We start from the raw sequence: 141,153 nt of genomic DNA, 5'->3' as shown, positions 1-141,153 counted from the left end.
CGTTACGGATGTGTAGGTCTGCATTCCAGTACGATAAATGGGAAATCCTGAACATTGGAGCTGGCTCCCACTACCACCAAAAACGGGCAGACGAGAGCTGAAGTCTGCAACAGCCCTGGCAGCTCTCAAACATCCAGGAAAGAAACCTGTCCTTGAGCAGGCTCAGGTCTCACCCACCATCCTGCCATCACCCATAATCAAAGAAAGGATGACGCATGTGTGGGAGTCCAAAATCGCTTTAATGGAGTTTAAACAGGTGAGAGGGTCAAGGATGAACAGAGTCCAATGGGAGAAAAGTTTCTATAAAGTGAACTTAAAGATGGCTCAGTGGATTACTTAAGGAGTTTCCAGAACAAAATCAAAATGGGAATACCATGGAGATTTCGATTCACCTAAGAGTAAAGTAATGCAAAAGTGGCAGATCACTTCATGGTATCATCCAAACCAATAAGGCCATTCAAAAAATTGAATCTTCTCCTATTGCAAGTCCATGGTAGTGAACCAAGAATTCTCACTACTGAAGAATAGCTAAGGTATAATTAGGTAAGTTATTGCTGTGGGAAGGGGCTTAGTCATGCATGTCGTATGAGCACAAAAGCACTTTTAGAAGTCAAAACCCGGTTATCTGCCAGTGTAAAGAGTTTGGAAATCAAGCTGCTAACTCCCCCATTACCCTCCTCCCCAAAACAAACCCCATCCCCAGAAAGACAGGATTGACAAAGTGAGCTTTTGACTGAAAGCGGTGCCTCAGACTTGGTTACAAATGTCTACAGAGTGTGCCTGTTCAACTAACCCATAGCAGTGTTACCAACTGGAATGCCAACATCGGACTGTTCTCCTTCCATGCCCCAGTGTCACAATAGAATCTCTTATAACTTTCTGTACAACTTTACAACAGAATTGTACTTCGACTATTTTGGTGCCAAATTAAGCTTGCCAGAGTTACATAATTGATGTCTACTTTTCTACCAATAAGAGTTTTGTAAAGTCAATTGCAATCACAAAACCCATAATCACAGTGTTCAGTTAAAAATATAAACACGGTAATCGTAACTGCAAATGTTCGAAATAGGAAAGTTCGGAATGCCATTATAATAACCGACCTCCGCTTTAAGTACACAAAACACCAACCAACTGTTTTTACCCCACAGACAGTTTTTGCTACGTTGAGGTTGTGAAAAGTCGATGTACTATTCTTTTTGCTTGTCGCACAAAGGGATATATGTGTAGGATACAGGGTGACATTGAACATATAGTGAAGCGTGACAGCCATTAGTTCTCTCCCTCCCCAGCATCCCCTTCATCTCCCTGGTTTTCCGACGTCCATAGCTGTAAGAAAATACAAACACTTGTTTATTCTGAAACCACAGAGTTAGTTACAATTGTCAGGAAAGGGAAGACAGCATAATTAGCAGCAGCTGTGCAATTTTGTCAGTTAAGAGCAATACAGAACTGAACTTAAGAGTAAAGCTAAAGAATAACGAACTAGAAAATGAGTGGAGGATAACAATTAAAAAGCCAGCCCAAGTTTGCAAGCTCAATGTAAAGCTGGCTGTTAAGAACAGACTCCACTTTGTGTTCCAAAAAAAAAAAAAAAAAAAAAAAAAGGAGAAAAATCTGAGTTTGTTACAGCGGTTAACAACAGATTTCTGGTTTAAACAAGCAAGTCTAACTGGTCTGGTTACAAAAACCAGTGCAGTTGAGACATGCAGCTAATGCCTCAAAAAAAGGCTTTTAATAGTACAGAACTACTTGAGTCTTCAGGAGTTGAGTCCCACTTATGGGGTCCAGCAGCCTAACGAAGTAACAGCACAGAATGCGGTGGCTTGGCACATTATACTTACAGTGAGGTTGTCCCTAAGCAGCTGCATGATCAGAGTGCTGTCTTTGTAAGACTCTTCATTCAGCGTGTCCAGCTCTGCTATCGCTTCGTCAAATGCCTAAAAACATGCAAGACAGCACTTTCACGTCCTGCGCTCTGAATTCACTTCTGCTTACGCAGAACTGACAAGTTTGCCACATTACATTCAAACTCTGTGACAGCAGCTTCCAGTATTTTTCTTTTCCACCAAAAGAAGGAATGTAAACCAAAGCAAACACCAAACCACCAGCGGGAAAACAGAAGGCTTCAGGAGGATCCACATTAAAGCCTGGAACAACTTCACTACCATGCCAATACCAAGTGCTGAAGAGGCAAGCTTCTTTCTTTTTACTAATTTCAAAGTATTACTCTGTCGCGCTGAACAATGATTTACACAGCCTGAAGTCAGGTTTAAGAACACCACTTCAAAGCAATACTTTCATTAAAAATGAATGTCTCACTGGTCTAAACTGGCAGTAAAAGACAAAAGTACCATTAAGTTGATATATATTGTACATAAGTAAGTAGGCAAGAAAATGGAAGACCAGGGTTTCTGATGGTGGCGTGGAAAGTTTGGGATTTCTATTCAAAACAGCATAGGAAATCAGGTATGCTCCACTAGAAATTAATAAAGCTATTCTTCCCATCAATCTGTTACACATGAGCGCCCATGTTACAAGGCTGAGAGCAGAAAGCCAGGAATAAATGCTATTTCTTCCTTCAGGTTTCAAACAGATGTAAGCCTATTAACCAAAAAAAGCAGGAACAGCAGCAGCATTTTACACAGCAAAACATCGCTCCCTGTTACAAACTATTATTGAAGAGCATATTAAGAACACAAAGATTCAACTAATACCATATTATTCAAGTTACTACCAGGCAATTTTCACAGATGCAAAAAGCTCCATTTAGAAGGCTCTAATCCTATTTTAGGGAGAAGGCTAAGAAAAATAAGACTATTTGTTTGGCACAACCCATCACACAAGCTTTTTTTGGTCTCTGGAGAGAGGCACATGCAGATACACAAGGACATTTAGGGCTATGACTGTAGTCACAAAGACGACACTTCATGCATTTGCTAAGCATTCAAATTTAAATAAATATTTCACTTTAGAAGTGTTTTCAAATTTGTCACAAGCGCATCCTAAGAGTTAGGTGGATGTAAGAAGAGGTATTTTGTCCTCCCTTTCATTGGATCAACTGCACTAGCAAATTAGCTTTACTTAAAGCTAAGCTAGTCTAGCTAGCTAACCTACCTGAAAATATACTACAACAGTTTAAAGACGACATAATTTTAAAGGAATTTGATATAAACAAGCATGACCTTCTACAAAGTGCTACTGTAACTATAATTATCTCCTTAGCCTCCACAAACTTGGTAACATGAAGAGTTTGCTTACCGTCTTTGCCAGGTTACAGGCTTTTTCAGGAGAATTTAGTATCTCATAGTAGAAGACAGAGAAATTTAGAGCCAAACCAAGTCGAATGGGGTGTGTTGGCTGCATCTCTTTCTTGCTAATTTCAAATGCCTCCTGGTAAGCTTGCTGAGAGTTTGCTACCGTTGCTGCAAGGTAATTACAATCACATTAATGCACAGTACATCACCCTACTTTACAGGGGAAGCTATTATATTCTTGGTCTAGACTATTGTGCCACCAGAAATTCCTACAATTACATATGCACAGATGCTTCTTTCAATATCTTTACATGTAAAAGCCTACCGCTAACCAAACTATTAAGGCAGAAATATTTCTTCAGATAAAACTCTGACATACAGAAATTAAGTTCAACATTTTAATAAAGACTTAAAATGAAATTTATGCAAAACAAATTCCAACCAATCTGAACGCACACAAACTCTACCTAAGTTGAAGTGTACTGCGATTAAACTGTCTGATTCCAGTCAAGCTGCAGAAATAGTAGCTCTGAATAATAAACCCAGTCAAAAATCGTTTGGGGAAGAAGAGGTATCTGATCTACCTATTTAAACTGAAGGAAACATTTAGCAGCTAGGTCGTGAACTTTGAATTTCAGTTTGGGGTTTCAGAGGAAAGATAACAGTCCCTTCCTGGCTAATGGGTAACAATAAGCTCCAGAATGACGTCAAACTAAGTTTGCAAGACATGGACTACATCAGACACTCACTAGAAATTCAGGCACAGTTCAGCATTGCTTTACAATGTCAGGATTAATCAGCTTAGGACTCAGTAACCCAATATCCCTTATTTGCATGCAGAAAGCTTGCAAACAGCTAAGACTGAGAGCTAAATTCATAGTGTAAACAAGAGATGACAGGAACAAAGCATTTTCCATGAGAGAAAAACCCCCACATTTTCCAGGAAAAGGATTTATACTGCCAAACATACTTGAAAATCAGTCACTGAGGTCAGGGGCTGCAAGTAGAATTTGACTGGTTTGATGAACATTTGCCAATCCCTTCTAATAATTTCAGTGAAGTCTTTCTCTACAAGTGACTTGCACTGCACCTGTCTTCAATACTACAGAGCAGTAGCAAAAAGAAATAGATACTTTACGTTAGAGGAAAAAAATGTAAGTATTTTTTGATACTTTATTCTGCTTGGCCCCCAGCAGAGTAAGAGATTTCATCTCTACTTACTTTGCTTATTGTCCCCAGATGCCACCTCTGAAAGGTATCTGTAGTAATCGCCTTTCATTTTCAAATAGAAGACCTTGCTTTCTGGCTGTGTTGCATTGACAATAAGGTATTTATCCAGGAGTTCCTGAGAAAGGAAACATCACTTTTTTTCCCCATCAAGTCATAAAAATAATGTCTGAAACAGTCTTTGTTACAATGGTAAGCATGAGCTATTAAAATAATTAACAATGACTTATGTATACTCATGCGTTAATCACTTTCCCTACTGTTGTCTAAACAGAAAAAAATAGAAACTATTTGTAGCCTAACCCCTGGAAAGAACAACACTTGTTATGCTGAGGCTGCCCACAATTCACTCCTGCAGAATCTAATGGCTATCAGAGCTTAAGGCTGCAAAGATTTTCCTCGAAATATGGTTGCAAACCTACCTTCCACAACCAAACTAATGAAAAGCAGCAGCTTGACATCAGTACAAGTCTGGTCACTTTTGCTGCCACAAACTCAAATTCTACCCATAGCAGTGAAATTATCCACAACAAACTGCAACTCCCATTGAAAAGCTGAATAGTAGCAGAGTCAGCACATGTGCGTTCAGAAAGAGACGCAAAGACTGACAGTACTGACAGCAACTGCTCCTGACTGATCTTTAGCAAAACGAACACCAATAAAACAAATCCCTCTGGTCTAAGTGAAAGAAAGAGCAAAACCAGTTGGCGGGGGAAGACATACATACTTTCTCCATCCCCAAAAAAGTATTCAACCAGCCTCAGGATGTCAGCATTCATTAACGAAAGAATTTAAACACTAGGCCTTTTAGCAGGACTCATGCCAGTGCCCCAGATCTAAATTTGTTTTCACGGTGAGCCCTAGCCAGCAGCTAGCGGTCTTCAATATTGCCTTGTTTGCTTTTTTGTATTAAAAAAATATATGCTCTTTTATAACAAACCCCCTAAGAAACAGATTAGGTAACTTAGGAGCTAGAACTGGACCCACGTACATGGCTATGCAAAATTATTCCCCTGCTAAGGTGCTGCAGTGTCTACAGCACCAGTAAGATTCCTTAAGCCTCTCTGAAGAATGCTGCAGTACTAACTACTGTTATTTTTGCTGTTGGATTATTACCAGAACATCATTGCAGATATCCTGCAATTCAGCTTCAATTTTCTCACGATACTCTCTTCCCATCTGCTGTTTCTTCTCATTCCTCTCTGTTTTCTGTTCAATGCTGGAAATCACACGCCAGGATGAGCGACGGGCACCAACCACATTCTTGTAGGCAACTGAGAGTAGATTCCTTTCTTCGTTGGACAGTTCATGTCCTTGCTCAGTGACAGCCTTCATAGCAGCAGCCATGTCATCGTAACGCTCAGCCTGTTCAGCCAGTTTGGCTTTCTGTACCAACTCACTTTTATCCATGGCTCTCCTGTAATTAGTAGGGAATAAAAAGAGAGAAAAGTGTCTCTTGATTGTCTGCACTGTGGAAGTTAATGCTGAAAGGTGAAGCAGAACCCACAGTCACTAGTAAGTAGGAAATCCATCGACTCAAATACGAAGGATTTCTTTTTCAAAAATTATTTGACCCTTTGCCAAATATGTATAATTTCTATGCATAAATGACTAATCACAATCCTGAAGATAGGTAAGCACTATTCTTCAAAATGCAGCAAAATTCATATTGGCATTAAGCACAGCAAATCAATATGTTCCCTATGTAAATCTCTCCCCTTTCCTATACTGGCCACAGCTCAGCTTGGGACACACTACATGTTCTAACCCAGAAACCACCAGTTTTGGTTTGGTTTTTTTTTGGCTTGTTTTGGTTTTCTTGTTTGTTTTCCCCCCATTATTATACAACAGCAACTACTTAGGAGCATTGAAGCACTGGACAGCTCCTCCCTACACCAAGACTTTTTGCCTGCTACAGCAGATGTTTCCGTGGGCTTAAATAAACAATACCTACTACAGCTGTAGTTGTTGGCAACTATGGAAAGTACATTTATACTGTTCTGCCAGAAGAATGTCTTTTGGGGCTTTGGGTTTTTTTCTTTTCTTTTTTTTAACACATGTATCAACATACGTGTAACGGACAATTCTATACAGCTAGGGTGCCTGCAGTCTCAGGTTTTCAAGACTTCTTAAATAACATTGACATCCACAGAAAGTTATTGGGATGTGGCCCACATGACGGTCACTACTGCAAAACTAATTGTTTATAGGGAAACAACTTATCATTTCCGGTAACGCAGTTTAGCCACTGAAGCCAAGAAAAACATGTCACGTGACCACAAGGCCCCTGAAGAGCTTAAGCAATGAAAACTGAAGTTAGTAAGGAACATGTCAGTGAGGCAGCTCGAGTGTTTGCTTATCTCTACAAGACAATGCTAACATACATTTAACTCGGCCATTGAGCTACCAACCTTATATTCAACCACCTAGGGCTAGGTTCACAGGAGAAATTAAACAAGCTTTGTTGCCTTTATGAAAGTTAGTGGACCTCAATACCTTACAAACTCCCAGACGCCCCAAATTAACCTGTAAAATTTCTCCAGGTGTGTAGTTTCACTATTGGACAGACCCAGAATCGTTACTCTTGTCAGTACTGAGCAACAAAGTTCCTCTCCTACTCCCTAAATCCCCATCAGGACTCCCAGCTGTCCAGGTAAGAACTTTTCAGGCTGAGACCTAACAGCCTGAAAACAACTTCTAAAAAGAAGGAAAAGCAAACAAGAACAGTGAGTTTACAGTTTGCCTTTCACAGGCTTCTGTGCATTAGACAAGCATCTACAGCCCTATTAGAAAGAACCAACAGGCTGAAAGCGACTGCTGTAGCCTTTTCCCTGGCGCTCTCCTTTGAAGATCCCAGTCTGACAGGCTCCTGATGGAGAACGGCTTGCACACACTGCTCAGCTCGTATTTTAATCCAAGCGTTACCCTACCACTATTATACAGGGAAACCAGTCCCCTATACTAAATCCTCAACCAGGAAAATGAGATGCAGATCCAAATTTCCATCATGTGTATGAGCAGTTTCAGAGTTTCCTACTGCCAAGGACGGAGTCCTAACTACAAAATTATTTTGAGATGAGCATATTCAATCCCTCCAGCTGAAGATATCGCTCTTTAGCAAAAAAATCCCCAAAACACAAAATCACACCGGATATCAAGGCAAACATTGTTACATCATGTGAAAGCTCCTGAAGTAAACCCAGCAACCGAATCTCTTACCCGTTTTATATTTGCAAGTCACACTCATTCCTGCTTGTGTTTGATCCTTTGTAGATCTAGTCTAATGATCCATCCATGTAAATGCACTCAAGTTAGGATATGTAATGCTAAAAGCAGCCTCCTGGAATGAGACCTCTTGCAGACTTGTGTAAGTAAAGCTAGGCTGCAGTTCAGTTCCATTTCAAACACTGCATTTAAACTAGTGGATTCTGGCACCTATTAAAAGGTGACACACAGACTTCAGATTGAAGCCCTCAACAAGACAGGCTGACTGTAGGTAGCAGTGTGACAAGTTCTTGTAAGGCATGATTAGTTTGGCTCTCTTTTTCCCAAGAGGCTTTCACCATGGGGATATGCTGAATTATCATTGGCTTCTGCAGACTTACCAAAAGCATAGCTCCTGAGGACAGAAAGGTATGAGCAGAATGTGCGATGTGCATTTTTTCTGCCCCTACTCTAAAGCGTATCATAGTACCAATGCGTAACAAGCCTACGGAAATCATCAGACTGCTTACCATTGAGAGAACCCATCCCACTCCTCACTGTTGAGTCTATCAAACCTCATAAACCATTCCCTTAACACAGCACTAAATTTAGACTATGTGCTTAATGCAGGAAGTAATTTGTGAACGGCATTTCTCTACCCACTCACTAAAATTTGAACATGAACAAAGTACACCTGAAGAACGCTTTTAACATTACAAGAGCCAATTTTAAATAACTGGACATTAAAACAAAACAGTTTCAGAACAGTTCTCGTTTCCTCACAGTCTGCAAAGCTTGTAGAAGCATTTCTATTGCAACCAGCTTATCTTTTCCTTTTCTCCTTATGGAATGTGATTATTATGTAGAAAAAGCCTGCTTGTTGATGTCCAGAGGCAAGTAGTTCCAACAGAGTTTACATTTTGCCATTGAAAGGTCAGTTTTATCTTTGATCTGCACTTTGCCAATAGTGGTCTAATTTGTAGACAAGTCATACGTGCAGAATTCAGTTTACAAACAATATAGAGTTTAGTTTAGAAATGGTGCAGAGTTTGTTTTATCAGGCTCACTGACATATTTATCTTTAGATGCAAATCAGTTCAAGGCAGTCAGTGGGTTCATATAAGGACATATGAAGGAAATCAGAGGGAACTGCAAGGGCCCAAAGACCTAGTGGATAAAAGAGATCCAGAAACCAGTTTAACGTATCTGGTTATACAAGTGAAACACCAGCACAAAGCATTAGAATGTTGTTTCTCATCAAACAACTTCCCTCAGTAATGTAAGTAATTTATGCACATCTTAAACGTAACAATTATTGAAGATGGGAGCTCCTCAGAACTTCACTGGCTCAGTTTTGACATAAAAATTCAGTATACAGGGTCTTGAGTTATTTAGTTAGTTCATCTTAATATCCGTACTGTTAGTAGGTTTGCTACAAAACACAAAGTATTATTCAATGACATGGATTTAACAGAACTTAAATGCAGTAAGAAAATCATTGCCCGCACCAAAATATCTGCAATTTACAGGAAGCCTACCATTATTTTGTTCTCAGGGTGCTGCACAAAGGAACACTTAAAATCCTTATTTGATTCTCCATTGCTTACCTTGTTAGAAGCTTGGAGAGAGCTTTGCAGAGCTATGGTGGCTTGAGCTCCAAAAGAGGGAAGTGTTTGCCAGAAGGAAAAAAGATACAAGGAAAGGAGTGATGTTTGAAAAGGCAAAGAAGCAACTATCAGTTATAACTGGTCCCTCCCATAGAGGAGATGAAAGCCACACTCTTAACAATGGATCAGTGTGCCACAGTCTGAAACAAGCAAAGCCTACAGCTAAAAATACTTCTAGGCTACAAACAGAAGCCATCTAACAAAGGTTACCTGCAGCTAGGAGCGAAACACACAAAGGTGACGAACAGGAGGCCAAGAGGAATGATCTATTCTAGCACTAATGAAGCCATGCCATGATGGCAAGGAGGAAAGAGGGAAGATGGAAAAAGGAGCAGATACACATGTGCAGATCACAGCCATGGAAGAGTCCCGAAAGTTGCCCATTCTAAGCAAAAGATTCTCATATTAGATGCATTAATACATTTCAAAGTCTTAAGACACTGTCTTTTTAAGTATCTGTCAAACCACAATGTAGTAGCCCTCCGTAAAGAAGTGGCTGGGCACTATTTACAATAAGGAATGCAATCCACTAGGCAGCAGTTACAGCCAATAGTACCGGCTGCCAGAAATTTGAATCACCCTAAATCCCACACTTAAAATGTAACTTTCCCCCCCCCTCCCCCCCCGCCTATCTCCCATACAACCTGGAGTTCTTTCAATCTGTTAACAAATGCAGAATAGCAGGTATGCAGCTACTAAAAGTTACATGTGCTTACTTCTCACCCCCAGAAAAGCTTTACGCCTGTGGACAAGACCCTGAAACATATCACAAAGCATCAAAGGCAGAGGTCTGAACCAGTAAAACATCTGTTTGTAACTGCCTTGTTACTTTCAGTGGAGGATGCAGTAAGAAGGGGGGGATGGTGTGACAATCCTGGGAACAGCACCTGAAGTCAGTATACCCACAGATCTTTCAAGAACGGATGGACACACAAAACCAGAGGTTTACGTCTTGGTAACAGCTGAGGAGTAAAACATACAGATAATGTTCTTCAGAAGACTGCAGGAGCTTGAGAACTACATCTTACTACTCAGCAGTTACTCCATCTGCTTCATAGCCTTTATTGTTTCCAATTTCCATGGGCTGTTTAGGACAAAGCCAAAACAGATCAGAAGTAACCCTGTTTAAAGACTGCAGAAAGCAAATGAAATAACCGACACTGAAAAAAATCTGGCTTATATAACATATTGAACTGACAAGACAATACTAATAAGCCTACGTTGGCCTGAAGTCTGCTGCTCTTGATGACCTGTTCTTCTGATGCTAATTAAGTCATTGATTTTTGTGTACTGTTTTTCTCTTTATAGCAAGCATGAGCATCTATCAGACAAACACTTCCACTTTGTAAAAATATTAGTGAGAAAGCAGTGTGGTCAGTGGTTTGACATACTGGTCCCTAATGAGTCAAGCAGAGATGCAGGTTAACAGACCCGCATGTTTCACTGTGAGAAATCAATGTAAAACCAGATTTGGTGAAATGGGATGCAATCATAGTTCTCAGTCACAAACTCTGTAAGTCTGTTCAAATTGTAACAGGCAAAGCAGCAGACCGGTACAGAATCTGTAGTTCAATCTTCTGACAACATGTGAACAAACCTTATTTGATTTCTGGATGGGCAATTCATTCCCAAATTAAACATTCACATGAGGTAAGTGGTATTTAAAATTACACTTCCATAATTACATAGAGTAAGAGCTTTGGAGATACCATTTCTAAAACAAATGGAAAATCCTTTTCCGTAATTCAGGCACACACATGCTGATGCAAGTATCTACATGATGTTGATGGCATTCACTGTCAAGTAGACATGGCTCCCGATATTCTTTACAGGAAAGGAACCAACTCCTTAAATAGAATGCAAAAAACCTTCCCTGCTTTATCATATTAGGCATTTGATTTTATTAGTTGTGTTTCTCTATTTTAGTTCCCTCAAAGGCTACTACATATTGTTAAATAACTGACTGAAAAATGAACATGCCTGCTAAGACCTGACCAAGTGAAGTCTTCCACAACTGTCAAAAGTCTGGGTATAACAACAAGTTCAGTAAAATAACACTGCAAACATGATGAGGGAAAAAGGCAAATGACTTCACAGTTGTGATATTCTTGCTGACCTTGTGCAGTACATAACTTCAGCCTCCTCTGCATCTACTGATTAGCCGTATACCCTGGCCTTCAGCTCAAATCTTTATACAAATGCTCAGATAAAATTAACATTCTATAAAGCCATGCCTAAACCTGCTCTGGCCATCTTCTGGCATCCTTCTTTCCTGCTTCCTAAACCTGACCAATATAATTTTTGAATAAAACGACATTCAACAGTTTTCAGCCTCCATAGACAATGGCAAAATTTCTCTGAGAAGTACCAATAGCACGTAGGAATACTGACAGCGTACCGACAACTTAAATTTAGTGACAGTAGCCTTGTTCTTAATGTCATTTAAACAAGGGATCGCAAGCTGAAAAGCACTGCACTGCTACATACCTATGGCACTCTGCACAGGACAGCTGCAGGTGGAGACAAGCACACAGTTCCAAAGTACAATATACTTACATGGTAATACCTTTTTGTTCCAACTAGTAGAATTGGTTTTTGGCTAGAGTTCAGGTGGAAATAGTGCGTTATCCCAAAAAATCTTCCCCCAGGCATAAAGTTCATGCCAAACTAATGTATTCATATCACAGATAAATCACTTTTGTTAATAATAAACCGAGAGTATTTACATTATAGGGTGGGGCAAAAAGTGCGACCATATAAAAGACGATACTACTGTTAACGCCTAGTCTTACTGGGACATATTAGGATACGAGATGGATTAGGTACTAGTTTTTTACCTCATTATTCATATCATTATTTACTTAACTCCTCTTCATCTGAGTTTATTCACATGCAGCACAAAAAGCTGCATACTGGCAAAGGCCTGCTTAGGGAAAAAAAAAAACACTCAACATCAAAATAGCAGAGATCAGAACATGCGGTACTGACATAATGAGGTTGAGAAAACTGCACTAGGCCCATCTGTGCAATGAGTCTATCACTTTAACAGTACCAATTCAATAAACAAAATATTATACAGGGTATATTCTCACAGTCCTGTAATACGAACAGCAAAAAAGGCACCAGCATTCTTGTTTTCTTTTTAGGTCAGTTTATATCTTGTTATTATTTTAAAATAAAAGCAAGCTCTTCTTTTCATCAAGTAGTATTAAAATTTCTGACTGAGGTGTCCTGCAGCAGTGAATGGGTGAAGACACAGATATTCCTACAGCCACTGAAGTTACAAAACCTTACAAATGTTTTCAAACTCTCTGATGTTTTTATGTAGGAATTTAGCTTTTACAGTGCTGCATGATGTATATTTTTGTTTTCCTACCACGTAGAAAAGGTATTTTAACTATTAATAATGAATTCAGCCGAAAACAACTGATTTGTTATCTCTGCATCAGATGCATTTTTGCTCCCATTTGCTAACACGGTGACTGTATGCCACTGATCATCCCAATCAATACCTGATGATACCTACCTCAAACAAAACCTCTGGTTGTTACTTTTGGGTTACTGCCCAGCCTTTTTGTAGGCCGGGACTGGCTTGAAGCAGCCTTCTTTCCCTCTGGAGTCCTCCCTAAATGCATCTCTATTCCCAAATGGACACAAACGATCAAAACTGGAGAAGAATAATAAACCTGTTTTGTTTCATTCTAAAGGGCTCGTGACACGTCCGTGGGCATCCCCGGCCCTACGTGCCGGCAGGGCCAGCGCTTCGCCCCTGGGTTTGCCAAGCGGCAAGGACGCCCCAGCCCCTCCCCTGGGCCGGGGTCGTGGGCGCGGGAGCCTTCGGGAAGAGGGCGGCAACCGACGCCGACCGCTGCGCGGCGGAGCCCACCGGCCCTCCTCCCCCGGCCGCCGGGCAGGGCAGCCCGCGGCGCTCGGTACAGGTGTGCGCGGCCGGCCGCGCCCGCCGGGGAGACACTGACTCACCCGGGGCGGGGCAGGGCCGGGCCGGGCGCTCGGGGAGGAGCCGCCGCCGCCGCCCGCTCGGGCCCCGCAGCGGCAGCCGCGGGAGGGTCACACCGTTACCCGGAGCGGGGAGGACGGGGCGGAGGGGGCAGGACCCGCCGTCGCCCGTCGCCCCCCGCCCCCCGCGCGGGGACCCTGCCGCAGAACGCCGGAGGCAGCCCCCCGCGGCCCTCGCCGCCCCTCCCTGCCGCGGGGGGCTGCGGCGGCCCGGCCAGCGGAGAGGCGCGGGGCCCGGCCGGCGGGGAGGCGGGAGGCAGGCCGGGGAGGCCTCCCCCGCACGCTCCCGCGGACGCCAGCGGGGCCGCAGCGGCCCGGCGCCAGCCCGCGGGGAAAGGGGAGGGGGGGAGGCGTGGGCGGGGCCGCGGGGCTGGGCCCGGGACCCTCACCTGGCGGGGGCGGTGGCACCGCGGCCTGGATCCCGGCGGGCGAGGCGACTCGGAGCGCGGCGGCCGCTCGGCGCACGCACACACCCCTGCGGCGCTCCGGCCCGGCTTCCGGCGCCGCCGACACGCCCCTTCCGGCGCCAGGGGGCGCCACCGCCCCTCCCGCCTCCCCATTGGGCCGACGGGGCCGCGGCGGCGGGCGCCGGCCGGCTCGCGGTTGCTATGGCGACGGGAGGGGCCCCGCCGCGGCCTGGCCGTCTCCGTGCGCCCCGCCGCCTCCGCCGTCTCCGCCGCCCGCCCGGTCCCGCCGGCCCGGCAGTGCCCAGCCCGCCCGTGGCCCGGGGGAGGCGGCTCAGCCGGGCCGGGGGGCTGGCGGCTTTCAGCGGGGCGGTGGTACGCGGGGAGGCCGAGTGGCCGCGGCCCCGGGGACCCCGCCGGCGGCCTGCCCCGGCCCGAGCGAGGCCTGCCGCCGCTGCCCGCCTGGCACCGCGGGGCTGCCGCCTCCTCGCCTTGCCCGAGCCCGTGGCACACACGCCGGGCAGGCCTTGGCCACTGCCGCCCGCACTCAGGCACCGGTGCCAGAGAGCGAGCAGCTCCGCTGGGAAGTGCAGCAACTTCTCCAGCAACAACACGACAGCGTTTTCGGGTTTCTGGCCATTTCTTGCTACTGTTTTCCAGCTGAACCTCACGATAAAGCACATTGCCGCTGACAGTGGGTGCCATTCTGTGCACCGTCATACAAGTAAAAGCTCACAACTGCTTTAAATTGCAAGGTGACCTTTAAGTGGCTCCTCCTTACAATTTAAAATTGCATGTTTTCACTGAAAAGACAAGATCCTTATCACCTAGATAAGTTTTATGCAACTGTAATAAATGACATTTACTAGAGAAAAGGTGAAAGAGAGCATTTTTGGGGCATGAGGAAAAGTCTAGCTCGGTTTCCAAGGAGGAATCCAAGTATAAGAGTTCAATTTTGTAATGCATGTAATCCTTTTGGATAAGAAGTGACTGAACACCCCCCCACACCCCTCACTCCCAAGTCTCACGTTTATAGCAGCACCGCTTCTCAAGGCATTGTTATTGGGGCTGAAAGGTGCTCTGTTCAATTACAGTATCCTGGAGCCTAATTTTCTCTCAGTGTCTCAGATACAATCCTGGTCCTGTTAAAGTCACTGTCAGATTCCTTTTTGGTGATGGAAAGACTTCATTAGTTTCCTGCTTAGTCTCGGTCCAAAGGTTAATTACTTTGGAAAGTCAGAAGGAAAATTACTTGGCACCCGCAAGTTATCTCAAGCTGCAAACACCAATTCAGCTAGATCTGTTACTGTCATATCTCTCTCTCTTTTTCTTTCCTAGGCAAAACTTGTTTTTTTCCCCTGATCTTCCCTATTTTCCCAGTTTCCATCTGGGCCATTCCCCGTGTTCTTGCTGAGGCCTTGGGAGTGCTGGTTTGTGGCGGAATTACTGGCGTTCCACAGTAATGTATATCCGCATATACTGCTTGGTTTGTAGAAGCACACTGTCGACACCTGTTCGTTTAGTCACCTGCTGTATCCCCCTCGGCCTTCTCACCTTGCTGCCTACTCTAGCTCATCACTGCAGTGTCCATGTTGTCACAGCTCATGCCTCCCACTTCCAGTGAGGTCCACCCATCTCCCTTCATACCGCTCCTCCAGTTTGCCCAGATCAAATTCCAGCCATCGCCTCTGAAGTGCTTTGCAGTCCTTCTCAGCTGGCATTTTTGGCTTGTGCATTCTCTTTCGCAATACCCAGATAGAGCAATTCAGCACTGTGTAGTCACAGAGGTGAAAATACCACCCTCTGCTTCTACAGGGCATGCTGCTGCTCCTGCGGCCAAATCCCTCTTGAGCCAGAGGCCCCTGAGACAGTATTAATAATACAGTTAATTCCTCTGCAAACTCCTCTTACCCTGGGGTCTTCCTAGTCCTTGTAAGTGAGATAAGCAATGCATCCTGCAGCTTCTGCGGGCACAGAAGGGTGGAGGCTGGAACTAGCACCAAACCTCAGCTCTGAAACGTGTTGCAAGAGCAGCAAGTCTTTCCAAGTGTCACCTTTCAGAGAAGGAATTGCACATTGGCTTGATGCTGCTCAAAGGATCTGAGACAGGAGATCCAAAACTTTGTGAAAGAGTAGCCTTTTCCTCAGGGGCAGCCTTGATCCATGAATAAACAAGACCAACACAGAGACCAGCCTGCCTGGCTCTCCAGAAGGAGGCACACTGCTCTGCATTTTCTGAAAGAGACACACTTCAGGTAAATAAGCGTGAAGTAGAAATGGTAGTTGGCTTTAGCAGCTGGTCAGCATTATCCCTGTTGTTGCTCTGGGGAGGGCAGAACAGCTGGCTGCGCTGCGGACATGCTTGTTGTGTTCATGGTGAGTTGCAGGCACATGCAGAGTAAAAATGCAAAGAGGGAGATCACAGGATTCTGCTCTGGAAAAGGAGACAGCCTGTGGCCAAGACGGAGTCCCCCTGTTAGAGAAGTGGTTCATTACAAGAACTGTGAGACCCGTGCTCTTCTCTGGCTATTTATCAAACATATATAAAATTATACATGTGCCTTTTCCAGGTTAAGTAAAGTTGTCCCATCCAACAGGGATGACCTAGGAGGTCAAGCCTGGTGATTGCTGTCTTCTGGCAGGATAGATGATGCATCATGACTCCAAGCCTATTGTTGTCCCCACATACTACCCATAATAGGCTTCATCTTTAGAAGAATCCTCTCTGCAGACAGCCCAGGCATGCAAGGACAGTTTGTTCCTGGCTTTTGCAACTGCTTTCTCTACAGAGAGAGGATCTCAGTCTTCAAAAATGTTTCTCAGCATTAAGTTTACTTAGCATCAAAAACAGTTAAAAAGAAGCAGAACAACCTCATTGTCAAAGATGGCCTGTTGCCAGACCAGGATTCCTGGGTCTGCTCCCTCTGCAAGCAGCGACACTACAGCAAGTTGTTCCCAGCAGACAGCACCCGCAGCTGCTCCAACTGCTGCTCTCCACAGCAAGGTACCTGCCCTCAGGCATCCCACTTCTTGCATAAGAAAAGGGAACCTGAGCAAAATATTGTGTTTAAATTGATAAAAATTCATTCAGAAACAAAATCCTGATGAGTTGCTCAAATTTTGCAATTATTTTCCAGTCATTTTTGTTGAAAGCAATAGGTCTCATGATGTGGATACAAGAAGCAAACAGTTGATGGCACTGCATGATCACTGCGCCTGCAATTGACGTCTCCCTGGCTACTCAGCAGTCTTTGAATGAAAAGGGAAGGTGTTACACTTTCATGCTGTAGCAAAACCACTCACGAAATACAATTGTTACCTACTGAGTAATTTTGTTTCTTGATTCTTCTGTTACTCATCTTCTTCTCCCATGTATGAGAGTCTGTATACAGCCTGGATGTTTCAGTGGTTCTAGAGCTGTATCTCACAGATCACTAAACAATGTATTAGGTGATGGATCCCAAATGGAATTAGCGTAGTGGTTTATGACAGCTGTGAGGCTGCCCTGCTGGAACTGATGGCTGGGATGGCCAGCAGAACTCTGGCCAGGGTATTAAGAATTTCATCATTTGTCAGTGCTGGTTGTGGTGCTGCTCTGAATTGTACGTGGTGGAGATAAGAAGGAGGCTTGTGAGGAAGCAACTAGGAACACAAAAAAAGGAAAACGATCAGTATTCTTTTCATTAATATTTCTGCAACGGGAAAGAAAAAAGCCCCAAGGGAAGAATTTCTGCATTTCATTTCTGTCTTGTATTTTCTCTGTACGTAAGCTGCTTGTGACATTACAGGCAGCTGTGATGAAAATGAAACTAGAATTAGGTTCGTTAAATTTACAATCAAACCAGGATTAGGCATAAACATCTTGCATAGGCTAGAATTAATATTAGCATTATTATTAACTATAACTAAAGCAACATTTAAAGCAAAGAGCAGCAGGTTTTCCTCACGGTTCCTGCCAGCTAAATGCTAGACTAAATAATACTTTGTTTGGGCATCTTTCAGTTCTTCCTTGTGTCCAAGGAATGCAAGTGGTTTAGCACAGCTTTTCTATTCAATGCAATTTGGACTGAAGTCAAATGGCTATTTTAATTTGCAGGTGTTTAAAAGCCTGAAGGTGACTTCAGAGAACACAGGTAAGAGCATAATTGCAAAGTAACATATAAGAAGTGATTGTGGGAGCATGAAAATATAAATGACCTAAATAGTATAAAATAATATGATGGGAAATATGGGTAGAACAAATGTCTTGGATGGGATAGGAATTCAGCTCCAGGAATGCAATTTTGGCAGTAGTGTCCCAAACAGAGAATGCTATTTCTGGGGAAATGCACTGAACTCTGGCTCATGAATTAAACTCAGGTAATTTATGTGCAGCTCATAAATAGTGGCAGTGCAAAAACCAAAGAGAAATGGAACAGCATATATTGCTGTAAATTTTGTAGCCCTTGAAACCTGTAGAGTTGTTGTGTACATCTGATACGAGGTAATGCCCAAAAAATATTTAAGCCAAGGAACACATAGCAAGCCCTTCAAAGCTGCCAACTCAATGAACTTAAGGAAATCCAGTTTCAAAGCAGCCTGATAAGAGGGGTTTGAGGAGGTAGCTTCCCAACCCCTGATCTTTTATTTATTAGCTGTTTCTGACAAGCCGTAAAGAAAGGCAAATGTCTTGGTATTTTGAAATTGTGTGGCAAGCATTCATTTTATAGGAAACTCAGATCTTTAGGACATACCAATACTACTCAATTTCCTGATTTCTCATTCTTTGTCTCTCTTGGTATGTAATACCAGTCTGCTGTGCAGGTCTTCCAAGCCAGCGTCGGTTCCAAGGCTTGGCTGCCTGGGGCTTGCAGAGCTCCAGCTTCCTCACAACCAGCTATCCTCTGGGTGCCTTTGAAGTGTGATTTCTGCTAGAAAAGTAGCTATGGAAGAAACATACCTCCATACTAATCAGTCAGGTCTGTTAAAATTTTGGTGGTCTCAGCGGGTGCAGGTCAGCTGGACTTCTTCACGGGAGATGCAGCCAGTGGCGAAACCTCCCTTTGGCAGGAGGATGGATCCCTTTGGGGTTTGGTGGGCTCAACTTAGACAAGTCAAGGCCCCTTATGGCAAATATGGGAGAAATCTCTCCTTAATACATGGAGTGGTGGAGCTCCTTCTTTGGTATAAGGCATAGAGGAGCCTGGCATGATGTTCTCTCTGAAGGTCCCTGGGGAAAGCAGCTTCTCTCACAGCAATATGTATCTGTTTCAGGCCATGCTTCAAAGTCAAGCCTGGGTTTTTGGTGTTCACTTTGTTTCTTTTAAACAGGAACTATCTGAAAGCCTAAAACCCTCAAGCTTACACAAGCTTCCTAGAGCTCTGAAGAATTTCTTTATATTTAGAATAAATGCATGAAATATTTAGCCTTCATCCTGTGCAAACCTTGACTTTCAAAAAAGAATTTATAGCACAAAGTGGAGTTTTATCTGCTCCTAAATAGGACAACAATTTCCCTCCTTCCATTTCTGCCCCAAATATCAAATTCCAGCGCGCGACGAATCAATTGCAGAAGAGACTCCACCTACTCATGCAAATGACTCTTAAAAACTTCATTTCTCTGAGAGAAGTCAGGGTGAAAGCTTGAAGTAGCACGTCTCCAACTGGGTATCTGTTCTTTTTTCTGGTTTGTGGTTCAAGGTGTCTTTTCCTTATTAAGCACCTACCACTAGACCCTTAGCAGTTTAACAGCCCACAGCTTCCAAGGAAATGCTTACCAGCAGTCAGAGCTGGAAAATAATTTAGAGGATGGCATAAGCCTGATAAAAGGATTAATAAATCACAGCACTGAAAGCTGTGAGTTCAGTTTTGTCTGACACTGGTACTAAGGGTTATTTTGTATATTCAGTGCTCTTAATTGCTTTTTCTCCCCAGAAGTTCCATGTGCAGCTCTGCAATAGGCTTTCTAGAGCTTTCCCAAACAAACTGAAATAGATTTCTTCCTAATTTATATTTAAAGTGTGGTTGTTACAGCAGACTCTTGTATTTGAGGTATACTGACTGGAGTGATAAACAGAGGGAATGGGGCAACACCTTCCATCACTTCCATCATGGTGAAAGTAGAATATTTTCACAGAATAAAACTGCAAACAATTCTAATCTAGCTCCACTATTCCACTTTTCTTGGAATTGTTCCGTCTGTTTCTCTGAAAATGAAAGTCTGTTTTCACTCCTGCCACCTGCTATTTCCATATGAAAAAGCTGTGTTGTTATAATGAAGGTATCATTTCTCCCAAGGGCAAACTAAGGACATTTCATTACACTGTTCTTCCTGAAATTTCAGTAACCAAATTCAGTATGTTACTAGATTTGATCTACTTTTTAACAAAGCTGTAAAACCTTTCAGGGAAATCTCAGGTTCTGTCTGCAGGTATTCACAAAACAAATGTCACCTCCCTGCTGAACCGTAAGACAGTCTGATCTGGCAAAACAAAAAAGAGAATCCAAACCCAAGATTCACTTTAGCTTTGAGGCTTATCTAGTGACAAGCATTGGGAAATGAGGGTATGATTTCCAAACACAGACCTTATTTTTATCCCAGGCACCAGTGAAGAACACTGTGACCAAAAAGCTTCCTCATGGTGACCTCTTGATGCAAGCAAGGGTGGGCAGCGGAGGTGGCCTGAGGCTTGTCTCCTGGGCAAGTCAGCTTTTTGCAGATTCACCTGTGCTTTTCAAGAAACTACCAAAACTGCCCTTTGGCTCCAGGAGAAACTCTCCAAAAAAGTCATTGTTGACACCCACCTTTTAACGAACCCCTTAACATCACACATACTGTTTTCCCAACAATGTGAGTTAGTCCTACTTTCCAGGAAGAAAGCAAGAAAAAAGTTGGTGGGCTGATCATGGGCCACCTGAATTTCCTCAGCAGGATTCCTAGGTAAGAATCAGGGAAAATTATCTTCTTAGCATTTGTGTAGATGAAAAAAAAAAGTGTAACCCATCAAAGTGCATGCTCTAGAGAACACAGGGCACCCAGAAGTTTAGCGTGCTGTTAATTTGACACTGGGGACCTGCAGGAGATACACAGCTGGCTTTGGCATGGGTCTGGACGGGTGGGTCTGCTGTGGGTCACCTGCTGGGTGTTCAGCTGGGCCTCAGGTCACCTGTGCAGACACAAACATGATACCAGAAAAAAAGGCCACAGTTCCACAGCTCCTTTCAGCACTGCATCATTTCTCCCGGTCGCCTGGCATTCCCCTTGGATGAGATATACTCTGTCCTCTGCCCCGGGGTTAATAGGTGCCATCGGGGGTGGAAGGGAACAGGCTGAACTGAAGGCTCAAGAGAAGACATAGCTGAATTTTTGCTCCAAATCCCAGAAAGCCACCGTCACCACATGTCTGGCCAGAATGCTACAGCTGATCATGCAGCCATACCTTTGGGTTAATAACCAAATTGTAGTAATCAATAACTTCATTGTGCCAGTCTGGTTACTTTGTATAAACAGTGCATGCCTTACTAACCGCTCTGCCCTTGAAGAAGAACTAAAAGACTGACAGAAAGGGAACACCCCAGAAGGCGCTGGAGGCTGGGAGTCAGCAAAACCTGCAGTGACTAAGGGAAAAGTAAAGGTGGCAGGGGGAGAGCGTGACCACCAACTCAAGACTGGAAAGACTTGCCCCCCCCCCCCCCCTCCACTTGCAAGGACTATGCGTGCTAACCTGCATGGCAAGAGAGGTTAATTTGAATATAACTAACCGATGAGCATTAATTTAGGCAGGTTTTGCTAATCATGTAACAAGATAAACACACTGTAGTTCTTATGTGCAGTGTGCTAGCTTTGTGGGATTACCACCTAGCACCCGCCTTTATGCAAACATGAAATAAATAAACATCTCAGCTCTGTGTGTAAAATCGGCTTATTGCACACCGGGTACTGGACCCCACTTGTAGAACAACAATCTGAGACTATCCAGGTTCAGACAAACACACTACGAGTACCACTTCTTTTCTGAATCCTTTAGGTTCTTGCCTAAGGTGAGTCCTATGGGAATAAGGAATGGGGCCCATAACAGCCTGAGGCTTTCTTGAAAATCCTAACTGAGACTTCCCTGTTCATATTAAAGATCTGCCTGGTTCTGAAAAACATCTTTATTTCAGGTCTGAATCATGCATTGCATGCTCACAGAGCAGGCAAAGGCCAGGGCAGTACATGGAAATGTGTTAATACGTTTACCCTTGGACTGCTGAAACGTTATCTAATTATCTATGTTAAAGCAAGCTGCCTTGGAATACAAAAAGCCCTTAATAAAGAAGAAATTGTGGTAAAGAAATGATGAAATGAAAAATAGCAGAAGATGGCTCCCCAAGCTGGGTGAGTTTGAGATGCAAAGGGATAACAAAAGCATCGTAAATGCCTACCTAAACATTTTGCAAACACAAATGTCTCAGGGAACGAGACAATCTGTAGTTGTAGCCCCAGGAACTGAGACAGAGTGTGTTTCTCTGTTTTAAATCAGTTTTCTGCCAGATTTCTTGCAAGAAGCATTGCAAAACTGCCGTGAGCCCTGGAACGGCAAGTGCTACCAGCCACTAGATGTCCCAAAGAGGAAAGGCAAACTCAGCAGGGCAGGGGGGAGAGGAACTTTTAGCAGACTAACAGATTTAGCTGGAAAAAAGAGGTGAGCTTCCGCACACACGTGCCTTTCTTCACGCCTTGTGGCATTGTAGCTGTGATGGTGTGAGGAAATAAAGAACCTGGACAGACGGATCTGAAGTAGAGCTTCTGCATCCCAAAGTTGGACTTGTTTCATTATTACCTTAGACTGGGGTACAGCAACACTACTGCCACGACAGGAAAGCGAAGGGAGATGGGAAAGCCAACATTTCTGCATTAATGAGCTCCTCAGAATAATGATGTGGAAGGGCAGAAGGCAGACAAGTATTTCTGCTCTTGTCAAGCTGGTGTAACCATGTGATCTGCGTGTGGTGGGTCGTATGAAGGTGCAATGTCAAGTTGCTTTTCTTTTCCTGTTCCTCATTTGTGGTTTAGTGGCTTTGCTCAGCAAGCTGCAGTGATGTGAGTTTCTATACACACATACACTGTTCTGGGCTCACTGTTTCTCCCCTCATTTAATTGCTTTGCCATAATGTTCAGCAGGTTTTGTGATTCTGCATGCAAACCAGGAGAAAGTTGTGAGCACCTCGCTAAGAGGAAAGAAACAGAAAATGGCCCAAGCACGGCTCGTGGTCCTTCCACACGAAAGTGTTCTAGAAACAAAAACCTTTCCAACACCCTGACACCCACAGGGCCACCCTCAGCTCATGTTTAAGCCCCCCTACATCTCCCATCCTTGGCTAGCTCTTCTCCTCTGAACAACCTTTAGGATGATCAACCGTATCTCTGCTTGTATGCAGCTTCCTGCTATGCTGCAGTATCGTGTTAGGGCTTCCATAGTTCTTTTCTCCAATTTTTTGTGCACACGGGCTATGCCATTGCATGATACCTCTGACACAACCCAAGCAAAATGGCTTTGCCAGACGTGCATCATGCCTCAATCCCGAGTAAGCATAGCAGGTCCTTCCTTTTTGGGGTCTGCCAGACGGGCTACACATATACCCTGCTGCTCGGAATGTTCCCCTAACACGTGGCTGGGATTTTGGGGTGCTCAGAAACCCTGGGAAAAAAGCCTCAAAAGCCCACTGCTCTGCTTCCTGCTCTAAGTATGCTCCTACACATAAACACTGATTTTTTTCCCGATTATTAGGGAAGCAAAGAAGGCTGTGGTCCTGTGACATATCCAAATCTGCCTCTTTCCTGGGTCTTCTGGACTCACTTGCCACTCAGTTGCTATTTCTTCTCTGTCAGAGCAGTAATTTGGTAACACGTACCAGGAGCCAGCATGTCCAATAAGGGAACAGAAGCAATTTAATGTGATTCATGATCAGTCACAACTAAGCAACAAAGCTAATTTTTTGGCATTCATTCCTGGGAGCAAGGATTCAAGAAAAAAACATAATCTTGATTATATTCAAAGAAAGTAGAGGAGTCTGCAACCTACTTACAGACAGAAAGGAAGGCAAATGAATCCAGGACATGATTTTTTGTAAGTGACCCACTGCACTGTGGGATGAGGAGGAAGAAGGGGTCGTGTCCCAGCACTGTGGTGCTGCTGCTTGCCTCCTCCAACCATTCCTGCCAGAATATGTGAAAAATTTCATGAGACAAGGCCGGATGTAATAGCATAAGGTTCTTGAAGTACTCTGATCTCTTGCTTCCTTCCCCTTGAATACACCAGCTACTAAGCAAGGTGAGAAGAAATGGGTGTCTAAAGGGGTTTCGGAGGCAGGAAGGTTGCACGGGGGCATCTGCTTTCTGTTCTGGTGCAGAATGGGTGCAGTCATTTGTGCTCAGCAGGTCCTGAGGATGAATGAGAGAGGGCTAATGAGAACATCAGGAAGAAACTATCTATTAAAGCTTCCCTTGGTAGGAAAATCCATCGTGTCCTTCTGTTCCTTCTACCTTACTTACAACTCAGTGACATGGGGTGACATTTTTTAGCTTAGTCATTATACCAAGGCTGTGAGATAAATCACTGCCCAGTGAGGGAAATGAGCTCAGCAACATTTATAACAGTGTGGGGTCTCATGAAATCTTAATTTAATGACCTTTAAGTAAGAATAGAGACAAATCTACACCATTGTCAGGGGATGATATCCTGTCCTGCCTGGGAAATGGACTCAATCAAATCCTGTCATTTGTGTCTCTGGCTGTTCTGAGCCTGTACTGCAAATAGGCTTATGTCTCAAATGGTCCTCTCCTTTAGTCTAATGAAAGCACATGGAGAGTTCATTTCTGCAGCCAAAGCCACAGACACAGGGATAAAGCCTTTTCCCAGGGGACCGTCAGTAGTCAGGACTGCCAGGCGCAGGCCTGTAGCTGGATGCTTTAATGCCATCCAAAAGCAGGCGGGGAGAGGAGCAGGACAGGCTGCAGCCTTGCTCTTCTGCAGCTTGTCTGTGGCCGTAAGAGCCACAAAACAGGACCTGTTGCAGCATTAGCAAACCACATTCATCTGGCAAAGCCATCGCTTTGCACCTCAGTCCTGGGGAAGACCTGCGGTAGGCAGGACAGCAGCCAAGCCTCCGCCTGTGCACGAGGTGACAGCCTGCTCAGCGTACCTAGGAACCTCCCATGGGCACGCGTGGCTCTGAGGTTAATGGCATTAACACAGGCAGTAACTGTAACAGAGCAGGGCAGCGTCCTGGGAACTGCACCCCAAAAGACCAGCGGTGACAAGTTTATACTGCAGCTGTGTAGACCTTTCAGCCAGAAGGTAGCAAGACAGCGCAGTGTGGGTTCTTGAGCAGGTGAGCTCAGACTGCCCAGGCCATTACACTCCGCTCTTCAGAGTACCATGTCACTGCCTTTCATAATACGTTCCTTTGATGCTTTATATGCCCACTTCTTCTTTATATGGCCATGCCTCTGTAGTCTTCCTCGCACTTCTATCTGAATAGTGGAAGAAATCAGAAGAAACACCAAAGAAGCTGTGATGCCACCATTTCTGTGACCATCATTATTTGTCATATCTACCATCAGTTATGGCTTCCTTGTGCTGGGTTTTATCCAGAGCCACGGGAATAAGATATTCCCTGTCAGAGGGAACACACAGTGCGGTTTAGGGTGTGATGTAGCAGATGGGGGTGATCCGGACTGGAAGGGGACCATCGCTCCCTGTTTGGTTCCATGGCTTGTGCTGTGGTGGCAGATTTTTCTGGTCCTGGGCAGAAGGCAGCCCCACCGACTAACAAGCCTCTCGTCTGCGAGGAAGCAAAGATAAAGCGTTTGATGCCGGCTCTGCCTGGTGACAAGGAGAGGAGAGCTCCTCAGAAGTGGAGAGCTGGCTTTGCCAGAAAGCTGAACTCCTGGGTGGTGGGACGTGGCTGTCAGGAAGCCCAGCCAAATGTCTCAGAAAGCCTGTGACGTGGCACTGCCTCACCATCACACGCACGCCATCTGCCACCAGCCATCCCCCGGCACAGCCTGAACGTGGAGCTGCTCTGCAAAGCAAGGCTGCAAACCAGCTCAGGGAGGAGGGGGCCGGTAAGGAGTGCCACCCCACGCAGGGGTACCGAGCGTGGTCTGTGAAACGTGGCAGGTGACCTGCACGGCACCCTGCCAGTGCCGGGCCCCAGTGTCACCCATGGCTGAAGCCAAGGGCTGCTCGCTCCGCCCAGCACCCAGCATGCAGAGTTCACACAGCAGGCAAAATGGCTTCACCTTCCGTGGCTTTCTCTCTGCCCAAGGTTTGAAGAGACCTCCAAAACCAGAGGAGACAGCCAGGGCTGCGCTCTGGCTCACGGTAATACGGTTACCTCCGTGCTGCATTGGTGTGGTGGAGCACGTGCAAGTGTGCCGCCTCACACTTTGGTTAGCTCGAGGAGGTTTGGAGCATGACCCTCCTGCCAGCATCGAACTGCTCATTCCTCTGCTGACCCTGCTCATCTTCTGCAGCCCAGACGCTCCTGGTTCCCCCCATGAGGCGCTGCAGGACAGAGTCTGCCTTCCACCCACAGCACAGCCAGGACATACGCACCAGTCCCTCCCACAGGTGCAAGAAATCTTGGAACTGGTGTTTGTTTTCTCTAGGGCCAGTCTCCGACATATGGTCTATTGCCTTCTTTACTGCCCAGTACAACTCCCATGGAGCTAGAGGATTTTGCCATTTTAAGAGGAAACAATTACTGATGAACATTAAGGGTGTCACAGATTTTAGTCTCCCCCACCCTCTCCCTTTCCTCTCCCAATTTTCTTGCTGTTGGAGACAGCCATCTGCTCTGCCTGCCCCAGGGCTCAGCCCTTGGGATAATAATATCTCCAAGTAGTCCTGAGCACAGGGAAGCCGTGAGCCAGCAAAGTCTGCAAGCACCAGGATGAGGAAGCCTCGTGGGAACGGAGTGAGAAAATAGGCTCAGCCTAATCATCCTCCTGGAGCACCCCCATTGCTTGGGAAGCTGAGACTGGCGGCGGAGAGAAGCTACTCTGGGTTATCGCTGCTGCACATGGAGCAAACCTGCGCCAGGCGTATTTCTTGATTCCCAGGCAGCTCAAATTCAGAGACTTTGCAAAAACCGGACTGCCAATCTTATGAAATGCTTACTAGTGAGTTCATTCCCAGGAAGGAAAATGTGGCTTTATAATGCAGCTCTTATTCTCTAGTGTTTTACAGTTATCAGCTGCAGCCTGACAGCAGCGTGACAACTTCAGCAAAGCCCAGAGCCATGCTGCAGTCAGCAGAAGCTGGACAGAAGGAGCTGGGAGCTGTGGGATTGCCCCTTGCCTGACCCTCTGCAAACTGGGACTCAAGTGCAGCTGCATGAGGCTGATAACATATTGCATTGCTTGGTGTGCACATCGCCAAGCAGAAGGCGTTGAGCCCCACGACTCTTCTTCTCAAGAGGCTGGGATGTCAAGTCCAGCCTGGCCAGCAAAATCGATTCCTTCCTGCCCAAGGGCAGGGTGAGCTTAACAGGCTCCGGAGTGGTCAGGTAGCACAGGCAAAGGTGGCTTCTTGCAGCGTAGGGTTGAGTTCCACCATCCAGGCCGTTTCCCCTCCACCCTCAGGAAACAGGACTGTGCTCCACTTTTTCTTTGAGAACTTTCTCCCTGCAGCGCTGCAAGCCTTTAGCTAATGAGACATCCCTGCTCTAGAAACTCTGAAGAAAAAAGCAAATTGTTTCCAACTTTCTGCAAAGTTCCTTTTTAGGGAGTCCAATAAAGCACAATAATAGATCTGATCTGCTAGAAAGTAGGACTTTTTCCTCCCTCGAGTTTGCTCTTACTGCCATGGAGCAAGCTGCAGCGTGGTGACCCACCTGCACCCAGGAGCGTGGTGGGAACAAGCCCAGAGGCAGGTGGATGAGCCCCAGCTCTGGCAGAGCAGTGGCCCTGCTACAGCAGAGCTCCGGGCGTGCAGGCAAAGGGCTCGATGCTGTGGCGTTGTTCACGATCCCCTGGTAGGTTCTACAGAAGGGCAGCCAAACGTTAACTCCGTTTCTCTCACCCTCCTGCCAGATATGTGCTGTAAGTGCTGGAGATGGCTTCTGTAAACGGTTAATGTAAACAGAAAGGGAAGTTTATAGCAAACAAGAAGAGATTACATGGTGTGAGCCACAGACAGCCTTTTAAAGAGGGACCTGGGAGACTGGGAGCTTTCTCCACTAATAATGCAGGCTGAAGGGGGTCCTACTGAGGTGGGGATGGGGATGGTGCTGCAGCCCCACACCTGTACACAGGGCACTGTATCTGGCCGAGGTGGTCCTACAGCCCACCTGGGCTCCCTGGGGAAAGCATCAACATATCCCATGTTTACAAAATCCCCACTTAGTGCTGGAGCTGGACAGGCTGGGATGACTGCCTTTGCCAGGGAAATACGCTCACTTGGGGTGACAGGCTGCCTGCAGCACTGCACAGGCATGTAGGACAGGAAATCAAGGAGAACAAATATCCTGTTCAAATACCAGAGGACAGCATGTAATTACCTGAGCTGGGAGCCAGCCAGGACTCCAGGAGTAATACTGCTGCAAAAGCAAAAGAGCTGAAAAGCGGGAGGGAGGGATGGGGAGGTGGGTACCGAAGAACAGGCACAGAATTTGATTCTTTCTTAGGGAAGGCAATAGCACAGCATCTCTGCACTCTGCCCCTCGCTCAGGCTTTGATCCAGCATGGATGGAGAGAGACAGACATGGTCCCCAGCATGTCTTCTGCACCTTGTCTTCTGCAGCCACTCCGCTGCCCTGTGGAGCTGGGGATCTGCCCGGGGGATGCTATGGCGCAGGTACTCTGCATTCCATCCCTCAGCGCTGTGACCCAGCCATAGCCCCTCATGCTAGAGTCCAAAGGAGCTCTGCTGGCCTCTTTGCACTGGGTCATTTTATACCCTGTGCCAGTCCCAAGGTAAGTTTTTGCAGCCACACCTGAACACTGCTGGAACGGCACGTAAGGACTTTGAGCCTAAACCAGCCCCAGAACCTGGTAAGGAAGATGCAGATGGGTTGGACCAATGCATCACGAAATATTTTGGGGACAGAGCATGGAGTCATAGTCTTCAGCTGGTGCTAAGAAGCTACTATCAAGGGAGCAGTGTCAGGAAAACAGTGCCAAGGGCTGTGCTGCTCGCAGAGACCGACCCACAGCGGTTTCAGCCTCACATCTGTGGATGAAACCTGCTGAATTCAGGCTTCTCCAGATGCTTCAGGGCTGTCAAGCACCAGGTCAGGCTGTGCTCTTTAACTCAATAGCCGGCACCTGTGGGCTTGCTGCTGGGCTGATGTGTGCCTCAGGAAAGTGGCACTGCCGTCTCTAAACCAGGGTGAAAACCTTCAAGCTTTCTGAGGGAGGCAGTGCTGGAGTCTCTGCCGAGGAGCTTTCTCAAATTGGGCCAAGCCTTCTTGGCTCCATTTTGTGCCTGGATTGAAAGAATGTGCAGAGGATGATTACGTGCCATTTTCTCAGGACTCTGCTGCGTTTCCTTGGCTGGCTCATGCCAGGCTTTGATCCCCCAATCTCTGCTGACAGCTCTTGGTTTTTGAAAGAGCAGCAGTTACACGGCTGGGGAGCTGGACCTAGAAGCATCCCCAAGTATCAGCCTCATGGGGCTGACCTGGTATGACCAACAGTGAAGTGCAATCAGCCTGGTAGACCAGGCTTCTTTACAGAGAAGAAGCCTCACCCCACAGAGCCTGGTCCCAACACTCACAGACGCTTTTCCAAAGAGCTCATCCTGCTCGGTGCTGCTGGACCTGACCTACAACCCCCTCGGCACAGTGGAGCTGCTGGCTTTGGCTAGGGCATGGGGCCAGAGCCATGGGTGGCAGTGCCCAGGGCAGGTGGGCAACTGGTTGGCTTTAGGTGATGTGTGTTAGGATCCAGGACTATCCTGGGACTATTAGGATTAGGAATATCAGCCCTAAACTTCTGTGTCTCCCTTGGGATCTTGCAGCTGCTGTGGAAGTGATTCAGAGACCCACCTGGTCTGGGGAGCTGCGTTTTGGTGTCCTCTGGCATGCTGGGCTGTGCAGTTCCCTCTGCGGAGAAGTGAGCAGCCGCCACCGTCTCCTCCTTCCTGTCCCTATCACTGCATATCCCATCACACTTTTCAAGAACAATTTTTTCTCCTTAACCACCAGCCCTAAGTTTCAAAGTTAATTGGGGCTGGTGAGGTATAAATAGATGCTGGACCAGATGGAAACTCTGTCATGATTTATAGCTAGCTGAGCCATCACATGTTCCACTTGTACTCTGAGCAAGGGCACTATTAATTATGACACTGCCCAGGCAGATCACATGGGAGGTTACGACAATGATATTCAAGCTGAGGACTTAAATATAACTGGGCTGTGACGTTTTGCTGAGTGAGCGAGATGCAGAGAGGACCTGCCTGTTGCAGCAGCACAGTTTTCAGTGTGTTTCTTCTGTGAGCCCCAGGGAAACAGGTGTTTTGGGGAGCTTTGGATGGACAAAACCATCGTATCTGGTGACTGCTCCTTTGCAGGATCCTGCTTTCGTCCAGGCAAAGTGCAATAAAGCCAAGGGATATTTTCTCCGTGCTGAGGCTGTGTTTTCTCACTGTTCATCACAGCTGCTTTGAAAAGAGCCCACACTACAGGCACCCTCTCGCTGATGCAGACAAAACCTCCTGCTCCACACAGGGAATTAAGATTGAGCTTCTTTTACAGCAATTTCCCATCCCTGTGCCTCTGCCTGGGGCCCCAGCAACGTGCTTCTGGATCCTGAAACAGTTCTCAGAGGAAGGAAAAGGCTCCTGTAAGAGACCCCGAGAAAGGGAGGACTGGGACGAAGTAGCAGGAGATGAGGGAGCCCAAGCCCTGACTGCAGCCAGCCTCTCCTGCCAGCTGCCCTCGCTGCACAAGGCAAACCGAGCCCTGGGAAGGGAGCACTGCATGTTCCTGGCCTGAGGAAGTGCATGAAAACAGAGGTGGGGTGAGCATCCTGCCCCACAAGCCCCGCATCCTTCGCTCTGCAGCTCCAGCTGGACGTGGACCAGGAGCACATGCGTCACCCCAAGGGGCTGCAGTCCAGGCTGAGGAGAGCAGGGCAGAGGGACGAGGGACGGCTCCTGGTCGGTGTGGCCGGGGGGATATAAGGATCAAAGGACTTGCTGGAGGTCATGTGGGAGGGTGTTGCTGCACAGGGTCTCCTGAGTTTCAGGCCTCTTTTCATCACTGCCTGTTTCTTCTTGTAGCCCACACTTAAAACATCTCTTCGCTTATCCATTGTGAATTGGGATTTGGCTAATTAGAAGAAAATTAAGCCCAGGGCAAGGGGGATGGCTATTCCTCCCTTTCCCCAAGCCCTTTCTGCCTGAGGAACAGATTCATGAAGCAGTCAGTTCAAGAACAGTTTGCAGATGTCCTGATTTTTCTGGGACCTGCTGCTCAGTGGTAAAATGAGAACAGGAGCCACAGCCGCCTCTTGCTTTTAGAAAGTATCGACCTCTTGCATTCCCCAAGCTGAGTGGCTTGTAAAATATGTACAAGTGTCACACAGAACTGTCAGAGACAAAGAAATCTGTACAAAAGCTTCCTTGGGAACTCTTCGCATCACAAACTGAATAAGATGTGCAATTACAGAGCCATGATTTAAGAACTTAAAACCCGGCTAAGCTTGATGGAAGGTATCAGACTTACAAACAATATGTAGGGAGAATTTAATCTTGCAGGGACTGCGGTCATTTGAGGGGAGAGACTGTTGGGATTAAGATCCAAATTACTGCACAAATTTTTATTAAATCTTTGTATTTTCAGCCATACCTTATTATAGCTGTTTTGGGACAGGAGCTTGGTTTTATGGTGGGCATAAATCCCCCCAAATAGTTCACATTCTCTGAAACAGGCAAAACATGAACAAAATGGATTTGGGCCTTACCTGGGCTGCTGACTACTTAAAGCTCCCACATGAGCCTTTCATTAAGGCATGCGATTTTCCAGAAAGCACCAAAAGGAGACAAAAATTATCTAATTTCTCTAGTATTCCTAAAAACCCAAAGAAGCCCTGAGCACATACCCGCACCCCCTGCTGGGAACCCTCCCTTTCCACCTGCACTCATGCTGGGAAGCGCATGTTTGAGCATCCCTATTTTGAACCGATCTCAATATTAACGCACCACAGAAACATTCACTTGGGGAAGCAACCTCCTCATTATCTTAGAGCTCAAGGGACCAAAGCCCAGCTCCTCCTGTGAGACGCCAGGTGGGCATTAAGGGTGCCCAGATGGCTGCAGCCCCAGCTGGACGCATGAGGTGGCTAGGCGGGGGAGATGGGGAGCAGGGGGCTTGGGGACTGCTGGGGGCTCACACCTGTGGCTGGGTCCACGGGTATCTATCTTCCACTCTACAAATTAATCCAAACACACCAACATCATGCCTTGGTGTGCAACGGACATATCTGCACAAGACAAAGGTTTGATTTAGAGTTAGCATTGGTGCTGTAGCGGAGAGGGCAGGAGCTGAGACAAACACTTTTCCCTCTTGATGTTTCATATTTAAGTGGCTTTATTAAAGCAGCTGGCAGCGGACTCCAGGACCAGGAGCTGAGCTCAGAGCTAATGGAGCTGATTGACACAGCAGCAGCGCGGCATCCCTCTCCTGCATTACCTGACAGGTAATGTCATGTTATTAGAGCAATGCTGACTGCAAACATACTTGGGAAGCAAAACCGAGGGTTGCTGGCTTGATGCAGGCAGTGCTGGCCCTTGTGCCTCTGTGCAGCAGCTTGCTGCCACTTGTCCTTAGTGCCAGTCACCCAGGTGCGAGTGCTTGCCTTGCTGGATGATGTTTAACAAACCTGTTCATGTCTCTGCACCGCTGTAAGTGGGGTGACAAATGCGAAGTGCTTTGAGATCCTCTGGGGGAAATAACTCACTTGTACCGCCAGACCTGAGCATGTGAGCATCATTTTATCTACCAGGGATGCAGGTCTATGCCAGGTAAAATGGATATAGATCGCATGTCATTAGATCAACCGCAGAGGCCAGGAGCTGGCAGAAGGAAGGAGCAGGCTGAGACAGGGAGCAAAATACTAAGCACACACTGAAGTGTTTGTGGGTCAGATCCATGGTACCAGAAACACTTCAGCCTCAGCTGTGAAGAACTGCATTTGTTGCCATTCAGGCTTCCTGCTAGTCTAGTTGCCCTCTGAGGAGCAAAGCTGCTCCAGACCCCTCCTGGTGTCTGGTGCTTGGTGCCACCTTCCCACGGGCACAGCTCCCGTGCAGGCTGCTGAGACCCTGCTGGGGCCAGGCACTGTCACAGCTGACACGGCAGAAGGAGAAATGGTCTGTTCCCTGTCACCTCTCACTGTCGTGCTGCTGGCTCACCCGCTGCTCTTTAACGGGCCACCCTTCCTGGCTCCGTTTGCCGCTTTGCCCTTTCCAGCACAGCGCAATTGCTTTATTCTTACGGGGATTCACATGGTTTCCCAAAGTGGGTCAGTGTGGGCAGTTCCAGCTTGTGCCAGGTCCCAAAGACCTTTTCCCCTTTGCACTTCCCATTGGCAGAGGATGGGGGAAAGCTGGGACAGCAGCGTGCACTGACCTGACGTGGGTACCAGGGAGCTGCACCTGCTGAGAGCATCACAGGCACCGTGGATGTAGGTATTAAACATTATTCAAGGAGTTGTGTGGTAACATTCTGCTATGAAAGTGTCCTCCTTGTCACTGTGGCTGTGGTCAGCTGCCACTACAGACTGATCCAGGCACAATCCCCTTTCTGTCAAACAGCTTCACAAACGCCAGCTGCTCCTCCTGGGCCAGCCAGGCTCGCCTGCAGCATCCTCCCAGGGCCAGCACCATCCTCCCTGCCCACTGCCCGCTGCTCTGCCCAGGCAGCACGAAGACAAGAGGCAGGGAGATATTCAGCTAGTCGAGGGCTGGCTTCTTATTAGAGAGAAGCCTGATTCTCTCGGCAAGATGAGCACTTCTAATATATGGTGACAGAAGGAAGTAATTTGATGTTTTCTGGCAGCCGCACTCTTCTATCAGCCTTAACTTAATCCCTGTTGTGTGGAACACTGGCTCTGCACAGAGGGAGCTGCTGGACAAGGTTCCCTGTCGGGAAATGGCCCCACCGAGGCTGCTGCCAGGCTTTCCATCAGGACACAGCACTCAGCGCTAGCTCCACATACCTGGCGCTGTGATATGACCTCCGCAGGGATGCAGTGCGGGACTACCTTGTACAGTTCGCTGACACCCCCTGCTCCCCACACCCTCCTGGGAAGGAAAGCTGCCCGTGCACACTGCCGTGCCCTCTGGGCTTTGCACACAACTCCTGCCGCAGCACACACCTTGCGCGAGTCCCAGGTCAGCAACAGACAAGGAAAAGCCAGGGCCCTGCCCTCCAGCACCTTGGCCCAGGCAGCACCATCCCCGCTGAGGGGCTGCTGCCCCCTCCCTGAGCCACCAGCTCCTTCCCCAGCGACCCTGGCTCACTCCCATTGCAGTTGCTGCCGTTCTGGGTGATTAATTCAGTGTGAGTAATTTTGGAGCAGATGATCTCATTCACGTGGTTCCTGCTATTTCTCCAGCAGAGCAGAGGGAAGAGAAGAGGAGAGGAGAGGGGAGGAGAGGAGAGGGGAGGGGAGGAGAGAGGAGGAGAGGAGGAAAGGAGGAGAAGAGGAGGAGAGGAACGTGAGGTCCATGAGAGCTGTCCCTCTGCGTATGCTTGGGAAGCCCAGTACCAGCCTGCAGACCACTTACTGCTACAGGCAGAGCGGAAGGAAATTTGCTGGCAAATTGGTTTCTTTCAATAGAGAGCAATTTAATCATTTAGGCTGATAAGGGCTCAATTATGGCTTTGCAGCAAGGCCAGCATTTGGGGCAGCAAGTGGCTGCTGTGGCTGAGGAGCAGCCTTGCTTGCTGGGCTCCTGGGGGGCTGGGGAAGGCCCCCAACATGGGACGTGGCACTGGATGGCCGGGCCATTGGGGAATGCCAAGCTCTGGCCCTGCCAGGGGTTGGGGAGGCTTTGTGATCATCCCCCTGTACCCGGCACTGCTGAGGCTGCAAATCCCGTGTTCAGTTTTCACCCCCTCACTTCAGGAGGGATGTGGACAGCGGGGCTGGGGAAGGGGCCGGGGCACCAGTCTGATGGGGGGTGGCTGGGGGAGCTGGGGGTGCTCAGCCTGGAGAGGAGGGGGCTTGGGGGGGACCTTATCACTCCCTACAACTGCCTGAAAGGGGCTGTAGGCAGGTGGGCGTTGGTCTCTTCTCCCAGATAACAAGCAGCAGGACAAGAGGCAACGGCCTCAAGTTGTATTGAGGGAGGTTTAGGTCGGATATTAGGAAAAATGTCTTCACTGAAAGAGTTGTCAAGCATTGGCACAGGCTGCCCAGGGAGGCGGTAGAATCACCATCCCTGGAGGTGTTTAAATACCACATAGATGCAGTGCTTAGGGACAAGGTTCAGTGGTAGACTTGGCAGTTCCAGGTGACTTGATGATCCTAAAGGTCCTTTCCAACCTAAGTGATTCTATGATTCTATGAAACTGGAGTGAACCCTACGAAATGAGATGAGATTAACAAAGCAGCTGAATTATTCTAAGCTAATAAAGTATCCGGTCCAGATGGCTCCCAGTATGAATACTATTAAAGAGAAAAACTCAGGCTAAATTAGGAGATTTGAGGCTAACGCTTTTAATTCATGTGCAGAAGATGCTCTGTGGAGTGGGGAGTAGCCCCCTGCTCCCTGCCTATCTCCAGCAGCAGAGATTTGGCACTTTCTTGCAGCCCTGGGGAGAGGCGTGTGTGCTCCTTCTCACCCAATTTCTGCTGTCTTTCCCTCAGAAGCCCATGCTGGCTCCTCTTGTTGCCTCCTGTCAGCACAAGGTTTGGAGCCATGGAGGTACTTTCCTGCCACACGTCTGATCATGCAAGCCCCAGCTGCTTGGGATCCAGAGCTATTTCCCATCTCCCATCACGGTCTGAGCCCCCAGATACCTTCATGCTGCCCCCCTCCTTCCATCTGATGGGAGCCCACATGAAGACTCTCTACTAAGAAAGCAGCAACATGAATTTCGGTGCCTGGTTTAAGCCGTAAGCAGCAATGAGACCTGCACTGTCTGCCTTGCACAGGGCTGAGCTGCAGCCTGGGATGCAGAGGGGCTCAGCAGGAGGCTGCAGTTAAGGGCGAGCTGCAAACCTCAGCCTGCCAGGTACCACGTATCCCTCCTTTGCCCTGGGAAATGGGTGACAGAGGCAATAAGTGAGACATCATCGCTACAGAGCTGGGGTAGCCGCAGCCCGGAGGTGTGCTGGAGAGAGGGGGGGGGGGGGGAGGGGGGCAGTGCTAACCGGGGTTCAAACCACCTGGGATATCCGTGCCATGCAGAGCGAAGTGACAGCTCGTGACATGGGCTTGACACCGGCCAGAGCAGCTCAGGGCAGGGAAGTAGAGCAGGCAGGACCCAGCGGGCACTTAGAGGCAGGGAATTTCCTACCGGCCGTACTGTTTGGCTGAGGATGGATGTTTAAAGTACATCCTTATTCCAACAGGGAAAGGAAGAAGCTATGGCAGAGAGAAAAAAACTGGTTTTGCTCCATCTGCAGTGACAGGGGCAATAGATGGCTGGTATGTTTAGTTTTTGAATTACCCTGATGAAATGTATAAGCTTGTTGTTTGTTTTAATTAATGTGAAGCAAGCTGTCAGAGTGCCAAAAAGTGGCGGGAGAGGGAGCAGGGAAGGGAGATGGGGACATTTGGAACAGAAGCATCCTATTAATATTCCTGCTGTTGTATGAAAGGTCATTAATGAACTAAAGAAAAATGAGCTGGGAGAGAAGTAAGAGAACAAAATCCCTCTCTGCCTCCCATCACCCACCCCGCCACCAGGACACCTCCCAAGCCCTGCTGAAGCCCTGCTGCCCCTTGCCCTGTGCCTTTCTCTGCTGTCTTTAATCTGCTGGGGGGAGCCATGCTCGCACCGATGCTGGACGGGGTGGGAGGCTTTCAGGGAAGATGAGAGCTGGTGCCTTGCCACACTGACACGAGGCTGCTCAAAACTGCACTCATCTGCTGACATCTAAATCAATGTCTCCTGCCTTTGCCCCAGGACATCCCCTGAACACAGCCTTGCACCTGGTGCCGTGGTGAGCAGCAAGGCTTGGGTGAGCAACAAATCTTCTGCCGAAGGCATCGAAACCCCAGCCCTGGAGTGATGTTTGACAAGGAGAGGTGCTGCAACAGGCCGTAAAACTTCACTTGGTTTATTTATCTCATTTTTTCTGCTCTTCTGGAGGTTAACATGACCAGTGTGTGTTCCCAGCCCTGCGCTGAAGCTGTGCTTGCCCAGGAATTGATTTGCCACGCTTGAGACGGAAGAAAACAAAGATTAAATTTAAGCTATTTGTTCAGTATCTCAGTTATGCAATTGGACATTGTAGATTAGGGAAGGTGACCTCCTGTAGCACAGGGGGATTTACTGACATGTTTGAGCAAACAATACACTTCCTGGGATCCAGCACAGCTCAGGATGGAGGAGAAAAAAGTACCAGCCCTACTGTCCTGCCTGCCCATGCTGCCTCCCTGCACAGCTGCCTGAACCCTGGTGATCTCCATCTTCCCCCAGACCTTCAGACTGGAGGACCCAGGATCTCCAGAGCAGGGGCCAGCCCTCCTTCCTCCAGCAAGCAGGAAAGGGAGAAAAGGAAAGGAATGAAAGGTGAATGGGAGGGGAGCAAGGAAATGAGCCTTTGCAGGATCTCGGCCACCTGATAAGCATGACCAGCCCCAGGAGATGGAGGATTTTTTTCTGGTCACCATCTCCTACACTCCTGGCTCCTGAGAGCTTTGTGGTCTTGGTGGAGCCAAGGCTTTGGGCTCTCGCTTGCCGCAGGGAGGCTGCCCAGGGCCAGGATTAGTCCCAAGGGCTGTGGCAGTGGGCACGGGGCAGGTGGAGAAGAGAACAGAACACTAGAAGTCATGGGAAGGTTCATTCACCCAGGAGGCTGTTAATGGACCAGCAAATTTAAAATTTAAATCCGTGTGCTTAAAAAAGAAAAGAAGGGAAAGAAGCCATTGGAGGACTTGTGTTTGCATTGCAAACTGTCACTGTCTGTTTGTGAAAAGGCTTTTGACTGACAGCAAAGTTTGTCAGAGGCTTCTGACGTCAAAGCTCTGCGCAGCGAGGTGTCAGAGTGACAGCTTGCCAATGGCAACAGCAGCATCAAACGCCTCTGGGTAGCTCCAAGCTCCCCTCCTCCTCCTCCTCCTTGCCAGGGTTTCACAGCAGACAAGCGGGCTGCCCCAGCACCAACCTGGCCGCTGCCCATGGAACTCCTGGGTAGAGGAGGAAAGGAAAGATGCTTTCATGCTTACTGGATGCCACATGGCTACGGCGCTGTGGTTCTCCCATGATGGAGACATCCTGACACAGACAGGGCAACATGCCCAGAGCCACGTCCCTCTCCCCACACCCCTGATGCCCTGCTGGGCCTTGGCCCCAGCTGGGCTCTATCTGCAGCCCAGGAGGGGAGCGGTGCAGGGGAGCTGGGCTGCTCACAGGAACAGGGTAGCAGAGCAGACTCCAGCCCAGAACCTCCCCTTCTCTGGCTTCAGGAAATTCGTGCGTGTGCTATGTGCCAGGCTGCGCCACTAACCACCTCTTGGGCTTTTGCCCTCTCCTTGCTGGCTTCCGTGCCACCTTCAACACGACCTGGACAAAGCAAGGGCTCTGTCTGGAGCAAACCAGGCAAATCAGCAGGACACTAAACCAGTTATTGCATGCTTTGACACTGAAGTGATAGAGTAGCTCTGGCAGTGGCAAGGCCAGGGCAGAGCTGAGGACAGAGGAGGAGGCTGAGGTGAAGGCAGCGCAAATGGCTCATGTTTGCTGTCTTGATGTGAAGTCTTGCAAATAGAAATGATTCGCCAGGAGAGCATCTGTTCCTCAGGCAGGGGCTGTACCACTGCAGGCATCCTCCAGAGACATCACTGGCCCTGTGAGCAAATAAATAGATCAATAAAAGCAGTGGCTACAGCAAGGGATTTGGCCGTCCAGGCTTGGACACACCTGAGCCATCCAGGATAATCACCCTGTGGCTGTGGACAGATGGGTTTCTGAGCCCCAAGACACCTGCTTGCTGCTGAAGTGGTTTAGTCCATCTGTTCAATGCTGTGCTAGCTGGGAAATTGTTTCTCTGCTTTGGGCTTTGGCTTTAAATGATGAATTGTTGCCTGAAAGATTATTCTTTGTTTATCTCTGTTCCAGTGACTCCCTTTACTGCCTCTCCTCTCACCTCTGCTTGGGCACTGCAGGAGCCAGGGCAGAGGCAGCAGGAGACGTGATCATTCCCAGCCCTGAATGTCAGGCTGTTGATCTTTCCTCCAAGCCATCCCACCTCCAGCTGCAACCTTGCCTCTGTCCAGCTTCTCCAAAATGCAGAGCAAGGTCTGTCACTCCTGAGACCAGGAAGGAGCATCAGAAATACGTAATAGCTGGAATGAGAAAGGTGGGGAGGAGAAGGACCGATGGGTGCATCTCACCCGCTCCTTCCCTTCACCTCCTGCCTTTAATCTCCTTGCCTGGGGACAGGGCTGTGGAGGGCCAGAGGGATGTCCTGGGATGGAGGGGGACACATGCTCAACCCTGGCTTGGCTTGGGTAAACTCTGGTGGGACTGAGCCAGGCTCTTGGCATGCTCTGCTGCTACTGGTGGGACTGGGCACCAGGCAAGGAGACTTGTGCTTGGAACTGGCTGTGGGACCTTGCGTGGGTTCTCCTTGCTTTGCTCCAGCACCCCGCACCCCAGCACTATGGGCACCCAAATGCCCCCAGGGTGAGGCCACCTCTGTGGCCCTGCTCAGATGATTTCCTCCTTTCCCTGTGTCCAACAGAATGGTGTCCAGGGGAGGAATTTGCCCGCTTGGTTTGAGGTTTAGATAATTTCCCTTAGAAAAATCCTTGGGCCATAACTCTCTTAGGAAGGGCAGATATTTCCTCTGAAATTTGGCATGGCTTGCTGCTCTGTCGATGCAGGTATGAAACTGTTAAACATGCTAGGCCATCTGGGTCTCTGGTCCTGAATCGATAGCAGCAGTGACCCCAAGCCCTGAAGCCACCTGTGAGAAGCTCCCATTTCATTTAGGTGTTTCTGAGAACCAGAGCCCGACGCTCCCTGACAACACAGACTAACTAACCCCTTGGAATCCAGGTTCTCATGCAAATGAACTCGCTGAGGAAAGGGAGCTGTTACGAAAACGAGCTGAATCTCACTGAGGAAGCTTTACAGCATGAGCCCAGCTCAGTGCAAGAGCCAGAATACAGCAATGAAGTGACAGAATGGATTAACCTGTAATTTGGTTAGAGCTGGGGTGGGGAATCTGCAGAAGGTCACAGTGACACTAAACAAGTGTCTTGTATTAAACCCAGCTCAAGTTTTCATGTCTTGGTAAAAGAGCTGGAGCATCTGTAACTACTAGCAGGTTATTTTTGGCATCCCAACCTATTTTGTAGCTCCCAGGAGGACAAAACTACTTCTCTTTGACTTTGCAAAGCCTGGATTTCTTTTTGTGTCTGTAGGATGCTGGGATCTGCAGTTAAATTCTTTTGCCACTGCCTGTCTTAACAAAAACTCACAGGTCCAGGCCATTACTGTTCTTGCTTGATTTGCACATGGCAAAGAGCCTGCAGCCTACATGAGGGCTGCATTGTTCAAGCTGCTGTTCAAAATAACAATGCAAAAGGGTGTTGCAGCCCTAAAAAGCCTAAATTTTCAGCAGATGTGGTGGTCCAAAGGGTCATTCTATTGCCTTCTTACAGCTCACTGGGCCACAGACGTGCTTGAAGTCATTTGGAAAGTCAGTAGCAGAGGGTGGTACCAGAGGCAGGCCACCAGTGGTTTCCACGGACCTGTCATTAGACAGGTTTCCATGACTCTGCCTCTTCCTTATCCTGCCCCTTCCCAAGCCCCGATGCACCCACACCATGTTCCCACACTTCCTAAGGCTGTTTGTCGGATGGGTGCCAGATCTCCAGTTCTGCAACGCACTGTGTGACATCTGGTCTGCCTTCTCTCCTGCTTCTCCCAAACGGAGATAACCGGAAAAATATTTAAGCCAGCATACACAGACCCATCAGAATCAAAGTACTTCACAAAATTGACTGCATTTCACGGGAATTTTGTTTTGAAATGAAATAAACAAACAAAAAGATCTGGCAGCATCAAAACATCTTGTTTCAGCATTTTCAGGAGCAAGAAAACCTTCCTGTTCTATTCTGAAAAGGCTTTTCACTGCTGAGATTGTTTCAGAAAATAGCTAAATCAAGCAGAAAGCAAATTAAAAAATCAAAGTCTTTTGGAGATGAATCCAGTTTCCAGATTTTTCTCTGACTGGCAGCCAAGCGGGGCAGTGCCACTCCTGGCATCCCACTCGGTACAGGGCTGGTACCGTGCTGCTCCTCTCTGGCTCCCTGTGTGTGCATGGGGGACACACAGAAGAGCAGGGAGGTGACCCAGAGCTATCTAAAACATGGGAAGAACAGGCAAGATCAGGGAAACCCTACTATCCATGAGGAGATGCTCCTCCTCTCATCAAGGACCAACCTCCAGAATAAAGTTGTGCACTGAAGAGGGACAAAGAGGACTTGTGATGTGGTAAGGGCAGATGTCTTAGAGGCGTTGGGACAACCCCTGCCTCTGTCTCCTGCATGTGGAAGAACCAGGCAGGTTTTTTCACCACAACAATGCACATAATACCCACAGCAGGTACCCTGGGACAGGAGTGCTCCCGCACTGCCCGTGCCAGGGCTCCATCCCAGCCAGGTGGGGACAACAGAACTGAAGATTGCTGCAGCACCCTGCGGCTCCCCCAGCAGCCGGGCAATGCGAGCAAACCCCACGGGGCTGGGGTACAGCTCGCACGGTGCACAGCCTTCTGCTGCAAATTCATTATGGGAGACTTTTCAGGGAATGCAGGGCTCTGTGCTTAAGCTTGGTCTTCAATTACCCAAACATCTCATCTCTTCATATGTTAGTATTTCACGTGTCCCTCAAAGACTGGTATGCATAAGGCCACTCAAATGCTTGCTGGTGTTCTGGAAAGTGGCCTTGTTAGGGAGCAGAGCCCCTGGCACAGGGAAGCTGGGCAGGTGCCTGCAGAGCCATCAGCTGCGGACTGTGGGATGCATGTGGGGGGAGCACCTCCTCCAGAGTCCAGCCAGGGCTGCAGCATTTAGTGTATTTTGCCTTGAAAATCAAAGATAAGCAACTGCTTCAATAAATGATCTGCTTCAGGGCAGCCATACATCTGCTGGAGAAAATGTTCTTCCGTGCTCGAGCTAAACTGGAGCAGTCCGCGGTGCCGGGGTGCTCTGGATCCCCACAGTGCGCTGGTGTGAATGCCGAGGAGCATGTCACCAGTCCACTAAGACCTTGGGCAGATGCTGCTGGATAAACAAAATTCCTGTATCTTTTAATGATGTGAATTTTAGACAGGCAGGAGGGAAAGAAGCAAACATGGTGCTTACAAAACTAAAACCACCCTAAATCTGAATCTCCAGGATGGCGATTGTACTGTCCACCAAGTCCACAAAAAAAGCTGGTACATAACCAGTGGTGAATACCTCCTTCCCATACTTCTACATCCTCCCCAGCTTTTATTGAAATAAACTAAAAGCAATTCTTGGACCTTGTAAGACAAGGTAGTTACCTCCACAGCCAGCCAGCAGATTTACTGACCTCTAAGATGTATTCAAAATGTATTTTCTTTCACATGACAAGTGTTCTATTTTATTAAAGCAGTTTTTCAGCAGTCCCGAATCACTGCTGCAACTCCATTTTGTCAAAAGCAAACTGAAGATGTTTTCAGCTAGAGGCGAGGAAATTGAACACAGTACGTTTGTGAAATAGGGAACGTCAAGCCTTTAATGGTAAGAATTAAAGTTTAAAAAGGGCAGGTTTTCGGGCGATAATGATAAACACTTTAATAGTTGAACTTGAAAGTGAGGGAGTCTTTAGCAGCAAAAGTAAAAAAAATATGGTAAACTGCTTTTACAGTACTTTCATCAAGTATTTGAATGAGTGGACCTAATATTCTGAAGATTGGAGGCAATTCGGATAAACCTGAAGAAATCTCCTCAGCACAAATTGTGAAAGCGTCTGAATTGCATTAGGGATGTTGACAACAATGCCCTCAACAAAGACTGACAAAGATGAATGATTTGGTGAGTTTGCAAATGTAAAGAATGTTGAAATTAAATGTGAAGAGTGGAATAAAAATAAGACTGGTGAGATAAGACATGGAGTGATATATTTGAGTACTTGGTGTGAAATATAGTCTCTGTAAAAATGAAAACATTATCTGGGTTTTTACTGGTACTACCAGAACCAGTGTATTTGTATAGACAGTTGATAAGAAATGTAAAGGCTCTGAGACTACTAAAGCAATCAATGTAAAAATATATTTCCAAGATATGTTTGTAGTGAATTTTATCATATGTTTCTTTAATTTTAAACTTTCAGAAGATATACATTCTTCCCAGTACAAAACCCCTTACATTTCCTCCTATAGTTTTCTATACTTAGAGAATGAAGAGAGGAGTTACGATACTTGAAAGAGCAGTCTACTGATATAGTTATAGATAAGCAGATATACATTAGGCATTTTGAAAGTGAGAACACATTATTTTTGGTTTTAGGACAGGTTATGTCAGAAGACGGAAGAGAGCTGCGAAGCTCAGTGTGAGCTTGCTGGTGAAGACTACAGCAGGTTATTGAGATCTCTGTTTATTTTCAAGTTGATACAGTGTTTTAGTGTGTTACGATAAAACTTGTGATATCACTTGGTTGTTCATAACTGGTCTTGCCTTCATTTTGTAGTTACACAGTTTGAGTCACAGCTTCAAATTATTTGGCTTGTATAGTCTTCTATAAACAATCTGTTAGGGGCTTCTTATGTAACATTACTCTCAAGTTCAGCAAAAAATGCTGCATCCTTAAAAATGCGCGCAGTGTATAACAAATTTAGCCCCTTCGGTAAGTCCAGACAAGTGAATCTTCTTTTCACTTTGGAACATGGTAATCGCAGCCTGGAGGAAGGAGGGAGGGAAAAGGCAAGGCAAAACAAGAAGGGTGAAAGCAGCCTTTGTGGCAGTCCATAAAAATACACACCCATTTTACCAAACTGTTGCTGGCTTTTGAGACAAGAAAAAGCATTTTTCCCTTTCTCCATTGGCTTCTAGGCTCTTGCCCTGCGCTGCAGGACATAAAAGCCCTTTTTAGCTGAGACTGGCCTCAGCACAGGCACAGGCGCAAGATGGCAACACATCCAAAGTATCCTCAAGTGCTTGCAGTGATTTCTCTCTCCAAGATGCCGTTTTGCTCTAGCCACTGTCGCTGATGCGACATTCTCCCATTCTATAAACCTGTCAACGTCTAGCTAAACCCGGAGCAAATCCATTTGCTACAACTTTTACAAGTATTAAAGCCCATCTGTAGGAAGCCGCCCAGAGGATTATTTCTGCCTTCTTCTTATTACAGACTCAACAGACTCATTTAGAAAACATATTTCACAAACCTGTTGCTTACCAGGCTGAGAGTGTGTGCGCAAAGTGGATGGTAGTCAGAAAGCCACCGACTTCAGCAGCATCGATGACCCCAATGTGCCACTCCTGCGGAGGGAGAAGAAACGCTGAGATGAGGCATGCTGCAGCACGGAACATTTTGTCCATATGATTATATGTTCTGGCAACTAAAGGACCCAAATCCTAACATTAAATTCGAACTAAATTACCATTCACTGAGCTGCTGAGAGGTATCTGCTCTAAGGGAGGGTTTATGCCACAGACTGCAGCAAAATCCAAATAAAATCAGCTCCCGGTTAGCTTGAGTGCCAGCAGCACGCTCGCTGCTGCAGCACAGAGCTCACATGCCCTTGTTTGCTGGGTTTCTTGGCCCCCCGATGAGGGGCTGAGCTACCCAAGCCCTGCAAAGCTGGGGCTTGGTGCACCGAGGGGGCTGCCCAGGCCACGGGGTGGTCCCTGCTACGGGATGCTTCCCGGTGGTGGCTGCAAGGTGGGCTGCACCGAGGGCTGCCGCACGCCAGCACATGGGGGCAGCTCACAAACGCCTCCGTAGCTAAAAAGCTAGACTCACGTCTTCAAATTGAGAAGCTAATATCGGAAAGATGAGATGTTTATTTTCTGTATTCCTTCCTAGAAAACGGTCTAGTCGCACAGGTAGCAGAACTTGCCAGTCTTGGCACTGAATATTGACGTTACAACAGTATTTAAACATTTACACTCCTTTCACACACGCAAACATATGCCCGTGTGTGTGCGCACAGGGGAATGAGGTGGAAACACAGTCCTTTTAATGTCAGTGCAGGAAGGAAGCCTGAATCTTTCTAAGCATGGCCTGGGATGGGTGCCATACTACGGCTATGTAATTTGGCTGGATAGTTCTGAGCCATCTTAATTCTCCAGCCATCATTACTTTGCTCAGTTATCATTCATGCATTTCTATATGCTAGTTTGCTTAGAGGAAAGAGGTTGGAAATTTACAGCTAGAGAGGATGAGTCTATATTTTTGGAATTGGAGCTAAATTACCCACCAGTTGAAGCATTATTGTGTTTTACAATAATTACTGATTAAAATTCAAATGCATTAAATCCCACCTGTCATTCCCAGCATCGCCTCCGCTTGTGACAATGCCGATGCCATGAGCGGGTATGAATGAAAGGACTGAAGGAAGTGATTTGTCTGCACAATTCCATGCTTTCATTCTGCCACAAGCTGCCACCCCCCCCTCTCCCAAACCCTCGGGATATTTTCTACCCCCCAAAAAAGGGTGCTATACAGGATGCTTTATAGAATGAAGACACCGTGGTTCAAGTTTTCACAAGCAGCGTCTTCGTTCTCACACCCATGCAGCACAGATACGCAGCTGCCTGAGCTGCAGCCCTCTGTCATTTGTGGCCAGTCAGCCTGCTGGTTTGATACAGAGATGCTTATGACTATTGATGGAGTTTCCAGGTGGGTTTTTCTCTTATGAAGCTTTTTAGAGGAGCTAGATGGGCTGTTCATGTACATGAGCTCCTACTTAGTGTCTCATTTTTGCTCGTGGCCATAGGATGTGCCCCAAGATCATTTCTGTATCTCTCCTGAACTTGCCTGTGGCTGCAACACTTCTTTTGACTGGTTAAATGCCCCAGTCCTTTTCTTCTCCTCTTGTGCCTCCTCCAGTTCAGAATTTTTGGCCTCCTCCTTGCTTTTGGCTTTCCATCCTCTCTCTCCCCGGTCTCTCAAGCTTTTCCTCGCTGTGCCTAGAATTTCCCAGCCTGGAGAGCTGGGGAATAGTACAGCCCCTAGGGAGGTGGTATGTTTATGATAAATCAGGGAAGTGGATAAGCAAGTACCTGCTCTTAACAGCATTTACTACATGCAGATGTTTCCTCTTCCCTTTTTCTTGTGACTGAATATGGCAACAGACAACGTGCATCTGCAAATTACCTCTACCCTGCACTTCATCAGTCTGGGTCCACATTTTAGTCATCAGAAAAGAATGAGCCTGATTTAACATCCATTTACCTATCCTGGCTGTCTGAACTAAAAAAAACCCAACCAAAACCCCAACATCTGGGAAGACACAGTGAAGCAGAAGATGGTCTGCTGAGTTACACCCCATGGCAGTGCCCAGTCAGTTCCCACACTCCTCATCCCAGGGGTTGGAAGCCACTAAATGGGCCGAATGCATCCAGATTTAGTAGTTGCCAACAGTAAAAAGAGTGCATCATGTGCTGTGAAGCCTCAAGTTCTCTTAATCCTTGGGAAAAGGCTGGCTAGACAATGTGAGAAGAATCAGGGCTAGCAAGAGACCCGAGGCTGACAGCTCAGCATCACATTACTCCTCCTCTCAGCTCTGTCTCACTAGTAGGTTAGCACCTCTGTGGGCTTGGTTTTGATAACTAAAGAGGAAGAGAGAGACATGACTCCAAGACAACAGGATATTAGGACAGAAGGGTGGAAGAACAGCAAGACTGAAAACAAATCTGCTTCTAGATGGGGTTTCTGGTTCAAATAAGTGCAGTGTATTTTGAACTACAATGTGCACACAGTGCAGCGTTCTGGCTAGCTCTTTAGCATGGAAGTTGCTACACCACAGCATGGCACGCATGTGGTTGGGCTATCAACAAATCAGAGCAGTCCTGGCTTGCCTGGATCCTAGCCAGAAAAGGATGCTCTAAAAGGCTGTCTGACTTTAAATGTAATTTTGCTAAGGTTAGAATATTGCTTGTATTAGTGAAAAGCAGAAGGTAGTCTTGAGATTCAGGCAGGAAATCTGCATTCAATTCCTACCTCCAATACAGACTTTCCTTACGTGGTCTTGGGCAAGCCAAGTAAAACTCCCATGCTTCATACCCTGAACTTGTATAAGAAAAATTATACTGCCTTTTGTCCTTTGTCTTGACTACTTAGATAGTGAGCACTTGGGGAAGAGAAAGGCTTTCACTCTGTGTTTATATGGTGACTGGTTCTTCAGGGCATCAGTCTGCAATATTCCCTCAACACAAATAATGAGAAGTAATAAGTTAAAATGCATACTATTATACAAGTGTACAACAACCAAGCCCAGTGAAACTGCGGCGCTTGGTGTAGTTGGGCACATGAGTCAGTACCTCTCAGCATCATCCCGTATTGACGCAATGCCACAAGACCGGAGGTGGCGATGCCAGGCCATTCTGCCGTGTTTATTTACTGGTTATGTGTAGCCACGCTCAGCACATCTCACCCCCTGCCCTCCAGCCTGCCCAGAAAGACCAAGAGGGACTCAAATCAGGTAAGAGAATCACTAAGAGCCCTGAAAAGGAGGGATGATCAGGTCTGCATTTGCTTTTGGGAGCTGAAGAACATTGTGTACTTCCAACTATGAACCGCCTGGCTCTAGCGTCAGCTTCGCCCTGGGGAAGGAAGGGGTAGTATGAGACAGGGAGGAGCTCATCTCTCCTTATCCTCAGGGATGCTGTATGTACTCTGAGTAGATTTATGCATAAGATGTGTTCTCACTAGCAGAGCTTGTTTCTCTGCTGCATTTGAGCTCCCAGCACATGGACTCTTTTTTGAGCAAGCAGTGGGCAGACAGGGCAGAGACAGCAACATACACAAACCAGGGAGTTTGGTTTTATTTCCAAACAGTCAGACACAGAACCATAGGGGAGTACAAAAGGGAGAAGGCCGCACATTCTCACACTCCAGTATATAAAAAATAACTGTCTAGGCTAATCCAGACACCTAAGACTCAAGGCAAAAATATAAACTACGTGACTAGTGGGAAGAGAAAGAACCAGCAGGAAAAATCTATCAGCGCTTTCCATGGTTCAATCAGTCAGAGCTTGCTTCACTGGGAAAACAATCAATCAACCACTTCCACCAGAGCAGCCACAGATGTGCTATTCTGGAGGTAGTAAATCTTCGAGTTTATTTGTTCTTGGTTGCACTATCAGCTTATTTACAACATCACAGGAATCTTCCTGCTTGCTTATCCTCACTTCTCCAAGACCCTCCCAAGGATCTTTCCATCCACGATGATCAGTGAAGAACACCACTTACGGACTAACACTTTCCAGCTTCATTGCAAATCCGTATTTCCCTTAAACAGGCAGCCAAAACAAACGGCTTCCTCCAGGCATCTGGAGGGCATTACGCCTTTAACTGTCCATCTGATTTCCAACTGTCAATGCATTTTGTCTCACTTTAAGGCAGATGGTTTTGGTTTAGGGTGTTTTGGCCCAACCAGTAATCAAAAAGCCCTGCAGTACACAAATTAGGTATGTCCCTGCCCTGAGGAGTAAAACGTAGCAGGCAAATGAGAGGCAGATGACACCAAAGCTAAGGGATGATGCTGACAGCGCTCAGGCCAAGCCTCTCTGTAGCAGAAGTGTACAGGAAAGGACTCGAGCATGGCCGGTCCCACAGGTATGGTAAAGAGGGAGGTGTGAGACAGCATGGAAAAAAATGCACAAAAGCAAAATTGAGAAGATGTGACCAAGTGGTGCTGAGAAGCTGTGCAGGTGCGAGGGGTTTGAACTGCAACTGCAGAGGAAGAGGAAGCTGGTGGATGGATGGAGCACAGAGAAAGGTGCATAACGGTCATGTGGGTGATGGTCTTCCTCAGCACCTCATAGGTGGATCTCAAAGTGCTCAAAGCAGAAGGGTCTTCAGTCCCAGTGCACCAGTGATGAAAGCAAAGGGTGGAGAAGAGCACTGGGGACAGAGATCAGCTATCCAAACCACAGGCCTGCGCTGTCCATTAGGCACTGGTACCTACGCCATCATTCTGCTCTCAAGATGTAGTGAAACGAGACATTTAGATGACCACAGCATCAAGTTGAGATTAATTTTCTATTCCCCATTTAAATCTTTCCTTGCATGTTTAAATTAATAGAAATCAGCTCTCAGCACTTCTAGATAGCTCCTGTGCCTGGGAACCTGGAAGCAGATTTCGATTCACAGATGCTTCTTGCTCCTCTGATCAAATGTGCTGCCAGGATTGGTAGACAGGAGCTGTCTTAACAGCTTTAATGCACTTGGACTTGTCCCTATAGATGCTGCTAATGCCTTGATTGGTGCTATTGAAGTCTCTTCTTAAATATATGGTAATACATTCCTCACTGATGTCCCTGCCTTTCAAATCTCAGACCTGGAGTCATCATTGTCTGTAATAAGTTCATTCTGTTCCTTCTGCTTTACTGCCTGCCCAGCCTAGCTTTGATGAAGGAATTCATATAACTCACTAAACTCCAGAGCAAATTTGGATTAGTTTTTGAATTAAAAAGCCCCTATTTTCTATTGGGAAACCCTGCAAACTCAGCTTGGCATCTGATATTCAAATGACCTCTGCTATTTTGGATGCATCATTAGTAATGAAGACTCTGGGTGCCAGGGCTGGGAGTGCACTAATAAGCCTTAATTGCCCTGATGAGCCTCAGCTGGGGCTCACATTCACCCTCTCTGCCAGGAGCTCCATATAACCTCTAACTGTCAGGGCCTTTACTTTTTGCTTGAGTTGTGTTGTAGATGAGCCTCTCTCAGACCTGTTCCTAAACTGATGTTTAGCTTTCCTTGGTTGACCTTGGAGCTGGTGTGTTGATAGGGCCCGTCGCCACCCTGCTCTGCCTCCCGTGGTGTGGGGCTGTCCCTGCCCTGTGCTGGGGCTGCTCCTGGCTCCCCTTCCCTGGGAGCAGCTCTGCTCTTGCTGCTTCCTGATGCTGGCAGCCACAAACACACTACAGCTCTGATAGGATCTTCAGTCGATGGAAGACTCCTAATGGATTGATTTGTTAACTGTTTGAGAGAAGAGGATAGGTAATATGGGCTGTAATTCTTACGTTGCTTACTGTGCATGGAAATAAAATCAAAAGCAGTATTTATAAGTATGAGGTCTCTAGCTCTATCACAGCTTTGAGGCTCCAGTGGGGTTGAGGCGAGTGCTGGGAATGACTGACCCCAGGATGTCATCTTCTGCTTGTCTGCAGCTGGGCTCCAGCACTGCATGAGAGAAACCCTTTTTCACTTCAGGCTGTTCCATGGCACTCAGCGTATAGTAGTTTTAGCCACACTTTTCTGTACGGAGATGTTAGGCTCTAAACTGCAGTATGGAAGAGCACAAACAGGCGTGTCACTTGCTATGGGATGGCATTTGGTTATTGTCATGGGTGGACAGACCAAGTGTGTGAGGCACATCTCCCTTTGTGCCCTGAGGGACAGCAGCCCTGCTGGGGAGACTGTCCCTGGCAGAAACATGCTGTGTTTCATCCCATCCCGGGGTTTGTTGCACTGAATAAATAAGGATATTGCTGGGTTTCCTTCCCCAAAGCAGGAATGGGTGATACTGTGGTGTCCATGCGACAGGCAGCGCCTATAGACAGCTGGTACTTTTGAGCCTACAATTCTCCATGAGTCTTGTCAAAAAAGAAATACAAGACGCTAGCCTTCGGTAAGATCTCTCTTCATGGAGCATCCCAACTTCCCACCAGAACCTATCCATCAGTGTGCTGCAGAGCTGCTGAAACGCGGAGCCAGAAGAGGCAGCAGCTTCCAATTTAATTAATTTAACCCTCCAGTCGACCCCCAAGGAACACCTCTTGGTTTACATGCTGTCTGCCTCGGAGCTTGCATACTTCCGGACAGCAGCTTTAGGATTTCTGGGAGGTTCTTTTTCCTGGTGCCTGAAGAGTGGAATGTGGGGGAAGACGACCCTTGGGATATGGGTGGAGAGAAGGTGAGGAATTCAATGTATGGAATTAAATGCTATCGTGGCCTGGTTGGTAATGGCCTTCTGTGGGGCGGCAGGCCTGGTACAGACAATGGCTGACACAGCCCTCCAGAGTGGGGGGATGGCTCTCCCCGTTGTTCCCACAGCGCCTGAGGCGCCCCTTGCCCTGTGCCCGCCTCAGGGGAGCGGCTGCTGTCTGTGGGGCTGGGGGCCAGGCCACCCCTGCAGTGACACCAGTGGCACTGGTCATCCCCCCGTTAGTGTAAACCTCCCGCAAGGCTCAGGGCTGTTTCTGGGGACACCCGCGCGGGGCCCGGGGGCGTATGACGAGCCGCCGGGGGGGGGAAGGCCCGTCCCGCCCGGCGCGGCCTCGCCCGCCGCCCCCGCCAAGAAGATGGCGGCGGGGGCCGAGACCCCCCGCGGCCCCTCAGTCCCCTGGCGCCGCCGGGCCCGTCCCTCCCCTCCGGGCGGCGATTGGCGGCGGCGCGGCCGGGCGTGAGGCGGGGCGGCGGGGCGGGGCGGCGCCCAGAGCGCCGGGCGGCAGCAGGTGGCTCCGCTCCGCTCCGCGCCGCGCTCCCGCCTCGCCTCGCCCCGCCGCCGCACCGCGGCCCCCGCCGCAGCCAAGACGCCGCGGGCCGTGCTCCGAGTGAAGAATGGGGCGGCGAAGCTGGCCAAGCCGCCGGCGGCGGCGGGCGAGGCCCCCGGCGGCGCCCCCGGACCCGGGCTCTTCATGGAGCGCTCGCAGAGCCGCCTCAGCCTCTCCGCCTCCTTCGAGGCCCTGGCCATCTACTTCCCCTGCATGAACAGCTTCGACGAGGAGGACGCGGGTACGGGGGGGCCGCCGGTGGGTCTCGGTGGCGAGTGGGGCTGGGGGTGCGTGGCGGTAGGGGGTGGGCGTGAGGTGCGCCGGGGGGAGCCCCGGGGGTGCCGGTTTGCAGCGTGCGTGCCTGCACCCGTGGGCGCTGTGGGAGCGGGGGCTCGGCGCAGGCTGCGGGTGGCGCTGGGGCAGTGACCCCCGCCCTGGCCGGCGGTTTGGGGTGTGGGGGTCCCCCCGCTGCCCGGCGGGGCTGTGCTGGGAAGGGGGTGCCCACGGAGGTGGAAGGAGGGCATCTCCTCCAGCCGGTGGGGCACGCTCCCTCGGTGGGGACTGGGGGTGCTGGCGGATGGGGGGCTCGCCCCTCCGGCCGCCGCTTGGCCGAGCTGTGCGAGGTGCAGGGCAGCGCTCAGGGACAGGGGTCTGTTCCGCTGCTCGTTTATGCGCGATGAACTCACAGGCTAATTGTTCCGAGGGGCCGCTAGCAGCGTACGCTGTGCTGCTTTCGGGGAGGGGAATAAAAGGGGTTCTATTTAAACGAGGGCAAAGTAGATCACAAAACACGTACAGAAGCCTTATCGGAAGGGATGCGGTGATTTTTACCGGCTTCATAAAGACCCTTCTGGCCTCAAGAGAGTTGGCAGTGGTCATAAAATGTGACCAAGCTTGGAAAGTGGGCTGTCGGTAAGGGAAAGTAGGAAAGAAATGGGGTTGAATGGCAAAGGAAGGGTGCTGGGTGCTGGGGAAGGTGCTGGGTGTAGAGAGCAGCACCGCAGCTGCGTGGGTAGGGCGGACATGCGAGGGAGCGGTGCGTGAGCACTGTGTCCGTTCCCGGCAGCTTACTTACAGACCAGGGCTGTTCATCACCGTGCACACTGTATCAGAGACTGAACCTGTAAATGAATCTTCTGAGTGGTAAACGATGAAAGTTGGTAACGAAGGCGTATTTTAACGCTGACTGTCATGGTTGCATCCCTCAAAATGCCGGTGTGCTCCTTTGTCTAACGGCTTATCCCAAGATGTGCAGATGCCAGCAGGAATACATGGGTAAATCAGCCCTCTAGCTGCTACACCTGTAATGTTGTTGTCCTTAAAGGAATTGACGTAGGAATAAATTCATCATCGGTGTGATTAACCTAGGATTGTCATCAGCATCATGCAGGGGTGTCAGGCAGAAGATCGTATCCCCCCACACTTGTGTATTTTTTAAAAAAATTTTGTTCTCAAAATTTTGCTGATGATTTATTTGCACTTCACATTTGGTTCAGCTGCTGGGGAGCGTACAAGACAATAACGGGAGCTTTGGGAAGTCTCGGCGCTGTTGCTTCGGTAATGATTGATAACGAGACATGCTCGAGTACAAGAACCCGACATAATGCCTCAAACAGTGTGTCATTCCCTGGTGCCCGACCCTTCTTGCTCTGAGCAGGGTGATGGTTTTAAGTGAATGCTTCCTCTTCCAGTGCTTAGAAAAATGATTTTGCTCTGAATTTTATTTATACACTTACTGAATTGTCAGGCATGAATGTTAATAGGCTGCTCTTACTACAACACAAGTACTTGTCTCTAAATTAAATAAATCCTACAATTAAGACTTCATTCTCCAGCACCTTATTAGTGGATCTCGCCTGCTTGAGTTAGTCTCGTTAGTAAAGGTGCTTGGGGTAGCATTCAGTACAGTGGGGACATTGCAGTATTGCTACTGTATTTTGTGCATACGAGTGTGTATTCAGACACCTATGAGCAACCAGCAAGAACGAATGTTTGCCACTTTGTATTCCTTACATTAAAACTGCAAGTGTATAATTTTCTCAAGAAAATCAATGTCATGAAAGAGAAATGATAAAGGAAATGCTGAAATTGTGCCAGACAAGATTCTGTGTTATTCATACCCATGCACGCTCCTGAAATTGAGAGAGATTCTGACCAGTTTGGGTTGCAGCATGGTTTCTGTCAAAAAAATAGATGTTGATAGCTCGTTCAGGGAGATGAATACTGCACTTGGCAAGATGTTCTCCACAGGAGATGGTAAGAAGGAAAAAAAAAATGATCCTACGAGCATTGACAAAGTAAACAATCCTATTTCGAACAGACACATCATCCATTTTGTGTGAAGCTGAGAACCACATCTTTAAGAGAATAGTCATCCTATGGAAAAAAGAGAGGAGCTGATAAATGGCCAAGCTTAAAGGAAACTTGACATTTTCTTCTGAGAAGGGAAATAGGCTAATGAGAGCTCAAATCTACAAGCAGTAGAATTTTTTCAGGTGTTTCATTTAAGTTACTATGGGTGGGTCATATTAAAGAAGTGTAAAAGAAAATTTGCAGGAGTGCCTACGCTGGGAGCCATGGCGATGTAGAAACATAGCTAGCCACATCTGGCCACTGCTAGCAATACCTCTGGGTTCCAGTATTCCCCGCTTCTAGTCTTGAAAAATTTCTCTGCTTTTGAAAAATGCTTTTACTTGTAGAATATTTCCTTTTCTGCCATGGCCGCCTTGTTCTTCTTTGCTGCTCATCTTCTGGACATTAGGTGAGAAAACTCTTCTTATCTTCCACAACTCTTCTGCCTGCCGTGCCGCTGGCATGTCTGGCCTGAGTTCTTGGCAATGAAGTGGATGCAGGTGATACCCACTTTATCTTAGTGCGCAGAAGCAGGTAGCCAGCATAGGCAGGATAGCTATAGGACTTGGAGCAAGAAACTGGATCGCTTTTGAATGCTTCCAGAGCATGAGCGTGATTGAGTTTCAGATGTGTCCTGTGGCAAATAAGGCTATGTGCCCATCTCTCTGTGGGCTTCACTCCTATGTTGTAATACCCTTGTCATTCCTCAGCTGCGTATACAAAGAGGATTCTCTGAGCAAACACTCAGCTCTATTCGCCACTAAGCTGCAGTGGGGCTTTGAAATAATGGAAATTACTGTCTGCACTCAATAGTGTAAGGAGTCTAGGTTAATAACTCTTTTGATCTCGGCATGGTCATGTTGCTGTCCTTCCCCCTGACTGAGTGCCACTATCTTCGCTCCACTGGGGTCCCCAGCAATGTCAGTGAAGTTAAGGATTTTTAAACTGCGGTTAATATTATCATAATTGTTGGTTTAACTTATGCAAATGTTTGTCCTGAGCTCTGATAATTTTTCAGTTATGGAGTAGTAGACTAAAAAGACATAAAAGTCAATCGCACGTTCTTCGTGGGCATGTTTCTAGAAATGTGAGCCTTAAATCAGTGCCTATGTCTAGCAGCGTGAACACAAATCTTAGCTGTCCTGAGGATCTGCCATGCCCTTGGTCTTGGCTGGAATCAGCCGTTCGGTATGCTGGTATTCGCATGACAACATGTTGAAAGGGACCAAACTGCCAAATGGCAAATGCATGCGGGTTAATAGTAGGGTGTTGAGGATCCGTCGTTACTGTGGGGACCTGCCTTGTAGGTGCCCTGTGAGTCCTGGGTGCAGTTTCTAATTAAAATTGTGGGATTGTGGAATGGGGTGTATGAAATCCACCTTTGACAGCAGCCTTAGACTAGCTGTGCCCGGTCTGGGACGAGGGATGTCCTTAAGGTTGTTGGGGATGTGTTTGCTGGCATGGAGGAGGACCAGCCTGCTCCATGTGTGGAGCATGAAGTTTGGAAAGCTGGCTAAAGCAGAACAGAAAGTGAGGGTTTGGTAGAGAGCAACAGCAACTGACTTGGAGCTGCACATCAAAACCCAGCGAGCTTTGGGCAGGAGAGAGGAGGTGGTTTTAGTAGTAGGGACAGTCAGTGTAACAGTGGTGGATCTGCTGAGAGTTGGCAAGCCAGAAGCAGTCCTTAGCTCTGCAGAGGTGGGAGCTTCTAGATGAGGACCCTGTGTACTGCAGAGACCAAGGACTACACTTAAAGAAACACAGGTAGGGAAATTTCAAAAATTGCTGAAGGGGACGGGGTTTCCCTAAGCCCCTGTGCCTAAACTGCAGGATCCAGGAGCACTTCTCAGGCTGGAGTGGGTGCTCCAGCCGTGCTGTGGCTTAAGTGGGTGAGATGCAATAACGCACCCGCTCCTGTTTAATCCTGCCTCCTGGTTTTCTCAGGAAGGACACCAACTTGCACTGGCAGAAGGCATCCGAGGCATGCCCTGACAGGGATGCAGGTTTGGGTGTTTGGGGGCTATAGTCATATTGCAAAGGCAGCTGCCCTCGAGTCCAGGTACAACTTGAGGAGCTGCGCAAGGGGAGATGTGTGTGTGCCTTACAGCGATCTTGTACCCATGCAAGTGTGAAGAACAGAGGCGCTTTGATCAGGAAGCCGGAGGAGGTACAGATTAGCTGTGAGGGCCGTGTCAGGGTCGGGACCCCAGCACAGGGACTGTCCAGCTTGGCAGACCTCTGTCCTGGCTGCAAGACAGCAGAATCAACCTGTGTCTCAGCCAGCTGGAACCAAGTGTTTGGCAGAAAGAAAATGGTTTCCAAAGTCAAAATGTCTCCTAGATACTGACGGTAAGCCTTCCTCGTGTCAGCTGCTTGTTCAGAAAAGAGTTGAGTTAGAGATAAAATTCAGCCTAGGCTGCTGCTTTCACATGGTATCAAGTGCTGGCAGATGCACTGTGTTACAATCAATCGCTTTGAAGAGAAGCTATGTGAAATATTATTAATTTAATGGATTGATAAAAACATTTAAAACATTGGGGTGGATGAACATGCTGTGGACGTGCAGTTAAGTTTAGAATACTCTTTTTGTCTGGGTTTTATCTGTTGAACGTCTCTAATTTTAAACATTGAACTTTTCTGTAATTTTAAACATTAAAGCATCACAAAGTTATTAGAGTGTCTATATATGTTTTCATGTTGCCATGGATATTTCTCAAGTGCAGCACTGTATTGGGTTGGGGTACATGATGATTTTTAAAGAAAATGATGATTCAAATGTTTTAACTAGTCCATTTATATATTTTTAAAATGTATATGTATCAAGTGTGTTAAGTCCTTTTGGTGTTTAGTCTGGTTTTGCTTCATCCAAAGCCACCTTTGAAGTTTTATAAGCCTCTAGCCAGTCCAGTGAGTTGTTTGTTAGGTGGGTAACCACATTCACAAGGCAGACATATAGGGCAGGAGACAAGGGAAATTATTTGCACATCTGGAATGTTAACTGTTTTTCTTTGTAATCTTTTACAAATGAAATGAGAGTTCATCCCTGTAGCCCTGCAAAGGCACAGACTGTAGGGCACATCTGACAATGCATCACCCCAGGGATGCTGCAGGACAAATCTGAATCAGTCTTGGAATACACAAGTATGTCGAGAGTTTGCCTGTGGCCTCATCCCTGCTGTGTACCTAGCCGGCTCTCTTGGCTTGTGCAGGAGGCAGCGAAAGCCATGGCTTTTCCCTCTTCTTGCACAGTAAGGGGTGTATCCTTGGCTGGAGGTTATCCTGGTGATTGTAAGAAACGTGTCTCTCCCTGCTGGGCACATTCTAGCTCTAGGTAAGCAGATGTTTGTTTCATAAATGGATTACAAAGAGAGAAAAAATGAGAACAATTTTGGAAGGGCTGCTGTCAAATCAGGTTTTCATCAGAGGAAAGTGTATCAAATGGGCCAGCATTTAGGAGACAGCCTAGAAGATGCTGCAGGTAGTACCTGCAGAGGTTGGTGATCTCACACCCAGCCATAAATTAATCCAGATGATAAATACAGCGACTCACTCTTGCATAGTGGATGTGCCAGTTGGGGCAGAGCTGCACAAGCCGTGCTGTTCCTTGCATCCCTTGTGTACTAAAGGCCAGCTTTCTGCTCTCTGGATCTGTTGCCTGCATGTGTGATCGGTAGGCTGCAATTACAGGGCATGGGTTTTGTCTTCTCTGGTGGCTGTGTGAGACCAGAGCGGAGTAGGAGCCCTGAGAATGAGTCAGCTCTAGGAACAAGTGATTTGAAACCTCGTCCTCATTTGTGTTGCTCTTGGTGGTGTGGCCGCACGCGAGGACCATAGTCCTTGGCCAAGTTCGTTCTGTGTCTGTAGAAATGCAAGGCAGAGTGGCAGTCTCTGTCCCAAAGAGCGTGCCATCTGTGGCAAAACCCAGCAGATGGGTATGGTTAGACAGATGGGAGAGCGCAGGGGAAGGGTGACGTGATATCGGTCAGCGCTCGGTGTGGCAGGCAGCCTTCCCGGGGCACCAGCTGCTGCCTGCTCCCGTCTCTTACGGGGCACCCAGCAGAGTCATCCAGCATGCCCCAACCTGGAGCATCCACCTGTGCCTCGTGCTGCATGTAGGCTGAGGAATTGTTTTAAACAATGATGTAGGATGGGGTAGAAGAGAGGTGGTGGCTAGCCCTGGGATGTCGAGCGCTCTGTCACTATGTGCTGTGTAGACATTTCCTTGGTGGCCATGTGGGTGTGGGTTTACAGGGAGAGGGGACGTGGATGAGGTCATGGGCCTCCCGGTGGTGGCACTGTGCTGTCCTCTTAGCACTGCTTATTGCAGCACACGCTTGCAGTCATGGGAAGGCACAACAGTATCTATCTCCTTCCCTCAAAACTGACTGCGTCTGGCCTGTTGTACGTTATAGGTGTTTGGAGGATGCTGTTACGTTCCAGCCCTGTGTGCAGGAATTGCAGAGGGTGGGTTGTATGTGACCCCTTGACAGCCACAGGGGAAGGGTATCGCTTTCTCTTATTTTGCTGTCAGTTGACTTCCAAATAGAAGAGTGTCCCTGGAAAGCTTGCTATCTAGGAGAGACCGTTTCCTTACTGCTTCTATTTCATGTGATGTTAATTCTAATGCAGTATTTATTAATTCAAAAGCACTCTGTTCTCCAGGCTAAAAAAATTATCTACCCTGTCAGATTCCTACATCAGGACAAGTTGTGAAATGCTGTAACTATTTTGCTTCAGCATTTCTGTTTGACAGAATGTATGTCTGCCTTGTGTAAGGGAAGAATTAAATTTGATTGGAGTAGTTGTTTTGAGGAATAATTTATCTGTGCAATTATTTCTGAAGCACTATCTGCTCATATTTGAGTGCCTTCCGTTAGATTAGAAATGTGAATGTTTTAATTTAGGAAGCGGTTTGCAAGTTGCTAGTATGTTTTAGTGGGGCAGTGAGACCGGGCTCACACAGGCTTCTCAGCCCTGCCATCTTCTCTTCCCTACCCAGACATCTGTCATGAAGCACCGTTAGCATATTTGAATAAGGATTTCTGGTCTCCTGCAGAACTGTTCAACACGCGATTTGAATATCCATCTATCCAAATGATGTTCCTTTGAGGTTTGGCTTTATTTTCTGGGAGAGGGTGTGAAAACGATGCTATACTGTATGGGAACATGTCATGATAGGGATCCTGCAATGCAAATGATGCCTCAGTAGGTGCCATTGCTTAAATCATTCGCTGATGACATACACAAATTAGGCACACTCTGTTTTCGCTGTCAAACAGCTATGCTTGCCTTGGGATCTTCATTTAAGTTGTATCTTTGCCTTTGCTTTTGCAAAACAGCACAATGGAAAGGCTGGAAAGCCCTGCTACCGCCTAACTTCAGGTAGGAATACAGCAAAGCTCAGCAGCCCTGTCTTTTAACCAGATCCAGCCACAGTTAAATCACGGTGGTGGATGTTTCAGCTTCTTGCTGTTAGAGTGTTATATCACCTTTGTCCAATACACAGAGAACTTGTACGGCCTTGCAGCAGCCGGTCTAAAATATTTGAATGCTCAACAGTTTGGAGAGTACAGCGTGTACAGAGGTAAATGTTTTTTTTCTCAGAGCTGTTCTATGACTAAGAGGAACTTGTGCTAATGTTTGTATGTCCTTATTCTTATGAATGTTGAAGTAGAAGGGGTCCTGAGGAGTCACTTGTCTGCTCCCCAAGTAACGATCCTATTCCTAATTAGAAGGACAGTTTATCCTAAAATTTAGCTTAAGTTGCCATGGAAATTAAGCAGATTACTATTGTCTTGCTCCCAGCAACATAGGAAACAATTGATCGCTGCTGTCTTGAGAGCAACTCTTCACACTGCAAAACTGTTCTTCCCTGTGCTGGTAATCGCAAGTCAGCAAGTGACCGTAACCACAACCACCGCTGGCTAGCACCCCTCTCCCTCCTTTTGCATTTTGGACGAAAGAAGCCTGGTTGAATTTTTTGCGTAAAGCAGTTTTCCAAGCATCGTGTTGGCCTTGTTGCTGGACTCAGGATCTTGCCGGAGGAGCGGTGTGAATGCTGCTCTGCCTGCTGCGTGGCTCCTAGCAGGGAGGAATAACTGTCTCCCACACGGTGTGTGCAATATTCCTATAAATACACGCAGCGCTTTACAAGTGTCCCCACTCCTGACTCACATTCGGGGTATGATCTGTGCCACTTTCCAGATCGTTCTCGGCAGGACTGCTGCCTGGCTACTCATTCCCATTCTGGCATTTGTGCATTTAATTTTTAAAATGTTCTGAAGTTACTACTTATTACATGTGCCTTTATTAAACTTCCTTGTGTTGATTTGGAGGGGTGAGCTATTTTATCCCATCGCTATCAGTCTGAATTCTGTATTTTTTGTTTAGCAAGACCTGTGCTGGTGGGGTGTTTGTGGCATTGAAAGGTAAGGGTAAATGGCTGTGATAAGGTGCATTGTCCTCCAGGCTCCAGGAATACTGCACTGTTTTGTGAATTATCTTGGCAGCGGGTGTGTGTATGTGTGTGTGTGTGTGTCTTCTGTAACTGAGAATCTGAGTGAAGTGCAGCATCTTTGAAAACCTTTGCTTTCAGAGCATCTGGAGTGGCCCGTTTTTTCAGGCACCTTCATTGCCTCATTTTGCAACGCTCGTTTCAAGGGACTGTTGAAGCGTCCCCCATTCAGTTACTACCCAAAGACAGTTGTGGTTAGTGGTGCTTCACATTAGTGACAGATGTGATTTAAGACCTCTAAGTTATAATCACCCTCCCCAAGGAACACATGATTGTGTCCCTCTCTGGAGCTGACCATCTTCTTGGGTGCAACAGCTCAGCTGTTGGTGGGTCAGACCTGCAGAATGACCCACCTTGGCAAGGAAGCGGCAGCATCACCAGTAGACAGGACGGTGTGGGCACAGCCTGCCTCTCCTGCGACTGCACGGGCACTATGGATGAGCCTGACATTTCCCAGTGGTGATGGTTTCCCAGTGGTGTGGGACTCTTGCCAGCTGCCCACCAGCAGTATGCATATGTACAGTTAGCAGGGAATGTATCCTGCCACGTGGATGAAAGACATGTGAATTGTGTTCCAGCCAAGATGTCTAAGAAGTTTTTAAGATTTTTGTTGTTGGAAATCCAGCTCCTCGTTTAGCACTTCTCACATCCTGGAAGGATTGCGTGGGAGGGTGTGTTTTTTCTTTCATTTTTTACTATTTACCTTTCTTTTCTAGTATTTGAGGCTTGGTATCACAGCAATAGTGAAAAGTTAGGAAATTTGATTCAAGATTTTAGGGTTGCTGCTTTATATCCATATTTGGGGGTTGATCAGATTATCAGGAAAATAGATTAGAAGGGTTTTGCTTTCTAATGCCTGTTAGGCTTTCAGCTGCTCTAGTCAAATCATTTCTGGATGGTGGTATCATGACAAATCAGACCCAGTAGCTTTCTTTGTCTCTTATGTTCTGTCCACGCTGCTGCCCCTCTGGCTGAAGCCCTGTCACCTACCATTACATCTCACCAGTAACCTGCAGGATTAGAGCAATTGGTCTGCAGCAGTTCTGCAGAGCGCTTCCACCTTTATAGTAGTTTTAATTAAATTTATGATAAAGGTAGGTAGTGGTCCAGCCTTAACTTTTGAGGATTGTCAGTATTTTGCTTTTCCCCAGTTCCCTCAAAACCAGAAGGAATTTCAGGAGCTGCTGTCATGACCCAGTGTTACATTTTGATGGCAATTTTGGTACATTTGTCAAAACCCACACACCTTTGTGGGGGTTGATCCTTGTACAAATGCCCCACTGCAGGGCAAAGCAAGGGCAAGACAAGCTGCTTTGGCAATTGCTGCTCCATTTTATGTCAAACACAGCAAAACACAGTCTTTCCGGCTAACACACAGTAATAAAGAAAATCCTTGGGGTTTAAATGTATATAAATAAAAAAAAAAGTACATTTTTATATATGTAATATAAAGTAATAAAGAAAATCTGCCTTTCTGAATCACATAGTCCACAGTTGCATCCCCTTCAGACTTGGGATTTTTGTTTCAATGTAAGTGAACAAGAAAAGGTTAGGAAGTACTGCCTGATGTGCCTTGAGATAAAAAAAAAATAAAATCTTTCTGCAACGAGCATAGTTTTGACAACAAGAATCTGTGCTTGCTTTAAATATTAAATATGCAAAGTTGGACATTTTCAAAAGTGCCTGAGACTTTTGGCCTCTAGTATTTGTTGAAAGTGAATGGGATTTGGGGCCATACCTGCCTTCAGCAGTTCAGAAAATCACCCTGCAGCCGTGCGGGTGTGGGGCTGAGATTCTGCGGCTCTGGTCGTGCAAAGCCAGCTCGAGCAGAGGAGCAGACTCTCCCTTGGATCCTCCAGGTCGAGTAAGCTGATGAGGGAACATTGAAAATGCTGGTCTGGAAGGCAGGGCAAGCGGTGCTGAAAGTAGGCGTGTGGGCCAGTGCTCAGCCTGGCAGACAGTGCATATTAAATCAGGGTGATTTATGGAACTGTTTCTGTTAAAAGCTTCCTCATGCACTTTAGAAAGCCGGGCTGCCAGGTTGGTCAAAATCCAATACCCAGACAGTTTGAATTGGCTGCCGGCTGCAGTAATAACCGTGGCGAAACTCGAACAGCCGTTTCATGCAGACTTTGCAGGCTGCCACATCGTTGCTGCTTCTCAGAAAGCAGACAGTGTCAAAATGTTACGCGGTACGAGGACATTTCCATGGTAACGTTAGCATCCCATGACACCCGTTCTTGTACTGCGATGTCAGTGCATGCTGTCATCGTTGTACTTTCTTCCTCCATCTGGGGCCTTTAGGAATGCTGTGGTACGGATCATACGGATTTCTTCAGCGACTGCTCTAGTTGTGGGGCTGAGGGTGGAAGAGATGCTCTCTCTGGGCTTTCGGGTGTCTTCAGTAAGGCAAGCATTCCTTCTTTTAGCATAGCAACTCTCATATAATTCAGCTTAAAAGCACCTGGGTTTGCTTTTCTGCTGTGCTAAAAAAGCAGCTTTCCCTCTGTGACCAGGCAGCTGGCTGCAATGGCTGTTTTGTACCTGGCATCAGAGGCACCCCACTCCTGGCACGCAGCTCTTTGCCAGGCAGCTCTGAGATCGCTCTGTTTGTGAAGACGCTCCAGTCTCGTTTTGGGTCCAATCCTTTCAGCCCAGAGAAAGCTTATTGCTGAGGACCACCTGCAGCCCGACGGCGGTCGGCTCCCTCCTCCCCTCCCTTGGCAGGGGCCATCAGCTGCTCGGGACGCTGCTGGCTGTGGGGTGGGTTTTGGACAGCAGCCTGAGGCCTTTGGGTAGGGTTTCATCTGTGACTAGCTCCTGGTTTCGTTGTGTCTTGATCAGTGGTTTTGCCCTGTATAAATATTTCAATTCCTGCTGCTACCTCTGCAGTAATAATGTCCCACTAGGATTTTCAGTGTTCCTCCTGTGCGGTTTCCCCCCCGCCCCCCCTGCTTTTCTTTCTGTATTTCCACCAGGTCATTTACTCCAAAATTAGCATCACAGTGTTTTTTGGGTTTTTTTCACTGTGCAGGCAACACATGTTTATCGGCTCTTTTCCCTTGACATAAAGCTGTTCTCAATATTTTATTGATAAGCTAGACCTTTGGCAAGAAATATTAAAGGTAAAGATGTTTTCTGCGTGGCAGCCCGTGGACCCTCCAGCAATGTACTTCTTTCATTTCTGCTTGGTACTTTGTAAGAGCAGTAGGGAGAGCTTCTTCAGCTGTTGTGCATGCATAGGTTCTGAAAATCGCATGGATAGGGAGACAGTTATTTAACTTGACGATTTGCCTACTCAACATGCATAAGCTGTGGATGTGCAATCTAGCTATGTGGGTGCACAGCAAGGCTATTTCTCATACAGCGGTGCTGTAGTGTAAAGGGATTGTGTATGATAAAACCCAGCATTTGTGGTTTTAACATCTGGTCTAAAGTATTTCACTTGAAGGGACTGAGAGGATAAATGTGAGACTTGAGAAAGTACAGGCTGAGACTGGGGGAAGGAGCAGAACTTGACTTTCAATCGTATCTGTTGCCCAGGACCCACTTCTGGACTGTTTCACAACTGTAATTCTCAGCTCTCCTGTTTTGCTCAGGGCTCCACTTCGGGTCATGCCAGAGTCCCAAGTTATCTTTCTATAAACTTGTTCATCTGTTTCCACTGAATTCCTAGCTTCTGCCTGGTAACAGGAATAGGTCTGTTCCTGTGACCTGTCTGCTCTGTCTCTGCAGAAAGACTCTTACTGCTCCTGGACAGGAGGCAGCTACTGCGTCCCAAAGTCAGTTTTTCCCAAGCCAAATGCCTCTAAACCTGGCATCGCGTCGGCCCTATTTCAATATTTTTCTATTTCTGTCTCAGTACTGCCTGGCTTACCTACTAGAGAGCTCTATGAAATATTACATGGTCAGTTAAGGCAAAATTTGGCTTGCTGCTCTAGGAATAATACCAGGCAAATTATCCACAGTCCATTTTAGCTGATGAATTTGACTCTCTGTTGTCACAGTCTGTTCACTGCAGCCATCTGCTGCAGAGGGACAGCAACTTGTAGGACAAGTTGACTGTGGAAATCAGCAATTCTTATTTCAGGCCATAATTTTGTCTAATTTCCTGAGATCTAGAAAACTGTTTATTTCCTAAACCACCTTTCCCCTAGAGCCCTAAGACTGGCTTTCCAAAGATCACCTGTACAGTGTGTTAGCTCCATGAAGAATGTATGCGCGTGAATCCTGAAGCAGTGGCAACATGATGACCTGAAAATGTTCCACTGATCAAAATATACATTAATAAGTTCCTGGGCTTCTGTCAGTTGTGTTAAGAATGTGCTTTTATGTATGAGCTGACCAATACAAAAGTGTTCTGCAAGTGTCGGTAATGCATATTAAAGCAGCATTTGGCCTCTGATACTCAGTAAATGGTTTGGAAACTGGCTTTTGCCTGCTCTAATGCTAAACTACTATGTCAGGAAAGATTCTCAGCCTTTTATTTCAGTTTGAAAGGGGGGGAAAAGCTTAACGTCTTGATTTGAGTACATGTTACGAGGTTTAGACATTGTGAAAGATTTAGTGACCTGCTCTCTTAAGCTCCTATAGTCATCAGATTTGAGAGGAAATTGCGGTCAAAAGCGAACGTTTTAAAAGTTGCTGATCTAAGTGGTCTAATTGCCGACCGGTTTTTCCCCTTGATATTCCTATGCTTATCTCTTCAGACCTGCAGGTGTTCAGTCCAGTAAGGCTGCAGTGCAAAAAGGGGAAAAGAGCTGCAAAACTAGGACAGACTTGGATTATATTTAACAATGTTCTATTTCGACTTGACAACCAGCTATCGAACACCTACAAGTTTGCAACTGTGATTCACTCGGAAGCTGACATAACTGATGTCACGTTGTATTAATAGCTACAGAATTGTAACTGCTTTTAGCAATGAGATTCATTAACAGCCTCTACAAACACACTGACAATCAGTTGAAAACCTGAAAATATTAGGTATATATAAAAATGGATTATGCTATAAAGGAACCTCCCTGTGCTGCCAAATGTGTTTACAGCAAGTTCTCACGGGTGTTATGCATAATGATTCCTCTTCATCACTTTCAGTAGGTCTTACTGTTAGCAAAAGGTGTTTGAGGACTGATCCACACTCTAAATGAATTGGGAGCTGCTGATCTAATGGAGTTATATGACGAGAGTGTATTTGAGAGTTACTGCATCCACAGTGGTGCTCTTGTCAAGTGGAACCTGTCCGACCAGTTCCTGCACAGTGCTGATGGTGTTTTGGGAGGCGTTTGGTCCTTCACTCGTTTCAGTTGAATGTTTTGGCTTCAACAGGAAATGTGACAAACCATGCCTAGACAGTGCTTGCCAAGCTGTACTAAGTGCGTTGAGTTCAGCTCCCCTTTGAGTTTTGCATGCTTTCCTTAGTGTGGGCTGCTAGCCACCTCGGAGGAGATTGGCGCGGAGGAGGTGGAAGCGTTCGTTGCTTCCTACCATCTTCTCTGAACATACTGAATTAGTAGCTAACGATGGTGGCATATAACTGGTCCTCACCAGCCACTGCTAACTGTCCTCTGGGGTGAATGAGTCAGTTATTCTTCCAGGCTCTTGGTAAAGTCATTTTTGCGTTATGTATGTGTGGTTTTCAGGTTTGCATTGCTGGCATGATGGGTCCAGACATCGTAGAAGTGAAATAAAAACTGAGATTCAAGAGAGAAAGTGTTCAGGCTGACACTGGGTCGATGTTGAGTTGAGTAGTTGGACTTGTCACTGGGAGTAAATCTGTGGATGTGTACTTTTGGGCTGAGATTTTTAATGCTCTGGGTACCTCTGAGAGCCAGTCCATTGCTGCTTACAGCAGTCAGTCATCTGCTTCCCTGGGTTCCTTCTTTCCCTTTTTTCTCGTATGTACATCACAGTGCCTCTTCTCTCCCTTTTGGCCATGAATAATTCAATTGTGTTTAAGTTTTCAGGTGATGTCTGCTTTGTGTCATTCATCTATCACCCATTTTTGGCATCTGTCATTTGGATGTGACTTTGCTTTTGCTGACCTGCAGCTCTTGGGCTGGCCTCATGTGCTGCTTTCTGGAGGTGGAGAGTCTTCTGAGACCAGCAGGAATGTTTGGCTCAAGACACAACAAAATTGAGCCTTTGAAAATGGTACTTCCTGGCAAGGGAGCACAGTTCCTTATTTTGAGAGGATGGAAATCCTGGGCATTTTTTCCCCCTTTCTCATTGTTCTCTTTCACAAGGTTAGAAACCTTGTTTTCCGGTACACCACAAAACGGTCATTCACCCTTCCTTTCCTAGAGTTGTAAGCAACGGTCCAGATAATTAAGTACAGTTGATCGTCATCCAGTAACTCTGTATATTTTAAATGTTGCAATAGCCAATGATCCATTGGGCATGTAACACAGCAAGTGATCAGCCCCGCCCCCACCCCCCTGCTCAACGTGTCTCTGTTGAAACAGCCTATGACAGTGAAGGAGTGTAATTAGCAAGACACACAGAATGGGATTGAAAAAAAAAATGTGAAAATAAGCGGAAGGATTTGAGAAGGATTAGGAGGGCAAATGACAAACCAGTAGTTAAATGGTGCATGATTAATGATTGTAGAAGTGAAAGGTTGACTAAATATTGTGACTCTGTAATGGCTGTAACGGAGAATAGTTTGTTCGGAAGACTCCAGAAGTGGATTTATATCGACATAGGCTGACTCCAGGTTTAGACCTGTTTCTTAGACTTGGCTTAGGTCAAGGTGAGTATCCCCCGAGATGCTTTCCTAGTTGACTTGGTGACCTGAGATTCATCTTCCATTTTCAGTATTAATGATCAGCATCAAAATATCAGGTACCCCTCTGAGATGCTGTAACAGAGTTTTTCCTCTCCTGAACCTTGGTGCAGGTGGGAGTATCAGAACTGTCTGGAGTTACACAGGCTCATTGGCTGGTATTAAAGGAAATTATATCTGTACTGGAACTGTTTTTCCTAGTGCTACAAAACCGATTTGTGTATGCAAAAAGAATCTGAAGAAGATGCAACTTCCACAGTGCTTAGAGGCATAAGCAGGAGTTGCTCTCAGTAACATGGAGCTCCTGAGTGCTGCTCTTCATCTTAATGTTGATTTTGTCATGTCTTTTGTATAACGCCTGATCTGGGACTGGATTTCACCTCTGCTTTCTTATTACTGTATGTATTACTGTATGTTAAATTCTGATTTTCAAGGAGGTACTAAACTCTCCTGCATGTGTTTAGTAAATATGCTGTTAAGGACTTTGGAGCAAGCTCTGAATTTTCTCTCTCCTGTAGGATCTGTGTTTCTGCTGTTTTAGGATTAGTCTTTGCATTATTCTTAGCCATGTTTTGCCTTCCACGTGGGCCTTGGCAATTTTCAGATCTGCTCTCTTGCATCTTAGTGGAAACAAAGTTGTATGTCTTTTAAGGTTCAAGATTTGTCTCAAACTGATAAAAGCAGACAGAAATGGAAGTGCCACCCTAATATTGAGATACTTTGACCAAAGATTTGTAGTTGTCATAATTTTTCCATTGGGAACTTTGAAGCAGAGCTGCGGGATAGGGGAATTTTGAACGCAGCTAAGTGCATGGGTTTGCCTATCATGAAGAAAATTTGCTGTTAAAATTGTAGTATGGAGCTTCAGTGAAATTATCCGGTAACCTTTGGTTTGCAGTGTTGCGTTCTTCCCAGAGGGCAGGGAGCTATGGAGAGCACCTGCTGTCTATTCCTTGGTGCAAAGGAGGCAGCCAACATTGGAAGAAGCAGTTTCTCTGGGTTTTTGTTTTGTTTTTTGAACAAAATCTCACTACTGCCAAAAGTAACATTTTTCCTCTTACTGCTTACAGAGTAATGGTATGTGAGTGTTACAAGTTTTTTTATTTCTTTAGCAGGAGAAACTTCACTTCTGTTTCCCTGCAAAAAATTTGCAGGCAACGTGGTCCTCCCAGTTTCTTTGGGGCTTTTGTGCTGTGTTGGGAGAAAAGAGAAAAACTTTTTGCGATAGGTGAATCTGTAAAATCACAGAAACTGCAATAATGTGTGAGTGGGAAGGGAAGAGATTTAGGACTCTAAACTTTTTTGACTCATTTTTGGAAGTCTCCATTTCAGTCGGCATTCCTCCCTGCCTTTCAAGGACTGTTGCAAGCACAGCTGAACTAGTTACACCTCTCGGTCCCAGACAGCCCCACTGAGGCTATTCTGGCGCCTGCCATCGTCCACAGCCTGTTTGGATGTGCAGGCTGCAATTTGGGCATAGCTGGAGCATCTGTCCTCACTGGTCACCTAGCTCTTGCTTCTTGTGGTAGGTAAGAGGCTGAACCGTGGCAGGCGTTTCCTTTGGTGGGGACATTAATTTGAATCTCCCCTTCTGTCCATGGGTACTAGTTTTCATGAATCGATAGGAATATGCTACCTCTGAAACCTGACCCCTCTCTCTGGTGTAGTTCAAAGGTTCAGTAGTTAGGGAGGATGGAAAAAGAGGGGAGACAAGCCTTGTTTCCAGAGGCAGCTTTGTTGAAAATGTTATATTTGCCCTGCAGAGGGAAACCACTGCTTCTGGGTTGTGTGCTTAGAGCAAGGGTCAGGTTTGCTAAGGTACTTAGACACCTGAAGAGCCCCCAGAGCTTTAAAGAGAGCTTCACGAGCCTATTCCCACTGATCCAGTATCTATGATGCCAAGAGGCTAAACATCTTTAGGGATTTGGCCTTTAGCTGCGAGTGGTGAGGGGCTGGGGGACATGGGTTTGTGTACAGGCAGCCAGCGCACACCTCCCTGCAGGGCACGAGGGGCTGCAGGTGGCCTGAGCCCCCCTCGCCCACCGCATGGGCATCCTGCAGTGTCACCCAGGGGCTGTGGACCTTGGGGGCTCCAGACCTTTCACAGAGTCACAGGCCTGGGGTGTCAAGTGCAATTAATCTGAAGGTGTGGTAAATAATTAGGTCTCAGTGTCTGCAGTGATTTTCATCTTGTTGGTGAAGTTGTTACTGGAGGTGTATATTGGGAATCTGTTAATCTTCAAAGATAAAACCACCTATATAAAATGTATCAGTATGAAACGTACTCTGTCGCTGTGGGACAAATGACTATGAGAAATGGGGTTATATTGCACACTGCTTTATAATTGGGATCTTTGAATATAGTTCTGTGTTTGTTGGGCACTAATGTGGAAGAAAAAAGGTTTTATTTAATGCAACTGCTGGTTTATTTATAATGCTTTCAATAGGAAAATCATTCCGTTGTAGTATATCGGCCTGTGCAGGGTGCTTTTGATTTTTAGCAGGTAGGATTTAAGAGTTCTGTTCTCTCCTGCATACATATGCCTGTGCTTCCTTGCAGTGGGAATTAATGGGAATAGCCAACTGTGAAAGGAGAAGGACAGATCCCAAGGACTGGATCATACATAAGAAATTTCAGCAGCCTCTTATGCACAGCTAGTCATATAAATTGAGTTTGGATGGAAAAGGGATCAGTAAATGGGTTACTGTCATCTGCCCGTCATCTGCTGGGCATCAGGGGGTGATCAGCAAGTGATGCCCAGAAGACCAGCAAGCGTCCTCCAGTGAGGCTTGTGAATTATTACTAGTTTTATCTTCCCATGTCCTGACTTGCCTACAGGGAAAGTCACACTGTTAGAGGTGGGCTTTTGCTCCTCATTTTGAGAACGTTTTGTGGCATGTTCTAGGAAGTGGACAGCACAAAGTAAAAATGAGCTGGTAGGACCAGAGATCTACTACGTCAGGAGGAGAGGCTCCGACCTCCTGAGCTGAAACCAGGTGTTAAGACTACACTTGGAAGGTAGAGAAACACCACAAATGCCCTACTGTGCCTGGGTGCCAGGGCAGTGACACCACCGCCTTTGCGAGAACAGGGTGATACAGCTCCATGGCCACTTCTTGCCAGCCCAGCGTGGGCTGCTGCTCAGTGCTTGAGGGGTAGGTCTGCCTCTTGGCTCCGGGAGTGGAGATTGGGAAATGATTGTGTAAAAGTAGCCAAAGTAATTGCAAAGTGCTAGTACTTCCATTGAGAAGACCGTTGCCATTGCATGTTGTGTTTTAATGAAGAGATGAGGTGGTGTTTCCTTTTTTGAGATTTCCACCGGACTGGCAGCCTACAGCGTGTCCGTAAAACTGTTGGAGGGAAATCAGGCTCTGCGTTCAGTAGCTCCCAGCTTATAGAGTTTAATTTTGTCTCTGAGCGCTAAATTGCTTTGAGTTCAATAATTCATCTCCCTCCAAGCGCTTTAGTGTCATTTGATTTATTAATGAGTTGGCTTGGACGGCTGTCCTAATGCTTTATCACAGCAGAGTGAAATCCAGGGTTGTGCTAAGCACAGACTGCAAACGTTTGCACGTGTTGTGTGAACAATACACCATTTCCCTGTAGCTGACCCTGGAGGCACAGTGTGGTTAGTAGATTGGGTGTGCAAGAGCTGGAGCTGCTAAACTCTAACCTTGTTTTGCCCGTCAGTAACCCTTCCTAACACTCATCCTCTCTCTGACTCTCTCTTGCTGTAGAAGAACTTTCTACATATCATACTTTTTCTTGGGGTTTTTTTTTTTTTCAGAAGCGGATTGTGGCTCATTAATTAGATAATGTTTGTAGAGCAGTGTACAAAACCTGCCAAGGGTTACCGTCCTCGCTGGTATTATTAGAGCTGGAGGAAGGCTGCCAGAAGGTATTGATTACTTGGTAAAAATAAACCCTTCAAACTTCTTTGGTCTTTATTCATTACTGCTTTTTATCGCTGCATCCTGCAAACATTTCAGAGGGTGGATTTGTTTGCCGAAAGATCAAAACAAAATGTTGACAACTACTGATGCCAATTTGTAGCCTCCTGTGTGGGCGACATGAGAGGAATCTGTGCAGTGCTTTGGAAAGTCTTTCTAGGCTTTAAATCCACTTGGATCCTTGAACCATTGTTTGAGCAAAGCATCCAAGTGGCCAGGTTTGGATAGTACCTTCAGTATCAGAAATGAGAGAATCTCTTCAGGGCTTGTGAAACTGCATTGTGTACAGAAGCTTGTATGTGCTTCCTGAAGTTGACATTTTGATTTGTTTGGTGAAGTTTGTTGGTTAGTTGAGTGCAAGCTGAGGCTTGCAGGGTGTAGTGGGTGCTGTTGAGAGAACTGTGGCTGACTGGTGGGAAGGGCTTGCTGCCTTCTGTGTTTTCTAGTTCGTCTCACAGTGATGGTTTACAGCTTCTCTTATACCTCACTGTGGAAAACAAAATGTCACACTTTGAATTCATTAAGCAGCTGTGCAGAGGGGGGACTATTGAAAGGGAAAGCTGTTTTATACAACAGTAAAATACAGGGGGGAAATTCACATATATGTAGCAGAAAACACATGAAAAAGACAAACATTGTGTAACATTCAGAAGGGCCAAGTCATGCTTGGTAAAGTGAAATTTCTAAGGCGAATGGATCCAACAGGACACTTTGAGCAGGAATATAGCTTACGGGATGGAAGGAGATACTAGCCATTCATGGAACCAGAGGACTAAAATTTAGTAGTGACTTCTGAATCAAGTGTAGGCTTGTGGTGTCTCTGGTTGAAATGTACGGTCAGAGCAGAAGCAAAACATAGCGTCTGTCTCCAAACGGGACCAAGGACAGAGCACAGACCTCCAAACATCTGCACATGTTAGGACCTAGAAATTGGTTCAGCAGGGAGACTAAAGCCAGGCTTTGGTGGAGACTGCGAAGTGCTTTCTGTGCATGCGTCTGACTTGCAAATGGATTCACTCTATTTATCACAAGTCTCTTCATGTTCATTTCCACCCATTAAGCTTCTTCGAATGAATATTTGGGTAAATGGGAAGCTTTAAAGCAAATACTGAATGACTGCACTTTGAGAGTCATCCAGAGTCGTAAGAACCGACCTGCCATGGATCCAAGGGCACATGTTGTCAAAGCCACCCGTTAGTGCTTGAAGGTCCTGTGCTGGCCTGGCATGCCGACCTGCTTGCTCAGGAACAGAGCACCTTCTAGGTGCACTGACCAATGTTAACCTTTGGTAATCTTCAACAAGTACCAGCTTCTTTTCTTTCAAAACTTGGGACAATTCATGAGCAAAGAAAGGGCAAGAACCATCAGCAGATGCTATAAGCTCACTCCCCCTGTGATAGTTGCTCAGATTTCTTCTAGAAGTAACTAAGATGTGAGCAAGTCTTCTAGCTACCTGCTGCATAACGTGTGGATGAAAGAGGTTAAAAAAAAGCCAAACAAAACAAAACCCTACAAATTACAGCATTAACATGCAGCTGCGTAGGTATGTTACTGCTGAATGGGTGGAATGGCACCAGTGCTGAGAAGTGGCAAAGAGGTTTCTGTTTTTGAAATGTGTCATAACCCATCACTAACTTGAAGACGGAGAAAGAGCTGTGAGGCATGGGACAGTAAATACCTGACAGTACAATTTCCATGTTCTTTCAGTGGAGCTGTTTCAGTGTAGTTGCCCATTTGAGGAGACCACCGAATATAGGTTCGAATGCTGGTGCTGCTCGGTAGGTTCTCATATGGGCATTGCGGCATCATCTCTGGTGGTCCAGGCATGTGTGGAGTTAGACATGAGCATGTCCAGTGAGAGGGGAGCAGCAGATGCTCAATGTGGGGGGACAGGGCCTGCCCTAATGGTCTGGGTACATAGGGAGACCATGTAGGACACCCAGTAAACCTGTTGCACAAGCTATAGAGGAGGGAAACTTGGAAGCAGCTTAGGAAGTGAATGGGAAACTATTGCAGTTTGAGGGCTGTGATTTCACCTCTGTTGTGGCAAATGGAGGGATTAAGAGGTTTTGTGCCTGCAAAGGTGTCTGGAGAAGACTTTCTTCACAGAGGACACTGCACTGACATTGCTTACGAAGCACCTGCGTCTGCATAACTTGCTTCCTTCTTACACCTGCAGTTTACATTTCTGTTCTCATACTTGAAGACTGGGCTGACAGAAGGAGGCCCTGGGATTTCTCAAAATGGTACTGGCAAGGTCAGAGAAGCACAATCCCCCTTCCATCACCGACTGCACTCCGAGCGCTCCGCTTCACGCTGCTACGTGCAATTCCCGCACCAGCAACCTGCGTGCGTACAGCCACCAATAGGCAAGTGTCCAACACCATGGAGGAACCCTGTGAGGGAGATGAGTGCTGGGACAGGGCATCAGCCTGACCTCTTGATCACCAGCAGTATGGATTTCCCACCATTCCTGTGTAATGCACAGCAGAATGGGAAACAGTGAAACCTGAAAGCAGAAGCATGGCCTCTTCCCGGAGAGCCCCACTTCTGCCACCTGTGAGTTTGACCTCTTTTTTTATGAGTGCCCACCTCGTAACCCAACAAGTAGGAGCTGCCCAGATTTATTGAGATGCTTCTTCAGGATGCTGGTCCAGCCTCCACTGACTCGTGGCTTACTTAAGGACTTGCTCTACTCCTGACTTTTCCTGATTACTTTTGTCCAGTTGCTTCCTGAACCCATGTTAATTTCCAGCAGCATCTCAAAGTCCTGCAGTGAGGAGATACCCACTCCTTGGCAGGGGGCAGTGTCCGTGGCCCCTCTCGCCTCATTAGGTTGTCTTCTAAATTGTTGGCATGATGAGTTCTTGGCTGTGGGTTGCCACAGAGCTGTCGTGGGGCAGACCCTAATTTCAGCACATTATGCTGGTTTAATGACAGTAATAGAAAGTCATTTTATAGGCAAGAACAAATTGCCTTTTCATATGGGGAGGAGGATAATTCCTCCCATGTGTTACATTATTAAATTTGTAATCTTCATTTCTAATGCTTTTCAAAAGTGATATTAGCAGAATCTCAAATACAGATCTTAATTTTATGAGCTGCGTTTTTTTTCCCCCAAACTCCTCAAGTTCTGTAACTTTTCTTTAAAGGTGAACTTCAGCAAGGTTTTCTTTTATTAATGTAATAAATTAAAATCTCTTACTCGTTACCTATCTTAGGGCAAGCTTAAAGACTGCAAAGTTACTTACATTTTAAATAGCAGTAATGGATATCTATTTCCATCTTTGCTGAGTGGTGAGTTTTGAGTTCAGACTTATACCCTAGTTACAAAAGACTCTGGAGAGGAAAAAATGTCACATTTTCGTATGCCGTTTGCTAGCGAGGAGGCTGTTGTGATGCTTTTTTTTGTTGCCATGGAAACGGAGCCCTGAACCCATGGCTCTGCAGGCAGGAGGAGGAGGAGGAAAGGACAATATTTCACTCCTGAGCTTGCTTTGTAATTCTGACTCTTGATCGGGGACTGTGAATGGGTTGGGACTGGGGGTCTCTCTCTGAAGTTCGCTTTCAAAATGGTGTGTCCTTCCTTTTAATGTTTGTTCCATGTTGAAATAAATGTGAGGGCTGGAGCCTGATGGCACAACTCCACCCTCATACTGGTGATGCGGGGTTGGTGGCTGTACACACGCAGGTTGCTGGTGCGGGAATTGCACGTAGCAGCGTGAAGCGGAGCCCTCGGAGTGCAGTCGGTGATGGAAGGGGGATTGTGCTTCTCTGACCTTGCCAGTACCATTTTGAGAAATCCCAGGGCCTCCTTCTGTCAGCCCAGTCTTCAAGTATGAGAACAGAAATGTAAACTGCAGGTGTAAGAAGGAAGCAAGTTATGCAGACGCAGGTGCTTTGTAAGCAATGTCGGTGCACAGTGTCCTCTGCTGACCTTGTTGTGCTGCTGTTGGTCAGTCGGTGCCTGCACATCTTCTAAAGAGGTTCCCATCAAACTTTTTTTTTGTGTCAGTTATGTTAAAACTATTTTTTCACTCCTGAATAAAGATACATACTGCTCTATAATGCATGTTTGATCTTCCTGAACTGGTGGTGGTGTCTGCAAGACTGATACTGGCTGTATCACAAGTCCATACTTTTATTTCTTCTTCATCTGTTCTTTTTTCCACTGTCGTCATAGAGAGAAAGAGAAAAATCTGCACGGCGCTCTAAAGCGTTTTGTTTCACCCTTGCTCCTTCTAGAAAACGTATTTCTGAATATTTGGCACAAATCATGGGATTTTGGTGAACATCCTGCCATGTATGTGCCATGGGGTAGGCATGCTACAACAGCCATCAGCTCCTCACGAAGCTGCGCGGCTGCATGGCTGTTTTACGCTGTGAGTGATTAACACAAATTCCACTCAATACGATATTGAAGACCATAGTGTGCCTGTTCTTGACAAAGGACTGATTCTTCCTGCACCTAATGGTTGCTAATTGAGAAAACTAGATCTTGGTATTGTTCCTAAAATGTATCAGTCTTGCTACGTTGATGGCTTTTTTTCTTGAATCCTCAATAATCTTCAGACAGGCATGGTATTTTGATTGGTTTCCCACGTTCTCCTGTATCTTTCAGCAGAGACGGAGAAGTTATGTCTATTTTCCAGCTCTGGCCAAATGGCTTTTTTCCTCTATTGGAAGCTCAATACTGGGTGTAGACAAATGGTGAACTGAATTTCCCAATGGACTTCAAATAATTTGGGGTGGTTTTTTTTATGAGTGCTGCTTTTGTGCATGCGGTAAACAGATGTAGGCAGCAGTTATGTGTCTGCCATGTTTGTCTGTGGGAGAGTTTTATCACTCAGATGAGAGTCTGCATACATCTCTTCAGGGTTTGGGCTGTAAACGTTTTGCTTGAATGTTCAACTGCACTTCTAGTTAAATTTCAGTGCCTCTGTTTTTGGTATTGGATGGTGTTTTCCATGTTTAATGGCTCGACTTGTCACCAGTTGAAGATATTTATGAAAACTGGTGTTTTGACCACTTTGATTTCTTAGTCATGTGAATCACTTTACATTGTAAGGTACTGTTGCTCCTGTCCTGCTTCTGGGTACCAAAGCCTGATCCTCTCTTCCAGCTGTCTAGAGATGCCAGCAGCCAAATGATCAGAGTCATGAAGGGCAGGGTGCTGTCCTTTCACTCCACCCAAGCAGAACCAGGCACTTGCACTTTATTAAAGTGATCCTGGATCCTGAAAAGGGATCCATGTGAGAGAACCGGTATGAGCGCAGTGGATGCATTTGCAAGAGCAGAGCTCTCGTTGGTGGGCTGGAGTAGCTGGTGAGCCAGCTGGGCTACTGCTCTGCTAGGTCCTCTCTCCGCCTGCTGGAAAGGGCTGGGCTCTTCCCCAGGCTTTTGGGAAACGCAGCCACACTCCGTGCTCACCGCTTTGGCATCACAGGCATGCTGCGACTGGAGGGCTTCATTCTGTTCTTTGTACCACTTGGGAAGAAAATGGTTCCCTTTCGTGCAGCTGTGGTGGGATGTGGTTGCACATCCTGGCACAACAGGCACTGCATGGCTGTGGACCTGACAAAGGATGTCTCTGTGAGTCAAAGCAATGTGTACAATTAGAGGGGAAAAGTGTGCTGGCTCGCTTGCTTCCTTTAGTGTTTGCTGCAAGTATTACATGGAAGCACCTATGGTGAAGCCTGACACTGATAGTCGTATCGTCTGGTGAAACTGCCTGGAATTAGAAGCTGAATGCCTGAAATGGTTTAACTTCTCTGGAAACCAGACCATCATCTCCACCTCTCTGCTTCCACAGCGGATCAAATAATTGCTTCCAAATGGACGCAAGTTATTAAGCAGTGTGTATAATTAAAGTCAACTCCTTGTGAATTTGATCATTCATTTCCTTAAGGAAAATATGATGAAGTAATTACAACCCAAGCTAAACACAAATCAAATGCTATTCTAAGCGCCATTCTGCACCACAATTCTAGTTTATGAATGACTCCAGGGTTCTATGGCTTCATGCCTGTTAAAGAAATGTGGCTGTGTCTTTAATTGTGTTTATAACAAATGAACAAAAGGTTGCATGACTCATGCACTGTGCCAAGACCATTGCTTGCTCTTTTTGTTCACACACATGCGGTCTCAACAAAGTGGCTCGCTCCTAAAAGAGCATCGATGGCACAGAAAGGAAAAATCTTGTTAATAAATCTGGCCTTGTCAGCTCTTTCTCCCTGAATTCTGTCTGTACCTAAACTAAACTTTACTTGTCTTAGCTGTGGATTTGAGGGAGGTAATTATTTCTTCAATACTTAAGCCAGAGCCCTGTCCTCACCCTCTCCCCTCTCGCTGTCGTTCCTATGTAGCACATACTTTCCAGTTTCTGTGAAGTTTGGTAGAGCAGTGCAAGATCTGCAGACTTGGCGAACGCTGGGAAAAGGTGGCTCTGGCTAGAGAGAAAGACCCAGACTAGTGTCCCCAGAAGAAAAGGTCTGATGTGTAATCTCAGTTTATAAGTAACACTGAGTGAAAGCAAAACACTGGAGCTCAGCATTATAAATCCCCTGGGCGGAAAGGTGTGTCCGCTCCTCTGAGAAGTTCTCAGTGGCTTCAGGAGACTCACGACCTGAGCCCTTTTCTGCAGCAGGAAAACACAGCTTGCAAACAGGCTGCTTAAGTTATTTTATCCACAGTTTTCTTCCCAAAAGTTACTGAGCAAAGAGCAGGATGCTGGGCTCCTCCAGGAGGTATGGTTAGCGAGCAGGCAGGTTCTGCGGGCTCAGGAAGGGCAGAACAGTCTCATGCAAAGTTGCCTGGCTTAGCAAAGCAGAGGCAGGGCAGCTCTTTCATCTCGTGCCATCCATCTCCTGCAGTGACGCTTTCTATCCGCTTTATTTTTGTGAAGTCACCTCATTTTTGTCATCCTCTTCTAAACTGAGAGGTTTTCTGCAACTCAGCCTCATTCATATTTCAGATCCTGGACTCGAGCAGCATCCTCAAAGTTTTTGATGGTGTGAGATGGACAGCAGAATTAGGACAGAGTTCTCTGGTCCAACTCATTTGCAACTGAGTAGAGATCCTTACCTGGCTTCGTAATTTATGTTGGTCAGCTGGAGGACTTCCAGCCAGAGGGACACCAATATGCTCCACCTTTGGTCCTCCTTGTGAAGTAACAAGAAGAAAGCCCTGGGATGGCCCTGGCAGACAAACTAGCCACCCACCTTCTGGCTTCTCATGGTTTCCTAATGCCCAGACCCTCATAGCCGGCCAAGTTTTAAGAGTTTTGAACTGAGAACACTTAAAGCACAGCTGGTTGTTGGTACTATGCCTGATGTGTCCCTCAGCTTCTAGGGAATAAATATTACAACATAGTAGTTTAAATAAAATTAGTTATTTGTTATTAATTGCCTGAGGCTGTGCCAAATGTACCTGTTTTCTGAGCCCATCAGCTAAAGTTTCCTTGCCTTGGCATATACTCAGATAGTGGACCCCCAGGGCTGCCAAGGTGGGCAGATGTCGGGGTGTGTGTGTGTGTGTGTGTGTTAAACTCTTAGTGAGGCTTAAACCACAAAATCCAAGAAGTGGGAAGATTGGATCCCCTCACTGCTGTGCAATTAGAACGTGTGTGTGTGTATATGTGGTTTATTGCATTATAAATATCATAGTCAAATTATATAGAATTTTTTTTAAAGTCATCACTCCTTGCCCAAGCAGAAAATGGAGAAAGTCCTGGGACATCTGTCACGGTCATGCAGCAGTTCCAGGGACAAGTGGCGCAGCATCAGCAGTCCCGTGCTTGTTGGTCCCTAGGGACCTGGGCACGCAGACGGGGCAGGGTTTCATTGCTAGGCTGCTGAGGAAATATTGCAGCAGTGAATTTTCTGTATGCATATGGACATTTCATTTAATCAGACTCTCCTGCAAAGCGTGGCAGATTGGGGGAAGAGAAGGGGGCAGCGTGTTCCATTTTCTTATAAAAATAAAAATGCAGAAGCAGCCATCAGATGAAGCTATTTGGGTCCTGCTGCTGCAAACAAAATAAGACATGGAAAGAATTCTGAAGACTTGGATCTAGCTGCAAAGTAGTTCCCATGAAATACCCTGAAAGAAGTGAACATTTTTGTTAGTGTTATGGTACTGTAAGGTTTTTATGGTGAAAAGCTAAACAATTTTTTATGGTAGTCAAAAATCTGTTTAAAAGTCATTGACAGTGGAATATATATGTTTACCTTTTGGTTTGTTAGTGCTCTCTGTTTTGTAAGTGAAGGAAAAAATCTCAAAGTAATTTTCCTGGCTGCATGTTAGTTGATGAACTTTTTCTTTAGACATTTTAAAATGAAAATTTTGGCCACTTTTTTTTTTATATAGATGAATTATTGAAAAGATCAAAATTAAAAATAGTACCATGGGAACTATTTGGTTTTAGCCTCAAAAGGAGCAGAAAAAATATCACACTTGTTTAAAATACGAAATGGATCTCACAAAGATAAGAAGCAAAATTGATGCTTTACCAGGGCTCCAGCCAACCTACGAGAGGTGTGGGTGAGGAAAGGCAGAATTGAATGCTGGGATGAGAGAAAGCTTTTTTTTGGTGCTAAAATATTACAGTGGCCCAGGAGCAGTGGGACAAGTTGGTGACTCTGCTGTGGGTGGCAGTTCAGAGGAGGTGTCTCGCTGGCATCTCCGTAGGCTGCCCACACAGGTGGGGTGTCCTGGCCCTGCTCGGGGTCTGTAGCTGTCGCAGCAATACAAATAGTTGCTAATTTTACTATTTTCTGCTGCTCTGAAGAAGAGTTGACTGACCTTTCCCAACCCTGTAGATGTACTTAATCTGCACAGATTAAGAATTAACATGTTGAAGTATTTTTTCCATCCCATAGAAGATTTTCAGCTTAATTTGGAAAGAAAGGGTGTGATTTTTATTGGTGTCTGAAACTAGGACAAGGGGAATGAAGCAAACAGCCTGATTCAGTGCCCCTGCTTATCCTCAGCCATTTTCTGTCATTGCTGGTAGATTATTCAGGCTGTGGTGATAGCCTGGTATGTTCTGGAGCACGGTACAAACTGCCTCTCTTTAGGTGCTCATAATTCACACTCCATTAGGATGGCAATGTAGGGAATACTTGGCAGGATGTCAGAGCTTGCCAGGCATGATGAGATTGAGTTCATCTCGTTAAACTGCATTCTGAAGTGACAATCCAGTATTTATATATTTTTTTTCTTCTTCAGCAGCAGCATCCCCTTAGGGGGAGCAGCATGGCTTGCTCCGATCAGAGATGCTGATGTAAAAGGGCCTGTGATACCCACCCCGGCAGCTGCTCCATGCAGCACGTGCCAGGCTGTTGCAGGTGTTGGATACTCATGCAAGGTGGTGGGAAGACTTTTTTCTTTTTTCCCTTTGAAGCTGAACAGTGGAATTATTTTATTAATCTCAGAATTGATGCATGGCACACGAATCTTAGCACATGTCTGTAGGGATTCAGCATCTGACTAAACAGAAAATCTTCTATTTTTAAACCCATTAGGAACAACAATACAGTGGCAAAGTTTGAAGCAGAGAAGCTAATGGGCTGGCTCTTTTCTCTGAGTATTTGAAAATAAGTAGTGGGTAAAGTGGTCAGTGCTTTGGTAGTCTCACAGGGTGCTGAGCTGAGACTCCCTCTACTACTTCTTGCCCATAGCCATGCTAAAGACCAGTTGTTGGACTTGGGGACCTTCTTCCTAATCTCAGCAGGTGATAACATCCAGATGGGTGTTTGATGTTTTCCCTTCTTTGTTTTCAGCCCCAAACCGACATACCTCATCCTTTCTCGGGGCAGATCTTCATGGAGAAGAAAGCAAGAATCAACTCTTTAGTTTTGACCTTAGAAGTGAAGTTAGTGGCTGTGGAAAATGAAGGGGCTTGCAAGTCCGTGTCTGAGCCAAGGATAGAGCAAGCAGGTTTGGCATAAGCCACTGCGGAGCTCAGGGCCTGTCTCCTTTGCAAACAGTCAGGTCCTGTCCTGTCCAGCCAGGCACCCCTGGTACCCCTGGATGCTGTCTGCAGGGTTCATCCCCCTCATCTCTGCTTCTGCATGATCTATAACGCCTGTCAGATGGGGATTTCTCTGTTTCGTTGCTGGACTTGTCAATTCTTCATGCTTCATAAGTGCTGGTTTGTACCTGGGCTTCATTTTGGAGCAAAGCAGATAATGCACTTGCTGAGGAACCCAGGTGTGAAGCCAGAGAGCAGAGTCTGCCCAGGTCGATACCCTGCAGCATGTGTGGATGCAAATCGATGCATACTGCTTGGCTTGGGTAAGAAAAGCAACAGAAATGCAGTCTGTTCACTCAAGCTTGGACTAATCTTTCCTCGAAATATAAAATGTTATCTTTTCCAGAGCTTTGCAATAGGAACAACTGAAAGGAGGCATCCAACAGATTTCCCTTCTGGATTTTCCTCTTGCATCCCAAGGTGAAGTTTGGGAAGGGAAAAAAGCGAACCAGGTTGTTTAGCTGGACCTTTGGTGTGTATTGGGTGGCCGGTATTGGTGCTGTGTGGCCATGTGCTTTGGGTACCAATGTGTTCTGTGTTTGGAAGCAGATGGTTAATTTAGGAACAAAGCTGATCCAGTTGAAATTCAGTCAATTCCTAGTCTCGGGGGTTAAATCAATATAAATTAATTCTGAAGTCTGGGAGTGTCCATAGCACATGCATCATGCTGGTTTCTTTTTGTGTTGGCAGCATCCAGCAAACTGAGCGAACATGGAGGAAAAAATTGAAAACAAAAAGGAAAAGAGAAGGAAGGTACCAAGTGCCTGGGTGGGGGAAGGGAAGCGATGGGAGAGGAGGGAGTGTAAGGATAACAATGAAAGGGGCGCACTCTGTCCCTTGGAAGCATCAGCTCAATAAACATCTATCGTAGGATCGTGACCTTGTGATGAGCTATTGCACAACTCACATGGATTTTTAAAGACTTGATGGGCTCAGAGTGTGGAGAGACCTGTCAGTAGCAGAGAGGAAGGGCCTCAAAGAGCGGTGTGTTGGACTGATGTAGAAGAGGATATAAGAAGTGGTGGCCCTTCCTTTGGGGGAGAGAAGGGGACAATGCTGCACTTAACTTTCCCCACCCCCAAGGTTTAAGGTAAATACGATTCTCAGTGGTATCATCCCTGAGAAGAGCTGCCTCTTGATGCGATTGACAGCTGAAAATATATTTAAGGAAGAGAACTCTCCAAAGAACGCTCTGTGCTGTGCAGGGCACCCGCATGGTCACCTTACTCCTTTTCATCCATTACTGGGTTGTCTGGAGGGAACTTTTGCTTAGTTGATCTGATGTCACTCACAGACAGAATAAGGGGAAACATGATAATGAGATCCAATTAATAAAGAACAAAATGACGGAATATAATTAATATCAGTCAAGAAAGATTCAGGGAAAATGGGTCTTGTCAGACTTTTTTTCTCCAAGTTTTAGTAGGAGCAAGTATCTGGGTAAATGTGATAAGTGTGTAAGGGTTTTGTCCTAGAACAATATGACCCTAAAAAATGTGATAAATAGATTAAAAACTTACTTCACATTTCAAAAAGCAGTTGTCAAGGAAAAACCTCAAAGGCAGGAGGCTCTTTTGAAGGCCTGGCGCTATTAAGCACTTTCATTTGATTTGGAGCAAGCTTGAGTTTAAACCTCACTAAATTCACAGGTGATATGCACATTGGAAGGATAGTAAAGAGTATTGGAGTTGTATAGAGCTGTCTGGAGTTTTTACTGTCTTCAAATGAAATGTTTTTTTCTTACTTATTTCTTAATATAATGTTCCAAAAGGTTGTACTGGCAGGACAGGCAGGGACTGCACTGAGTCCAGACAGGGTGTGATGCTGTACCAGAAGCTTGCTGTGGCCTTGGGAGATGCAAGCAGAAGCAGTGAGGATGAGAGCACAAGCTGATTTTTACCTCTGTACATGTTTTTGCACTAAAACGCAGTCTCCAGTTCTGCTGTGCGTGTTCTCAAAAGGGCATTCTAAACCTGGGGAGGTCATTAAAAAGATTCAAGGGCATGAGAAAGAAATGTCAGCATGAAAAACGTAGAGTTTGGTCTGTTTAACTTGTCAAAAAAGATTGAGATGACGACTTGATTACGCCGCAGAAGAGTCTTTATAGCGAGAACACAAAGCAGCCTTAGTAGTAGAGAAGAGCATTAAAAAAACTGCTTGGTGAAAGCTGAAACCAGACTAACTTAAGGCACATCTCTAAATGTCAGGTAGTGAAATAAACTGCACAGGCAAATGGCAGATTTTTCATCTCTCGATACCTTCCAGAGTGGGTAGCTTTTTAGGAGATATTCTTTAGCCAAACATAAATTGTTTGGCTGAACAGAGCAAAATCTAAGCGCCTGTCAACACAGAGAACTTGGCAATGTGTCTGCTGGTCCCTTCTGGTTCTTGGCACCTGTGAGGTGCTGTGTATCTTCATCCTGGAGATTTGAGCAAAAAATTTCTTCTTCCCAAGGTCATCCTGAAGCAGAATCTGCTCTTCAGATGCGCGTTGCACTGCAGGCTTGACTGGCTGCTTAACCTTTGTCGTTTACTGCTTAACTGGAAAAGGTGCAGGGAATAAATCTGGTGACACCGCAGAAAGCGTCGATACTACTCTTACTTGTTCCAGATACCGCTAACGATTAAATTTAGACAAACGGTTTTGACAGGCAACACCCAGATAGACATGTGTCATTTACCTCCTTGCTTTGCAAATGTGTTGAAGCATAAGATTTCAGGCAAGAGCGGAGACACAACCCCTGTGCCGTGCTCCACGGTGACCAGAGAAGGTTGCCAGTAGGTGACTATTGCTTGTGAAATGTTTTTGGTCCACAGACAAGCAGTGCAGCTTTGTCCATATTTATTTCCTTTCTGTGCTGACCCTTTCCAGGTGTGCTGCTCCTGATCTGCCTTTCTCTCCCAACTGAGGGGGTTAAAACATTGTATTTTTATTACATGCTGACTGTGGGTGAAGTTTGACTTGCAGGGTTTATTGGGTAGTTTAGGAACCTATATCCCATTTCTGATGGCATCTCTGGTGCTGATGCTTATCTCTTATCCTATTTTAGTCTTGATTCTGGTTGCAGTGGTATGGGAGCTTGCCTTTCTGGCCAGATATGTTACTCCCCTTCTGTTCAAGTGAAACTCCTAGAAAAAAAAAGAGACTGGGAAAAGGCTGGAGAAACCTTTTACCAGAATAACGGGAGATGGTTTGTGAGAGCAAGAGTCGCTGTGCATCTCTGTCTGGAAGAGGAGGGAGGAATGAAAGACTATTGTCATCTATTCCTGTTGTCTTGTTTTCCAGAGTTTGTCTGGTACATTTTTTTTTCTTATTTATTTATTTTTAAATAAGAATATCCATGTGTCATAGCTGTAACAGCGATCAGGAACACTAGAAGGCCACCCACTCACAGAAAGCCAGCAGTGCAGAGCTGTTGCGTTGTGGTGCTACAGCTGAACTTGTCCCGTGCCAGCCGAATTGTCTGCATAATTGGGCAACAGGGTGTTTTTAATTTCTTTCCTGCGTTTCTCATTTGCTGCTTTGCCTGTGGTTGCCTACCCCAAAGCTCTTGTAGAACTAACTTGAAAGGCACCAGAAGGATGAATATTCTGAGAGCGCACACGTGAAGGGGAGATGGACATCGGTGGGTGTAGGTGACTAAAAGATTGTTTGTGGAGGTGAATGCGAGACAAATTAAATGGACCATTAAGTCTGCCTACAAGGATGTGGGATGCTCTCAAAGGAACCTACAAAGGCCATCAGAGGATCCAACAAGCTGTATGAGGCTTGCAGATGTTCTGCAGTGGTCAGGAGAGTAGGTGAGGCCATTTCACAAGGCTTTGTTTTCGTTGATGCCTACGTTCTTATTCTTGCCTGAAGGTTTGGATTTTGAAGGCCCATTAAAAATGTGTTTTACGTTTGTGTAACTTACTGATTTATACAATGTACTTCATATGTTGCTCTAGGCACACAAACAATACAAACTGTGGTTAGTGTTGACCAGGAACATGCATATTCTGTCCTCTTAGCCCATAGGGACATGCTGCACCATATGTGGGGACAGCAGTTGGTACAGAGCCCTGGAGCCAACATGTTTACCCACTTGGAAACCTCACGATACCAGAGGAAACGGGACTGTATAGCTGTACTTAAGGAAAATTTTTCTTTGCATTTCAGTGTAGGTATAATTTGAGAAGTAGGATAGGAGGAAGCATTTCTGATATCTTACTGTTTTGGTTTTGTTTTTTTTTTTTTTTTTAAAGTGCCTGTTCACACCAAGATCTAAATAAAAGTAATTTGGGTCAAGCAGCTTGCTACACAAAACAACTAACAACATTTTGCGTATTTTATACAGGTTATTACAGATATCCTTATATTCCCAAAGTAGCTGGGAAAGACCTGTTTAATATTTGGTGATCCTGAGTTCTCTAGGCTCAGTAGCTGGGTCATTTCTTCTCCACGGGTGGTACTCAAAAAGCTGGTGGTTTTCTGAGGGCACCGCGGGTCAGAGGTTTGTTGCCTGAATCAGGTTAACAGGCGAGCATCTTTAAAGGATTTAGATAATTCTGCTTTGTTCAGAAAACTTGTAGCAGATGTGTTTCAGGATGAGTGCTGTATGTGGGATGAAATCTGGAGCTTCCTAGCACCAGCTAAAGCAATTAATGGTAATGGTATTCATTACATATTCATTACATAACATGGTTTGTTCTGAGAAACAGACTGCTAGAGATGGAAGATGAAAATAGCAGCTGTTAATTTCAGAGGGCTGAGCCTCTGAAGACTGCACCCCGGGGGAACCAGAACCTATTAATTCCCTTTGCGCTGTGGCTGAGGGCATGTACGAAGGGGAATAGTCCTCTCCAGGGTTTTCCACTGCTAGTGCCTTTCCAGGGGCCACCAGGGAATGTTTGGGCCGTACTCAACTATTCCCCTGTGGTCCATCGGGAAGGCCTGCTGCCTTCACAGCACTTCTGGTGCCACCTGACCTCTTCCTCCACTCTGCTGCCTTGGTGCTTACCTGTGGCTTTTGGCTGCTCCACACAGTCTGAGGCAGCAACATGGGATTTGGGAAACGTTTTGAGGCATGGTCGGGCTGTGTGCCTCGGCTCTGCCTGTGGTCACTGCTGCTGTGTTCCCAAACTGGTAGCTCCCTATATAGCCAGCTTGTGTGCCTGCATGCACCTGTACGCGATGCATAATTAATTGGTACAAATGGTTGGAGTAGGTAGGGTGGTGTGTATGTTTTGAGTATCTGCTGGGCCCTGGCTTGCTGGAGCACTGAGTTTGTTCCAAAGTTGACTGGGAGCTGCTGATGAAGTAGGGCTGAGTAACTGAATGCTGCGTGAGAACCAAGTGCTGCCTGGCTACCAGATGCCAGGCTGACCTTCTGAAAGACCTTCTCTGCTTCTCCTTGACTCTGTCATTGTGAAAGGTGCTGGGAACGATAGCTGACTACCATTTTTTCCCCCCTTTTGTTCCTAGATGGGGATGGTCGGAGACTCAAAGGAGCCATCCAAAGGAGCACAGAAACTGGGCTGGCGGTTGAAATGCCCAGCCGGACCGTCCGTCAGGCCAGCCATGAGTCCATTGAGGACAGCATGAACAGCTATGGATCAGAGGGAAAGTAAGTTGCTGAAAGGGAGCTGAGTAATCACTTGTGGGATGCGCTGTTCTTCATGTACCTATTAATTTCCCTCCAGCATGATAGATGATGTGTTTTTCTGACTTGCCTATGCTGCAGGTGTACTGCCCATTCAATTAGAGCAGTTCTCTCTGCCTGCATAGCTGGGACATACTTTAGCTGTTTATATACTTGTTTTAGTGTCCTCATTATTCTGAGCTGAAGCAGATCCCCATTACTTTTAACCACTTTGCCTTTAGAAGAATAATTCAGGGTGAGTAGCTGAGGCTCGTTACTGGTAATAAATTATAAGCCAGTACTTTTTAATGTTGCACAATATTTGTTCACCTCCCCTGTTTCAGAACAGCCCTTTGGTTTGGGGGTAAGTGCTAAGGTGATAAAAAGGATGCAAGTATAAAAATAATCATTCTCATGCCAACATACATACTTAGAAGCATGCATATACTTTTGGTAATGAATTTTCTTTTGTTTCGTCTGAGTTAAGTGTCCTAAAAAAATGTGTTTTAGAAAAGGCTTTTGACCCCAAGGAAAATTACAACACGCTTTATTGCATTTAGGCTTTATACCAAAATGCAAGGCAGGGGATCCTTAGGCCGGAACTTTGGGGGCCGACTTGTCTCCAGTTCTGGTTTTTCTGTTTCCACTATTTGAAGCCATATATGGAGATTATAATAATTTTATTAAGATGACTATTCATGGGAATGTTTGGAGGTGAAAAACCCCCAGTATTTAAAAAAGGAGGTAATATATACCGTCAGATTCCGTGCTTCTAGGTGTGAGGTGAAAATGTTTGTATACCTAAAATGTTCTCTGTTTTAGCCAGGCACCACACTTGGCATCACTCTGTACACTCTCTCTAGTCCTACGTGATATTCCAAGTACAATGTACTGCTAAAATGCTGGGATAGTCCAAAAACGCTCTCAATTAATGTGATTCTGGTGTTAAATAAGTAACAGGCTGTAAATTAAGAGAGACTTTCTTTAGCGTTAGAAGTAGGCTAATCCTGGAAAGGCATCATAGATCTGTGCTCAAGGTTGGAAATAGTAATGAAGCACAGGCTGCGATAGCAATCTTGTCACTCCAAAGCTGTGATGTACCTTATCTCTTCTGTGAGCTGCTGTCTCCAGGGAAATATTCCTGCTACACCAGCACAGTCCTGTGGCTTGGAGTTCTGTCTCTGCTACGAGATGCAGAGGATTAGTGATTAGGTTCAGTCCCTTGGCAATGTGGGGTAAAAATCTGCTTTCATGCAGAGTAGAATTCTTTCCTTTTTATATTTACATAGCTTATCCTCCTGGGAAGGGATATAATTCTCCGAAAGGTCTGTGTCCTATCATTACATATGCTGGCTTGCTTTGATTGGGCTTTCCTGGAGAGAGAATATTTCTGCCAACAGAATATTGCACCCATACAAGTACTGTTTTACCCTGAAGGCCAGCAGCATGTAGCTATCAGCTCAACAAAGGAAGACAAATCCTGTCTTGCAATCCAAATTGTCTATATTAGAACAAGTCTTAACATTTGGTATTCCAATCTTGAACGCTGCCAGAACATCCTTGCCAGCCCCTCTGCCAGGGATGGGGCGGTTTCTCCTCTTACTTCTCTGAAAAGCGTGATTAAGTGGTTCCTGGATGCTTTGTTCTTAGGTGGGATAATTGATGTCTTCTGGAAAGCCAGTGGGAATTGCAGCTATCTGTCTGAGCCACAATTGATAAGCAAACAGGGCGAAGTGTACAAAGAGCTAAGAGGGCTCTATTCTCTTGAAACATGGTGAGAGAGGAGTTTCTCTGCGCTCTACTCCTGCAGCAAAGAAAGCAATTGTTGGGGGAATAGCTTTGAGGGACAGAAATGTATTCTCCTAAATCAGATTTCTCTTGACCTCTCTCATTTGCTGTAGCTGTGTTCCCAGGGAGGCAAAATGAAGATCCATATGACTGTGTTAGCTGTGGCAAGTTTATTTTCTTTTTTAATGCTAGATTTCTGACTGATGCAGATACTCCTAGGTCAGAGACAGTTTTCACCAGTAACTGCCAAAACCCTGGTTTTCAGCAAGATGAGGTTGCCCTAGTTCTCCCTACCCATGCATCTCTTTGGTACGTTCACACAGGGAAGAAAATGGATTCAAAGCCTCATCTTCCAAGAGGGCTTATTTCTCAACTTTTGTATGTTTTTATAAACCTTTTCAATTTAAGAACTAAAAGGACAACTTCCAAAGGCAGCACACTGAAACGATCAAAGATTTGGTGAAACTTTGTTGCAGAAGGCCTAAACACCTGCTCTCAGACATACAGAGGTGCTTTTGAGAAGTGATGCCATTTGACTGCTTTCATGTTGGTGGCAGCGAGCTACAACTGCTCTGTGCCAGCGCAAAGTATCGCGAAGAATTTTCTGTAGTGTGTGATTTTGAGCAATGCTGCTTTTTCTCTGAGTACCAGAGTGCATGAAATCCACTTTTTTTTTTTTTTTATGGAGACGCTTACTACAGGATGTACTTGCCCTCAGATATGTTAGGCCCTCCTTCAACAAAATATTCCCTTTAGGGTTTTACCTAAAGATGAAGTATACTGAAGATTAGCTGTTCTTTAAATTCCAGCTCCTGGAGTTTAAGCTCATACAGCATGCCAGTAAATGCTGACAGTATCAACACGCTGCTTCATGTAGTTTTTTGCCATACGAAAAGTCCCCCAGCCATATTACTCAGCTTTTATACTGCACAGTGGTTGTGCACTCGTGTAGCAAATTTATATAATAAAACTCAATGTGAGACTTTATAGAAGGGAAAGACGATATTTATTCTAAACAAAACTGTTTTCAGTCACTTGTGCTTCTAGGTTTCACTCGCTTGTGCTCTCACCGCCCCTGCAGGCGCCAAGCCTTGTGCATCCAGGTGCTGTAGGCAGGCTCCGTTGTGTGCTGCAGGGAGGACCAGGGACACCATCTGTCAGGCCCTCACTGTGTCTTCTGAGTTGTTCTTCACAACAAACCGGCTCTTGGGCTAGTTTTTTGATGCTTTCTCGGGCTTGCCTGTTATTACAGTGTAATCTTTCACCTTGAGGTCTTGCCCTTTTGGATCTCTGTGGATCTTAAGCAGTGCTGCTACCTTTTTGTTCCCTTGTTTGTGGGCTCTTCGTGGCTGCAGTGTGCTTTCAGACAGGCTGTGGATGCAATATGCTCTCTAACCTTGTTGTTGGTCCTCCTGTTGTCAGAGGGCAGGTCTGCTGCTGACGGGTTGGTTGTGCTTTCTCACAAACATGTTTCCATTCATAATTCACCCAGACCAGTCTTAGCACTGGTTACAAATCTCTACAGCAGTATTTTCTTCTATGTATGTACTTTAAAAGCTGCATGAGAGGACAGTTGCCCACTGTAGCAAGTGCCTACCAGGTAGTCCCAGGACACCCAAGATTAGTGCAAGGATAAAATTCTGGATATTGCAATAACTCACAAACAAACTCCAGAGATTCAACAGAGATCTCCAGCTCCATCCTGGCTCTTGCACAACATACATCTTGTTTTGGCTGAGTTTTGCTGCAGCTGCACGAGACCATGTACAACATTCAGAAAGCAATAGATTCTGGACTTGTGTGTAACTTGTTCCTGCCAATGACTTTTCTTTCTGAAAACGCAGCAGAAAGACAAAAATGGACCTGGAACAAAAGACCGTTAACTGCCATAGTCCCTAGTAAGTGGTACTCGCCAGGTTTTTTGTTCTTGCTGGCTACTGCTGAGATGGTTAAGTTACGGAGAGCGAATGTGATTTTACCTTAGAAAAGCACAGCAAGTAATGACTAGCGAAGACTTAGAGGATGGTTCTTGTATTAGCTGAGACTATGCTGCCTGTCCAGCAAGGAAGCATCTTGTTAGCCTTATCATCTCTCTTTCCCCACTGTGAGGGCAGCACCAGCCCGAGCCCTGCCTGAAGCCACCGCTGTGTCACAAGGGCTGGAGGCAGAATGCAGCCTGGCACATGTGCCGCCAGCACAGGCACCTCGCACCTCTCGGCTTTGTGCTGCCTCGTGCTGTTTCTACAAGTTTCTACCAGTTCTCTCATCTGTGCTGATGTGAACCAGTGCTGGGAAGGAGCTTGGGCTGGGAGAGCTGCCTGCCCTTCTCTGCTTTACTGTGGAGCGATAGCTAAAAGGAAGCTGGAGAAAATACTGTCTTGGCTTGTGACCGTATGGCCACGTAAAAATTCAATTTTCTTCACCAAAAATTGTCCTTCATTTGAATTACTCAAATCATCATTTAAGAGTTACCAAAAGACTTGATTCCTAAATGCACCTTGGTATCCAAAGCCAGAGGACTTTTAGACTCTTTCATAGAAAATTATCTTTAGGGCTTTCATTTTATTTGAGTCCTTTTAAAAAAATGTAATGAAATGTGTTGTTAGTACACTTCAGGCTATAAGAAATAAAGGCCTTTTGAGATGGAAACTGGGAAAGGCACAGAGATTGTTTCTGTAATAGATCAAGAAATCAGTCAGCCTGTTCATCTACAGCACATGTTAAACCTGTTAAGCTTGACCAGGGTGACTTGGAAGGGATGTGACCTTGAGAGCTGCAGTTACAGCAGTAAATACAGTGAATCCCACCTTCGGCAACCTCTTGGGAACAGGCAAAATTGCTCTCTGAAGGCAGGTAGCTATCTTTTATTCAGCGCATCTGAGATGACTAGCGATTGCTAAAAATGGAGTTAGCCTGGTAAGTTGGGGAAGGGAATGGAGGAGGTCTTTGTACGAAAAGCACTGCGTGGTTTTTATAGCACCATTTAGGTGGCAGGATTCATACAGCAGAAGGAATCGGATACGCGAGTAGAGCACAGTGTGTTACAGCACATAAGATGGCACATCAGAGTGCTAAAAACATTGCAGAAAGTGGAGTGGCCAGGAGAGAAGCTGAGCTTGTTGAGAGACAGAAATGGGGATATTGCCTGGCAGAGGAGAGGTGTGGGGTTACCTTGGGTTTGGGTCCTGCAGGGATAGATGCTCATAGAAAACCTTTCCAGCCAATGTGAAGGCTCCTGCAGCATTCACATCAACTTTGACAGGGTAAGGGGCTGTGTGCCCAGTCCCCTGACTATGTAGTCAGGTGTGTGTTGTATTAGTAATTCCTCATGTGCACCATAAATACTTTAAAGATGGGGGCAATGGTTGTTAAATTAACCAGTTCTGCCTTCCTCCTTAGCTGACAGATACCTACTTGGCTTCTGTGTGTAAGATGCGATTTAAAAGACCTTAACATGCAATATGGATGAGCGTGATTGTTACTGCTGCCTGAAATTGGAATTCTGATGGGTTTTTTTATGCTCAAATAAAATAACTGTCAAATATGTTATCAATCTCAGAGGAGACTTCCCCCCTCCCCCTTTCTTCTGGATGAAGAAAGTATGTGTTGCTGTCCCTGTTTTTTTAAAGATAGAGCTGGAGAACTTAGGTAGGTGTTAGATGCAGACATACAGCAAATTTATTAGTTCAGCTGTGCAAGTCAAACTGTTCAGTTGCATGGCTGTGTGTAGGCAACTTGCTTGTTAACTGCAACTTTGTCATAAGTGGACTAAAAAAAAAAAAAAAAGTCGTCTTTTAGGAAATATTTACAAGAACAGAACAATAATTTCTGAGCCCTGAGCCCAAACACACCTCATGTACACACCGGACGCGGTGGAGCACCTCTTTAAAAGCGTATTGCTTCTAAAGACTTGATAGCAAATAGGCGGCTGTGTGGATAGTGTGAATAAATCCATGAAAAGCACAAGACAAAATGTTATCTTCTGAAAATAGCTGTTCTCTGGGTGTGCTGGGGGGTGGCTGCGTGGAAGCTGCCTGGCTTCACCAGCACCCACCTGGCCGAACCCACAGCGGTGGAGCAGCGCGGCTCGGCAGAGGGCAAGATGTGCAGGTGTAATAGGGCGGCAGGAATGGGGATTTGGTCCAAGGGGGAGGACAAAGTCTTCTCGAAATACCCCTCCCCTTGACAGAGCTCTTCAATAAAAGGGTGTTACACCCCGCCTGTGAAGGGAGCAGGAGGTGAATACCTCACCCTGCATATCTTCTGCACAGATATAGCAGGCAGTGTGTGGCCGTTACAGATTGGTACAGTCGAGACCAGTCCCAAAGTCTTGTAAGATAGAATTGAGAAGTACTGTAGCAAGGGCAAAAGAAAGGGAACATGCTGGTCTGTGCTTTGAACTGGTAATACTTGAATTGTGTTTGAGGTCTGATGTGCAAAGAGGAAGGGCTGGGGAAAGATGTGGAAGGAAAAAGTAAAGCAAAGCACAGGAATAAATTATCTAAGGAGGGTTTTTAAGAATAGGTTAGGCAGTTGTCATGAATGATGTAAATAAGACTGCTTTGGCCTTGGGACCTGGGTGTGAACCGAGTTACCTGTGGAGATGGGTTCTTACCGTATTTTCTGTAAGTTTTGCAAGGTTTTGACAAGCCGATTCTGCAGATGCTTGCAACAGCATAATGGTATACCTGGCATACAGAGTCCCAGAAGCAATTTAAAAATAGATTTAGAAAAGAGGTCAGATAAACTCCGCATGGACAGGAAAAGAAATTAATGATACATTTTCCCTAAATGTGTCTGTGCTGTGACACACTCTGCATGCTAATGCGCCGCAGACGTTGGGAGGGGGTGTGGAAGAGGCTGAGCAGAGCCACATATGCGGTATGAGAGGGATCGGCACAGGTGCTCTGAATTTTCTTTATACCATTTCATATTGAAATCAGCACTGTCCATCTAAGCATTCAGATCTTGGGCAGTTTACAAGGAAACATTGAAAAGCTAGTTCTCCGTCCTAATACGTGTGAAGAGCAGCAGCCTTGCTGTGAGGGAACCGGCTGCGTGATGCTTTGCACGTGGAGAGGAAGGGCACGGATCTTTGCAAGAGGTGCGTCAGGGAGTGCTGCTAGCTTGAAAGAGTAGGGAAGGAAGCAGCTGGCAAAGAGCCTGTAAGCCACTCTTAAATTACACCACAGAGGACAGAGTTCATATGCCCTGACCTATAGCGTGCAACGCAGGAGCACAGTCTTCAGAGACTGCTGCACAGATTTCCTAAATAATCAGGATTATGAATGTTGTGTTTAAAAGAAGAACATCTAGGCAATCTCAGCCCCAGTTTAAGGGCAGGGTTCCTAAGACTGAGCGAACACGCAGTTTTATTCTGCAAAAGAAAGAAATCGTTGATGCTGTCACATGAAGTCAGGAATGGTAATGAGGACCATGTTCTGCCTGGGGATTCATCCGGGCAGCGCTGGCAGCTGCGGGCCGGGCTGAGGGCTCTGCCTGCCAGCTGCAGCCTCGCAGCCCCGGCTCTGCGTGGGCTTGTCTCCCTCTCGCGGGTGTCCAAACGACTGCAGAAGAGCCGCTGTCCCCCGCTCTCCCGAGGTGTGCCCATGCTGCCATGCCTTCAGCAGCGCGTGGAGGCCTCTCTGCTGGCTGGCTGCAGTGCCAGGGACGGCTTGGGCTGACAAATGGGTGTTTTATCCATGTGTCTGAAATGGGGTTTGCAGCCTGTGTTGAGCCTTGGGGTGGAGCGCCTGTGCAAACGAAACTACTGTTCCCGGGGGGTTCTGCTGGTGCTGCTCCACACTGGTGAGCTCGGAGAGCCCGGCGTCGATAGTACCCAGTGTCATCCTGCTGCTGCCTCCTTACCTACAGCCCAGGGCAGTGGTCTGCAGGTCTGCTGGCAGAATGTCCTTCATTTGTCCTTGATGCCCTGGAGGTGTCGCTGACCTCTCTGTGCCTTCAAGTCAGTAATGGAGTCGCATTCGACTTGCAACGAATCCCGCAGCAAACCCCATAATCTTTAACTTCATTAAAATCATTCTCATTCAGCTGTGGCAAAGCAGAGCCCATGAATCATGATTAGCAAAAGCAGAGGGCCAGAGAAGAGATAATTAATTTCTTTTTCCTGTTCAAAAGGCTGTGCTGCCCTCACTCAGCGGAGGATTTGTGCCCTTTAGACAAAAGGATGACAAGTGTCACCTGTTAATCCTCCCTGTGTGTGGCTGTTTGTCAGCACGAGATGGCCCTGCTGCAGCCTCGCTCCCCGGGGCCCTGCTGGTTATGACAGTTGCTGTTTGCAAGTCAGCTGCGAAATGCCCCCTCTTTATTCCTCCAGCTATTTTTAGCAGTTTTTTTCAGATTGCAATTAAAAAAAAACAAACAAAAAACCACAAACATATCTGGTATTTGTGATAACCAGGTTGTAGCGATTTCTCCCCTTAAGGGAGAGGCATGTTCGATGATGAGAGGGGAAGGGCTTTCCAGAGTCACTCCAGTGTGTATGAAATCCATCTGCTGGCTGTCTCCCAGGGTGGAGCTGCCACCGTCACCTGCAGCAGATCCCTTCGGGAGCATGTCTCCCTGCCAGCACATCTAGCGTGTGGTGGTTCAGCTGGAGGACTGGCTGCTGAATCAAGGGTAGGTGAGAAACGGCTCAGTTTCTTCAGAGGTCAGGCAGGAAAAGTCTGCTGAGCATGCAGAGTGGCAGGGGAGGACTCTTGGGAGCACCAGGGTTGCAATTAAAGAGCTGGAAGAAGTCACAGTGGTCCCTGGAGCTCTTTTCCTCCCTGCTTCAGCTGCAGGAAAAGCAAGCGAGTGAATGGGTAAGGTCTATCCCATTGATCTCAGAATCACACTGTACGCAGCCCCCTCACCTCGGCATCCCAGCTCCTCTCTGAGCACTTGACAGACAGAGCTCACTGAGCTGTATTTGAGCATCCTAAATTTAGCCGATGCAGCTAAATGGTTCCTGCTGTTTTTAATTCACATTCGTACTAAATTTCTGCAGTTTTATTTTCCCCTTGCCTCTCCTCTCAAGGGAGAAGCAATGACTTTCTTGGAGGTAGCTTATGATTTTTCCAGACAGAAATTGTTTCCATTCCAGGGTTATTGGCAATATCCAAATATATGTCCAGGAATCGGTCAAAGCCAAGGAGCCTGATTTAGAGCTGCTGCTTCTAATGTCTAATAAAGCAGCACTGCAAAAGGTCAACCTCTGTGCAACATAGCAGCCAGTCCCACCAGCTAATGGCATAATCTATTAAAGAATTAATTCCCTACGTCTTCGCTTTCCAGTCAAATATAACAACGGGGAACATTAACTGTCTAACCTAATATTGAGTTTCATACAGTGCTAGTAAACCTATTAACTGAGGCTGTTAGCCAAACTGCCGGAGTCTTGACCTTGGCCTGAGTGTTTAAGCGGGCTTTTGGCATTCCTTTTGAGATCAGCCTCGGTGCTACAAAGCAGCAGCAGATTCACTCCAGCAGCAGCTTGACTGCTCTCCTTGCGAGGGTCCGCGCTTGCGGCACAGCCCTGATGTCCCTGCAGCACCGTCCTGCCCTCCTGCTGTCATTTGTGCTGAGGAGCATTCATTCTTTCAAGGTCATCCCAAGTGCTTGGACTTGTGAATCTGTGTGGAGATGACAGCAATGTTTAGCTTTGCTGCAGACACTTCTAGTTGCCATTCATTTACCTTTAGCCCAACAGCCCTTGTTCTTGTGCTTTTTAATGCTGTTCTTCGTGCTCTCCTGCTGTTTTGCTTTGGATCGTTGATGTAGGCTGCAGCATCGGCTGCTCCATTAGCAGGTGCTTTTATTTTCTCCTGAGCTGCCCTAGCTGCTGGGCAGAGCCTTTGCTAGCAGCGTTGTCCAAAGGAGGGGTAAGGAGGTGTGTGAGAGCACGGGGTGGTTTCTCTCCACGCACGGATCAGATACTTTGCATCAGCCTTTGACATGACTGTCTGCCCAGCAGGTAAGAGGAAATGGTTTCCTGGACAGGGTTTTTTGGAGTATTTTGAGCCCTCAGGGGCCAGAAGGGTCTCACTCTTCTGTCCTGCAGCAAGCAGAGTTCTGTGAGTGGTCTTCTCCCAGCTTTGTGTCCCAATGCAGTAATGTGGCTGGACTTCACCCCGGAGAGGGATTGCTGCAAGACCTGCTTCTGGGTGTGCTGTGAGCTCTCGCAGCGCTAGGCTTTGCTCCGTCCTGGATTTCCCCTCTGCTTTCCTGGTCCTCAGCGTCTTTTAATGAGCCTAAGCATCTGTTTTGCGCACAGCAGTGAACATTCCCCTGAACAGTTGTGAGTTGCCTTGCCAGCTTGTTATTTACGTGCTTGTTCAGGTCACATACTCCCCAGGGTAGGAGTGAGACCCAAGCTTGGCCCATTTATCTTCCACGAGTTGAGGAAAATAAAGAAAACATTTACCTTCTGACTGATGGTCCATTATGTCTTTCTCTGTCAGGTCTCCTTTTGCTTGAACTATTTTGGGTTCTGTAAGCACTACTTTTCATCCTTTTTTGACTCTGTGGGCAGCTCAAAATGCCTGAGCCAGCAGGCTCAAGGAGTCTCGCTGGTCCTTGTGTGCACCAGGACTCAGTTCTTCCCTCCTTGTATGGGCAAATCATGAGCCTGATAAAGCCTGTCTGGCTCTGGGCTCCCCTGCTCTCCCCATCACACGTCCCTGTAGATTTACCAGTCCTGGGGACATCACTCTGTCTGTGCGCAGTCTATCAGCAGGAGCCTGGCTACAAATCCAGCATCTCTGCCCTGGTCCTGTGCTCAGGGTGCTGCTCCCCAGAGAGGGCTGCCCCAGCAGGCACCCGCTGGGTGGTGGGGCAGGAGGTGCCTGTCCAGAGGGAGCAGAGTGCAGCCCGGGCTGCCTCTGTCCCCAGTGTGGATGGTGGCACTAGGGATGCACTTAGCGCCTCTGCAGAGTTCGTGATACTGAAAACCCAAGAAAAATCTTAAGCTTTCTCTGCAATTAATGCTAATTATAAACCCTGCTGTTTCTATAGTATCTCAAAATATCACACGGAGTGTTTGTGCAAACAGCGGATGCAGGGTGAAAAAACACCGAACTGCAGAAAATCCAGCCGGTGCAGAGTTCCACCCCCCCCCAGCCTGTCTTCCAGGACACCAAGACACCCTCCTCCCTTTCCACAAGGGTGACACTTGTGAAGAGCTCAAGGGCAGGTTTTTCCCTGCTGATGGCTCAGCAGCTCCCTTGTAGCAGTGATAACCAGGTTTCTCAGAGAGCCAGGTCGGTGCAGAGGGAGGGTGCGGTGCTCCGTGGAAGTGTGGCCATCTCGCTTAGTGCCCCAGTCACGGTGAGCTGAGCCACCCCCTGAACCGGTCCTGAGGATATGTCCTAGTGACATGTCCTCTTAGTCTCTAGTCTCGTGCACAGCAAGATGCTGAGGGGTGTGTGCGGGCTTCCTCATCTGAATAAATAAATATTCCTGTGGGGCTGAGAGAAGGTCTGCAAATAGCTAATGAGAGCTGAAATTAACACTTCTTTGGCTGAATAGGGTGGGTTTTTTTAAAAACACTTCTTTTTTTAATGTCTTTCAAATGTAACTGGCTTTGCAGCGGGGGATCAATGAATCTTTGTGGCTGACTCAAGTTGCGTGAGCGCCCGCGGTTCCCAGCCCACCCCGCAGGCAGGCTCCTCTGCGGCTTCACTTGCGCTGAACGTGCAGCCTCCTCACTGCAACCCTTCTAAGAAACAAATCTGGGGAAGCAGGGAGCTGTGTCATTACATGGGTAATTGTCCCCCTCCAAGGATTTTTGGAAAGGTGTAGGAGGTTCGTAACTGTGCCTGACTGACGTGCAGCAGGTTCCCTGGAGGCAGAGAGCAAAACCGGCGCGGTAGCATGGGTACCCCGGCGTAAAGCTCGTAATGGGTGTTTCATGGTTTAGCAGATGCCTGCAGGACAAACATAGGTGCCAAATGGTGGCCTCAAGCCTCCTCCTTGCCACTCGCGGCATGTTTTTGCGCAACCTCTGAAACAGCTGCATAAATCAGGATACCACTGTATAAATCTTGGTTTGTATCAGTGTACCCCAAGGTTTGACCCTTTTGCATTGCTTCACCTGTGTCCACAGGCAGTGACCTGCATGTAGCCATGCCATAGATCAGCCTCAGGTGCCTGGTGATTAGATTTGGATGCTCGGTCCCCCCAGCAGGTTTTGTTTCACTGCAGTAACTGCAGCAGAAGTTTTGCTGGTGTTTGAGGGTATTGTCTCTTTAGCCTTGCACCAGCGTTCAGGTGCTCTTCATGATTGCTTCAGGCCCAGTCACAGAAACAGGTATGAAGACCGCACAGTGGATGTGGTGGATGCTTCTGGTGTTGGGTGGTAGGAAATGGGGCCCTCTGGTCAAAAAGGAGATGCATCGCCTTGGATGTGTGTGATAAATAAATAGCAAACTGAGTCCCAAGGGGACGGATGCTAGCACCCGTCATCTCACTTTTAATTACTGCTCTAGATGCTTTGCTTTGTCCCCATAAATGAAGATTGGGAAGGGACAGCTACCAAGAGACATCCCATAAACTATGCTGGGAAGATTATAACACTACCTGGAAAACGTTACAGGCTGCGTATGAGCCTGAAAAGACAGAGATTTTCCTTACAGACAATTAGTTATAGTTAAACAAGTATCAAGCAACTGGTGCCTGTAATCATTACTGTGTTGGTTGGGTTTTTTTCTGTGGGGAAAGGGATTTTTAAATGGATTCCATGTAACTAAACTGCTTGGGAATCAGTGAGTTTTGCAAAGCAAAAAGGCTTCTGTTGATGTTGTTCATTTCAAAGATATATTAACATCTGGTTCTTTAGTTACTGGGTTGCTTTAAAATGCAAATTAACAACTTGCCAAAATCAATTTCTTTTGCAGCTTGAATTTCAGTGGAGTCCATCTGGCATCAGCTGGGCAGTTCAGTGACTTCCTGGGGAGCATGGGACCCGCACAATTTGTTGGGCGTCAGACCTTGGCCACCACCTCGATGGGTAAGGAACACAAAATGTTAGGTGCCTTTAGTTTAACCTTGAACAGGCAGCTTGTACAAGCCCTAACAATGCGTCCAGCGTGTGCTGATTTACTGTTCTCCCGCTCCATTTCTCTGTTAAATCAAGTAAGCTTGGCTGAAAGGTTTTGCTGATTGCTGCAAATGCGGCGTTCATAGGAGAGCACCAGCTTTGTGCTTTTCTCTGTGAGATCTGAAAGGCACAGACGAAGTAAAACGCAGCTGAAATCTTGAAAATGCATTGCGTGCATCTTCCTGTTTTTCTTGCTCTCTAAGGCCCACTGGGCTCTGTAAAGATTTTCTTATGTCCACCGTAATTGCATTTTCCAAAGCAGCCTGCAGTTCTAGGTGCTTCAGTTTGGGAGAGATGAGAGGCTAGCTGCCGCTGAAGAGTATGAGGCTGAGTCACCAAAGCCACCACGTTAGAGGGCCGGCGGTAGAGCTTGCTTTTGAAAATGTGGGCTTGAATCACTGTAGAGCTGCTCCAGAGTAACGCAGGAGGAGATCAGGCACTCGGGACCTACAGTTTGTTATAGCTCTAGCAGGTGTGACATGAAGACAGTTTTTTTTAAAACATTTTAGTAACCCACAGAGGTATTGTTTTGAATGTCTTCTCTTTTGATGCTTTGGTTTAGGGGATGTGGAAATTGGCTTGCAAGAGCGAAATGGGCAGCTAGAAGTGGATATCATTCAGGCTCGAGGACTGACACCAAAACCCGGCTCCAAAACTCTGCCAGGTAGTATGCTTTGACTTCCTAAAGTAATTCACCGAGCCCCAGCCTCCTGCGATGCTTGCTGATAGGAGAAATTTTAATTCTGCTTGGCTTCTGCAGGAATAAGCACCCTGTATGCAGTATTGAAAATAAGTCTGGTTGAGCAAATCTTTTCACTGTTGTAAATGCCTTCTTTAGAAATACCTGAGACGTGGTACTCTGTCTTTTCTAAAGTGAGCATGAAGATTTTTTTCATATTTGACCATATTTATTTTTTCCAGCTGCTTACATCAAAGCTTACCTGCTAGAGAATGGCGTGTGCATTGCGAAAAAGAAGACAAAAGTGGCTCGCAAATCATTAGACCCTTTGTACAATCAGGTGTTACTGTTTGCTGAGAGCCCGCAGGGCAAAGTATTACAGGTAAGATGAGCAAGTCTCAAGTCTGCCCATCTCTCTTTTCCATCTCTGCTGGAAGATATTAAGTCTGGCAAGAGATCTGGATAATTAACATAGATGAGGAAAAGCCAATGCTTTCATTGAACCAATCGATGATCTGAATGTAACAAATGGAAAGAAAAACCTTTTTTCATACTCAAACATTGTTATTTGACACCCTGCCAGGTAACATGAGTGCCTACCAGGAAAAGATTGATTTTTATTTTTTTAATTCTTTTTGTCCCCACCCAGTTAGGAGATAGGTAGTACCTATAGATGCTGAACAATCTTGCAGCATAGGTTATCTTCTGCGTTTATACATATTCAGAGCACTCTGTGTTGGCCATCACCCAATCCTGCCTTTTTCTGCCTCTTCTTTTACTGCCATATATTTTCTGCCATGCTCATATTTTCAATTCTGCACCTATGTTTCCAGAGCAAAGAGTGATTTGCATTGTTAATCCATACCTAAATCATTTCCATCCAGTAAAGCCTGGCTAAAATCCACTGGTAATACTGATGTAATTAATCTGCAAGTTTCAATTGCTTACCTCCACTGGCACATGAATTGCTAGCTAACCTGCTGGATCCTTCTCATTAGTGAGCTCTTCCTCATTTACCTTAATTAGAAGCCTTTTGCCCTGTTGCAACGGGACTGCCTATTTTTGACTGAAACGGGGTGAGACCTGGCTTGGTCTGCTTTTGCCTTGCGTGGGTTTCCTTACCTGCTGCCTTGCTGCCAGGAAGGCACTTATTCCAGGAGAATAAAATGAGGAGCTTGGCTCTCTGCCAGTGGCAGTGCCACCAGACCAACTTTCTGCAGTGGCTTGCTCCATCTAATGCTGACCTAGAGCATTAATTTTTGTCTTTTAATTGACATTTGTCAATAATGTTCTGGTTATTTGGAGCCTAGGGAAAGAAACTGTCAGGATTAGCCGGAGATCACTAGTCACCGTCATAACCCATCGTACTCATGCTCTCCTCTTCAGAACACGGACTCGCTCTGGAGTCAGTCGTCACCTTTGTCTTGAGCCGCGTAGGGCCACTTGGTCACGTGCAGATCTCCAGCATGCCTAAGCCCATGACCCTCACTACATCTGTTGTTCCACCCACTGGTCTCCATCGTGTCGTAAGTGTGATTCAGCTTTCCCTGCTCGTCTGCCAGCTCTCTTTCATTAGACCTTCCTCTGCATCCACAAGCCTTTCTCGGCAAGTCTGTTCTGCTTCCCCTGCATGCCACTCCATGTGTGCCCCTTGCGTCACCGGTCCCGCTTGCCAGCGCTCAGCTCCTGCCCTTTCTCCAGGTGAGTAGCCGTGCCTCGTCTCCATCTGCCCTGTGTCACGAGCTCCGAGTGCAGAAGCTAAGACATCCTCTTTTCCTCAAACTTGGCTTTTGACACAAACTGTTGCCCCCCTGTTTTTTCTTTGTTTATTTTTCCTGCCCTTTTCCCCCCAGGCCACCTTTTGTTGTGTCCAAGGCCTATTACTGTGCCAGGACCAGGTTTTACCTGCAGGTGTTGGAGCTGCAGCTCCAAGGATGCTTTGTGCACATGCTGTCCCTGCCCAGGAGGTAGAACAGCAGAATGGTGTCTCACCCATGTTGTGATTCACCTCTTTTCCATGAGGGGCGGGGGGAGGGGGGGGGGGAAGTCTGATAACATTAGAATTTGTAAAACTGTGCTTAAAACAACCACAAACCAGCAGCCAGAGCTTCGCTTCACCTTTTGGCAGTGTAAACCTTTCTGCTCTTCTCGGACTGTAGTACAGCCCTGGGAAGGTGAATGAACAGAAAGAAGGATTGATCAGACTCGTGCTCCCAAGCAGATGTGCAAGTTGGAGGATTAACTGTGCTCCCCCCTCTTGTTCCTAAGGTGATAGTCTGGGGAAACTATGGACGCATGGAGCGCAAGCACTTCATGGGAGTCGCCAGGGTCCTCCTGGAAGAACTGGATTTGTCAACTTTAGCAATCGGATGGTACAAGCTTTTCCCAACCTCCTCGATGGTAGATCCCACTACAGGCCCGCTCCTGCGTCAGTCCTCACAGCTTTCCCTGGAGAGCACAGTGGGACCCTGCTGTGACAGGTCTTAGTGAGTAAGGAAGGGGGAACTGCTTTTGTTTTTTAAACATGCTGTCAAGGTTTTGTTTGCTGGAACTCTGACCTCAAGCGCAATGCATGTTCAATCAGTTCTTGTGGAGCTGGAAGAGGAGGAAAAACCAGTGACCTTAGACAGAAGACGAGGGGGAGGGCGCTGTGCCCTCTCCGTCCGAGGAGGAGGTGCCATGGGGCATGAGTCCTAGTTGTCAAATTAGACATACACCTCTTGTTTCACTTCTCTCGCTGTCATTCTTGGACCCTTGTTTCATGATCAGTATCAACCCTGGAAAGTTGCAGCATTTGAAAGAATTTGAGGGGAGTAAGGAAGGAATTTTTCTTAACTGTGTGTCTTAGAAATTTCTAATACGGATTCTTTCACGAGAAAGTACCTGAAATTCAGAGGCCGATATCTGACCTAAAAAGAGCAGGAACAGAAAGTTGAAGAGAAGCGTTAGGTTTTTCATAAGGTCTTCCTTCTTGAAAGGAAGAAAAAGAAAGAAACCTGCAGCTCTGTCTTTAGAATCAGTTCCCTATCACTGAGTCATGTTAACTGTAACGCTGTCGTTGCTGTGTTTTCAAACTGTGCCAAATTACCAGCAAGTGTCTTTACTGCATTACTTGTCTAACACTGCTGATGAAGCGTACTTGGTGGGAGAATAAGTAGCGCCTACTTAGACCAGACAGTTTGAATGAAGTTCGAGTTTAGCAGACTAATTAACTGCAATTTTGCTCAGAAAAAAAAAGAAAAAAGTACTAGAAGAGGGAGCTGAACATCAGACTTGCAGCTTGAGATATGTTTTGTACTGTCAGATACAATGTTCTGCAATTTACTGACTCCCTTACTTGTTGCCGTGCATCCTTTAGTCACGATGTCTTCTATCTCCTGCTTTTCTTCCATCTCCTTTGTACTGGTACATATCTGCTGGAGATGCTGCCCTTCCCGTTGTGCTGTGGACTGACCTGAAACAGGACTGTTTTATTCTGCCATGGGAAAGGAGATTGAGGTTTCTGGGGGTGCAGAAGAAAGAAACCTCAGTTTGTCATCTGACAAGAAGGTGCTGGCGAGCATGTAACCTTCCTTACGGAGAGGGAGGTGCGTTAGGCAGTCTCGGTAGTACACAAACGTTGTCCGGCGTCCTGCAAGAGGACATGCAATCCCCAGAGTATGGAGAGGTAGCGGGTGAGGAATCTGAAGACGCAGTGGTCACAGCATGTATATTTTGTTAATTAAAGTGCAACACTAACTGTAACCAAGTCTTGTAGGTTAAACCAGTAAAGCACATTCTCTGAGCTGCTGAGCTGCAGCAGCTGTTGTCAGCAGAGTCACGTGCTGGAGTAAGTGCGCTAGATCGTCAGACAATTAAAATCTTATTATCCAAAATAACAGAGAGTCTCCAAAGATTTTCTGTTGATAGGCCTGTTTTGGCTAAGTTTTGTCTTAGTTCCTAATGAGGGTTTGATGACTGCCGTCTCAGAATAAGCTTTTGGAGATGTTTTACTTTGTGATTTAAAAGTGAAGGTCCCATGTCATGTTTAGGAATGAGCAGATCCTTGACCTGTCGTAGAGGCATACTGAACATTTATTTCTGCATGTGGACCTCAGCTTTGTTAGAGTAAAAGCATGAGTGTTGAGTGGATGGTAGAAGCAGTTGCTTTTGGTCCTAGCTTGTCTATGGCATTTTAAATTATTTTGAGATAAATTACAGGATAGATGCAAAAATAATAGGCCTTACAATAATCTCTGTAAAAAAAATGATATAAAGGAGAGGGAAGGAGGATAAGGGATGTAGAATGAATAGTTTTTAGAGTCTTCAGTGGCAAAAGCCTCAACATTTCAGATAAATCTCTTAATTTCCTTGATCAAATATGTCTCTGGCCTCTCACTAATTATTTTTTCTAATCGTATTAGAAAAATTCTATATATTAGCTGAAGAAAGTTTGTTGCATGCTGGTCAAACTGTTGTGGCGCTCTCTTTTAATTTTATTTTTTAAAAAAGCACATTTACTGTAATTCAAGTCAGCATCTTTTCCTCTTGGTATGTAGTGAGTACTAGGCAATATTGTACAATATATGTATGAACTAGAATAGATTAGGTAGATTTAGTGGTTTGTAGCACTGGATCTTTTAATAACTATGTCTTTAAAAGGACTGTGGGGAGCTCCAGGTACATGCCAGACCTGGCAGCTGAGTAACAGGGCTTCTGTCTTAAGTTATGCCGAAAACTTTATATTGGTACCTAGTTTGGACATTATCTACCAGTAATAGCTAGTTAATCATGGTTTTCCTGTGTCAAATAAGATGAAGGTAACATTTTTGCAGTCTTTAATGGGGAGTAGGAAACTATATATGCCAAAAATATTCCCCCGGAAAACTTTGTTTAATGGCTGTCTGTTGAAAAGCTCAGTTCCTGTATGCCTGGCAAACGCAATGCGTTTCTATATCCCACCCCTCCAAAAGCTCTGCAAGCTCAGTGATGATCAGTTTAGTTACAACAGGACTACTTAACACTGAGGACTATCTTCCGTATGTTTTTAATCATGTTAAAAGGTCATTGTCAGGGTAAACAGAAAAGTTACAGATCTACTTGTGTTATTTTTGTTAACGTCTCGGATTCTGAAATTTGGAGGCAGTTTTAACAGTCTGCTCCGTCCTGTTTTCTTCTACATTTTTTACGTGGTTGATTGTAGTCCAGTCTTTCTCGCTTTTGTTTCTACTCACTTCCAAGTCCTCTTTCTCCCCAGAAAGCGAACGTTGCAACCCCTGGCTGCCACACACAGCAAAGTCACATGAACTGGCAAGTGCAGATGATTTTTGTAAAGCAGCCTCGCAGGAGGCCTGAGCGTGCCCGCGGGGCACACAGCAAGGCCAGGAGAGCTGCACGGTACCCTGCACTCTAAGTTCTTGTTTCACTCGCGCCTGTGATGCCTGCACTGACCATTGTGTATTACAGTTAAAAAAGAAGTCTTCTAGTTATCCATCAATTTAAAGACTACCAGTTTAGCATCCGAGGCAAGTCTCAGACTTGGAATAGCTTGTTTTTATAAAGCTTAACCTTCTTTTTTCCCTAAAATTTGACTTGCCAGTTTCTGTTTAAGGTGATGTGAAGTGGCAGTTGGGATTGCCAGCGTGGTTGTGTAAAAAGTGGCAGTTTGCTAGAGTGCTGAGAAGCTGAAAACTAATCTTTGGTCCCCTTTACAAGTCTTGACTGAGTTTTTTCCTGTGTCTGAGTCTAGCTGTTAGTTATGTTAAGGAGGGGGAGAGAGAGGAAGAGCAGGAGACTTAATTAAAAATAAAATAAAATAAGGCATCATAGTATTTGGTCTGTGAACGATGATGAGGGATGAGACTGAGGAGAGAGAAATACCTGCGCAGCTCAGGGTTGATTCCCTGTTCCTCATGCATGAAATACTACATTATAATAGCAATGGGAGGATTGCTTGCCAAAAAAAAAATAATGGAGAACTAGTCCCTAAATGTTACTTGCATTACTATTGCCATGGAAAACAGAGAAATCTTGATGCTGAGGGCATCCCTGAGAGCGGAGTGATCTTTCCCCAGTGGGATTCCCCTGCACACAAGGAGAGCAGCCCTGCACATGGCTTTGCCCTCCTTGTGCTCTGAGCAAAAAGCAGCTGTGACCATGGATAGTCCTGGTTTGTTCAGGCAAAAAAATTAATGATTTTTTCCCCCTGGTCTCCTGGTGTTGCTTTCCCTTTGCCCCAACACAGCTGAGATGCCGCAGAGCCAACGCAGGGGCCTCGCTCTGCAGTTCAGTCCGTGGGTCCGCATCCTGCAGGCAAAGCCACGTGGGCAGGCTGGAGCATCCCTTCTGTGCTGCGCGTGGGCGTTTGCGTCCATGGGCAGGGTAAGGGCCAGATGACTTTATTGTTTAGTCAAGTACATCCCTACTTCTTGGCCATGGATTGTTTCAAAGGATATTGCAGAATTATTTGCTTTGAATGAAAATATATATTTATTGTTTCTAGCTATCGGATCCTTTATCAACGTACTGTTCTAAATTTGCAGGTCTTCTGGAGTATGAATATCACAAGTTCCTGTAAAGGAGCTATTTTTAAGATGTTGAGGCAGTTAACAGAATCTCAACCTAAGCATGTTTAGTAATGTTTAGACAGCAAGACAACTTTTTTATGAAACTCATTTTAAGTTAGTTTATTACATGCTGTTGGTAATATTTTAAAACAGGAAAAATATTTTTCTTTAAAAGACAAAATGATGTATGTTTTTTAACAGATAACATAATTTAGTGTTTTCAAAAATGTTTAATGTTCTTGGTATGAAGTTTACTCATTCTTTTGATTTCTATGTTCCTTGTTATATTTTACCAACTTTTTTCCAAAAGAAAAGAGGCATATGTAAATAAACACCAGAAAAGAGTCCTATAAGAAATTCTGTTCAAACTGGCCATAAAATTATTAGTAAATATTTGTTATCGTTCATTAACTCTCAGCTACTATTCAAGCCTTTGTTGAAAGAGTTGATGTTGTATTTTCAAGATGAGAACTACTTAGCTAGTTTTGTCATAATCCTGTACTCTGTATAAAAATCTTTTTATAAAGAAAGTCTAATAGGCTAACAAGCAATAATTTATTCCATTTGGTGTGCACAGATTGTGACTTGCAGGCTGTAGTACATATTGTTGATACAGTTTATAATTGTCTTCAATCTCAATGATGTCACTTTTGAAAAAGATCCATATTAACTTTGATTGTAAAAAACGAAGACTGGGCTGTTGCCTCGTGAGATACATTCATCCTATAGACTTCTCTGTGAGTATATGTGCCCATTGACATGAAATCTCTTAGGTAAAGAATGAAACAGCTGTAGGTGACTTCATACTACAGAGGTTAAAAAATAGTTTCAATGTAAACTTTGTGACTGTTTCAATCTCCCTGTTTTTCTTAGGCTATCTAGTATTTGTAACTCAACGCGAATGGTTCCCACTGCCACTGTAGCCCTGATAAAGCAAAAAAGCCTTTGCACTCTGGGGCCACACGAGTTCTGCCTGACAGCTGCCTATTTTCCTTGAGATACCGGGAGCAAGCTAAAGGGAGGGGATTTTTTTCAGAGCAGCAGATTGAGCTGCCCTTCTTTAAAGGCTTTGTGGGTTATTTTATCCATTTCATAGGTGGTATTTGTCCATTGTGTTAGAAAATTCCACCCAAGGCAGAGAGATTGCACCTTCGCAGAGGATCACGGGGGTCTAACGTGTAAAACGGGAACAGGCTGTTCTGTGCCATTCTCCAGAAGTTAGCTAATGCTGGGCTCATCTCAAGATTTTTCCAAAGTGGCAGGATCAGGATACTGGCTTTTGTCAGCTCTACTGTTGATGCAGTGCGTAAAATAAAACAGCTTCGAAACCGTATCCCAGTTCATTGCCTGTGGATTTCTTGCAGCGTTTCCCATAGGAAAAATCTTTGTGTTGTTCTCGAGATTGCCAGTGCACTGGCCTTGCAGGCAGCAGGTCACTGGCCCAGGGATGCCAGGAGCCCCGGTGAACGATGAAATAATTCACCTTTTTTAGTGAAATGCTTTGAGAAGAGAGAGAGACGTGGAAACGTGAAGTGCCGTCAGTAGAGAAGTCCAGGGCATATTGAGACCTGGGGAGAGCATCTCAAATGAAGTTGTAGCTACCAGATTGGAGCCAAACATTTAGAAAAGAGGACGATCAGTGAAAGCCTTTTCGTGTTTACCCCAGCGCACGCCTGCCAAGGCGTGGATGTTTGTGGATGTCCATACGTGTGCATCTGAATGTACGCAAGCACGCGGTAATGCTTTGGAAAATAACAGGTTCCCTGAGGGAGGCGAAATCCCTCTGAAGAGGCTGGCTGGTTGTGCAGTCGCTTGTATGAGCCCTTTGCCTGCGCAAGACCCAGCAGCCAAGTCCGTGGGACACTGGTGGAACCCAGCATGGCAGAGCCCCACAGCTGCACTGCTGCTGCGCCCTGTGTCTATCTGACGGTCTGCCTGGCTTTCCAGCGTGCGTCTGTGAGTGCAGTAATTCTCCGGGGAGTTTGCAAGTGATTAGGTATTTGCAAAATGTGGCTAACAGGTCTTAAACTCACACTGCCAGACTCCTCTCTGCTCAGTGACCAAGCAGCCATGCGTCCATCCCTGCTCGCAGCCACACAGCCACCCCTAGTCCCAGCCGCTCACCGATGACAGCAGCATCAGACTCATTCCTGGGGAATCTCAAGCTCTTCTCATGGTGTAGACACCCTTCTGCCCTTCCTTCCCTGTGGTAGCTGCTCTCGTCCTGGTGGAGGAGAGGAACTGGGGAGAGTTTCTTGTAGCATTGGTTCTTTGCACTTTAGCAGCTGAAACCGAGAAAGAGCCAGCACCAGCCCTTTACAGAGCACCAGCAAACAGAGGCTGCAGCCTAACGGTGCTCCCGTCGTGACTTCCCAGTAGGAAAATGACAACCAACACTATGTCGTTGGACCCCGCTCTGCCGGGTCAGTAGACAGCCTTTGCATTCACACTGCAGGCTAGGCACCCTGGGTGGGCTTGAGACCCCCCGTGCGTGGGAAGGGAGGGGCTTTTTGCCTTGCAGGCAGGTGGTGGGGGCGCAGGCAGCGCGTGGGCACTGAACGGGGATGGGGCAGAAACAACCTGAGGGAGGAATCAAGGCACCCCTTCTGCTGAAGCCATGCCAAGAAGCTTTCCAGGAGCTAGGTCTTTGTAGTTGCTTGGGCACCACAGATTGAGATACCTGCCCACCGGGGCTCCCCATCCCACTAAACACCGGCCTGGAACTTTAAATCCTGCAGCAGTTTTTTCTTCGGGGCTGTTGCTCCCTACCCAGCGCTGCTCACTGGTCTCTGCTTTGGTGATTCCATCTCTTTGACCTGGAGCTGGTTTTGGCTTTGGAGCAAGGAAGAGCAAGGTGTGGAGAGTGAATCCAAGGCACGTTTCCCCAGCCTCACTGCGCTGCCCTTGCCTTCCTCCTGCGAGCTGCAGGCTGCTCCCGGTGCCAGGTGGAAAGGGCATCCCGGGGATGCAGTGCCTCAGCCCAGACCCCCTCACACAGCACTGCCATGGCCTGGGACCACCTGGGACCAGCGTCCTGCCCACATTCTGTGACGGGCCTGAATTCAGACCACAGGGGGTCCTTCCTTTCCCATCCTTGGGCTCCGCAGGCGTGATGTGCCATGGGTGGCCAGGAGAAGGCAGGGACAGGGAGGGAGCTGCCTCTGTGCTGGCCAGGGAGAAGGGCAGCTCCCAGCGAGCTTTCCTCCAGGTTCCCTTTGCTTTCCCCTGCGCCTGCTGCTCCCTACATGGGTTCTCCCTTCCCTCTCGATACGAGGCCTTATTCCACCCCGAGGGGCCCGAGGCTGCCCACAGCATCTCTTTGCACTGAAGGGTCCGTCCCCCGCTGCTCGCGGGGAGCCCCGGCGCGGTGCTGCAGAGCTGGCCTCTGCTCGGGGATGGAGCCAGCACCCCCAGCCCATCCGCGCTCTCGCCTCCCCAGCACCCGTGCCGGCGCTCTGCCTTGTCCCCCCGCTGCCCAGGGGCCTGGCCGTGGTAGGGACATCTGCTTTCATGGGGTTGAACCTTTTTACTTCATTAATTGCTCCACAAAACCCGATAGCTTTGCAGGGGCCCTATACGGTTGCTACATCTCCTGTCGCCTTTCCCTAGGAGTGGAGGCAACTGATCTGCTCTTTTTGGCCTCTGTGATCCTCTCCAAAAATTTTTTGGAGCTTTTTAACATCAGCCGGTGAGATGTAATCTCTGTGGAGCCAGAGGGAACGCAGGCAATGGGGCCGGGCAGCCTGCTTGCCGGCACAGCGGGTCGCTTGCGAGGTGCGTGGGCTGCCTTGGGTGGAAGGTGGACACCGTCCCGGCAGCGCCGGTGGGACGCCGGCTGCTTGTCTGTAGTCAGGAGAGGATTCTGCTGTACCTTTTTCCTGTCTGTAGGTTTTATTCAGACAATATGTAATGATTGAGTGATTTACAATTCAGTGTTAAGCTAATGAAGACGTTGATAATAGTGACAATAAAACCTTTTTTTTTTTTTTCCTACGATGTGTTGGAGGTCTTTTGTGGAGTGTCTCTGCCCTCTCTGTTGCCACCACCATTATTTTCAACCTAAGATTTCAGCTGGCCCATCCCTCCTCCTTGTGCCGATAGGGAGTGAGAGCAGCTCAGCCCGGTGTGCCCCAGCACCGCCCCAGGCTCCTTCCCAGTGCTCTCCATGGAAGGCCCCTCTCTGAATCAACCCCAGCTCCAAACCTGCATTTCCCTGTGCCCTTTCCAGGTGTAATTTGGTCACAGGCATCTCCAGGTGCAGAGCCAAGCTTGCTCCCAGCTCATACTCTGCTCACTACCCCAGCTGGAAGCCTTCTGCTCCTGCTTTTTTCTTCCCAAGACCCTTCATGGCCAACACTGGTCATTCAAGGTTGATTCTGAAACCCTGGAGGTGAAGATGCTGCTGGCAGAACAAACTACCCCTGGGCCAGGCTGCTGGGAGTACCCAGAGCCAGCGTGGGTGCTGGGGGAGCCTGGGGATCCTCGGGGAAGGAGACCTGTGGGTTTTACTGGGTGCGCAGCTACTGCCTGGTCCTGGGTGGCCTCAAGCTGCAGGCACTCGGGTGGGGAGCGTCTGGGGGCTCTGTTGTGGCTGCTGCTGCGGGGGTCTGTGGGAGGAGGTGGTGAGAAGAGGCAGCATTCCCCAGGGAGCCACCACCAGCCCTTTTCCCATGGGAATTAGGAGGGATTGCAAAGTCCCAGTTCACTGAGAATTTCTCAAAGGTTTTTCTCATGCTTCCAAATCCCTCTGCAGCTCATCAGGGCAGGACCGAGGGGCAGGGCAGCTCCCCACGCAGCCACCCACCTGCCCCAGCTACAGCCCTGGGGAAGCAGCGGTGGGGGAAGGAGGAGAAAGGATGTTTTCTCCAGCAGCGTGAGTGTCTTGGAGGTAGGGGCAGCCCAGCTCAACCTGGCACGTGGGGATGAACGGCATCGCCCACCCTCAGACCATCACCAGCTTCCAAAAGCAGGATGGGGCTCAAGCAGTCACTAAGCAACTCAGCTGCCTGGCAGCTCCGGCTGCGCAGAAGCAGCAATAAACCCGAGCCGGTGCCCTGCTTTCTGCACCAGCTCCGTCCTTTGCCCCAGCCAGGCTCCGTGGTGCAAGCATCACGCCACCTGCCTTTGCATCATTGCATCGCGGGCAATGCGGCACCGTCACGGAGTCACGGAGCACTGGCAGCACCACACTGAATCCAGAGGGAGAGTGCCAGGCTGGCTCAGCCTCCGGATTGTGGTTGTTCTGCTTCCAGCTGTAGAAGAGGTGGGTTTCACCCAGGCGATGCCACACAGGCTCTGACTTGTGCAGGAACAGAAGAGCTGCTTCATTCCACGAGGGTGGATGGAGGGTGAGAGGTGCCGGCTCCATCCTGGCCACTCAGAGGGTGTCCCAGGCTCAACATGGAAAGGGTGAGAGATCTGCATCTGCTGCACAGCTCCGACGGCCAGGGCCCCACAGCACAGCCGAGCCTTGGGCTGACAGCCTTGGTGAGGATGGGAGCAGATGGGACAGGGCAACAGAGGTGCTGAGCTGGTGGGATCAGCATGAGATAACACCCCTGAGGAGCTGAGAAGCAAATGAAAGCTTCATTTTTAAGCCTATTTTATATGCTTACAGCTTGCTTTCTCCCCCCGCCCCTCCTCCCCCTTTCTATTTAAACCAAGGCTTACACAGCTGGTCCAGCTTTGGGGCCACTGGTGCAAAGCAATGCAGCTGCTGAGCCCCGGGGGGTGGGGGGAGCTGCAGCCAGGGCATTCTGGTGGTGGGAGGCTTTCTGCCCCGCTGCCTGTGAGATGCCACATGCCCGAAGGGCCCTGGGGAACATCCAAGCAGAGATGTCACAAACCAGCCCCTCGTGCCAGCCCAGCAGCACCTGCACCATCCTCCCTGCCTGCATGCCCCAGCTCCTGCTCCCTGCCAGGACATGGGATGAGGGGACAAGCTGAGGCTGGGAAGGGCTGAGCACCTTGCAGGAGAGTCCTGCTGCCCAGGGCCAGGAAGGATGGATCTACTGTGGCCATGTCGCACCCCAAGAGTGGGTGTAAAGTCCTACCTCTGCCACCAGTGGGGTGGAGAACCTGGCAGGCAGCAGGCAGCCCTGCCAGAGAGCATCCCCCAAATAAAGGCACGAGGCGAGGGACCCCCCTCACCTCCCCAGGCAGCGTGGCAGCCCCCAGCAGACCTGCCCTGCCAGCTGGCCCCAGCAGCCAGAGCTCCTGCCCATCCCTGTACTTGCCTGCTTGGGCATCTCCTGTCTCGAAGCCCAAATCCCTGCCATTGTAGAGACTGGAACAAAAAAGTCCCAGTCTTAACAAGCCTGCCCAGATTTGGGGTGACATCAAAGCGCAAAGCTGCTTCCAGGGAAGTCCAAGCACCACAAAAGGTTGGAAATTTGAAGGTCACTGGCCAGGGCGGGTGGAGGAGCCCAGGGCATCCCCGTGACACTATCCCATGATGGGCAACGAGACCCAGCTGCTTCCCAGCTCCAGGACAGCCACTCTGCCTCCCTCCGATGCCCAAACATCCCAGCAAACATCCACAGGGATAATACCCCTGGATACAAACACTGCCCACACCCCCTGGGAGGGGAGCCAGCCCTGGTGTACCCCTGCAGCCAGGCTGGGCTGGGGCTGGGGGCTTGGACACATCCCTCTGCTCCCCCTCGTGAAAAATAACCAACCACCAGCAGCTGGATTCACTTTTTATTAAACTGCCCAGAACAAAAGGAGGAGAAAGCAAAGCCTGCCCAGAGGCCATCCCGGCGCTGGCGCTCACGCCTTCCCCACCAGGAAAAGGGGATTCTCCTCTGGGACAAACCCCCTCAGAGGGTGTTTCAGCTTGACCTAAGAGTTAAAAGGTCCCTTTATTGGGAGGGACGTGGGGGGGGAGTGAAACAGAGCTCCTACCGCTGTCAGAGCCTGGTCCAGCTTCCTTGCGGATGAGGCAGGATGGGCATCAGCTGCATCGGGAGCGCCAGCTGGAAACAGCCCTGCAGGCAGGGCTGCGGGTACCACCCCACACCCAGAGGGCTCCTGCTGCCCCTGATGGCCCCAGCAGCACTGAGCACAGCCCCAGGGAGGCGGCGAGGGCCAGGCACCTTGCTGGGCTGCCAGCTGGAGGACAGGCCGTGAAGGGAAGGGTGATTTTAGCCGATGCCCTCATCCGAGCCAGGCCCTTCGCAGTGGCTCTGTTTGGCTCGGGGAGGCTCTCCCTGGGGCCGTGCCCTTAGCACAGTCTGGGCTTGTCACGAGGAAGGTCTCTGGCTGGGCTGGAGTCCAGCTTCCCCTGGCAATGGGACACAGCACCCAGCATCCCAGCAGCCAGCTCAGCCTGGAGGACCTACCAGCAGCCAGGTGAGGTGTGCTGGTGGGTAAGCAGGTGAATGGACGGACCTCCAGCTTCCAAGAGTACTGACCAGCCATGAGGCTGAGCTGAGACCTGGCAGGCTGGTGACGGGAGGTACAGTGCCACAGAGCTGTCCCTGCGTGCCAGGCAGCAGGGGTCCCCTCCCTCCTGCCCACCCACCAGCTGCAAACTGCTGCGTGGCACCCACTGACCTGCCCCCCATGCCAAGGAACAACGTACAGGTCCCCAACCCTGCAGGGCTCGCCGACATGGGTTGTGCTTTTGATACGCTCCCAGCAAGTGCAATCCAGCCCTTGCAGCAAGAGGCATGTGCTGGCAGCAGCCATAGCTGAGGGTGTCCAGGGCGGGAGGGCAGCAATGCCCCCGTTTGGGGAGCAGGGAGGTGGGAAAGCAAACCTACAGCTTGCTGGCCTTCTCGTCACGAGACCTCTTGCCAGACCAAAACACTCGAACCTACTTGGGAGGAAAAAAAAAAACCAAACAAACAACAAAGAAAAACTAACAATGTCATTCAGTGCCTGCAAAAAAGGATTGATTATTTCTCAACAGGCTTTAAAGGCTCCTGCTGGACCCTGCGTGGGGCTGGCTGCCAGCTGAAAGGGGAGAGGAACAGAAGAAATGAGAGCAGTAAGAAGGACCTGACATCTCTGTTCTTAATTTATCATCATAGCAAGACTTGAGCACCGAGTACAGCTCGGCACGTGCTCCTAGATGGATTTCCTCCGCAGCTGGGGGTGTTGCCGGCAGCGAGGGCTGCTGGATGATAAAGTGCTCCCAGGGGAAGAGCCGGTCTGACCCCGCGTGCTCAGGGAGACCTCGTCGATTTTGTAGGAAATGGAGTTGTAATACACAGGGTTGGTGTGGCAGCTCAGGGTCTCGGGGTGGGAGGGCACCGGGCTGCTGCACAGCTGAGGTCTGTAGCACAGGCACGTGCAGAAGGAGGGGACCGCGGCCGCTGAGTTGGCCGACTGGCGCCGCTGCTTCTCTGCGTCCTCCTGGATCAGTGGGATGAGGTTCATCTGGCTCGTCCTGTCCTCCACGGGGAGAAAAATGGCGTTGCTGCTCCGGCTGTCCTCTTTCGGCTTGAGGTGGATGTTGTTCCGGGCTCTCCTCAGTGAGGCTCGCTCTTCAGCATCCCGCCGCTCGTCCTCCGAGTTCATCGTCAGGAACCGCAGCACTACCAGGTTGAGGAAGGCGCCGATGACGGTCAGGCCCACCAGGATGTACATGAAGCTGAAAGCCACATACGGGGGCTTCTTTTGCAAAGCCTCGTTCTTCTGCAGAGCCACAAAGTCTCCAAAGCCAATAGTGGTCAAGGTGATGAAGCAGTAGTAGTAGGCATGAAAGAAAGTCCAGCCCTCAAAATAAGAGAAGGCTGCCGCGCCAATGCACAGGGTCCCCATGCAGGACAGAAAGCCGACCAGGACCATGTTCTCCATGGAAACATTGGTCGTCCTCATGCCCAGACACTTCTTGATCTTCTTCAGTAGCAGCCGCACAACAGTGTTCATGCGCTCCCCCAGGCTCTGGAACATGACCAGCGTCAGAGGGATGCCCAGGATGGCGTAGAACATGCAGAAAACTTTGCCAGCATCCGTGCCCGGGGCAGCGTGCCCATAGCCTGCGAAGGAAAGAGGAAAGGCAGGCATCAGCCCTCACTGGGGCTTCCAGCAGGGCTGGCCTGGGACTAAGAGGAGCAGAAGAATGGGAGGTAAATGGAAAATGAATTGGTAACAGATCTGCAGGCAGTGCTAAGGGGGCCATGGGATGCCACATCCTTTGGGATGATGGCACGTGGCAGTATCATGTAGGCAGAGCCTGATTTGGCCTCTAAAGAGAGAAGGTACTCTTCTGAGAGCCCCTGAGATTGTATGAGGTCATGGAGGCCAAGAGGAGCCCTAGAGCTCGACAGGGGATTCGCGGGCCTTCTGCAGCTCACAAGCAATTTAGAGGCAACGATGCCATGCCAGCGCCGGGTCTGCAGGGCAGCCCGAATCCCCGCAGCGAGGGAGGACGGAGGCTCCGCAGGATGCTGAGGCCAAGACCCTGCAGGCAGGTATGCACCCAGCCAGGCCCATCCACCACTGCCCTTGCAGGGCCATCGTCACCTCCCCAGCACTCGCCCCCACCCCTACTGTCCCCTGAGCCCTCCAGTACCACGTGCATCTTTGACTCTCAGCTGTGCGATCATCTTCTGCTTGGCCTGTGGGACAGGAGCTACAGGGCCCTGCGCTATAGGGTTGGTCCCCGCGGGAGCAGGGGGACTTCTGCAGAGCAACTTCGGATTTACACCAGTGTCACTGAGACTCAGACCTCAGTTCACTGCCAGACTGCTGGTGAGGAGGGGTTGTGCTGTTTTAGATGCAGGGACGTATTTAAGTCACCACAGCCCTGTCAGCCTTTGTCCCAGGGACAAGGATCTCAAGAAGGACAAGGTTCTCCTTGAACGCCTTCTGAGATTTAATTTCCTCACCTTGCTCCAAGTTTCAGAGCTGTGACTCAAGGACGCGCACAATTATACCATGAGTCGTAATGAGGCATTCACCGCAGCCTTCCGGACTCCAGTGATGCTGCACGCACCTCACTTAATTATAAAAGCTTAACAGAAATCGGTGGCCTCTGAACCTAAGCGGATGAGTAACTCGGTGCAAGGGAGTCATGCAGCGTGGGGAGTAACGGCATCCAAAGGCATCCAAGCCTTTCTTTTGACTTTCCATAAGAAACTACCAGGGCTGGAAACTTCCTTTCTGAAGGTGCCTGCAGAACAGCACCAGCTCCTTCCCGTGCTGCTGCACGGCCTTTTGCAAACAGCTGATTATATTTTCACTTTTTGCAGGCATTTGTGTGACTTTTGTGTGAAGTACGTGGAGAAGGACAAAAACACCCTCTTTATTTCTCAGTCTTGTTCGAAGCTGTGACTTGGCTTCACCTCCACCTCTGATGACTGTGGATTTCCAAGACTCTTAGGGAAGCTGGTAGCACAGAGTGGTGGGACAACCAGAGGCTGATGACCACATTGTCCCCGGCCCCTGAGCACACGTCCTGCCCCAGGACACTCCTGCACTGGGGCAGGGCTGAGAGGCTGAGGACAGCGTTATCCTCGACCACGCTGTGCTCTAAAACGCAAGCAGGCAGGCAGGGACCAGTTTCTGCTGTGTCTGTTCATAAACCAACACAATCAAAAATGATAAACTTAATGCCTGCATGCCACATTTTACAGAATACAGAGCAGACATGAGACTGCAGTGGCAAAAAAACCCCCCAGATAGATCCAAGCTTATAACCGAAGGCAATTATCAGGTCCTAGGCTACAAGATAATACAGTGACAGCAGTGAGGAGGTAAATATAATGATCCAGAAGAGCAGTAAGTGGAAAAACAGTTGTTGTACCCTGAGAGACTGCTGAAAGAGCATTTGACTGATGCTTTCAAAATGACAATGGGAATTAGAAAGAGTAAACACAGCTACATTAACATTAAAACTGAGATTTGGAGCACAGCCCAATATAAAGAGATCTGACATGCCAGTGTTTTGGAAATACGGCACCTGGGCTGAGATGATTTATCGCACAGGGTGTGTGAGAAGTGTAGCAATTGTTTGTCACACTCCACAGACAAATAATGTAAATGAAGCTATAACCTGTCACGTGACGATGGAGGTTTTCACTGAAGCCATCCATCCTACCCTCCTGCTGGGGCCTGACACTAGCCGTGCCCTGAACCCATCGCTGTTTGCTGGCCACATGTGTTGCCAGCTGCACACACACACACCCCCCGCCACATCTTGTGGGGGCACACGGAGCCCCCCCAGGGCAGGGCCTGCAGGGTACCTGCCCCTCCACCACCTCTTGTACCCTGGTTGATCCCACCAGCCCTTGTCCTGCGGGATGATGCTTTCAGACACCAGATGTATTTCACCCATCCCAAGCCCCTCGGTAAGGCTGAGCCTCGTCCTGCGGATGAGGAGGTGGCTGCCGGCTGTGGAAGGGCAGGATTCGACCTCAGGGTTCCCGTCTACAAAACACGCCTGCTGACCGAAATCCCAGCACAAGCAATGACATGAGCACAGGATCCTGTGCCTGTCTACCCCCAGAGGATGCTCAGGGTGCATGGATTAATAAAAGTGGATTAATTAAACAATGCTCAACTCCCATGTGGCTAATCTCACCTAGAATAAAGGCAATCCTCATTCAATTTAGTTTCTTTCTCGAAGCAGGGCAAACCAAGACGTTAGGCTCTAGTATGGGTAAGTGTGTCTACACGGGGGTTTCAATCCTCCCCTCCAAGCTAATCGCCACCCATCTCTCCACAGGTTCCCGTGCAGGCAGAGCGAGGTTCGGTGTCTGGTGGCTGCCTTGGCACCCTGAAGTGGTCTCATACAGCCAAACATCTAAGAGTTTTCAGCTGGCAAAGAAGCCAGCCGTTCTCATCCAGCTCTTCAGCCCGGCTTGCTGGCTACAACGCTGCACAGAGGACAGACGCGGCTCCCACATCTGCCCTCCTACCACCCCTGCCAACTTCTGCAGCTGCCTGCCCCAAAGGTGCCTGCTGCCACCTCCCCGGGACAACCTGCACGTCACATCTCATGGCCCCAGCCACAGCAGCACCCTGGCATCCCCCAGAACTGGGTGGCCCCAGCCTGCCTGCGGGTCATCTCTCGCACCGCTGGGCACCGGGGTCCTGCAGGGTCAGCGCTGGTGTCCCAGGGGAGAGGTGTCCCAGCCTTGCAGGGGTGAGACCTGGCGCTCCTGTGCAGGCATTCCCCGCGGGCTGGGCTGGGGCACCCAGCGGTGCTGGGGTGTGGGAGGCGGTGGAGGTGCAGAGGTGTGGGGATGGAGGGAAATAGGGGTGCAGGGCATGGGGATGATGGGGTGCAGGGCTGAGGGGATAATGTGGTGCTGGGCATGGGGATGATGGGGTGCAGGGCTGAGGGATGACGGGGTGCAGGACTGCATGGATGATGAGGTGCAGGGCTGAGGGGATAATGGGGTGCAGGGCTGAGGGGATGATGGGGTGCAGGGCATGGGGATGACAGGGTGCAGGGCTGAGGGGATGATGAGGTGCAGGGCTGAGGGGATGATGGGGTGCAGGGCTGAGGGGATAATGGGGTGCAGGGCTGAGGGGATGACAGGGTGCAGGGCATGAGGATAGCGGGGGGCAGGGCACTGGGATAACGGGGCGCTGGGCTGCGGGGAGGGGGAGGTGCGGGGAGGGGCACGGCGGGGCGCACGCCGGGCTGCCGGCACTCACCGATGGTGGTGATGACCGTGATGGCGAAGTAGAAGGAGCCGGCGAACTTCCACTGCCGGCCGGCGCGGTGCGGCTCGGCCTGCAGCACCAGCCGCTCCAGCTCCCGGTAGTCGTCGGCGGAGAAGCGGTACTTCCTCCGCAGCTCCCCGCGCTTCTGCTCCAGCAGCCGCTTGCGGCCGCTCTCCGCCTCCGACTCCAGCGCATCGAAGACGGCGGCGCCCACCAGCAGGTAGGAGAAGATGCAGAGGATGAGCGCGGCCGTGCGCAGGTTCTGCCGCTTCATGGCGAGGGGCGGCCGCGGCGCCTCAGCCCGGGCTCCGCATGGCCCCTCGCCCGCCGCGGGCCCCGCCGCGCCCCCCGTGCGCCCCGCCTGCGCGCCCGCGCACCGCCCCTGCGCGCACCGGCCCCGCGCACCGCCCCCTGCGCGCACCGGCCCCTGCGCGCACCGGGCTGCGCGCTCCCGGCCTGAGGAGCCCCCCCGGGCCCTCGCCGCCCCCTGCCCGGGACAGGGACCCTGGCAGGGCACGGAGCCACGGACGGCCGGGGCACCGGGGGGCTCTGCCCCTGCCCGCCAGGGTACCGGGGGGCTCCGCCCTCGCCAGCCGGGGCACCGGGGGGCTCTGCCCCTGCCCGCCAGGGTACCGGGGGGCTCCGCCCTCGCCAGCCGGGGCACCGGGGGGCTCTGCCCCTGCCCGCCAGGGTACCGGGGAGCTCTGCCCCTGCCCGCCGGAGTACCGGGGAGCTCTGCCCCTGCCCGCCGGGGTACCGGGGGGCTCTGCCCCTGCCCGCTGGGGTACTGGAGGGCTCTGCCCTTGCCCGCCGGGGGAGCAGGGCACGGGGTGCTGGCCCGCTGTGCCCAGCGCAAAAGTTTTAAGAGAGCAGAAAAGAATGAGACCAGCAGGTTGAGTGTTTGTGCTGGTTTCTCTGGCACGTTTGGCAGATGCTGCAGGCACAGGGGGCCGTGGGACCCCCCAGTGTGGGGGCAGCGAGTGGGACCCCCTGCGCTGGGGCACCTGGCAGCCCAGGCCAGCGCTAGCATGCAGGGGGATGGCGGTGGGAGGAGGCAGAGCCCACAAAGTGAAGACCCTGTTTCTCATTACTGGTTTCCTGAGCTTTTATGTAACCCTTAAATTTCACTTTTAAAAATAGCAAGATACTTCTCTGAGTTGTACATTGCAGGAAATAGCATCTCCTTCAAGAAACAAACTCCTTCTTTTGACTGGGAATAAAACATACAAGGGAAACAAACCTACAAGCAGACTTGCATCCCTCTTCATCCACCTCACCTCTCTCTGGAGAGGACAAGGTGCTTAGGGCTTTAATCGCAGCAAAGGAGGTTGGAATTGGACATAAAAACTTTTTAACCATAAAGACAGTGAAACACCGGAACAGATTGCTTGGGGAGATTGTGGCAGCCCTGCCACTGGGGGTGTTTAAAAATAAGATAAGCAGATGTCTGGATGTCTGCAGAAAGTGCTCTGGGTACAGCTGATGCTCGCCTGGAGCAGGGGATGACTTGACGCCCTCCTGGACCCCCCCCTCCAGCCCCAACCTCTGCATTTCCATGGCCAGCACCAGGGACACGGTGCCCTTTCCCGCTGTAATCGTGAACTCTTTTTCACCCTGGACACTTGCCACTTCCCTCCTCCTTGCCAAGCCTCTGTGCCAGCCCCATTAGTGAAAGTTGTTATTGAAGAAAAAATACAGTCTCCACATCCATCACCAGCAGCACAAGCTGTCGGTGGATTGCTGTTCGACATCGTAGTGCTTGCAGCCTCCTAAATCAGGCGGCAAAGCCTCTGCTGGAGGAATCTGTCTGGTTTGTGTTCTCTGTGGTGTCGTTTGCAGCCCTGCTAACGGGGCCTGGGGTGCTATCAAACCTCCAGACCCAGGGCAATATGAGGGCTGCGTGCTAGAGAAGGTACGCTTCACCTGCTAGTAATTTTTTCCACTAGCCAGTGATGGCATCCCACCTTGAAGACAGGACACAGTGCTGATAACTGAGCTCCTGTTGGTTCCATTACAGAGGAAGGAGATCTTACAGCGACCGCATCACTGGGTGCCTGTCACACATCTTTTAGGAAGGGTTCTGGGGCCTCCAGTGCCTTTCAGGTCAAATTCTGGGGTCTCCAGGTAATATGTGGAGCATTAAGCTGATGCTGTAGCATCTTATCCAAGACCAGTTGCTCTGTGCAGATGTTGGGCCAACATGCCAGTGCAGGTTCAAGCATGCAAAACCCCAGGAGAAGCTCTCAGCCATGGGTGAAGAGAGGCACATGCTACTTACACAGTTTCCTGCAGCAGCAGCATCAATCTTAGATGGTTATGGGCTACCTAAATCCTCTGCAGTTTGTTTCCAAACGCGTGTCTGCGATGACAGCCCACAGTGCTTCTGTAGAGGTGGTAGAGCACAACTGTCTCAAAGTGTTACCTACACAGGGGGTCTGTGGATGGGATCTCACCCTCCCTGTGGCTGGGGCCATTTAGGGCAGGGGGGGCCATCTCCACCCCTGCAGTATGAGCAGCTCTCAGCGCTTCCTCGGTGTGGTTTCTGCTAGTCCTGTCCTCTTTGGGTCTTGTGGTGGTTGACCTTTCCTGGCTTCAAGGTCTTTACCTGACCCCAGAAGAAATCCTCACCTGGTTGTGTCTTGTGGCACGGGTCTTCCCTCGGCATGGCCTCTCCCTGCCACCTTGGGAGCTACAGAGATTCAGGCACATCCTTTCTCTAGAAAAAGGGATGCCATTGATGGAGCAGTGTTGGGTGAGGGTCTCATTCAGCTACAGGCACAATGAAACAGCTGCTGATCGCTTCCACAGGGGCTTGGGATGTCACTGATTTCTCCTTTGGGGGTTTGCTTTGACCTTGTGCAGGTCATAGGCCCTGATGGAATCCGTGCTGCCCAGCAGGAAAATGGCAACAGGATCCATCTCCTAATGAGACACCCCCCCCAGTTCACAAATCCGGCACAGACAGAACCAGGACCGTGCAGCAGTAACGTGCACAGCCCTGTGCTCTGAACGGGGCTGGAGGCTCCGTAATTCAGGTGGTGCTGAGATCAGCCTGATCTGCCGTCTTACTGCTCACATATTGCTTTTTCCTGCATGCAGTGAGCGCAGGGCATGAGCGACACCAAACCCTGTCAGATGGCTGTCGTGCAGGGCAGGCCCTCCTGAGGCACAGGGAAGTTTGATGCTTTCCCACTGGGAAGATCTGTCCATCCAACCTTTGTCTCTCTCCCAACTTCGCTGCGCTTGAGAAAGGTCAGGCTGGAGCCGCAGGACCAGACCAGGCAAGATAATGTACTTTATCATTGATTTCCAGTGAGAAGTTGCATTATGAGATTAAATGTCTCATTTTTATTGCATGGGGAGGCAGAGAGAAGGCGAAAGCTCTGAAAATAAAATAGACACCAAAGCGATATGTTTTTGTTGTAAGGTGTTTGTGATGGGGAACGAACGTATCTTGTTTGTTCAGTTCTTTGGAGGTGAACTTTGAGAAGCTGCTTCCTTGTGAGGTTGCTAAACAAAGTCAAACCTCATCTGTGTTTAAACCAGTGCCTAATTAATGTGTCTAATTGGCCCACATCTACTAATTCCAGGCTGGCAGGGTATTTATTAAAAAGCTTTTCTAGTTTTAATGGATTTAAATAAGCAAAGCTGCTTAGCAGTCTCAGTCGAAAGGCACTAAATAGGGACCAGCAGTGTGGGTCTGGGTCGGTCCCACAGCCCGACATGCATGGGGAGAGGTGGGAGCATCCCGCCAGCTTTGCTCAAGCTGCTTTGGGCACCAGCGCTGCCTCGGTCTGTGCAGGCAGCTCCTGGTCCCCAAGCAAAGGGGTCAGCGTTAGTGGGACATGTGGCACCAGCTGTGTCACACCTGTGGCTGTGCTGCCCACCTGCCCACGGTGGGCAGCCAGGGCCAAGGACGGCGTCTGACAGGTGTCAGCCCCCTCCCCAGGTTTCAGCCACAAGGTGCTCCAGCTCTCTGGGAGCTTGGGGACCATACTGGCATGCCCTGCTTTTTTTTTTGTTTTATTTTTAAGGACAAAATAGATATTTTCTTTTGCCTTAGTAAAAGCATCAGCTATTCTGGATTTAATGCCAGTTAATACCGAGATTACAGCCTCGCAATGCCACAGGATATTTTTGAAGCAATGGATTAGTTAATTTTGAAAAAAGATTAGATGCTGAGATATGAATAACAACCAGCTGCAGCTGTCCAGAGGAGAGCGGGACCCCAAGCACGGCTCAGCTGTCCCTGGCCAGGCAGCACTGTGAGCCGGCACAGGGAGCGATGTGGACACAGAGTCCCTGACCCGATCCAGACTGGACGTAGCAGCGTTTGCTTCTGTCCCATGACTCCAAAAATCTTCCTGTAAAATATCCCCCTGCTAGCTGGAGCTAACTTCTCTCTGTCCCGCTGGCCACGCTCAGGGTTACTGGCGGCCCAGGAACCTCACAGCTTTCTCTCTGCTCCGGGATTTCCCCACTGCCTCCCTCCCTGACTCTTTGTGGCGTGGATGGCTTGCAGGTGCTTTGCTCTGTGTTGTAATCTGGAAGCTCAGCAAGGGAATTAATGAAGGATTAGAGATAAACTGGTTGCAAATGCAGATGGCCTCTGTGTGGTCACCACGGATGTGGCTTGCAGGTTTCAAGCCCCAGGGCAGGTGGGCACAGCTCCACGTATGACTGTCTTCAACCCCCTTGCCTAGGACCAGCCACGATAAACCTTGGCTGTGCCTCCTCCTGATACCCCACAGCCTGTTGCTGAGCCTTCCCCAATTACCCTTCCTACCCAAAATGGGTCCTGCAAGGGGTTGCACAGCCCCATCCTCCCCACCCCTGCTCCCCCTGGCAGCCCCATCTGCCAGTGGTTGTACACAAAGCAGACTGGGGCTGGAAATGCTGACAGTGCTCCTGACAGTTTATGGTCACAAACTCTATTTTCAGCATAATAAGTTTTTTATATGCTTGGAAAACTGTCAGTTGAACATCGGCCAGGCACAAAGTACCTGCCATAAAGTGCCTGGACCGCAACCAAACGGGGAAGGTGCTGCTCTGCTTTAGCAAGTTCTTGATCTCAGCAGCTTTAGTGGGTTCATTTATTTGGTTTGAGGATCTTGGCTTTAATAATAAAATTATTATATATGTAATATATTTTATATATATCTCCTATAAAAGATATAAAATAACAATGCCCCTGCTTAATAATTTGTGGAAATATTTGCTGAGAGCCTGTTAAACCAGAGCTGTCAATCAGTTTGGATTGGGGCTCAGGGCTGGAGGCTCCACGGTGCTGCTGCCGCTGCTGGGGTGGGCTGGTCCCTGCGAGGAGCCACTGGACCCCAGTGACGAAGGAGAAAGGCTTTGGGAACATGTCTGGAGAAGAGTCCCACTCCCTGCGAAGGTAAATCTGGAGATGGGCTGCCACAGCCACGACCAGACTCACCACAGAAAGACGGCCACATCAAACCCTCGGCCAAATGGAGAGAGGGGCCTGATCCTGAGCGCGACTCCGCTCCCACCGTGGCAGCATCGCGATGCTATAAATTACTTTCCTGCATCACAGCCTGCGGGGCTGCCAGTAAGGTCAAGGGTGGAGGGGCAAAGGGTCTGGGAATGAATTGCAAATATGCGAGGCTCTTCCAGAGGGTGCCCCGGTGACAGCTTCACCCTTGTCCTGCAAGGCACCCTGTGCCACGGTGGCGCTGCACCGCAGGGACAGGAAAGGTCCTGAACTGCTGTAGGGTTCCTATGGGACACCCTTGGGTGAGCGATGGGCTCTGGCATGCTGTGTGGCACATCATGACCCACGTGGCACCTGGTGAGCACCATGGTCCTTGCCGGGAGCCCTGCGGTGGCTTCAGTGCCCAGGGTGTAGCTGGTTCACCGCCCGGGTCCCATAGCACCCTCCTCCCCCCGGGCAGCGGCAGGGCAGCGGGTCCCACTGCAGGTACCGCAGGCTGGCCGGGGCAGGAGGCAGCTGCTCCAGCTCCGGCAGCGCGTGAGTGCCTGCCTGGATGTGCTTCAGGGAGGAACGGTGGTGGCTTCCATCCCACCAGCAAGCTGAGCCGTGCTCTGGGTGAGATTTGGCCGTGCGGGCAGCCGGGGCGGTGACCTCGTGGCGCGGGAGCTGTGGCAGTCCTGTCTGCTGCCCCGGGACTTTGCTTCCCAGGCAGACAGTTTACAGCAAATGGCTCCTTTCGGTGCTAAAAATAACCTGGTAGGAAACAAATTGGCTCCAGCACTTCAACTGGGGAAAAGTGCATTTATTAGTAAAAGTCAAGACATCCTTTCCTGTTCTGCCTCTGAAGCTCAGGGAACCAGCACCGCGATGTTGACTGAGCTTCCCAGCCAGGCACCACCTTATTTCAATGCAGCCTTTGATGCCACCAAGATGCATTGTTCTTTCCTTGCTAGTGATGCTCCACAGGCTGGTCCCAGCCGCCAGACCCCACCGGCCAGAAGCGGCTCCGGCTTTGGGGCCACAAGCGATTTCCCAGCTGAGGGAGCTGTGAATCACCCTGTGAAAATGCTCCCAGATGCGCCGTGCCTGAGAGCACAGCAGGTTCCCGGTGAGGAATGAATTTAACAAAATGAAAATATTTGTTTTCTCTTGCGGTGCAGGCACCATGTTGGGGACATATTTCTTCTTCCACCTCAAGATTGCAGATTTTACTAAGTCTTGTTTATATGCAGATATTTTCCAGCTGCTTCTCTCCAGGCTTTTCTCTGCAAGGATTAATTGGGGAGATGAGACACATCCTCTCTGAATTGCAAATGCAGAAATATTTCTGTGTGTGCCTGGCCCAGCTGCTTGTCCCCTGGTCCAACCCTGGCCCTTTCTTTCCAGTCACGCTCAGGGGCCGTGCGGTGTCCCTGGGGCAGAGCAAATGGCAGCACAGGAATCACAGCTGTTCTGGGCATCAGGACGCCAGCTCTGCCAGGAATCGGTTACAGGCAATCAAATTAACACTAGGCTTTTCTGGAGGCAGGCAAACCACCTGAGCTACATGGGAAAATAAGCCAGAGGCTTCTCTGGGTTCCGAAATATTTAGCTAGATTTTAGCTCCCTTGTTTGAGTGTCCCTTCAGGTGGGAGCTGAGGTGCTGAGCTGTGGCAGAAGGCGATGCTCATCTGGGTATCCCCCCAGGGCACCTCCACACAGGGCTGGGTGACAGATGCAGCCATGGCCGTTTCTGGGTTCCTGCCTTGGGAACCACATGTGAATGGTCCCCTTTTGTAGGAAGGTTGAGAGCTTTGAGCTGTCCCCCAGCCTGGGATTTGCAGGTGCTGATGCGACTGCAAATCCATCGCTCCTCCTTGTGCTGTGCCTTTGGGAGGGGATGCTGCCCTGTGCTCCCAGCCTGAGTCTGCTGCTTGGGTTTATCCATGAACCACCCTCTGCTCCTCACCTATGCGGCACTGGAAAGGAAAATAAACCCTCCTCTTGGCTTCCATGGTGCTGGGTCTGCTCCCCCCCCACCCGTCTGGGCTAAGCAGAGCTACTGGCAGTAAATCTGGGCATGAGGAGTTACGGCATGGAGACCTGGCACGGAGGGGGAAGAGGCACTGGCCCACCCAGAGGTCAGTTCCTTTACCACCAGCTGTGGCCACAAAATCCAGCCATGGGGAGATGGCTCATGCTCATCCTTGTGGACAGGTGGGTTAAAACACAGACTTCTCCCTAATATTTCAGCTGACGGGGCCCCTCTCCTTCGCTGTGCACCTTGTGCCGTTGGTGTCTCTGCTCTGCAGCTGGCCCTGGGGCAAACCTGCCAGAGCTGTTCCCCACCTCCCTGCCCAGTGCAGTGGGACAGCGGCTGTGGTGATGGGACTGCTGTTCCTGCTTTGTACGCAGAAAGATGCTTTCCCCCAGCAGCCCTGGGGAGGCTGCAGCATCTCCCGCTGGGTATTGCAGACCTGCTGGGGTCTTGCACACCCCCAGGCACCTGGATGAGCTGCATCCCAAGGACTGTCCGTGTCCCTGGCTCCTCTGGGCTCTCAGCACGGCACTGTGTTGCCATCACAGCACCGCACACTTTTACATTATAGGGGGATTTTTGCCTCCATAACCAAATAACACTTCATGCAGTGAGAGTGCCTGGCTTTTGGCATCACCACCACCAAACGTCCCCCTGAGCTCTCCTCAGTGCCAGCAGCTTTGTGTTGCCAGGGCGCCTTCTCAGCCTGCAGAGCCTGGACCAGAGGTGCAGCAGTGCTGCAGTGTGGGCTGGGCTGGTAAGAGTTGACGGGGAGCTGCGGTATGTGGTTCTCCCCCACCTCTGCTGAGCAGCGCCTCCGCATCCAAGCAAAGGAGGCCAGGATGGAGTTAATCTGTCTCCTGTCTTTGGACCTCCTCGGCAAGCATGGAAGCAGCCTCTCTGAGGAGGAGCTGTGCTGCTACTGAGAAGCCTGGGAGTTTTCTGATGATCCTTAAGGTAAACTTTTTGCCCATCAGCCCAAACAAGCAGAAGAATTTCACAGTGGCTGGGCTGTGCCCTGGCACAAAGGGCTCTTCAGGGAGCTGGATCTGACCTGAGCATCTCCTGGTAGGAGCAGAGCGGAGGTGTGGGGTAAAATTCAAACTATAGTCTCCTCCAAGGTTGCTGAGAAGACAGTGCAGGTCATGGTGTGCAGACCCAGGGGTTTCTTGCTGCCCTGCTCTCTGTGCTGACCCCTGCCTTGAGCAGCAAGCAGCACTGATGGCAAGGGGTGCGGAGGGCTTGCCACTGGGGGATATTTAGGGGGGTGGTCAGAAAGATGGCACATCTTTATTAAGCCTGGGCTCATCAAGTCCTCCAGGACAAATCCCTGTCTGCAGGGTGCAGCCGCAGTCGCTCTGTAACACACATACAAATGCGTGTCACAGCTGCAAGCTGCGCAGTGCCGCTGCTGCTGAGCTGCAAGTGCATTCCTCAGCTCTCGCTCTCCTCAGGTCCCACGCTACACGGCATCACCTATTTATAACTGCATGCACTGCAGGAGTAATATTAGACTGATGGCCTCATGCAGTCACGCTAAATGTTATTCTATTTATGTGATTTGCTCTTCTTCACAAGCTGTTGGTCTCCCAGATGCCAAAACACTCTGTGTAGCACAGACAAAGACTCAGATTTTTCTTTTATTAAAATCTTCACCACTGGCACCCAGTTGCAGGTACATTTACCATTTTATCCCAGGTCACCTGGAGTAATTGCATCTACTATTCCCTCCCCAGTCTTACCGATATCCTTGGCAAATAAGATAACCTGTCAGGTCTGTTGTCCCTGTAGCCAAAGGTACTTTAGCAATGAAATTGTTTTACAGAAGAAATAAATGCCTCTCGCTGAATGTGAGGATGCTGTGACCTTTCATTAGTGACCTGAGTGACTCATCCCTTTTTGTGTGCTCACTGCAGCCTCCCACCACGCCGTAGAAGATTCACCAAAGTCCTGCTGCCTGACGCCTGGTGTAATGGGAAGCTGAGACCTGCGGAAGCCTCCTGCTCATGCTGCTTCTCCTCCGGCTTCGCACAGGGTCTTCACACCTCCACTTGGACCAGGGGGCTCTCGCATTATGGAGATGCCCTGTTTGCACAGTGGGGACTCTGTGCACCAGCTCAGTCCCACAGCAATGTCCCCGGTACCCCAGCCCTTGTCCGAGCAGCAGCTCCTGCTCCCCCGGGCTGTGGAAATCTCTGACACAAATGCATAAGCCCCTGTTTTCAGTACAGGGCAGCCAACCCACGCTTGTTTAGCAAACGGGGCTTTGCTGGCCATACCGACCCCCTGATGTGAGGTGGGCAGCTCGGTCAGAGCCAGATTTCAGCCAGCGGCCACGTATCACACCACGAACTCTCTATTCACCGGTGGGGGCAAGTCCTCCTACTCCAGCAGGCTAATGCCTGGTACCTCTGCAGCCAGCAGCTGTTAAACAGCACCTGGCAATCATTTTGCTGAAATCAAGGAGTCTTTGCGGCTCCTGTGGCACTCATTGCTCACTCCCGCTCCCCACTGCTTGCACAGGGGAGCCTCTCGCTCCCTTGCTTTGCTGGGTGCCTCTGGAAACACAAAGACCTTGGAAACACAACATTTAGTCTCTTTTTAGAAATCCATGCAAAGTGAAATAAAGAATTAAACAGAGTCAATTCCTATACATTTAGCTGCTGCTGATAGTTACATTTTCTTTTTGTAGCGTGTTTTGCATGCCAAGAAAAACAGTTTTGCATTTTAAAGAAAGTGGCTGTACATCTGTGCATCTGTACATACGCCTGTTAATTCTGCATGAATGGCTTCCCTGGGCTGTCAGCTCAAAAGTTCTCTTTAATGTAACGAATCCTGACTGCGTTTGCAACAAATCCTCAACCAAGAAGGTTTTATTTAATGAAGCAAGAAGTTCTGCCAAATTGCCAAGCTTGATCCCAATCCCATTAATGTCAGCAGGAGAATTCCCACCATGTTTGGTTTGTTGGTTGGGTCTAATTTGGGTAAAGGAGTTAATAGCCTGCTTTCAGGCTGATTGTTCAGACAAGATCATTGCTCCGCTTCGGTGTGCCAGAAAGGCTGTGGGGAAAGTGGACAGTACAGGTGGGATTCCTCCCACCTGATTTTAGGCATCTTCAAGTCTGGCAACAGATAGCCAAGGGAGGGAGAGAGGGACATTCACCTCATCGTAAGCCAGGAGCTCGCAAGAGGTGAAATGAATTTTAATTCCTACCGAGCCATCTCCCATGAGGATTTGCATCCCATGTAAAGGAACCTGACAGCTCTGGAAGGTCTCTGCAGCAGAGGGGAAGGGGCCTTGCTCAAAGCCAGCCCCTGAGTGGGTGGGTGTTGACCCAGGCGCCGCTGCAGCCCACTCATGTCTTCTCCCTGTGCTTGTGCCAGCCTGGAAGTAAAGCTGATGCCTGGTCCAGGATGCAACCATGGCACAGCAGCTCCGGTGAGCACTGACCCCCACCTGCCAGCAGCAAATGCTCATGCACGGCCCTGCCAATGGCTGGCAGAGCTGCTAGGAGAAGGAGAAGGGGGGATATGGCAGCTCCCCACCTTCCTTGTCCCCTCACCCCCTCCCAAACATGTGCAGCATCCTCCCCTCCCCATGCCACAAGCAGGGACTGGCACAGAGCAAGAGCTGCCTGTGCTGGTTGCTCCAGGGACAATCCCACCCCTCTGGTCCCAGGGGATAAGGAGCCCTGGGGAGGCTTTGAGGGGTCAGTAGTGCCCACATGTTTTGGGCAGGTCCCCAGCAGTGACCATGCAGCTGCAGTGTCCCACAGAGAGCAGCGGCTGCTGTTTGCAAGGGAAGGAGCCTCCCTTGACAGGGAGGGCTGGAGGAAGGAGGACTGCTTGGCTGCTCCATCGCCAGCTGCAAAAGCTGGCCACACAGGCTCATGTGCCAGCGGTTGGCCCTTAATTACACATACAGCTAATAAAGGGAAGGAGCTTAGTCCTTTAGCTCACAGGAGGAAGTAGTATTGTCTGAGAATCAAGGGAACTGCAAAGTAGGAGATACAAAAAGAAGCCAAGCCCCTAGTATCTCAGGGGCATCAGCCTGACACACAGATCCTTAATGGCTTTTGCTGATTTGACAGATGCAGGACAGAGAAAAATGAACGGATTTTGTGGCTGCAACTGTCCCTAGGGCTTAGGGATGCTTCTCAGGATACAGATCTTTAAATCATCATTAACAATGACTTGAGGGGTCACTGGAGAAGACAGAGTTGGGCACAGTGATGCAGGGGGTGAGAGCAGAGTTTGCTGGCACTTGTTACACAGTGCTCCCTCCCTGGGATGCAGGTGATGCTTTGTTTCAATCAATCATGCACAAAGTGGGTGCAGTGACAGTGAGATGTAGCTCCTGTGGGTTGTGGGCAGCTGAAGCTGGTTCTGTGGGGAGCTGTAGCATCTTGGATGGGATCCAGGTGTGAAGATGGAAGAGTCGGACAGCTTTTGGAGGTGTGGATATTTTTTCAGGAAAAGAGGAGAAGAATTCAGAGCTCCGGTGAAGCTCAGATCTGGGGAGTGTGTGCAAGGAGGAGACAATATCTGATCCCAATCCCCCAAAGATCTTCCCTACTGCAGAGACAGAAGACCATCTTGTAATTTAGGCTTTGTCTTAGTGTTTCCTTTGGTTGAGGTGGGAGCTGAAAGTTTCAGGCAGCCCTGCCTGGTGCTGAGCAGACTCTGGGGACCTACCTCAGTGTATGCCATGCTCCCTGTCTGCAGAGTCCTGGGAAACTTGTCACTGCTCCCCGGGGCTGGCAGGCCCCTGCTCCAGCCCGCAGGCCAGCTGGCTCCTGTGTTCTTTTAAAGCTTTAAAAGAAGCCAGATGACTCATGGCTGAAAGCATTAGGTGTTTATTTGCACTTCAGACCTATTAACTCCATCTGAAAGCAAGTTGCAGCTCCCTCCACACAGCAGCAAAGGTGGGTCTGTAGGAGGAACAGTTGACCTTGATAAATATCAGGCTTTGGTCCAAAAAGCGCAGCATCTGTGGGTTGGCCCTTTCCTGGAATGGGCTGATTTTAACTCACAATCCACTTCTTCAGCTGAGCTGCAAAATCTGCTGTCACATTGCTTCTTTCACAAGGACCAAAACATCAAGCTGTTCGTGGTGGGGTGCACCAAGAGCAAAAAACGAAATGCCTCTTGGTTGCTGCTGTTCCCCCTGAAGAAGGGGTCCCCACATGCCCCCCCCAACAACAGCAGAAGGACTGCCCTCACCAGTGAGCCTTGCCTTTACAAGCCTTCAAACCAGTGGTGCTTCTCTTTTTGCACGTCTAATTTCTGCTAGACACGTCTAATCCCCTCTCAAGGCGGGATGCAAGACTGAGATGCAGCCACCCACCTGAAGATTTCAAAACTCTCCTGGGATCTGCCTGCTGAAAGCAGCGGTTCAAGCCACTACAGTCATTTGCCTTGCAAAAACCCCCACCCCCAACCAACAGCCTCCAGAAACTTTAAAATACCAATTTGTTGTCTGCTATATGCTCTTCCAAAAGAGAGTGAGTAATGCTAAAATTCTTTTTTTCTTTTGCAGGGGGGGTGGGCAGTAGAGAATAACACAGATCCTGAAGCAGCCCAGTCACCCAGGAACTGGCACAGCTTAGTCATGTATCTAAAAACCTAATATTTTGATGACAGCACTTCCCCCCCTGCCCTGCCCCACAAAGATTCACCCTCTCAGCTGTCCTGTGACGCAGGTAGTTAATTACCAGTGCCCTCTCTTCAGGTGAAGGAGGGAATCCTGTCTCAAACCCACGTCCAGTGGAGGAGAGGGGATGCAGCAGGGGGGGCAAGGCGTCATTCACCCCCATCCCTCACTCACTGAGAGCTCGATGAGTGGCTGGGGAGCCAGGGGGATGTTAACCAGCTCAGACTGCTGTGTCGGAGGCTGAACTGAGAAATACTTCAGGACTGGAGGAAACGCAATGTTCACCTCTTTCCATCTCCAAGTTACTGTAGGCAAAATGGTTGGGTTGAGTAGCTTTGCTCTAAAACCTGGTCCCAGTATGTGCTCTGATGCCAGCAGTCCTGTCTATCCCTGTGTGAGATGAGCCAGTGATGCTGCAGTCACCACCTCTCTGTAAAACAGGCATCAAGGCTGGGGGGCTGCTCCCAAGATGGGGCCAAGAGCAAACAGAAGTGGTGCATCCTTTGGAGGGGGTGTTGGGTACCTCAGAGGTCATCAGAAGCCTCCACCTCACGAAGAATGATGCTCATCTTCTTCTCATCTGCCTGGCAAGAGGTTTTGCTCCTGAAGGTGGACCCCAGCGACTGGCTGGCTCTTTGGTGGATGGTCCTCATACATGACATGCAGTCTTTGCTGGTCATCACGTAGAGCAGGGGGTTGAGGGCACTGTTGAAGCTGGCCAGGCCCCGGGTCACCTGGTAGGAAACGTAAATGTGCTTTGAAGCCTGTGTGCAGGACCCTTGCAGCTGCCAGCCTCGAGACAACAAGCTGAGGATTCTGAAGACGTGGTAAGGAAGGAAGCAGATGGAGAAGAGGACCATCACAAGAATCACCAGTCTGATGCTTCTTCTCCTGAGGCTGAGGTCCATGGTGTCATTCCTGCAGAGCACCACCACCACGTGACAGTAACATCCGATGATGATGAGGAATGGGATGACAAACCCAGTCACAGTGATGGCCACAGTGTATGGCAAGTAAACTCCCAGGTTCTCGTTCCCGGTCGTGTCGTGGCACCGTGTCCCCATGTCGTCCATCTTGCTGAAGATGAAATCGGGAGCTACCTGCGCAATGACCCACATCCAGACCGTCGTGCTGAGCCACGCTGAAGAAGTTGCCCCCTGGCACCTGCCCCGAGCCTTCAGTGGGTGCACGATGCCCAGGTAGCGGTGGATGCTGATACAGGTGAGGAAGCCGATGCTGGCATAGAGGTTGAGGTGGAAGAGGCCCCGGGTGATCCGGCACCAGCCGGGTCCAAAGAGCCACACTCTGCCCTGCAGGTAGTAGCTGACGAGGAAGGGCAGCGTGCTGACGTACAGCAGGTCAGCCAGACCCAGGTTGCCCACCAGCAAGCCCAGGGGATGGCGGGCACGCTGCTGGGGGCCGGTGCACATGTGCCACAGTCCCAGCCCGTTCCCCGCCAGCCCCAGCGGGATCACCACCAGGTAGACGGCAGGCAAGAAGCGCTGGGCGAAGGTGACATCCACAGGGCACAGGGTCCTGCTGTCATTGCCGGGCCACGGGGTGAGAGACTCCGTGGCCATGGTGGGCTGCAGTGGGCTTCGCGGGACGGCGCTGGTCGTGGCGCTGCTCAGGGTGCCGGTGCCCGGCGAAGCGGTGCCTGTGGCTCGTAGGCAGGGCAGCACGGGCAGCGCCGAGCCCAGAGCCAGCCCCGGCAGCGCCACGTTCCCTGCGGCTGCCCTTGCCTCTCCGCTCCCAACGGGCCCTGGCAGGGGGGTCGGGGGCACCCGGCTCTCCCCGGAGCATGGGGAGGCTGTGGCGATGGCCGCCTCAGTGGAGAGCCCCGGTGGCTTCCACCGCTGCCGGGGCCGCTGCCAGCCCACTTGAGATATTTCGAGGCGGGCACCGGGGACGCGCGGGGGCCCGGCTATTTCGGACACGGCGTGCCTGGAGCGAGCGGGAGGGAGGGAGCGGGGAGGGAGGCTCTGCCTCGGAGCGGGTGGGGGATGTCTGATGGCGGGGGCCAAAGCTTTCAGCCCGGTGTGTCCCATGCGGCGTGAGGAGAAACCTCCCACCCTTGCAGACCGGGGGCTGGAAGCCTGCGTCCCGTGAGCTCGTCCCTCACTTCCACCCCTGACGGCCTTTCTCCCGGCCGCCTGCCCGGACCGTGTTGTGCACCGGTGGCAGTGGGGCAAGGTCGAGGCCGGCAGCTTTCCGTGGGGCAGCAGCGGTGCCGCAGGCAGTGCCGGCAGGCGTGGGCACGCCGGGCTGCTGCCCCGCTCCCTGCTGAACGCTGCCCCTTCCCTAAGCAACCACCTGCTCTGGCTGCCCACCGTATCCCTCCCCAGGTACAAAAATCCTCTCCCTCCTCCTCCTCCGAGCCGTTTGGAGCCACGCAGGGAGGAGATGCGTGTCAGGCTGTGACCTTCCTCCGCCGCCTTCCCTGCCGCCGGGGATGTCACGCAGAAGAAGCCAGATACTGTGAGGGTGGGGCAAGAGCTAAAAGCAGCGACCCCAAAGAGGACCCCCAAAGAAAGCCACCCCCCATCTGCATTGCTGAACACGTCCTGCCATGTAAACACGGCCAGAAATAACTTCACCTCCAGGTGCAGGAGTAAACAACAGTCAGAGGGGGGAAGGTTTACCCTGGCAAGCCATAAGGAAATGACCTTGGTAAAACAGCTTCAGGGAAGGGCCGCGGCCACCTGATTTCCTGGAACTTAACGCAGGGCAGGGGATGGGAAGAGGCTGGGATCTCACCTGCCAGCAGGGAAGGAAGGGGGTGAGTCCTGCCTGAGTCATCCCGACTGCCTGTCTCTCCTTGGGAGCAGCCCAGCATCTCTGCTGGACCACGCTTGGGCACAGCGGTTTGAGGACAGTGTAGGGAAGGTCATGACGTGGGGTGGTGGCAGCTGCTTGTTGTGAGTGAACACACATATGGTACCCCAAAATGTGCTTGCTGGAGCAGATAAACGATGGGAAAGGCTGCATGTGATTTCCACCTATGTAATAACATGTAGCCACTATGGTTGTGCCCCAAGAGATGAAGCTTAAAAGCTGTTTCCACGGAGTAAGGATATGGCTTTTCTGAGGTTTGCAGAGGCTCTGGTGGCTCTGTGCTTCTGTATGAGCAACAGCAACAGAGGAGGGGGTCCATGGGTGTTCACCCCTCAGGAAAGCAGTCCTCCATCCTGCCCTGCTCCTGCACCCTTCACTCCGTGCATGTCAGCTGCTCCTGCAGCCTGGGGTTGAGTTATGAAGTGCAGTGAGATGAGAGGAACAAACCAGGAGCAGTCCCCTTTGTCCCAGGACATCTGCCGTTTGGGAAACTGAGGCAGAGACAGCAGCTGGCTGGGAGGACTGCTGTAATCACAGGAAGGGCCACAAGCTGCTCTCAGCAGTGTAAGCAAAACTTTCTCTGTCCCTGGAATGAAGGCTTGGAGCTGGGTGCCTCCTGCCAAGGGAAGAGAGGAGCAGGGCAGGGTACGGGGAGCAGTACCCGTTCCCTGGCTGCAGCCCTGTGCCCTCCACACCCCCTGCTCCCAGGACCTGTTGGAGGCACACACACAGCAGCACTGCTGTTCTCTCGCGCCTGTCTCATGTGTAAGACGTTCCCTCGACCCATGATTTCACTCGCAGTAGAGATGCTACCACCCAGCTTTGCATCCCGTATCAGGATGCTCCCCTCTGGTGCCCAGCTCCAGCATGGGGCGGCAATGCTGCTGCCAGCCTGCCCAGGGCAGTGTGAGAGCACAGGGCTGGGACAGCTCCTGTAGGTAGCAAACACGGAACTTGAGTGATGGGCTGATGGGCTTTCAGGCAACCAATTCAAGGCTCTTCACCAACAGCAAAAAAAGGACTTTGATGTACTTTTTTTTTTTTTTTAATGGATAACTGCATTCCTGTGCTCAGGAGGTAGCTGAAAACATTTAGCTTTAATGAGAGGCTCATCCAGCCCTTTCTCCACCAACTCCACCGTTTAAAAATCATCAGTCATGAGAATGGCTTGGGAAAAAAATTCTGATGCACTTTGTTTACTCATGCAGCAGCACACAGTTTCTCCTTCAGCTGCTGCATCTGTTTGCACGGAAATGAGCTGTGATCTGTTGCTCACCACTGTTGGGGAATATGGTTGTTGAATCACCACGTGCCATTTATGCTCGCAGAGGTGGCAGTGTGCCTTGAGGACGGGGTGAGTTGTCTTCTGTTTGGATTTTTGATCTTTACAGGTGACTGTAATCACCTGTGGATGGCAGAGTATTTACTGCCCCACAAGAGCAGGCAAAGCCCAGGACCTGCTGCACCAGGACCTGCAGTAAACGTGATCCTCAAATAACCACATGCTTCCAGGGTAGCAGGGCTATAGAGGGAACAGCATATATTGAGAGACTGGCAGTCAAATTGCAGGAGTTGATTTCCATGTATTCTTAAGGAAAAATAACTCTGATTTATTTGGAGTCATTAATTCATTATTTAGATGTTTTCTGCTTAGTGAATCAGGGAGAAATGTAATTTTGCAGGGAAAAAAAAGAAAATTATAGCAGAGGTGTGTTGAGTCATTTCTGTTTGAGATGAGAATTACAGGTTGCCACTTAAAAAGTGACCTTTTGATTTTTACCATCACCCAGAGGTGGCTGGGCAGGATTTGGGAGGGGGTGAGAGTCCTGACAGCGCTCCCCGCCAGCAGCTCACCTGGCCCTGGTGGCTGTGTCCCAACATGCTCAAAAAAGAACTGGTTTAAAAACAGGATTTTCAGTACACAGAACAAGTCTTATGCATGTCAATCAAGGAACACTGTGGTTTTAAAGTCAACATGAGCTGTTTTTTTGGCATGGCCGTTGCAGAGGTGAAAAAAGTAAACAAAAGCTGCAGATGGGGCCACGTTCATTCTCTGGTTTGCTGCCTACCAGAGGTTCACTGTGTCCCCCGTATCAAACTGAATTAATGATTTGTATTCGGGCAGAGCACCAGATGATCACAGTAAATTCTCTTTGCAAGCCATATTTTACTGCATAAGCAGTGAGATATTTTTTTTTTTATTATTCCCAAGAGGTGACTGAAAAGCATCCTTGACTTCAATTTTATTTTCAACACTTGCAAGGGCCCAGGGAGTGGGCAAGCAGCTGCCTTGGCCCTGCTGCCTCTCCTGCTGCTTGTGGGGAGGCTTTCCCCCAGCAGGAGAGGGGAGCTCCCCCTGCCATTCAGCCTTTTGCCCCTGCACCCCCAAACCTGCCCTGGTGTCACATTGGCCTGGGTTGGGATCACGTGGCAGCTGGTGACAGCAGTGGCGTGATGCCAGGGAAAGCTTGGTCTGGGGTCTGGAGGAGGCGTGGGGCTGGCGGGAGGAGGGATGAGTTGCAGGGGGAGAATTTGGGCTTTGGTTTTGGAGAGGCTGAGAAGAGGCATGGCCTGGTGCGTGCCTGGGGCTGCAGAGCCAGCGGTAACACAGCCCAGCACCATGCTGTGCTCCCCCACACATCCCAGCAGCAAGTGGAGATCCAGGCACTGCCACGGCCAGGGCTGGTCCTGTTGGCAGAGCTGATGGAGCTTACAGATGGGTAGAAGCAAAGGGGCAGAATTTAATCTAGGGTATAATATACTGTAATAATGTTTTCAGTGCTTTGATTCACTTTTTTTTTTCTTTTCTTTTCATTTTCTTATCCTAAACAGCCTGAATTGAGGTGCTTCCAAGCTGCCCCATCCTGGGTCAGACCTCTCCTGCAGCAGCCAAGCTAGCCATGAGCAGCAGGGCTCCTGAGGGCTCACCAGAGCCGGGCTTACCCTGCACAGACAGGCTCAGACAAGCTCCACACCTAGATGAGCACATCTTTATTTTCAGTTCCACGAATACACATCTAAACTGTCTGTATCTTGCCTGGACACGTCACCTAAACCACTGCTGCTTTCCAGTTGCCCTTCTCGCCCTGCCATGGGATGCGCGTTCCCTCTGCACACTTGTGCGAGGCCGTTAGAGGGCATTTGGGTTTCATTTTTCAATCACCCAGAAGGATTGTGAGAAATGACGTGATCATGTGAGAAAGTCAAGGCAGAGCTGCTCGCAACATTCCTGCGCCGACTCTTGCATAGCTGGAGCAGCTCCAGCCCGTCGGGAGAGGCCCCGACTCATCTTTGCGATTTGTTTTCTCTTTTTCCTGCTTTTCTTTTGGCCTTGGCTTGTGGGGTATGTGCTTGGATGGCAGGCGGTATGTCTGGTGCTGTGGAGCGGTGTCTCCTGCGTCTGAGCTCCTCGCTCGCCGAAGCCCTGCCAAACCGCCAGTGCTTTGGAGAGGAGGAGGCCAGGCGGAGCAGGAAGGTTTGTGTTTATTCTGGAGGGATGCGGGGAAGGTGAATTAGAGCTGCCATCAGGAGGATGCCTCTGCCCATGCCCAGGAAGCAGCTGCTGGTCTCTGGAGTGGATATCGTGGGATGGCAGAGCTTGTGCACTGTCAAGCTGCTCAGCCTGGTGTGATGGTGACTTGTGGTGTGCAGCCCGATGTACCTGCTCCTTCCCTGGAAGGGCAGGGTGTCAGGGTTCCCCCTGGGGATTTGGGCTTCCAGGTGCCTGGAGACAGTCTCTTTCACAGCCCCTGCAGAGCAGAGCTGTGTGCGTGACACGGTGGAGGAGCAGCATCACCTCTCCAAAAGCCCCACCGATCCGCGAAAGGACCAATTCCTGGTTTCTTGGGTCAGTTCACGCTCAGGGAAGGGTTTCCCCATTTCCCATTTCATTCAGCCTAAGAAACTCGGGGATGCTGCCCAGTAACCCGGCCTGGAGCAGCGGGGTGCACAGAGGGGGCAGGTGCTGGGTGACACAGGGATCTTGTTTTCTATTTCCACCTTTCTTTGCAGCCAAAGTCCATCAGTTCTTCCCTAGTTTCCTCAGGGACACATTCTCCATCTCCACCAAAACCACAGTGCCGTGGGCTTGTGCCAGACTCTGCTGGGACGAGGCCTTGGCTCTGGGATGCGATGGGGGTGGGCATGGCTACAAACGACCTCATTTTCCCCTCTGGAAAGGTAAAACAGAGTGATGGGGAGATGGAGCAGGGTGATGGCATGTCCCCCACATCTAGGGGGCAGGGGCATGTGGCAGTGCAGGTGCCTGACCCCAGAACGCGCCGCGTGTGTGTGAACAGGGTGCTTTTGCACCATGTCCGCGCTGGGGCTGTGCTAGGCTGGCTGAAGGTGGCAGAGCCACCTCTCAGGTGTACCCAGGGAGCCAGGTGGGAGCTGCAAGTGCACCTCTGGCCATAGGGGCAGGGTCACCCCTGTGGCTCAGGGTTATGTGGGATCCACAGTACTCTTGGATTCAGAGACCCCAAAATTCAGGTCTGCACCTGCCATCATCTGTTTTCCAAGTGAAGTTTCAGGAGGTGGTTTATCTGTCCCTGAGACACGGTCAGCTCAAGGCTGAGGAGAGGTGATGGGGTGCCCACAGGTCATCGAGGGTCCCCTGGCTCATGTTGGCTGGCATTTGCCTTTCACAAGCAAACCTGTTGCCAGAGGCACCAGCTTCACCGAAGCCCTCACTTACCACCAGGGATGCTGCCGGCAGAGCCGGGCAGGGTCTGGCCATGCAGAGCCGCCTCTGAGTCTCCAGCCTGCAGTAACGGTTCTGGTTGGAGACGCGGGTCGAAAAGCCCACGCCGCAGGTGGCCGAGCAGGCACTCCACTCTGTACCCCACTCCTGGCAGGGGTACAGCAGCGGTGGGGATGCTGCCCCAGGGGCTAGATGAAAAGAGATGAGGGGAAAAAGGGTGGTTGGGGCCAGGTACAATGTGCCCTGAAAGTGTAGCCCTGCGTGGCAGAGAAACGTGTAGCAAGGTGTCTCCTGTTGATGTTCATAGTCTGGGGTGAAGGGACCATCCCCAGAGACCTGCGCGGGCATCCCTTCACTGGCACGTCCTGCATCTTACCTGCCCCAGCATCTCGGAGGAGGTACTGGTCCCGGGCTTCACAAATCCACTCAGGGCAGCACTTCCCTGGGACCTCTACGCGCCGTGGGTAGGGGCAGTCCGGGGTGGGCAGCCGCACATCCTCCTGGCAGAGCGGGATGCAGGTGAAGCCCCCATCCAGGCAGCGGCACTGGAGTTTGCAGCTGGGCTGGAAAACCTCCCCATCTCGATAGACCCGGCCATTCACCTCGCAGCCCTCCTCACCATCTTCAACTGCAAGTGACAGCCAGGGAATCCATTAGGGACAAAGTGACAGAGAAATGTGGATGGCAGAGGGGACTGCTGGGGGGAAATGTGGGGCTGGCATAAAGGGACTGAACTGGGGGGCCACAGAAGTGACTGACAGAAGTGGGGCAGACATGATTTGCAGGTGCGTTGCCGAACCTCCTCCCCTTCCCTGCCTCCTCCTCTCTCTGTTTTTTCAAAGCAGCAGCTCACCGGCAGGTGAGAAACCC

The 141,153-nt window shown here is 48.6% G+C and overlaps 5 protein-coding genes across 7 annotated transcripts in view; 1 reads left to right on the top strand and 4 right to left on the bottom strand.

Annotated features, from left to right (window-relative positions):
- YWHAB (tyrosine 3-monooxygenase/tryptophan 5-monooxygenase activation protein beta) overlaps positions 1-13,890 on the bottom strand; it is a 14,459-nt gene extending 569 nt beyond the window's left edge. Inside the window, exons 1-7 of one of the 3 annotated variants that reach the window (XM_037402269.1) lie at positions 13,762-13,882; positions 12,193-12,278; positions 5,601-5,901; positions 4,479-4,602; positions 3,262-3,425; positions 1,845-1,940; positions 1-1,329 (exon numbers count right to left, since the gene is read on the bottom strand). The exon at positions 1-1,329 is cut by the window's left edge and continues 569 nt beyond it. In XM_037402269.1, coding sequence (XP_037258166.1) covers positions 1,273-1,329; positions 1,845-1,940; positions 3,262-3,425; positions 4,479-4,602; positions 5,601-5,901; positions 12,193-12,197 — 747 coding nt within the window. In that variant the 5' untranslated portion in view covers positions 12,198-12,278; positions 13,762-13,882 and the 3' untranslated portion in view covers positions 1-1,272. Of the gene's footprint in view, positions 1,330-1,844; positions 1,941-3,261; positions 3,426-4,478; positions 4,603-5,600; positions 5,902-9,295; positions 9,957-12,192; positions 12,279-13,761 lie in introns of those variants that run through there. The other 2 variants (XM_037402270.1, XM_037402271.1) reach the window with 2 other exon arrangements.
- Positions 13,891-51,563: 37,673 nt separating this feature from the next.
- On the top strand, positions 51,564-106,396 carry RIMS4 (regulating synaptic membrane exocytosis 4). Its single transcript, XM_037403117.1, has 6 exons — positions 51,564-51,870; positions 86,728-86,869; positions 99,568-99,680; positions 100,333-100,434; positions 100,692-100,831; positions 102,718-106,396. Exons 1-6 carry the CDS (start codon positions 51,774-51,776, stop codon positions 102,934-102,936), a joined length of 813 nt encoding a protein of 270 aa, XP_037259014.1. The 5' UTR covers positions 51,564-51,773; the 3' UTR covers positions 102,937-106,396.
- A 7,295-nt stretch (positions 106,397-113,691) lies between these two features.
- KCNK15 (potassium two pore domain channel subfamily K member 15) lies at positions 113,692-119,953 on the bottom strand. The gene is made up of 2 exons (XM_037402533.1): positions 119,610-119,953; positions 113,692-115,981 (listed from the first exon to the last, which is right to left on the bottom strand). Exons 1-2 carry the CDS (start codon positions 119,890-119,892, stop codon positions 115,068-115,070), a joined length of 1,197 nt encoding a protein of 398 aa, XP_037258430.1. The 5' UTR covers positions 119,893-119,953; the 3' UTR covers positions 113,692-115,067.
- A 13,292-nt stretch (positions 119,954-133,245) lies between these two features.
- Positions 133,246-134,326, bottom strand: LOC119154229 (P2Y purinoceptor 1-like). The gene has a single exon (XM_037401508.1). The coding sequence runs from the start codon at positions 134,324-134,326 to the stop codon at positions 133,271-133,273; it is 1,056 nt and encodes a 351-aa protein (XP_037257405.1). The 3' UTR covers positions 133,246-133,270.
- Positions 134,327-138,489: 4,163 nt separating this feature from the next.
- CCN5 (cellular communication network factor 5) overlaps positions 138,490-141,153 on the bottom strand; it is a 5,775-nt gene continuing 3,111 nt past the window's right edge. The window contains 3 exon segments of the mRNA XM_037402564.1: positions 138,490-139,752; positions 140,278-140,471; positions 140,660-140,911. Of these exon segments, the coding sequence (XP_037258461.1) occupies positions 139,741-139,752; positions 140,278-140,471; positions 140,660-140,911 (458 nt within the window). The 3' untranslated portion in view covers positions 138,490-139,740.

This window comes from Falco rusticolus, chromosome 10, assembly GCF_015220075.1.
Source record: "Falco rusticolus isolate bFalRus1 chromosome 10, bFalRus1.pri, whole genome shotgun sequence".
Classification (NCBI taxonomy): Eukaryota; Metazoa; Chordata; class Aves; order Falconiformes; family Falconidae; genus Falco; species Falco rusticolus.
The sequence above is the reverse complement of the archived record's forward strand: the minus strand, read 5'-3'. Positions and strand labels throughout refer to the sequence as shown.

Coding starts and splice junctions, on each gene's coding strand:
- RIMS4 (XM_037403117.1), top strand. CDS start 51,774: ATGGAGCGCTCGCAGAGCCGCCTCAGCCTCTCCGCCTCCTTCGAGGCC. Junction 99,681..100,332: donor CTTGGCCACCACCTCGATGG/GTAAGGAACACA, acceptor GCTTTGGTTTAG/GGGATGTGGAAATTGGCTTG. Junction 100,832..102,717: donor CGCAGGGCAAAGTATTACAG/GTAAGATGAGCA, acceptor CTTGTTCCTAAG/GTGATAGTCTGGGGAAACTA.
- KCNK15 (XM_037402533.1), bottom strand. CDS start 119,892: ATGAAGCGGCAGAACCTGCGCACGGCCGCGCTCATCCTCTGCATCTTC. Junction 115,982..119,609: donor CACGGTCATCACCACCATCG/GTGAGTGCCGGC, acceptor TTTCCTTCGCAG/GCTATGGGCACGCTGCCCCG.
- LOC119154229 (XM_037401508.1), bottom strand. CDS start 134,326: ATGGCCACGGAGTCTCTCACCCCGTGGCCCGGCAATGACAGCAGGACC.